This window comes from Procambarus clarkii, chromosome 46, assembly GCF_040958095.1.
Source record: "Procambarus clarkii isolate CNS0578487 chromosome 46, FALCON_Pclarkii_2.0, whole genome shotgun sequence".
Classification (NCBI taxonomy): domain Eukaryota; kingdom Metazoa; phylum Arthropoda; class Malacostraca; order Decapoda; family Cambaridae; genus Procambarus; species Procambarus clarkii.
The window spans coordinates 17,100,888-17,244,650 of NC_091195.1; the positions used below are offsets into that span (position 1 = coordinate 17,100,888).

Here is a 143,763-nt window from a genome sequence, read left to right on the forward strand (position 1 = left end):
TTTATATTTTAGTACAAATAAAAACAGAGAAGTGTTATACTGGATAAGGGTCGTCTCCAAAGAAACGGCAAAGAGGTACTCTTCAATGGCAAGAAAGTCTCTTAACAGTCTCCGCGGCGTAGTGGTAAGACACTCGCCTGGCGTTCCGCGAGCGCTATGTCATGGGTTCGTATCCTGGCCGGGGAGGATTTACTGGGCGCAATTCCTTAACTGTAGCCTCTGTTTAACACAACAGTAAAATGTGTACTTGGATGAAAAAAACGATTCTTCGCGGCAGGGGATCGTATTCCAGGGACCTGCCCGAAACGCTACGCGTACTAGTGGCTGGACAAGAATGTAACAACTCTTGTATATAAGAAAAAAGCTAAAACTATCTGTAGTGAAAATAAATTTAGCCAAATAAAGGGTAACATGATAAAAATGTGAAACACTCTTGTGTTTCTCATATATTGGAATCAAAGAAGAACTTTAGTAAAATCAATATTCTTTACAGGTCATTGGAGTAAATATGCTATCAGTCAGTGATACTAAATTCATTAGCTTTTATCAACTTGAACAACCGTTGCAAATAAACTCCCAGCATCTAAATCAGTGTAAATTACTAACTCAGGCACCTAGTACCAGTATTTATATACAGCACAGTATATCCATAACAAATTCTGCAGATGTTAATTGTAACAGCATTGACAACCAACAATAATGCATAAAAAAACAACAAATAGCAACCATAATGTATAAAAAAGCTTACATGTTAGAGCTGTGGCAATAGCCTTACTCTACAATATATCACTTGAACTCTAAACCTTCCCTGATATCCTTAAAATGACTTACCTACCTTACCTTGAGGTGCTTCCGGGGCTCAGCGTCCCCGCGGCCCGGTCGTCGACCAGGCCTCCTGGTTGCTGGTCTGATCAACCAGGCTGTTGGACACGGCTGCTCGCAGCAGAGTAATCCCAGTCCATAAAAGTGGAGATTTCACTGAAGTAAACAACTACAGACTAATATAAATCTTACCCACTTTATAAAAAACTAACGTACAAACAGCTTTACTCCTACCTAGCTAAGCAGGAGTAAAGTTTAGCTCTTGCCACTATGGCTACAGACCTCCCCCAAAAAAGTGAGATTGCTTTAACAAATTATGCTTTAATAAATATGCTTGACTTGATATACACAGCATATAACAAATATGAGGACACAATAAGTATTTGTTGATATTTGTAAGGCCTTCGACACTTAACCAGAATTACCTTGTCAGATTACATCACTGTGGAGTCGAGAGATCACTCTCTACAATACACTCAATCTTACCTCGGTGAAGACACCAGTATGGTTCTGTAAATGATTCTAGTTGACCAGACCACACACTAGAAGGTGAAGGGACGACGACATTTCGGTCCATCCTGGACCATTCTCGAGTCGATTGTGATTGTTTCGGTCCAGGACGGACCGAAACGTCGTCGTCCCTTCACCTTCTAGTGTGTGGTCTGGTCAACATACTTCAGCCCCGTTATTGTGACTCGTCGCCTCCAAATGATTCTACTTTGTGCTGTGCTACTTTGATACTACAGTACTTGAATGTACTACTGTACCAGTTAATATTGACATTCCACAGGGCAGTACAGTTGGTTCAATACTCTTATACTGTACATCAATGACCTACAGTATGCCTCACAATAACTATTTGCTGATGACATACCCTTTCATGTCCCTTCTGCCTGATATGTGTGGAGTCAAGAGCGTATGTATTTGGCCAAATAGTAAATATAATGATTTAATTGTTGTGGCCATGTTCTAAGAACAAGAAGCCACAGACTCGAGCTAAGATACAGAGGTGCCACAAATCATACACAATGTGAACAGTGGTAGATGGATGAAATATTTTAAATGAGTGGGTAAGAACTAACAGGAAAGATGGGATAGATCAATTGTATCTAATTCTGTAACTTAGGAAATTATATACTGTTTCTTCCATAATTTATTCTTTTTGAAATATAGGACACAATGGTTTAACTACTAATACAACCCACCGTTTGGTCCCAAACTTTTCGGACTCTAATGCTCATTGAAAATGATAGTAGGTTACAAAATTCTGTATTCCAGTTCATATAATACATTGTTGTAACAGTACTGTATGGTAATTTCTGTATTTTTTCTCTCTAGGAGAGATAGGTAGGCGTGAGCGTCCGTGTTGCCCTACTTGTCATTCGTTCCAAGATGTTGACGTTGAGAATTTGCCAACGAACATAACCATACTAGAATTGCTACCCACGGTAAGGGAGGTGATGTGTGGTGAAGATGACTGCCAGTCATGATGTATGGTGAAGATGACAGGTAGTAATGGTGACTCAACAATACAAGGGGAGTGAACTCTTTAAGACACCATGACAGATGTACATTAAAGACACAATAGCTCTCAATCTTCTTGAGGTTATCTTGAGATGATTTCGGGGCTTTTTAGTGTCCCCGCGGCCCGGTCCTCGACCAGGCCTCCACCCCCAGGAAGGGGCCCGTGACAGCTGACTAACACCCAGGTACCTATTTTACTGCTAGGTAACAGGGGCATAGGGTGAAAGAAACTGCGCAATGTTTCTCGCCGGCGCCTGGGATCGAACCCAGGACCACAGGATCACAAGTCCAGCGTGTTGTCCGCTCGGCCGACCGACTCTCTCACGAACATATAATTAAAATAGCTTTATATTGGAGTAATAGTGCCAGGACACCTTAGGCAGTTGTGTTAGCAGCTGTGCCGAGGCAGGTGAGGGATGTGACTCCTTGTGGAGCTGTGATGGAAATGATATTGGATATGCAGTCCATGACCTTGTATGTCCATGTGCTGATGTCTGAACCAATACTGCTTCCTGATTTGCTGGGAGGAAACAACTTGGTCTAATGGAAGGTGTGGATGTGGTTATGGTACAACAGCCGTCCAGGGAAGCTGACCGCCGCCAGTAATAATATACAAGTGGCAGAAGAAAATAGAGCTTGTGTTTGAAACTAAGGATATGCAGCTATCTCTATTTTGCTTTCAACTGTTTAAATATTTGTACCTTATGAAATTATATATTCTTATGTCTTAAACAAATGCAGCCTTGAGTTTGACTGTACTGTATATTTATTTCCATCAACAGGAAGAGGATTTTGACGTGTGTGAGAAAGGGAAGAACGACTCGATGATGAACCAAATGATGTCTTATGAAAAGGAAATGATCAATTATGCTATCCGCTGTCACGGCAGGAGATGGCACGCGAGGAGAGAGATTCTGCTTGTTCTCAATCTCGGGAAGAGGACGACGTTAGTTTGAAGATGGCACGAGATCTCCAAGAAAGAGAAATAAAGAGGGCAGCAAAATCTTGTAAACATGAGAAACTCCTGAGGTCATATATTTATGAGAGTGAATCTGCACCAGTTACTGATGGCTATAATGCAAATTGTTATCAAGACTCCGGGAATATGGGAGAAGACTATAATTGTGTTAGAGAGTGGCCTGCTGCAGGAGCAGACAGACATGGTGCATGTAGTACTAAGGCTTGCAAATGCAGCATGCATGATGATTGTATCAAGGAAAGTTGTAGCTTGGATAATGATGAAATAGATGATGGTATTGATAAGAATGAGTCCTGTTCACGTATAGATTTTGCAGGTTCACAAGATCAGTATAACTACATGCCGGTAAAAGATGAGGAGGGGAATATGAAGAATGGCTTCATAGAACAGCATAGCCCACAGGAACTACACCAAACTCCATTATTTTCAGAAACAGGTGAAGATGAACACAAATACAAGGAAGTGCAGCAATATGAGGCAAAAAGAAACTAAGCAAGCACCAGTGGAGAAAGTTGAGGGAAGAAGAAGACCTGAACATGGCCTATGCTCTCTCCCTGTCGGTATGTATCTACTATACACTGTATTATATTACCGCTGGTCCTCAAGCAATCAACATTATTCCCTGGGTCTATCACAGATATCACAGTCTGGTGTTTTACAATCTTTAGTGTGAACAAATCCACAAGGGCCGTGACGAGGATTCGAACCTGCGTCCGGGAGCATCCCAGACACTGCCTTAATCGACTGAGCTACGACAGGGTAAAAAGAGTTGAAAACCGAAGTTTTACTGAACTTCGTAGGTTCTTCGTAGTTCTACTGAATTACTGGATCCCGCAGCCTCTCCTGCGGGATCCTCCTCTCACTGTTGGTTGTGTCTGCAGTGTATAATCTCACTGTTGGTTGTGTCTGCAGTGTATAATCTCACTGTTGGTTGTGTCTGCAGTGTATAATCTCACTGTTGGTTGTGTCTGCAGTGTATAATCTCACTGTTGGTTGTGTCTGCAGTGTATAATCTCACTGTTGGTTGTGTCTGCAGTGTATAATCTCACTGTTGGTTGTGTCTGCAGTGTATAATCTCACTGTTGGTTGTGTCTGCAGTGTATAATCTCACTGTTGGTTGTGTCTGCAGTGTATAATCTCACTGTTGGTTGTGTCTGCAGTGTATAATCTCACTTGGTTGTGTCTGCAGTGTATAATCTCACTGTGGTTGTGTCTGCAGTGTATAATCTCACTGTTGGTTGTGTCTGCAGTGTATAATCTCACTGTTGTTGTGTCTGCAGTGTATAATCTCACTTGGTTGTGTCTGCAGTGTATAATCTCACTGTTGGTTGTGTCTGCAGTGTATAATCTCACTGTTGGTTGTGTCTGCAGTGTATAATCTCACTGTTGGTTGTGTCTGCAGTGTATAATCTCACTGTTGTGTCTGCAGTGTATAATCTCACTTGGTTGTGTCTGCAGTGTATAATCTCACTTGTTGTGTCTGCAGTGTATAATCTCACTTGGTTGTGTCTGCAGTGTATAATCTCACTGTTGGTTGTGTCTGCAGTGTATAATCTCACTGTTGGTTGTGTCTGCAGTGTATAATCTCACTTGGTTGTGTCTGCAGTGTATAATCTCACTGTTGGTTGTGTCTGCAGTGTATAATCTCACTGTTGGTTGTGTCTGCAGTGTATAATCTCACTGTTGGTTGTGTCTGCAGTGCTATAATCTCACTGTTGGTTGTGTCTGCAGTGTATAATCTCACTGTTGGTTGTGTCTGCAGTGTATAATCTCACTGTTGGTTGTGTCTGCAGTGTATAATCTCACTGTTGGTTGTGTCTGCAGTGTATAATCTCACTGTTGGTTGTGTCTGCAGTGTATAATCTCACTGTTGGTTGTGTCTGCAGTGTATAATCTCACTGTTGGTTGTGTCTGCAGTGTATAATCTCACTGTTGGTTGTGTCTGCAGTGTATAATCTCACTGTTGGTTGTTTTACTAGTGTATACCTCATTGTTGGTTGTGTTACTAGTAATTACCTAAGTGTAATTACAGGATGAGAGCTACACTCATAGTGGCCTGTCTTCCAGGTACTCTTTGGCATATAAGGCTTTGCAACTACTGACGGTTTTGGCCTCCACCACCTTCTCAATTAACTTGTTCCAACTATTTATCACATTGTTTGCAGAGTATATCACAACAGTGTATGGTTGTGCCTGTTGTGTTACCAGTATTTTCTGTGGAGAGGCCCTCTGGCTCCCCGGAGCTTACCAGGCTCATATGTATGTATTAGACCGTGGCATCAGTCAATTCAATTGGAGTTCAAAATCAAATCAAAAATCAAAATGTTTATTTAGGTAAGGTACATACAAAGAAGAGATTTTACAAAGAGTGATGGATTTATAGTTAGGGCTAGTACATACAATGCCTAAAGCCACTATTACACAAAGCGTTTCGGGCATAAAAAAGTTCTTTTTGAACTTTTTTTAAAAGCTCTTCTTTTTTAGAGTTCAAGAACTCTAAAAAGAGTTCTTGCCTACCTGGGACCACGTCAGCCTAAGGGCCCTGGAAGACCCCATTGGGGTTCATTGGTTCGATGGATGCATCCTCTGGGTCTCATCTCGCCTTGTGCAAGTTCGAAGGTTGCTCTGTCCCCTTGTCTCAGGGTGACATTCACTGGTTTTGCCTCCCTCATGCTGCCTGTTGGGTCAGAGACACCTTTGCCCGGAGTCCTGCGAGTGGTGTTCCTTGCTGGTGCTCCAATTCACCCAATCCACTGATACTGATAATTGGGTGCAAGCAGCTTCGACATTGCATGCAATGTTGTTTGGTTACTGCAACATGCTAGGTTGGTTAACTTTCCGGATGCCCCATGGCTGCCCCGCTTTGGTTATTGGGACCCGGACTTAGGGGCGTTAGTCGCTTGGACTTTTGGTTTCAAAGTTCAAGCTGCCAGCTCCCAAAATGTCTGTTCTTCCCCTCTTGCTGCCGGCTCCCAAACATCTGAGGGTTTCGGAGTCGGGGCGGGTTTAGATGTTGGCGAGACTCGGGCGGTTTCAGGGCTGCCCCATGAAACTGACTATCCACCAAAACTACAAATACCAAGACATTATTTCAACTCAAAATCAAATTGGAAAAATCCTCAGGATCAGTGTCAAACCTTTCTCAAACCTTTCTCAAACCTTTATCAAACCTTGTCAAACCTTTGACAAGCCACTGGCTTCCTGTCCCCATTGAAGTCACTAGTTAAATAGTGGCCCCAGATATACACAGGTAAACAAAAAAATTGGCCCTTAATTAGTGACTTACAAAATATATAAATACAATACAGTATCTATTATGTATCCTTGTAATCAGATCCTCCTGTAACTTTTTACATGTAAAATATCTTTATTGTTCTTAATATACTGTAGTTGTATCCATATATCCTGTTAAAAGATTACTGTATATAAACATTATTGCATAAAATATATTAGTTTGCATATTTTTAACACTAAACATTAAGGTTGCATATGGTCAAAATGCAGTATAAGTTTGTGGGCATTTTGGTACGTTAGTAACTAATAAGTGTAATGTTTTCAGTTGCAGGAGCACAAGCAGAAAAGTGACCCATCACACAGTTGAGGTGTGTTAAGAGGCAGAAATGAGGGGACGCTCACTCTGGAGCTCGTGTGACATCTTTCCGGACTTCCTCACCCGACTCGCGACCACGAATATCCTCTTGAGTGCCACGTTTGCCCTTCAACGAGGTGGAGAGACACTCCCCGAAACAGCTGGAAAATCACTGTAGAAACTACAAATTTGTTAAAAATAATTATTGGAAGAAGAATATCCTCACTGTACAGTATTGTTTATAAAATAGATACTGTAATACACAATTTCATGCTTTACAATATCACAGTTTGAATTTATTCACTTTAAATTGTTTTCCACACCACATTAATAATCTTGTTACTGTTTACTCCACCAGTAGCTGCCCTGAGCTCATGCACCAACTTTTTGGACAAACTTATGCTTGTGCCTGTGAGACTCAACCGCAAGAACAAGGGCTTCTCTACAAAGGCTTTTCATACATTCACAGTCAAAAACAAACAAATCATAGAGTTCTAAGATATACACTACACACACACACATCCACATACAGTATATAGACACTGTTATCTTGAGATTATTTCGGGGCTTTTTTTAGTGTCCCCGCAGCCCGGTCCTCAACCAGGCCTCCACCCCCAGGAAGCAGCCCGTGACAGCTGACTAACACCCAGGTACCTATTTTACTGCTAGGTAACAGGGGCATAGGGTGAAAGAAACTCTGCCCAGTGTTTCTCGCCGGCGCCTGGGATCGAACCCAGGACCACAGGATCACAAGTCCAGTGTGCTGTCCGCTCGGCCGACCGGCTCCCTGTAGATAGATTTTCCTACTAGCTTACCTAGGTCAGTCGGTAAGGGTACTCGGCCCCAGTTTTATATACCACCACCAAGTGGGTTTCTTTTCCAGTCTCAGTACTCCACCCACCTCCATCTTAAGACCATAAGCAATCCAGCCGGGACTGCCCTATCGTAGACTAAGCAGCTGCAGTGTCTAGCTGCTGCAACATCACATGGGATTGCTTGCCTCACAGCAGGGACAGCTGCTAATGTGAGCAACCACCTATTAGCAAGCCCCATGTCAGCAACTGGCACTCTTCTTGTACAGTAGTGCAGTGGCTTCCCATCCTAATCAGCACTGAATATAGAATTATTTGTGGCTAGGTGGAAGTTGACAAGTCTGCTCCTGTCCGCCCCCCAAACAAGAAGGTGCAATGGGTTGGTGAGGTTACATAAGATTGATATTTTTACATTCCTGTAAAGCCACTAACACGTGTAGCGCTTCGGGCAGGTCTAACATATCGAGTAAGATGAAAAGGTACATTGTAGCAAGGTTTTGTATCAACAATAACTACAATGTAAGTTGACAGAGGTGATTACACTGGTAAGGATACATGTCTTAAGTACTAATATTGGGGAAGTGGCTAGTACAAGATACAGTGTGAGTTTAAAGCACAAGGTAGGAAACTATGAGGTTGAAATTAGGTACTTTTTGGTTTTATTTTTGAACAGGGGATGGGTTGGACAATTTTTTATTTAATTCATCGGGGAATGTGTTATACAGTACTCAAATTGTATGTCCGTTGAGACATAACCAATCACAGGCGAGTAGGCCTCTGACGTCAATTCCAAACACGGGCCCTTTTATTTCAATTTAGTATGCACAAACACACAATTATTCATTAACATAGTTTGGGGGAGTTGTGTGGTCATTTTCGAGCCTGCAGGTATTGAAGCAGCTAGCTGTAGTTTTTGTCTTGCTAACACTCTGGGTGCTTCCCTATAGTGTATAGAGCTTCTATATTTAAGATGACCAGACCACACACTAGAATGTGAAGGGACGATGACGTTTCAGTCCGTCCTGGACCATTCTCAAGACAATCGACTTGAGAATGGTCCAGGACGGACCGAAACATCGTCGTCCCTTCACATTCTAATGTGTGGTCTGGTCATCATACTTTAGCCACGTTATTGTGACTCATCGCCTTCTATATTTAACATGATTAAGGATATTAACAAAGGTGCTGCATGCTGTCTTATTTCTGATTGATAGATTTATTTCCAAATACCGTACATAGTAATGTTAAGTGAGTTTGATGCATAAATACTGGACTCTTATATATTTAAGTATATAATAAGTCTTGAACTTAGGACGAGTTGTTAGCTTTCAACAATTTATTTTTAGATAAATTTACTGTACTGTACTATGGGACCAGGATAATTTCTTGAACTAATTTAAATAAATTTTAGAAGACAGAATTAAAAGAAAAAGAATTAGTAATTATGCCTCTCCATAAAGTATATTTTACTTAAATTTGTTTTCCCAATAAAAAAACATGATTACTGTGTAAATGAACCTGTATTGTTCATTTTTTTAAGTTTGTGAATCAAAACCTGGCTTCATGTATGGTTTATGGATCAAAACGTAGCTTTACAGCCCCGTACGTCAGGCTGCGAGCAGCCGCATAGACTGAGTGTTCAGACCAACAACCAAGGGACCAGGCTGCAGGGATACTAATCCTCGGAATCTTCAACTGGTAGTCATCTGTGGTTTGTGAAACAAAACTTAACTTCATGTATGGTTTGTGGGTCAAAACCGGGTTTCATGTACAGTTTGTGGATCAAAACCTGGCTTCATTTATGGTTTGTGGATCAAAACTTGGTTTCATGTGCAGTTTGTGGATCAAAACTTGGTTTCATGTACAGTTTGTGGATCAAAACCTGGCTTCATGTATGGTTTGTGGATCAAAACTTGGTTTCATGTGCAGTTTGTGGATCAAAACCTGGCTTCATGTATGGTTTGTGGATCAAAACCTAGCTTCATGTATGGTTTGTGGATCAAAACCTAGCTTCATGTATGGTTTGTGGATCAAAACCTGGCTTCATGTATGGTTTGTGGATCAAAACCTAGCTTCATGTATGGTTTGTGGATCAAAACCTGGCTTCATGTATGGTTTGTGGATCAAAACCTAGCTTCATGTATGGTTTATGGATCAAAACCTGGCTTCGTGTATGGTTCGGTAATAGCTCATAAAACATGCCCCCATTCAAACACATCTACCTGGCCTGAGTACTTTTAGATTCTAACCATTCTAAATACCGTTCCCATTTACAGTGGCAGCTTGTGACAACAGAATCGGGGGGATGTGGGGGGGGCTGTATCACTATTGTACTGCATAAAACCTCTATTTTTGTCTCATTTTAATGAAAATGTTCAAACTTCAGTTATTAATGTATTGCAAGTAACATATAAAGACTTATTGTTATGACACATTAGTTAGTTGCTTATTATTCTAGTGTGAGGTTATCATACACCTGGCAGTGTTTGCAGACTCGCCCAATTAGTACTTTGTAACGTCTAATGGCCACGCTGTGGGCGATTATTCTTTACTTTGCAAAGAACATTCTTAAAATATTTGTCCCATCAACATTTCATTAGCAGAGATCATTAATATATGTAAAGAGATATTGTTTACTGATACAGTAATAATAATGAGTTTAAGTTTAAGCTCCTCCAGATACTTTATTTACCGGTAAATGATTACATTTTATATGATAAGTTTCACAATACTATACATTATAACCCTTAAAATCCCTAAATACAGTACTATTAAGTGTTGAAGACTGCTTTCATGCATTCAAATATTCCCAACTTTCAAATGTGATACAAAAAAAAAGTTAAAAATAAAAGAAAATTATTATATGTGCCCTTTTTTATGATTTGTTTTAAACTTTTTTTCTTCTAATTAATAAAAATTTTATTTGATAAAAAAATTAGTTTACTTGTAAGCAATTTATAAACATTGATATTTATTTATAACAAAAAGATAATAAACATTGCATGTTTTATTTGTTTTTTTTCTTGAGTAGCCTTGTTCCTGTTACCTACTGTTGAGCAGACCTTGTCCCTGTTACCTACTGTTGAGCAGCCTTGTCCCTGTTACCTACTGTTGAGCAGCCTAGTCCCTGTTACCTACTGTTGAGCAGCCTAGTCCCTGTTACCTACTGTTGAGCAGCCTTGTCCCTGTTACCTACTGTTGAGCAGCCTAGTCCCTGTTACCTACTGTTGAGCAGACCTTGCCCGTTACCTACTGTTGAGCAGCCTAGTCCCTGTTACTGTTGAGCAGCCTAGTCCCTGTTACCTACTGTTGAGCAGCCTTGTCCTTGTTACCTACTGTTGAGCAGCCCTTGCCTGTTGCCTACTGTCGAGCAGCCCTGTCCCTGTTACCTACTGTTGAGCAGCCTAGTCCCTGTTACCTACTGTTGAGCAGCCTAGTCCCTGTTACCTACTGTTGAGCAGCCTAGTCCCTGTTACCTACTGTTGAGCAGCCTAGTCCCTGTTACCTACTGTTGAACAGCCTAGTCCCTGTTACCTACTGTTGAGCAGCCTTGTTCCTGTTACCTACTGTTGAGCAGACCTTGCCTGTTACCTACTGTTGAGCAGACCTTGCCTGTTACCTACTGTTGAGCAGCCTAGTCCCTGTTGCCTACTGTTGAGCAGCCTAGACCCTGTTACCTACTGTTGAGCAGCCTAGTCCCTGTTACCTACTGTTGAGCAGCCTAGTCCCTGTTACTGTTGAGCAGCCTAGTCCCTGTTACCTACTGTTGAGCAGCCTAGTCCCTGTTACCTACTGTTGAGCAGCCTAGTACCTGTTACCTACTGTTGAGCAGCCTAGTCCCTGTTACCTACTGTTGAGCAGCCTAGTCCCTGTTACCTACTGTTGAGCAGCCTAGTCCCTGTTACTGTTGAGCAGCCTAGTCCCTGTTGAGCAGCGTAGTCCCTGTTACCTACTGTTGAGCAGCCTTGTCCCTGTTGCCTACTGTTGAGCAGCCTAGTCCCTATTACCTACTGTTGAACAGCCTAGTCCCTGTTACCTACTGTTGAGCACCCTAGTCCCTGTTGCCTACTGTTGAGCAGCCTAGTCCCTATTACCTACTGTTGAACAGCCTAGTCCCTGTTACCTACTGTTGAGCACCCTAGTCCCTATTACCTACTGTTGAGCAGCCTAGTCCCTGTTACCTACTGTTGAGCACCCTAGTCCCTGTTACCTACTGTTGAGCAGCCTAGTCCCTGTTACCTACTGTTGAGCAGCCTAGTCCCTATTACCTACTGTTGAACAGCCTAGTCCCTGTTACCTACTGTTGAGCACCCTAGTCCCTATTACCTACTGTTGAGCACCCTAGTCCCTGTTACCTACTGTTGAGCACCCTAGTCCCTGTTACCTACTGTTGAGCAGCCTAGTCCCTGTTACCTACTGTTGAGCAGCCTAGTCCCTGTTACCTACTGTTGAGCAGCCTAGTCCCTATTACCTACTGTTGAACAGCCTAGTCCCTGTTACCTACTGTTGAGCAGCCTAGTCCCTATTACCTACTGTTGAACAGCCTAGTCCCTGTTACCTACTGTTGAGCACCCTAGTCCCTGTTGCCTACTGTTGAGCAGCCTAGTCCCTGTTACCTACTGTTGAGCACCCTAGTCCCTGTTGCCTACTGTTGAGCAGCCTAGTCCCTGTTACCTACTGTTGAGCACCCTAGTCCCTGTTACCTACTGTTGAGCAGCCTAGTCCCTATTACCTACTGTTGAACAGCCTAGTCCCTGTTACCTACTGTTGAACAGCCTAGTCCCTGTTACCTACTGTTGAGCAGCCTAGTCCCTATTACCTACTGTTGAGCAGCCTAGTCCCTGTTACCTACTGTTGAGCAGCCTAGTCCCTGTTACCTACTGTTGAGCACCCTAGTCCCTGTTACCTACTGTTGAGCACCCTAGTCCCTGTTACCTACTGTTGAGCACCCTAGTCCCTGTTACCTACTGTTGAGCACCCTAGTCCCTGTTACCTACTGTTGAGCACCCTAGTCCCTGTTACCTACTGTTGAGCACCCTAGTCCCTGTTACCTACTGTTGAGCACCCTAGTCCCTGTTACCTACTGTTGAGCACCCTAGTCCCTGTTACCTACTGTTGAGCACCCTAGTCCCTGTTACCTACTGTTGAGCACCCTAGTCCCTGTTACCTACTCCAAAACTGATGCAAATTCAAAGCAAATTCCATATTTATCTGAGGTCTTTCTATCTCTAATGGCTTCAACGAGGGGCAGGAAGCCAGCGGCTTGTGAAAGCCCCCTCCCCCTATTAGTCCTTAAGATTTTATTGTGCTGAGCTTAAATATCTGAAATTTCTAATTTTGTCCATGAGGTTCCATTGGTTTATAACCCTATGGGTGAAAAAAAAACTTCTTTTCCTTCCACATTGGGGCTTGAAGCCGTATAATCCACATTTCAGAACAAAATAATCTGAGGTTGTGTAATAGTTTCATAAAGAAAGTTGAATTAGGAGTTGAGCAACATGCGGGTTGTCGAGAATCTATATGGTCCAATATAAATGATCAAAATGGCGGCAAACTATGAAATTAATAGTTGGAGTAGAGTATAGAGCGGACAGAACAATATCAGAGGAATTTATTGAGCTGCATTATGAAAATAGTTTAAGCCCCAAGATCTTATAATAAGTGAATCTAACATTGCAAATTGAAATTTAATTCTTGGCCGTGTACATGATTCTCCTTGCTAATATAGCATATTACAACCTAAGCAAGGCAACAGCATGCTAGATCTTGGACAATAGGTATTCAACTCTTTAAAATCCATATAAATGTCCATGGACGATTATTTCGTTGGCTATCTTTGAGAAGTCTATCATAGGATGACAAGAATTTAAAAATCATTCTCTTGTGGGAGTTAATTTATTAATATATTACAGCATGATAATAATTATGGATAAATTTGATAATTGCTATAATCATTGTATAACTCATACTGTATATGTACAGCCTTAATTATATTGATATCAAAATGATATAGCCTCATGTTTTTATATTTAAATATAACCGGTAATGGGGGGAGGAAAATGGCTAATAATGATTATAAACTGGCTACAGGTCATAAACTAGCAGTTAAAGTGGAGGTTTAACCACTTAAAACTAATAATTACTGCTTCCTTCCCTCCATACCTTCATTTTAAAATTAATATTTAAAATGCATACTTTAATAGAAAAAAACGAGGGTAGAAAAACAAGATACATTTTTGTTATATTTTATATACTGATAATTATTTATGATATATGGGGTGAGAGTATTGTGAGAGGTCAGAGACCAGAGGTGACCCAGGCAGCACCCGCCATTACTGGTGACCTTTGCTTCACCTGACCTTATACTGCTGACCCTAGCCACCTGACACCTCTATAATGGCGCAAGAGGGAGAGACACTGGCACCCGAGGTGTGGACGGACCAGGAGGAGGAGGAAGAGGTTACTAGTGAGGAAGAAGCAGTCATGGCGCCTCCTGCTGCTGCCTCACAGGTCAAGCTGGGGTCAAGAGGGGCCATGGAGAAGGGCATGAGCAGGCTCAGGAGGTCCATGGAGGAGGTGGCCACTCATGACAAACATTCTAACTCACGCTTCATGGGTAACTATAATGGGGCCGCAACACCCCGCTTTAACATACCTCGCAAATTTAAACATTATATATAGTGTATAATATGTATTTTTACACTCGTCGCCTCATATTTTACCCTTTAATTAATGTGAGGCGGTGAGTGTATTCATCTAGTTGTGCTTGTGAGGGTTGAGCTGTGGCTCTTTGGTCCTGAGCCTATTGGGCTCTATTATATCTACATTATAAACTGTGTATGGAGTCAGCCACATCACTGCCTAATGCATTCCATTAGTAACTCCTCTGACACTAAGTTGTTTCTAACGTCTCTGTGGCGAGTGAGAGTGAGTGAATATAAGGACACTATGAGTACTTGTGACTGTACAACAATGCCAAACTTAGTCTCTGTACTCTCATAAAACCAATATACATTCTAATATATAAATAAGTGAGAAAATGAGCGAGTAAATGAGTGAGAGTGAGTGAGTAAGTCAAAGTTGGCGGGTGTGAGTGAGTATGAGCACATTAAGTACTTATGACTTTACAACAATGTCAAACTTAGTCTCTGTACCCTAATAAAACCAATATACATTCAAATATATAAATAAGTGAGAAAATAAGTGGTAGTGAGTGCAAGTTGGCGTGCGTGAGTGTGTGAGAGTGAGTGAGAGGCGGAGAGGAGGAGTGTCAGAGCAGCGGCGGCCAGTGTGAGGGACACACCACACTACCAGTACCACTAGTACCACCACTACCACCACTACCACCATTATGGCGGCCAACCTCCAGTACTACAAGCAGCAGGCCATCAAGATCCTCTACCAGGACAACCAGCTGGCCGACCTCCTGGCCAAGCTCGAGGCCAAGACCCAGGTCAAGCGCGAGTATGTGGCTCTAGGTATGTCCTCGTGTATTCCCCTGTCATCTATGCCTCATACCCCCTCATACTGCAGGTATGAGGGGTTATGAGGCGCTAGAGGCTAGGTTATGAGGGATTAGTGGTGTCTGGGCCCGACCTCCTGGCAAGCTTGAGGCCAAAAGCGAGTATGTGGCTCTAGATATATCCTCCTCATCCCTCATATATCCCCCATCATCTATGCCTCATACCCCCCTCATACTGTAGGTATGAGGGGTTATGAGGCGTTAGAGGCTAGGTTATGAGGAATTTAGTGGTGTCTGGGGCCGGCATGGCGGACCTCATAATGACGTTATCGGCTCGAATTTCCGGCGTTTTTGGGGTATTTTTGGGGTTTATGGGGGTGTGAAGGGGGTGTTGATGGGGGGGGGGGTGTTGATGGGGGGCAGGTGGGGCATGGTCAGCCACGAGGGGAATGTTGGCTTTAAACTGATTTGGAGTGTGTTATTTTAGTGTTGTCTGGGGAGCTGTCTTCTACCCCCCGGCCCAAGGCCACACTTGTCTCACACTGCTCGGCCTGCTACTGTTACTACTGCTGCTGTTGCTGCTCCTGTTGCTCCTGTTGCTGCTACTGTTGCTGTTGCTGCTGTGACACTATAACCCACATTATCACATTGTACAGTGCATGTGTCTGCCGGGCTGCTCACCATATTGTCTTTCAATGTCCTGCAACACTAATTTAAATTCCTTTCAAGACACCATAATTAGTCAAGATTTTCACAATTTTGATCATATGTTGTAGCCAGTTTTTGTATAGTTTGTTCGAATGTCGGATGTTAGGCTGTTTTTACCTCCGTAGGTCTGCCTGCTATTGGGTTAAAGTCTGTGGTGAGCATTTTAGTGTTGTACTCGACTTGTTGTGTTTGCGGGGGTTGAGCTCTGGCTCTTTGGTCCCGCCTCTCAACCGTCAACAGGTGTACAGATTCCTGAGCCTACTGGGTCCCACTTCTCGACTGTCAATCAACTGATGTACAGGTTCCTGAGCCTACTGGGCTCTGTCATATCTATATTTGAAACTGTGTATGGAGTCAGCCATACACAGTCATAATGTCTTGCCGCTGTTAAATATTCCTGGGAACGGCTTTCTGTAGAAATACGAAGTGGGTCAAAAAAAGCCATCTCACTTGTACTGGAGACAAATTTCTGGCAACACTTGGTTATTGATGGAGGCGGACTAGATGCAAAGAGGCTCGTACATTTTTTTGGCAACGGAATCTTTGATCGTACAATTTTTCTAATCCGTTGTTCTTGATTAATAAAGAACTTGTGTTGAACTTCACTTGTTATTAGTAACTTGACTAAATGTTTCACGGTGATCCGTCTTGACCAGTGTCGTGAAGAATTAGGACGGCTGAACTAAAAACTGACTAAAGCGTCAGGCATTCTGCGATAATGTAGGAGCACGCACAACCATGGGCTTGATCAAACACATAATGCTGCCACTGTACCGCCGGGCAAGATCCTTGGCAGAAGAATTTGAGTTAACTGGCTGGCAAGGTGAGTAATAATAATAATAATAATAATAATTTATTTAGGAACAGTACATACATAGTTGCAGCGTTACAGTACAAACATTGTTAGATTTAAAGATAGAGGTAGTACATACAATACCTAAAGCCATTAGTACGCATAGCGTTTCGGGCAATGGTTTCAGTATGGCGATCGTGGTTAATAACGCATCATTTACACAAGATTGCCTAAATGGGAGATGCATGTCAGTCTGAGTGGTGTTTTGCATGGATTTGACCTTAGTTTAATTACTTTATGAAAGAAAGCTAGGCAGTTACTGTATTAAACAAATTGAATTTAAATACTGGTAGTGCTATACAGTAAGTGTGGCAGGGGCAGCCGACCAATGTACTCCCCAAAAAGTACAGTATTGTAAATACTAGATACATATAACATCCCAGTGACATCATTGTTTTGTAAATAAATGACATGCGGTACATACAGTACCTGAATTTTCTTCCCAGCCCAAATTCAACAGTGCACTATATGGAATATCTTTGAACCCACACTATATACAATTTTATTTTTAACGCGCCTTCTAAAGTGGCAGATGCTTGCTTCAAAATCTTTGTGGGTTTTGCATATAAGTAATAAACCTTAATTTTATCTGCCTCGATTGCAATTTTTTTTAAATGATTTTGTAATATTTCCTTGTAGTGTTTTATATACTTGTTTTATATACTTGCTGGCATACCTTCGGCTGGTTCATCCCTTAAATCTGTAACTCTTCCTTCCCTACTACCAATACTACCCATTTCCATTATCAACCACCACCACCTTCATCGGTTACAACTCCAACCACCGTTATTGATGAATTACCAATGTTCCGGTGCTTGGGCCGGAGACCACTGACCGTAACATTACCATTAACAACCAACACTTCTATCATTACAAACCCCAGTCACCAGCACGGTTAGTAAACAAGCTGAAGAAACAAGACGAGCTAACAGGAAATGCTGACCTGAGTATCTGACAGGAAACAAAAGTTTAGAGGACGTCAAGCTGGAAAAGTACTGTACTGTATAAGTTACCATCTCGGTTTCTTTTAATTTATGCCAGAGGGAGTGAACTCGTATGTGGTTTAAAGATGATTTAAAGCCAAGGGGTAGAGAAAGTGAGGGATGACAGTTTAACTTCAGAAGTGGACTGTTAACTGGCTTTGAATTAAATCCAAACAAAGGTAAGGCAATACAGATACAAAGGATAAAGAGATGTGAAATAGTATTAGGGGAGAGCAACTACAAAAAGTGGCTAAGATGTTGTCCTGAGAGAGAGAGTGTGTGTACTCGCCTAGTTGTGTTTGCGGGGGTTGAGCTCTGGCTCTTTGGTCCCGCCTCTCAACCGTCAATCAACAGGTGTACAGATTCCTGAGCCTATTGGGCTCTATCATATCTACACTTGAAACTGTGTATGGAGTCAGCCCCCACCACATTACACACACACCACGTGTGTGTGTATATGTGTATAAGTTTGGTTATCATATTAAAGGACAGGAAGACTGTTAGGCTTATCAAGAGTACCATCCACTTGGCCTGGTTGGTACATCGACAGCCTCTCCTCTTGCAGGGTTCATCTTTGCATCCCCAATGAGCCAAGTAATTGTCCAGGGCTCCTTCACTCTCAAAGTAACACGTTTAAGTGCTATAGTAATACTGGGTTGGCATTAATCTTGCCTTATCAAGCTCTCCCTAATGCCTCGCCTTCCCAGGATGCATCCCACAATACTTGCCTATCTCCTCGATACTTATTTAGTTAAGTGAACAGAGGCATAAAGTGGGAAAAAAACATTATCAATATCTTTCCTGTGCAGGAATTAAATGAAAGATCTAAATGTCACAATGCTAGAGGAGAGAAGTACACCGTGTACCAGATAAATAAGTGGTGCTAAACCCTGTCTTGTCTGTTGTCTTTGCCCTTTGGAATGGTTTTTCTTAAGATGAAGTACAGTACTGTACCGGTAAAAAACTGTGTGTATTATCTTGGGTCGTAATCTCCATCCATGGTGATCGTGGGACATTTTAGTTTGACAAGTTTTCTCATTAGAATTTCAAGTAACTAGATACCAGGCTGTAGGTGTTGATAAAATATATACTGTATGTATACACATTACTTGCCAGTTCTTGTTATGTTTTTATATTAATCATTACAGCACTCATAATGAAATATTTAAATAAATTCACACTTGGCTCTTTTTAATTCTATTGCCATGCATCGAAATTCACTTAAAGAATGTTTGGCAGAGGTGCAAGTGGTGGTGGCATGTGACTGTTGCCAGACACCGTCATTGGGTTAACCTGCAGGCATGTTCTCTCTCTCTTCCCCCCCCCCCCCCCTCCCCCTCCTCCCCCTCCCCACCTCCCCACCTCCTCCCGGAGGAACTGTACATCTGGTGCCAGATAAAGTAATGGACACGTTACAATGTTTAAACCTAGTCCTTGTAAGAATCTAGTTTCCGTGTGTGTGTTTTAGCACTTACTCATGTGGGGGGGGGGGGGTAAAGGTTTGGGGTAGTGATAGTACCGTACCATAGACTTGTGTGCTGTAAAGTTCTGCAAACATGCCTTGCGTGTGTGGCTTGGTTTAATGTTGTGACCTGATGGTGTATTTTATCAGTATTATTGAAGATAATTCCTACTAGAATGCCCTGTGCTGCAGATATAATTTTCTAAGTTGACAAAGCTAGAAAAGGCATGCATTCTATAAACACACTACTCCCTTCGCCCACTTGCCAGAGTACCATTGGGGTAACAGGATATAACAAAAGTTTAAAGACAAATTTTAAAGTCTTGGCAGTTGAGCCCATAGCATTACCCTACGCAACAGGGAAGGAGGAAGGGTTAAATACCTAGTTACACCCATTAAATTCCCACCCCAACCTCAATCATCCTAGTCCTCTATTCACACTATCCTCCACCTTTCCCCTCTCCTATTGCTGCCCTCTGAGGTGTCTTGGCTCCAATGGGAAGTCTTTGTGGCGCACACGGCTTATCCTGAGTATGATAATGGTGATAAGGGGCGCGACTAGTGCTTCCTGTTCAGCGAGTCTGTACATTGTTTAATTATAGTGGGGTAATGCAATATATACATGGAGACTTTAGTCTCCAGCTGCTGCCACTCTGTACACCACTACTACCGTCTCCCCCCCTCAACATTCCTACCAGCAGCTTGAACCCCTCTTCCCCAGGTACTGCAGCCACTAGTACCCCCTGCACCCTCCCAGGTACTGCAGCCACTAGTACCCCTGCACCCTCCCAGGTACTCCCACCACCACTAGTACCCCTGCACCCTCCCAGGTACTACCACCACCACTAGTACCCCTGCACCCTCCCAGGTACTACCACCACCACTAGTACCCCTGCACCCTCCCAGGTACTACCACCACCACTAGTACCCCTGCACCCTCCCAGGTACTCCCACCACCACTAGTACCCCTGCACCCTCCCAGGTACTCCCACCACCACTAGTACCCCTGCACCCTCCCAGGTACTCCCACCACCACTAGTACCCCTGCACCCTCCCAGGTACTCCCACCACCACTAGTACCCCTGCACCCTCCCAGGTACTCCCACCACCACTAGTACCCCTGCACCCTCCCAGGTACTCCCACTAGTACCCCTACACCCTCCCAGGTACTCCCACTAGTACCCCTACACCCTCCTGGCAACTACAGCATCACAGAAGGGGTTGCCAGTCGAGTGATTAAATACAGTGAATAGTGGTAATGATACAGGGTTCACAGTGGTGGCTGTGACAAAATGTTAAATATAGATGAGGCAATTTGATACATGGTCAGTGTAGTCGGTTTATTTTGTATTAATTGTGAGAATGATAAGATTGTGTAAGGTGGGGATAGTGATGCCTCATCCCTGGCAACCGGCCAGCTGACCTTGTGTACTCATTGTGCGGCAATTCTGTGTTGCCGTGGAAGTGTGGTGAATGTCAAGTGTCAGGAAGGCTGCATTTGAGTGGCTTAACCTCTCAAAGTAACACTTAATGCTTCTGAATGTTGATGTTTTTACAGCAGTTACTGGATCTGTGAGAAATGCCTTTTAATAGTTTGGAAACTTATAAGTTTATATGTAAATATATATTTGGTGTTATTTCACCACAGAGTACTTTTCTAATAAAGTGGCTATAATTAAGGTACTTCCTATATAATGATTGAATAGCTGAGACAGTTTTAGGTAGATTGACTTTTATTTTCGTGTGCATTTTACAAGTTTCATGAGCATGTATATTTTGAATTTGATTTGTTTTACTAATTTTTGGGTTTTCCTCTTAGCCTCCTGCTGTAAGTACATTTAGCAGTAGTCGTCGTAGACAGTATCCAGGGAGAAAAGATTCACTTTTGCTGTTTTGAGCATTCTTGAATTTTGCCAGTCTTGAGAAAATTAGTAAAAATATGAAGGAATGTGTGTCATGGTTTAGGGGTCTGTATTGAGTAAAGTATAGAGTAGTCAATAATGTGTTGGCTTAAGGTGGAAACTGATTAGGCTCCTGGTTTCTTGCAGGAAGTTGACTCATTGAAATATAAATGTTGCTAATGAGATGTGAAAGAAGTATACGAAGGCACTGAGGCAGGCAGGTTGTAAGAGCTCTCATTGCTGTGTCACATGCTATTTTTTTTTGTTTTCCTAGGGATATTCCTGTATGGGCCTAAGCCTATGGCTGATCCACTAAATGTTCCTTGTTTCTGTTTTACTTGGGTGGAGTAAGAGTATTTAGGACTCGTGTGGTCGCTTAACATTATTGTCAACAGCATTTGGTGTTCCCAGGCAGTCGCCCATCCAAGTACTAACCAAACCCAATGTTGCTTAACTTCGCTGATCGGACGAGAAGCAGTGTTCTCGACGTGGTATAGTCGTTGGCCACGGGCAATTAATGTGATGGTCAGGGTTCAGCTGATAAAACAACTTTTGATCATGTTGTGATAAGTAACTTTTTAAAATTTGTATGTAAAAGATTTAAAAAGGTGTAGTGAAGCTTATCTAGTTGCCAAGTCATAAAAGTTTCTTCATGCGTGCATGACACACAGGCCACCAGCAGTATACAGAATATTGGATAGTTCGTGTGTGTGTGTTTTACATTGTTGTGTGCCGATTGTTCAGTTAATTTGTGTTGGTTAATGCCGTGCAGTGAACATGATTCCTGAACTTGTAAACAAGAGATCTTCAGCCTAAACAATAGATAGCTTGTTTGTTGTTTGGTGGCACAATTATAATGTTTATAGTTTGCGTGTCACTCTAGTGCAATGTACATTACTGTATTTCCACTGAGACATTTAACATTAAAATGTGTAAATATGTAGAGTGAAGTAGTAGTAATTGGTGCCATGTCGGCACCAGATTATCTTGTGAAGAATCCAGTACTGGGTGCGCTGGTAACATAGGTGACGGAGATATTACCCTAGTGAGGGTGGAGCAAGGGGGGGGGGTGGTTGATGAACATCAGGTGTGTGTTCAAATTCAAAATTTTCATGTGTAAGTCTGGCATGCTTTCTGTATATACAGTCATTTCTATGGCTAGGTAAGGTGGTGTTTTATATCATATCAGATAAAATTTGCCCTTTGGGAGTGGAGTTATCTTTATCTGGCTCTTATCTAGAGCTGGCGAACACATGTCCAAACGGTTTGAGTCAGTAGCTGCCTAGTAGTGGAAAAGGTCTTCAGGTTTTTGGTAATAGAGGCTTTCTTTTGAGCAAAAAAGGAAAGGCAATGTCTACTAAGAAAGAGACACAAGAGGAGGTGGAGGTGGAGTTCAAGATTCCTGATGTGGTAGAGTGGATGATGAAGGATATTCTGAGGGACTCTCGGTTGTCAGTTCTGAAGGAAGAGAAACATTGGCCTTACGTAAAATACGGTATGAGCAAATAAGGTTTCTTAATTTTATCATGCTAAGATTTGACTGCATCTTGTATATCATATCTTTATGCTTTCACAGCTTGTGTATAGCATTAAAAAGTTTGTGATGAATTGTACTTGTGCTTGCGGCACACCTAGTAGAGTACCCTAGCTGGGTAAGGTACTGTACATTTTTAATGGCTATTTAGAAACTGGTTTCCAGCAAATTTCATTATTGGATTTCTCAATTTCCTGGATTTCCTCGCGCACATTACTTGTATCCTAAAGTGAGGGTTTTCTCCCATTGTTAACATTGCTAAAGGTTGCACTGCATTCTGTTAATTAAAAAAAAAATACATTCCTGTAACGAGTACACAATTTAATATATACCAGGTGTATAGAAATATAATTCATTCTAGAACTCAAAAATTAGTCAATCATTACTTGGTAGCACACACTAATATTTAATGTGTTCTAAGTTCCAACCCATACAGTGCATAATTGAGGGCCACAGTGCATAGTGTATACAATTACTATGCATAAATGTAAATCGGAATGTTTGCATTTCAAAATTTGGCATGAAATTGCTTACCCACAACTTCATCTGCATAATAAATACAGTAATCTTCTGTACAAATTATGGGTTGCCTGTACATAAAAATGTTCTAGTTGGAATAAGCTAGATTGCAATTCTGGCATGGGTTAGTTTTCCACTTGGCTTGATAATATTGTCCAAAGTGTTAAATAAATAAATAAATAAATAAATGTTTATTTAGGTAAGGTACATACATACAAGAGATTTTACAAAGATTGATGGATTTATAGATAGAGCTAGTACTTAAGAGTTAGAGTATTAGTTAGTTTAAGATAGAGCCGACTTAAGAGTTGGGGGCTCTGGCATGTTTGTCCAGGCTGCAGTAAAACTTTTTTTCATTTAAATATGGTGGTTATCTCAACTTCTCTATGGCAGGCCTGTATATTACTGAAGCTGTACATTACATAGATATTATGGAGTTGTACTTGTGCTATGTCGGATGAATGTTGGAAGATTATTATAGGTTAGGTTGTCTTTAACTTTATAGGTTTATTTTAGTTCCCATTATTGAATGGTTAGTAAATGTGTTAAGATGTTCATTGGATAAAATGACAGTAGTGACGTACTCCACAGGTGGCATCATCCTTCTGAGCTTGTACCTGGCGTTTGGTTATGGTGCCCAACTCATCTGTAATGTGATTGGTTTTGTGTACCCAGCCTACTGCAGCATCAAGGCAAGTTAACACTTCGCTCTTAATAAACCCCATGTTCAAAATCACAATGTTAAAGTGGTAAATATCTTTGATGGAACAAGTTAGAACATTTTCTATCCCTGTATCCATAAATCTTTGAGATTAAGAATATTTTTGTGGTTATCTTGAGATGATTTCGGGGCTTTAGTGTCCCTGAGGCCCGGTCCTCGACCAGGCCTCCACCCCCAGGAAGCAGCCCGTGACAGCTGACTAACTCCCAGGTACCTATTTTACTGCTAGGTAACAGGGGCATAGGGTGAAAGAAACTCTGCCCATTATTTCTTGCCGGCGCCTGGGATCGAACCCGGGACCACAGGATCACAAGTCCAGCGTGCTGTCCGCTTGGCCAACCGGCTCCCTCAAGTCAAATCAGTGGTAGTCAAATTTAAAGCATAATTATTTTTAGGCAGATGTACAGTCTTCAAACTGTACAGTAAAGTGCTGTAAAAATAGTGTACATTGTAGGTAAAAGGAAAGTATTTGGCAGACAGGTGGCACAAAGCTCCAGTGTGATTCCCAAAAGTGGTTATAAAACCTCATCTTATAAATTAATTGGCACTTATACCAGAGATTTTATTAGGACTTGAAGGTTTAGGGTGTAGAGGAACGGGGAGTTAATTGGCACATTTTGGGAATAGTCGTTTGGCACATTTTTATTTTGGAAGCTGCATATATATGTCTGTATAGCTCTCTCCTGATTTCGACAGGCTCTGGAGTCGCTCAAGAAGGAGGACGACACCCGTTGGTTGACCTACTGGGTTGTGTTTGCCTTGTTCTCAGTGTGCGAGTTCTTCTCCGATCTGCTGCTCTCATGGTTCCCCTTCTACTGGCTGGCCAAGGTGAGCAACTTTGTTATTGTAGTCAAAACAAAAACCCACGTATAACAGATAAAACAGGTAGACCAGGCACCAATTGCATATCAAGATAATAAAGAACATTTTTCAGTATGGAAGCTCATGTGTGTTTATTGATGCATGTAAACTTTTCTCCACTTGCTGAGAAGTTCTAGCAGGGATACTCAGCCATGATTTAGCACATTTCTTAACCACCGTGCTGTGCGGAGTTTATTGAGAAATTCCCCCGGTACGCATGAAATGAAGTGTTCCCAAAAAATTCTTTTTTTCTTCGTAAAATGATAAATTCCCTTCCCTAAACATGTCTATGTAAAAATAAGTACCAAATTCCACTTACTTTGGCTGTAGGGACGTGGACAAGGTGCGCTGTGACGTCATCAGGGCCTGGTCGCCCGTGTGTGACTCGCCCAGACACGGTCGCGCGGACCATTCAAGCACCGGCTGTTGCCACAAATATATTTTCAATTATTTGTTTTATGTATTTCCAATGCGGTTTTATTTGTTTTTTTATTGTATATGATGCATATTTGTGTCCTTTACAATATGTATACAGTAGAACGTTCATAATGTTCCATGGAACTGTGATACATGTGTCAGTAATGTGGCCACAATAAATGTTTATTGTTGCAATATTACCTGTTAAAAAATCACTAAAATTTCAATATGTACAGTTTCACACACTATTTACACAGTAACACACTGTATTACACACTCAGTACTTCGGAAGTGAGTAATAATCAACGAAATAGCCCATGGTACGCAGCGCGACTTCGCTCTCAGTGCACCAGGTACAGATAAATTTTCGCTTCCTGTTTCTTCATTCTGTGTGCTTGCAAATAACGCACTCACGTACACCCTTGGCTTTAGTACTTGTAGATTGTATGTAACCAAGCTTGTAAAGCATAAGGTAGTCTTGAAAAGATTATAGGAAAAGATCAATTTGTAAGGTAGTCTTGAAAAGATCGCTTTGTATGGTCCCACACAGGAAGAGATTCAGCTTACCTCGAGTGTCTGTCAGTTGGGAAGAGATTCAGGTATTCTTGAAAATATTTATGGAAAACACCACCATGGAAGCCGCTAACACTGTTCATCTATGCTATTTGTATCAGATGCATCATCACTGAACGCAGAAAAACATTCATCTAAGTATCATCTAAGTAAATGGCATAGGATTGCAAGGGTGACGCTCAGAGCTACAACTGGATACGCTCGCTATATTGTCCTCATAGGTGCTGTATCACTTGCATCCAACCTTTGTGTTAGGTCCTTATTGCGCCTGGCTTCCCCAATATTATGACCCTTATGTTCTTTAAACAATAAGGTTTGAATTTCACCTACAGAGCATTATCTTTCAACACCGCGTCGGACAGGTGTTTGGGAGCCAGAGACGTGTGCACCACCCATGGTTGCTCATTCAGTACTAACCCAGCCAGCAGCCCTAGGGCATTCTGGGATTTTTTTTCCAAGATGGCTGCCTCTCACTGGAGGTCCTAAGAGTCCATTTCGTACACAACCAACCTCGTACACATTTAGAATTGGTTACGAAAAATCAAAACGAGTTTTCTCGTTTGGCGCAGTTTCCCGCCGACCGAGAAAACTCGGTTGGCGCAGTTAAGTGCTTAAAGGAGGGACGTTATAGAAAAGCACGAATGGGTTACAAAGCAACACAGTCGTTTTCCATCTACTACGGATAAAGTTCAGGAGATTTAAAAAAATGAACTAGTAAGTCCTTATTAATTAATTTTCTAACAGGAAAAATTAGTCAAAGTAACACTATACCAGGCCATAAGTATTACCTTAGTATATCTCGTGTACTCAACCAGTAGAACGATCACTAAGGAATCTTGTGCAATTGAGCTGCTAGAAACAAATCCCTTTACACTTGTCCAAAATACTGCATTTAAAGTCAAATTGTTATCAAAGTTTTCAGTTTGATTACACATGTTTTATAATGCAACACACAAACTATTGTACATTTTTAATTATACACTTGCAACAAACTTTAATATTCAAATTGCAACATTTTGTTTGCTAAACATTGAGCTTGAGCTGCTGTAGTGTGGATGTTATGCCAGACGCAGGCGGCTGCCACCAGTGGCCCACTGTACTTGACTTGGTGCTACAATAATTGTATGTGTACTATAGCTATTTTAACCAAATATTGTATTCCTTGTAATTGTTGTTACAGTGCATGTTCCTGGTGTGGTGCTTCCTCCCAGTGTCTTGGAATGGTTCGGACCTGATCTACCATCGTGTGGTTCGTCCAGTCTTCATCAAACACGAACGGGAAATTGACAGTGCCATGTCAAAGGTTCAGGATAAGATCAGTGAGCTGGCCGACACTGCCACCAAGGTTGCTGCCGATGCAGTGAAGAAGGATTAAGGTAACTGTGACCGGTCGTTCCATAGAGTTCACAGTTTGATGATGGGAATAATGTTTATATTTGACTAGTGAATTTTATAGTTGCACGGAGTTATTTAAATTTTGCTTAAATTAATAGGCATCATTCGGAAAAATTGGTGCACACCTAGTAATCGTCTTGATAAAAATGTTGCCATTCTGGGTTTTTTCCTAATCTTTATCATTAGTATACAGTTTGGAAATGCAAATTATAGTTCTAAAAGAATTTTTCACATTATTAGAATCATTACTATCAAACCGAGGAATACAAAGTGACTTAATAATGTAAGTGTTCTGTACTCACAACTGAGCCTCAAGGCTGCTTTTGGCTTATAAGGCATCCCAGATGACTAGTTCCTTGTTTCACTTTTAACACTTTCGCGCTCCCTGGGAATAGGCTGACGGTAAGCCCTAAGTGGGCCGTTCGTGTCGGCCTACTGCGCGTCAGCACTAAAATGTTTATAATCTTTTCGGGGTGGGGAGCTTAATTTTGGCGGCATGTATTTAAATTTGGTATCATTGTGTTCGCGAGAGAATGCTCTAGAGGAATATATATATAAAATGTCACCAAAGACAACATGAGAACCACACCGAATAACAAACTGTGGCGGTCGTTAGCTGTGAGCGTAAAACCGGGCATCAATGTTTACGATGTTTTTATGTTTGCGAACCCCAGAATTATTATTCGTGGTTTATTTTGGTATCATTGTGACCGCAATAAAATTCCCTACACGGACATATAAATATACACAATAAATAATGGTGTCGCCCCACCCACAGGAATGTGGGAAGTTGGCTTAGGGTTACCCGCCGGAGCGCGCCCAGCTGCACATGCGCTCAACCACAACTGAAAAGTTTATACTCTCCTCATGTCTGTGACCCTCATTTTCGATGTACGTGTTTTTTTTTGGTATCACTGTGTAGCTAATGAAATGTACTATAAGAACATATGTATAACATTTCACCAAAGCTAACATTAGGCGACCAGCAACCAAAGAACTGCGTGCTTTGTTTCGCGCTCACGCTAAACTCCGCTAAACTCTCCCTATATGTTGCTACTCTGATTGTGTTTATCAAGTCAAAACTTGTTGCATATGGTTTTGTTTGGTATCACGGTGATCGCAATAAAATTGCCTACACAGACATATGCATAAAAGTGGGTTACACGTGCGCGCCTCACCCCCAAACACCCCCAAACACGTCGATGCCTCACCCGCCCAAACACCCGTTTCCACGCCCGGTACACCCAATACACCCGACAAACAAAAATATTGTTCCAATGGAAGTTTTTGTGCTACATTGTTCATTTTGGTGTCAAAATACTCGCAAGAAGATGCACTATGTAGACATACCAATCTGAGCACTAAGAACTGGAATATATATAGAGCTACCCACAGCAAAGTATGAAGAAGTAATAACCTCAAAATGTGTAATATAAATTATGTGTACTTACCCACGATGTGATGAAGGAAGGTCAACAAGTTGAGCATTTGATTATCCACTCCACCGGCTTCAGGAAAATGTCCCTGAAGTTGCTCAACAGATGTTACGTTAGGTGGAGTGGAAGCTTGCAGAGGAGTTATTTCTTTGCTTTCCAAAATATCCTCTTGCGGTGATATTTTGAGTAGCATGGTGTGGCACATAGAGCAACTCCACATGTCCTGCACTGATACATACAGTCTTTTCTAATTCCCGACTTCATACAAACTCGGCACCGTTTCCGTTTAGCAATTTTCACTAATGCATGAGTCAACTTCCTGTTTAGCCTGTCCTCTGAATCAACAATGCGGGGGTTTTTCACAGGTGGAGGAGTAGCTTCAGCTTGAGGTGCAGGCGTTTCAGTTTCAGGTTCAGTGTCTGATGAGGATGAGGCATGTGGTTGGCGTGGAAGACGATGAAATAAAGGACGCCTCGCTCCAGATGGGCCAGGTGTTGCCAAATCGTGAGAAGGTTCCTGGTAATCATCAGCATGTGGGAGAGGGCTTTCAGTAGCAGGCCACTCATCCATGTCCCACCCCAACAGGGCCCATATTGCTACTTCATGAAACTGGAGTAGGGTCAGTTTCTTGGCATCAGTTGTGTACATCTTGTACAACACATAGGCATTGTGTATAGCCATCTGAAGGAAGTAAAATGTGATCTTCTTAGTCCACTTATGCGACTTCCTGGTGAACCTGTAATATTTGACCATTTGGTCGAAGTGATCAACTCCCTTCATGTTGTTGTTGTAGTCGCAAATGGCTGTTGGTTTGTTTACAGTTACAATCTGAACAGATGATGTTCCGTCACGTTTCTTCACTCTCTTCCTTCTCTGTACTTCCTGTGTGTCAGCATTATGGCAGTTTGTGATCACTGACACCACTCTCTTGTCTTTCCAAAGGATAACAAAAGTGTTATCCTTGCGCCTGAAAATAGTCTGATCAACAGCGAATTTACCTTTGGCAAGTTTTTGCAGCTCTTTAGGGGCACCACGCTGCAATCTGAGTGTTCCACAAGTGTACACACCATTTTCCCTTAGCAATTCTGTGAGATGGACAGAGTTATAATAATTGTCCATATAAAGATGATAACCTTTGTTCAACAAGGGTCGCATAAGGCCCATCACTGTCTCAACTGTTGTCTTGCCCACTCCAGAATAAACCTCGAAATCAATAATATAACCAGTCCCTGCCTCAGCAAGCATGTACAACTTTACCCCATACTTATCAGGCTTATTGGGGTTGTAAACCTTGAAGGATAGACGACCACGCCACGACATTGTACCTTCATCCAAACTGAGTGCTTGATTGGGGACGTAGTAAGAGCCAAATTTGTTGGTCAAATAGGTAATGATGGTGCTGAGTTTTATCATGCGGTTCTTGTTGTTGGGTGGAATTGCAAACTGGTTATAAGTATGAAAAAACTGGGCAATATGTTGGAATCGTTTTGAAGTCATGAACACATTGAAGGTCCTCATATGCCACAACCGGCTTGTTTGCCAGTACATGCGCATTGTTGGGAGTCGTGCAATACCCATCAAGATTGATAAAGCCAAATACCTTGCCATTTCCTTCACAGATACCTCCTTCCACAACCTCATAGTGCGCCTGGAAGCATTCTGAATAAACTGCCTGGCATACCTGTTAGTTTCCACTGTGATGAACTCAATTAGGGCACGGGTCAGAAATAATTGAACAAATTGCAGGGGGGTAATTGGCACTGGGACAGTTATGCCTGGTGTGGCACTGAAACTGCCTACAATAGGTGGTGTATTGTCAGTTGACCAGGCAGCATCGGGATTAGGCTGTTGAAGACGTCCTGCACGCCTCCTTACAGGTGCCTTGGGGCGGCCCACATCCGCTGACTCATCCTCAATCCCCTCGCTACTCTCCTCAGTCGATGATGAATCAAACTCATCAGACGACGCTGTCCCCTCATTATCACTACTGAAATCACTCTGACGCTCTTCCCCTTCAGCATCTGCCTCCACATCTGACAAACGATCCAACAAATCAGGAATTTTACTAGGGGTAAGCTTCACATTGCTGAACCTTTTGTACAGCTCACTCAACTTATCTTCCTTGGTCATTTCACTATCCTTCTTGGGGGTAGAGGTGCTCTGTCCTTTACCACGATCCATGTTTGCAAGTAATAATGCGTTGTAAGGAGACAGGAACGAATAAACACTGCTACACAGGGCAGAGAGTGGCACAGGTTCTGGACGCGAGAGCGCGGTAGTCCGGTCACGAGAGACGTAAACAAAGGACTAGGCCGACCGCATGGCGTGACCCAGAATCCCATGCGGCCTACGGAGGATTGTGGGAAAACAATGGCGCTCATTTCAAAAAAAAAAAATTGAAGATCGCATAGAAACTTTTTTTTTTACAAATTTTTATATCGAGTGACGCAAAAATGCGTCACTGGAACACATTCAGTAGAAAAATGAGTGACGAGTTATTAAGTCTGTGGAACGCGAAAGTGTTAATGACATTCCACCTTCTTCCATCTTTCTCAAAGTTCAAATAATTTTCCCAAATTCAGTTTAAATCTATTTACCAATTCTTAAAATTCTCATTACTTTTTGTACCTTAATGTACAAAAGTTTTTGGCATTATTATATACACCTTTATTTATTTTTATTTATTTATATACAAGAAGGTACATTGGGGGGTTAACAGAGAAATTAAGTTGATTTACATTCTTGTAAAGCCACTAGCACGCATAGCATTTTGGGCAATACCTACATTGGTATACATAAATTGTCCTATACAAATTACAGTACCCCTATTAAATACTAGCTTTTACATCCTTGCCTAATATACATATACAATAAATATTGAATAACCAGGATGGCATCACACGACCCCAGCCGACAGTTGCGTAATGTTGGACTAATTATTGTCCAATTGCAGTCTGGACATTGCAATTTGTGATTTCCAGAATAATTTTTAATTTTATCTGGTTACTTGGGTAAAGGATTTCGTTCCATTTTTCTCTCTTCCCTTTGTGACCATCATTTTGGACATCAAAATTTCGTTAGTGGTGTCTAGGTTGGAAAATTATTATCTACAGCTCTTTCTAATCTTGGTTTTGCTTCCATCAAATTTAAGGTAATAATTTAATCCTTGCATGTAACAATTTTGTATAATTTAAGAGCCCTCTAGAGTTGGGCTAATTTGATCACTGACTGGCCTTGGATTATTTCTTTTAAACAATTTATCTACATTGAACTCTAATGTATTGACAGTACTTCATAGCCCCAAGTCTCCATAAACACAGTAAGCCTGTAGAGAGCACAAACTGCAGCTGGGATTGAGTGCTGAGGCGTACTAATGGTCGCGTGGAAGTTGGTTGTAAGGAAGTGACTGTAGTTCATGGGGAAGCCTGTGTGTGTGTGTGTGTCTGTGTCTGGTCTTGGAGGCAAGGTACTGCTCCAGGAGTGGTGCTGCTACATAGTGACTAATTCATGGGGAAGCTTGTGTGTGTCTGGTCTTGGAGGCAAGGTACTGCTCCAGGAGTGGTGCTTCTACATAGTGAATAATTCATGGGGAAGCTTGTGTGTCTGGTCTTGGAGGCAAGGTACTGCTCCAGGAGTGGTGCTTCTACATAGTGACTAATTCATGGGGAAGCTTGTGTGTGTCTGGTCTTGGAGGCAAGGTACTGCTCCAGGTACTGCTACAGTGTGAATGATGCAATGAATAAAACTTTTTCCTTCTGCTACCTGTAACCTTTTTACTATATTATCCTGTTTCTGTGCTGATGGCCCCACTCCGTGAGTAGGAGGGGGGGGGGGGTGTTGCTGACAAGTTTACTAGTTAAATGCTATAGTGTGGCATTTTGCAATGTCGTCATTATTACTTGATGACTTTAATGCTCCATGAAATGTGTTGGCGGAATGTTCGTGATGGAAGTGGCGAGTTATATTGGTTAAATAGTTGTTCATGTTGACTGTGGCATCAGAGCCATTAGGTTCCAGGTTCAGTGCCTGCAGGTGGAGAGAAGCATTTGGGCAAAGTTTTCATCTTGGATACATAGCCTTCCCGGTTTGGTGCCGCCTTTTGATAATTACCTTTCATCTTGGAGTTGGGGAACTGTTGTGGGTTGGAACCTGACAAGAACAGTAATTGGCCTAGGCTTATCGAGATCTCCCTAACGGGCTTTCTCTTCCTGACTATAAGGGAAACCAAATTATACGTAAATCTTATTATTTCTTAAGATAGAATGAAGTTGGGAAGTTTATTATATTTTTTTCATGGTAAAGGCATTAATACTGAGCCAGTTTTGTCCAGGTAATTAATGCAAGTTCTCTCCACAGACTTTCAAGACAACTCGATGAATAATGCTGTTACGTGGTGGATGGCTGATGGCAACTCTCAAATTAAATTCTACAGATATGTGAATAATGCAATATTTATAGTTGCGGATGTATATATTATTTGTCTAGCTTGCCAGCTTTTTCACGGATGTATGTCTTTGTAATACAGAATTTTTGCAACGGTGTAGTCTAGTCAGGTTAAGTCACATTCAATAGAGAGGAAAAATGTTATCCGTTTTCCATGATTTAGTTTATAGTTTTGTTGTGATTAGTTCAGTTTGTGGTGAAGGTGAATGTTGGGAGCCATGCCCAGCCTCCTTGCACAAGTATTGTTTATGACCAAAGGTTTGTTTATAAAGGTAAAGTGATGCGTCACGTTGCCAGTGTTGGGCAGTAGCCCACACATTAATAGTGTTCCATTACTGGATTCTTTTTTTGCCTGATAAATAGTGAGGTTGAATAATGGATGAGAGTGGTAAGGAAGGCGGCTCGCGGTGCTCGCTACCCAACACAACACTGCACGAGCTGCCCTGCTGGCTTACGTAGGGGTTCTAGACCTCTCTTGATACTACTATACTACCACAACTTTATTAAAAAGTTCACTTAAAACTCTACATGTAACCATGTAATTGTAAGATGCAGCATAATGTTTTGTTAAATAGCCATGAAAGGTATTACTTTTTATTATAACCAAGTTAATAAAAATTAAGTGTAATGGTGTGCTTTCTCTTCCTTTTAGGAAAGAATCTTAAATATTTAATGAGGACGATTTATATTTAAGACGAAAATATTTATTAAATTACATTGTAATAAAGTTGTCCTCTAGGCTAAATCATTACTCATCACCTGATGAGAACCTTATGATCACTGGTATACCTGGTGTTATGACGGAAAATTTTGTACAATGACGATGGCTGCAGTCACACAGTTTCACGGCCATGTTACCATCTGATTTTTGTGGGTCAAGTTAAACTCCATTACATCCACATAAAGCTATTATATCCTTATTTGTATCATACCCTACATATAAAGACACAATTACCCCCATGAACTGCCATATGATGATACCCACTGTAAGCAATGGAGCAGACACCCCCCCCCTCCCCATACTCTGAAATTGTCACTTGCACCCTTGTGGAATGTCAGAATGATCAAACGTTTTGCTTTCCCATTATTCCTCTTGACTGTCCCCCTTAAGAAGTGTATTAAACAAAATTATCGTCTTTGTTCTAGTATTGACATTGTGAACGATACCTAGAAACTTTTGAATACTTTGTACCAGTCCTATATAGGAATCCTAGCTTGGCCACTCAGCAAGAAACTTTCCCTGGGGGCAGATCTTCCAGATGTAACCAGAAGCCACAAACTCTGTCCAAGTCAGAATGAACAAGTAACTATCAAAAAGTGCTAAGTGTGTAGGAAAGCTATATAGCACCAGCTGTGATGCAGAATATTCAAGAGTTCCTATATATCATTCACAGTGCCAACAAGAGGAATGAGATGCACGATGTTAGACAAAATTTTCAGAGGATTTTATAAAGACATGACTTCAGGTTTTCCTGATAATTGGGACATTTTAAATGGTGTGCAACATTAGCAGAACAGGGCGCCGGTGGCTGTGTGGATAGCACGCTAGATACGTGATCCTGTGGCCCGGCTTCAATTCCCGGCACCGGCGAGAAACGACGGGTTTCTTTCACCCTGATGCCCGTTACCTAGCAGTAAATAGGTACCTGGGAGTTAGTTAGCCGTCACGGGCTGCTTTCTGGGTGCGTGTGTGTAGAAAAAAAAATAGTAACAGTTGAGAGGCAGGCCAAAAGAGCCAGAGCTCGACCCCTGCAAACACAACTAGGTGAATACACTTCTGGCAATGGAACAGACCTGTGCCTTACTAAATGCTCAAGTGTGTAGGGCCAATATGTTGAAATTTATAGTGCATGCATGTGGGGAAAAAAAAGGGGGATTGGCATCACCATAGGTTGAATATCTGCCTTACACTCTTAACTCGTGGGCACTTAATAGGCAGAAAAGCTGTGTTTTATTGTTTAAACTGCAATTGTTTTGCTTTCCTAATGTTGTTCAGGGCCACTTGTCCCTCAACAGAATCCTTGGCAAATGCAATACCTTTGATATCACTTGTGTGCTTTTGTTCTCTTACTGACATCCCAAGTGATGTTTAGCACCTTTTGAATATCCAGTGACACTGATAGTCAAAAGATGGTACCAAGCCAGGAAGACAGTGTTGTAAGTAATTAAGCCAAAAGACAGCACCTGATCACACATGTTGAGGCTGACAATAATACTGAAATTGGATATTTAAACAATACTTCACCATTCATACTTTATAATTAAACAACCAGAATTTGGTATATGAACATAGCTTAAAACAAAAATATTAATTTCATGAAAGAAAAGCAATATCTCGACATTTCTGATACACAAAGCAAACTCAATTTTCGTGGGCGTGCGTGCCAAAGGTAAGACATGAAGGGGTCACCGTTGACTTCATCAGCAAGTTGATGGGCAACTCCAAGGGATTTACTCCAGGCACAAACTGGAGTCTTTTAGCAGATTCCTGCTGAAGCATCTCCAACTGTGGGTAAAAAAACAAAGTTAATGAAATGCCAATTCATTAATGTCTCCAATAATGTGCTTCATGTTTGTTTGGAATGAAGAAAAATAGCCTTTTGGACAAAAGTTAATTTTCTCAGTCAAATGGACACTGACAAAACATTAAAATAATGCTAGTACTGTTTGTTATATTATTAAGTTGTGTAAGTTGGATACAGTAAAGTAAAGGCCCTGGAAAAATATACTTGCCTTTTTCATGAGCTTCTCTTTCTTGACTTCATAGTAGGGATCCCCCGGCTCCAGCTCCATGGTGTCTGCTTCTTCCTCTGCATCTTGGAACAGCGGGCACGCACCCTCTCCGGTCTCTTTCTTGGAACTGGAAATTAGAATACATAAAGGTTCAATTACAGTAGCTATCAACATATCCCCCCCCCCCTACCCTCCTCCCACATTACACAAAATATTCCTTGTGCAAAGTACAGCATTTGACATTAACCTACTCTGTACTGGAATTTGACAGCCCTCTGAGGTACAGTTATGTCACCAGCCTCGATGTCTTCCTGCCATCAGCGCTCCATCAAGGAGTGACCGCAGCAGCAGCTTCTCTAGGGCACTCGTCACACAAACTTTATTTTTGCAATTTAGCCTTTTTATACATCATTCCACTCTACCCTTCCAAGACACCCGTCGTCTGCCTCAACTACACCATCCCTCTATTTCAATGCTTGACAGTCTCGTACACAGCCCACAATACTTAGCAATTCAGTTATTTTCACTTCAATAAAGATTTGACCTAGATGTGCTTTTCTTATGAAAGAACTAAATATTTATGCAAAAAATGCATAGAAGATTTTTAATACTTTAAAACAGTTATAAAAATAAAGTATAACTGTAGTGTTTGAGGCTGTTATTAACATGTTCATAAATTAGGCATATTGATTTTTTTTTTCTCTCTCGATATATACAAGAGTTGTTACATTGTTGTAGAGCCACTAGTACGCGTAGCGCTTCGGGCAGGTCCCTGGAATACGATCCCCGCCGCGAAGAATCGTTTTTTCATCCAAGTACACATTTTACTGTTGCGTTAAACAGAGGCTACAGTTGAGGATTTGCGCCCAGTAAATCCTCCCCGGCCAGGATACGAACCCATGACAAAGCGCTCGCGGAACGCCAGGCGAGTGTCTTATCACTACACCACGGAGACTGGTAAATATTGATAAATCAGGGATGTTAACATCTTGATATGTTATGATTATTGGCATTAAACATGTACAGTAGTCTAAAGAGACTCATTGTCAGTTAAATAAGAACAATGAACCAACCTTGCATGACTGGCTCCTTCTGTGGTGTGAAAGTCATCCTATAAAGAAACACAAATTCAGTAAATTACAGAACATTGCTATTTACTAAATGAAAACATTACTTGCATATGTAAACCTGGCCATAATAAATTTACAAGATAAATAAGCAGTAATCGCATGTCTAAAATTGATTTTGACAATGAAAATACAGTACAATATTCCTACTGGACATGATTTTAATCTTGGAAAATACAATAGGCTAAATTGCAAACATTTTGAGCATTTGGAACAGTTAATTTTGGAATTGTCTACATTTGTGACAGCCATTCAAAGAGCAAAGTCAATTAGGATGAAAATGAACCCATGGATCTTCTCTAACATTTAGTACATTTTGGCAACACATCAGGCAGAAGTGAAGAGCAGCTCACTCCAGTTATACTTTAATCTGAATTCCTTACCAGATATTGCATAGAACTCGGTGTTTTGATCCTTTTAGAGCAACCAAGAATGATATTCCTGGTTAGTTACCAGTACACTAACTGCCACAAGATGGCAACACTAGTATATCATCATCTTTTCAGGGCTTTCTTTGGCATTGATTGTTGATAACTGACAGCCTTCAGTTATATTCTCTGCAAGTGTCCGGTCTGGTGTAGCCTTCAGTTATACTCTCTGCAAGTGTCCGGTCTGGTGTAGCTTTCAGTTATATTCTCTGCAAGTGTCCGGTCCAGTGTAGCCTTCAGTTATATTCTCTGCAAGTGTCCGGTCTGGTGTAGCCTTCAGTTATATTCTCTGCAAGTGTCCGGTCCAGTGTAGCCTTCAGTTATATTCTGTGCAAGTGTCCGGTCCAGTGTAGCCTTCAGTTATATTCTCTGCAAGTGTCCGGTCTGGTGTAGCCTTCAGTTATATTCTGTGCAAGTGTCCGGTCTAGTGTAGCTTTCAGTTATATTCTCTGCAAGTGTCCGGTCCAGTGTAGCCTTCAGTTATATTCTCTGCAAGTGTCCGGTCCAGTGTAGCCTTCAGTTATATTCTGTGCAAGTGTCCGGTCCAGTGTAGCCTTCAGTTATACTCTCTGCAAGTGTCCGGTCCAGTGTAGCCTTCAGTTATACTCTCTGCAAGTGTCCGGTCCAGTGTAGCCTTCAGTTATATTCTCTGCAAGTGTCCGGTCCGGTGTAGCCTTCAGTTATATTCTGTGCAAGTGTCCGGTCCAGTGTAGCCTTCAGTTATATTCTCTGCAAGTGTCCGGTCCAGTGTAGCCTTCAGTTATATTCTCTGCAAGTGTCCGGTCTGGTGTAGCCTTCAGTTATATTCTCTGCAAGTGTCCGGTCTGGTGTAGCCTTCAGTTATATTCTCTGCAAGTGTTCGGTCCAGTGTAGCCTTCAGTTATATTCTCTGCAAGTGTCCGGTCCAGTGTAGCCTTCAGTTATATTCTCTGCAAGTGTCCGGTCCAGTGTAGCCTTCAGTTATATTCTCTGCAAGTGTCCGGTCTGGTGTAGCCTTCAGTTATATTCTCTGCAAGTGTCCGGTCCGGTGTAGCCTTCAGTTATATTCTCTGCAAGTGTCCGGTCTGGTGTAGCCTTCAGTTATATTCTGTGCAAGTGTCCGGTCCAGTGTAGCCTTCAGTTATACTCTCTGCAAGTGTCCGGTCCAGTGTAGCCTTCAGTTATATTCTCTGCAAGTGTCCGGTCCGGTGTAGCCTTCAGCACAGCCTGGTTTCTCTCAAGTTAGACCACTACCTTATCAGTGCCTTTTTGGGACTGTGTCTGACCTTGGTTTGGGCAGCAGTTCCATTTTACCAGTCTTCAGCTAGGTGGTGTGAAAGTTACACGTTTTAATTTAGTCTGTGGCTACCATTCGTCTTCTCAGTCATTTTAGACGGGGATTGATGAATGCATGACTGATACAACTGGGATACTGCTTCAGACTTTGTCCTGGAGTTTGACCTTGTCTAATATTCAAACTTCAGGAATTTTTCTGGTGCTACCTAAGGGAGCCGGTCGGCCGAGCGGACAGCATGCTGGACTTGTGATCCTGTGGTCCTGGGTTCGATCCCAGGCGCCGGCGAGAAACATTGGGCAGAGTTTCTTTCACCCTATGCCCCTGTTACCTAGCAGTAAAATAGGTACCTGGGTGTTAGTCAGCTGTCACGGGCTGCTTCCTGGGGGTGGAGGCCTGGTTGAGGACCGGGCTGCGGGGACACTAAAGCCCCGAAATCATCTCAAGATAACCTCAAGATAGTAAATAGGAGGAAAGATTTTTCCATATATAAAGCTGTGGTAATTATAATTTATATACACCCATTTGTCACCACTTTCACACGTAACTTGGAACTCATACCTCTGGAGCATCTGAAGAAAGGTAGGAAATGGGTAGCCTCTCAAGATATTTACTATGGTCGTGCAAACTGCCTTGGAGCACCACCTTCTTGATCCGACCCAATATCTCCAGTACCTTGTCAGCGCTCCCAGGACTTAACTGTGTTGGTTCCTTTCCCTCCAGCAGCTGAGCCAAGTACCTGCATAAAAGAGTGCTGGATAAATACACTTAAATCAAACACCTTCATACCTAGTCACAGCTGCCTGGCTCCTACCTACCTCCCTCTACTCTTAGACATCGCGCTGCCTCTCGACAGTGCTCGTATATGAATAAACTCCCTGAATTTATAAGTTCTTCATATCTCTATTTACATAATAAATAACTATTAAGCTTACTTTTCCCCCCCACCTTATGTATTGGTTTCTTTATGATATCATGTTTGCTGGAGCATACAATGTGTTTACTGTGTGTGTGGTAACTCAGACATTGCTTACCTGTAGATCTCACTGTAATTAGGAGCATCAGGTTCTGATCCTTGGTAGTGTTCCTCAAAGCAGGCAGCATACATCATCACCTGCGACAGTAAAATAACTATCTCAACATTTTATTTTATACATTTCTAGCTTAATCTTTTCATCTCGTCTCAGCCTACATGTGACTACACTTTGTCTAAACCTGTTTCCTTGATGTATGAACAGACTCAAATCTCTTAAGTCATCCACAAGCCAGGGGCCAGATTCACGAAGCAGTTACGCAAGCACTTATGAACGTGTACATCTTTCCTCAATCTTTGACGGCTTTGGTTACATTTATTAAACAGTTTACAAGCAGGAAAACTTCCCAATCAACTGTTGTTATTGTTATAAACAGCCTCCTGGTGCTTCGGAGCTCATTAACTGTTTAATAATTGCAAACAAAGCCGTCAAAGATTGAGAAAAGATGTACAGGTTCGTAAGTGCTTGCGTAACTGCTTCGTGAATCTGGCCCCAGATCATGACAACATGGAGTCACTTACTAATGAAAAACTAACACACTTTATTACCTACACAATGATAAAAAACCTCAGTGAATGCATGGTACATGTAGTAAAATGTTCTCAGCATAATACAAAATATATAGTTTATTTATTATGCATACAAAAATGAGCAGGCAAAATATCATGTCAGTATTTTGTCAGACCCACAAAATGTAGGACAGAAATCAGGAGATGCTTTCCACCCATAGGGTTATAAACCCCATGGAACTGCCTACCTGCTGAAGCCATAAATGCCAAGACAATTATTCCAGTTTAAAATTCAGATAGAAAAAATCCTCTGGAACAAGTGGGGGACCTTTGACAAACTGCCAGCTTCCTGTCCCCATTGAGGCCACTAGACAGAGTTGCCCTCAGGTGAATTCAGATAATCATTGGCTCCGTATAAATTGGTACCTTACCTTGAGGTTACCTCGAGGTGTTTCCGGGGCTTATCGTCCCCGCGGCCCAGTCGTCGACCAGGCCTCCTATATTCCAGGGGCATACGACATTTCTATCACATACAGGAGGTACAGTTTGTGGTGTCAGCCGGCACTAGCTCTTATCCCGCTCACCTAATCTCCAGGAAATATTTATGATAAAATGGACTAGGTGGGTTGATTATCTTAAATAATGTCAAACAAATCACACTTTTCTAGGCCAGGAGCTAAAACAACAAATCTAGATCACATAACACACGAGCCATTTATGTGTTAAATAATTTCTCTGGACCAAATATCATACTGTAAACATATCTTGAACTATCCCATTGTAAATGATGTGAAATAGGGAAGAAATAAGACTATTTATTAATACAAGAACTTTTAAAATGAGTTTTCTAGCAGAGTTGGTGAAGATGGAAGTCTCCCTCGCTGCCAGCCTTACTTCGCCCACACCTTCAATTAACCAAATTTTCACCTTCCCAGACACCTGTAATTCTACTACGTACTGTATAATACTGTTGACTGAAGTAAAAAATCTAGGCTGTAAAAACACACAACTGTACATTACTTTGCCCATCAGAGGTGCGTGATCCTTGGGTACTTCAGCGTAAGCTTTGCGACCTCTTCGCTTTAACTGGTTTGTGGTTCCCTGAATTTCGTGCAGCTTTGTAGTGAGGCCAATCCATTGCTCGAGAGGAGGTTTACGTTTTATGTCTTCTTCCTCACCTTCCATCATTCTCTGAAGAGGCAGAAGACAGTTCATAACTTTAATGTCATTAAAAGTGGCAGATCTTTACCCATTACCAGCCTCCCGACCCACCAACATCAAAGAAATCAATGTTTCATCATCCACATCATGTTTCATCAAAGAAATCAATTCTGCCACAAATTTTGCCCAGTCTTAGTCTAAATTAAAAATTAATCCATTAGCAAAAATCATACACAGTATTCACAACAAATTTATTTGCTTTGAACATTTACCGTATGTGTTTTTTTCCAGAAAAATAATGTAAAGCAAACTAAATGCTATCACATAATAAATTTAAATTCTCTCTACTATAAAAATGCAATAAAGAAGAATTTACACACAGCAAAGACGCCAGCTACTGGTACCTTCTTCGCACGGTGGCGAAACCGCTTGATGACGGCCAACAATTGCGCCTTTGTCCACTTGGGCAAGACCTTCCTGAGGGCTTCCACATCAGGTCCATGTTGGTACAATGCTTCAAGGAACTCCCACTTATCTTCTGCCGTCTTCTCCATGTCTGGCAAAACGTAAGTGCTGAAATGGAGAAGATTACTGTACAGAACAGTGTGTACTTATTCCTACAAGAGTATTTAGAGGAAATAGAACAAAAAGCTTGTCTGATAAGTAATGTACATTACAACAAATGCCAACGGAATAAAAAAAAATATTTTCAGTTGAATTCAAATAATTCAAAAAGGTGTCATTACATGCAATGCTGATTTTTTCTGGAGGGGTTAAACAATAGCTCCTTAAACCTAACCAACCACAGAGAAGAAGAAAACTGGGACTTTCCATGGAGGAGGAGGAGGAGAGTGAAGATCAAATCCTCAAAAAATGAGAGACCAGGTTGGGGAACCCAACTGAGACTAATGCAAGACTGATGAGATCCAGGAACACTCACCAGGTTATGAGTTGCCACGACCCTCTTAAACCTCCAAACCCCCAACACTCAATATCAGCCCAATGCATATTAGAAAATAACAAGGACAGAGCCACAAACTTATGTAATCGTGGGACCAAGAGTAGACAGTAGACCGTCTAGATTTTATGATGCTGCAGACAACTGGAGGTAAATGAGCCTTGGAACCAAGGAGAGAGCATCAACAATGCATCAACCAAGGCAATACAGGCAGCGTACAGGTTATCTTGAGGTTATCTTGAGATGATTTCGGGGCTTTTTAGTGTCCCCGCGGCCCGGTCCTCGACCAGGCCTCCACCCCCAGGAAGCAGCCTGTGACAGCTGACTAACACCCAGGTACCTATTTTACTGCTAGGTAACAGGGGCATAGGGTGAAAGAAACTCTGCCCATTGTTTCTCGCCGGCACCCGGGATCGAACCCAGGACCACAGGATCACAAGTCCAGCGTGCTGTCCGCTCGGCCGACCGGCTCAAAAAAAGAATGAACAGGACAGAGGTGAAAGATCATCCAAGATAATTTGAGAAAGTGTGTTGACAAAGTACTATTTATTTACAGTTATCTACGGCGAACACCAACAAAAGCAGCATCGCCAAGGTCAAACAACACGAGGCGACAGTATTAGGCATAAGATGCCAATCAAGAACAAAACCACTGGAACAGAAATAGAAGACAACGAAGAAAGACGGAGACAAAATAAGGCACCAAGAAACTTCCTACTGTCACTGCGACGTATGATGTGGGATGGGATACCAACTACCCAGCACCACACAAACAATGGTAGACCCACATCACACTCCACATGCAAGAGGAGAAAATCAAACCAGCAAGAAACGTCTCCAGACCGATCTACAGAAAGAGGTGAAGCTACAGAAAAATGCCTGGGTTTGGCAACTGGGGCCACAAGAGCCAGAAACAAAGGCTAAGCCTGTGACCTAGCATTCAGAAGCAAGTAATAATCAAAAGAAGGTGCCAAGCTGGGGAGAATATGTAGCTAGGTATCGAGAAAACCACCCTGCTCATCTAAGTCTCCAATCTGGACAAAAACCGGCACAATAGCTGAATGGGATGGAAGAGCTCTTTCTAACTTTACTAAGGTTCTGGATATGTTCTCAGGTAAGCTATGCAAGACTCCCATGATTGATGTAACATGTGTGGAGTTATCTTAGTGCACTTGGCTTCAGGAAGCAACTGTTTGGACCCTCCAGAAAGGTTAGTTCTGTCTACTGTAATAATGGGGCTTCAGTGTTTGGTTATTCTATTAATGACAATATTTTCACGAGCACATGTCTTGATCACAGCCGAACAATGGAGGCATCCTGGTCCCTAGGGTAGTAATTACTACATTTACAGATAGTGTAATTAGTATTAATAATTTTAATAACTATCAATGTATCAAAAAATTTGTTGGTATAAGCACAAAAGCAAAATTGTTATCAAACCTAGTGATGTGCTTCATGAAATTATACTACAGAATAATTGAAGACGGAAGGATTACTGTATTTCAATATTGATCACAACTGAGGCAGGTGCGTGCGTGTGTACTCACCTAATTGGGCTTGCGGGGGTTGAGCTTTGGCTCTTTGGTCCCGCCTCTTAACCATCAATCAACTGGTGTACAGATTCTTGAGCCTACTGGGCTCTATCATATCGACATTATAAACTGTGTATGGAGTCAGCCTCCACCACATCACTTCCTAATGCATTCCATTTATTAATTACTCTGACACTGAAAAAGTTCTTTCTAACGTCTCTGTGGCTCATCTGGGTACTAAGTTTCCACCTGTGTCCCCTTGTTCATGTCCCACCTGTGTCCCCTTGTTCGTGTCCCACCTGTGCTGAAGAGTTTGTCTTTGTCCACCCTGACAATTCCCCTGTGTGTATATGAAGTTTTGAGAAAAAGTTGTATCATTATGATGTAGATCAGCCCAACAGCTACTGTATTAATAATTTGGCATCATGTTGTACATCATCCACAAAGGTTTAATACCGAAACACCATCTCGGTAGATTTCTATACTCCTTCAGTCGCCGAGACCATTACTCAATGCACCAACGCCACAATAATACAACACATCGCCAAAAAATAACAGCTTGAAAAGTACAAATATTTGCAACCAGATCTGGTACTGTTCCAGAACTGAGAGGACTACTATATGAGTGCAGATTAAGGGAATTCACTCTCACAACCCTAGGAGAGAGGAACAGAGGAGATATGACTGATCCATTAATGCCTGGATTTTTTGCCTTAAGATCCTTACTAATTATGACTGTTAGATCTTATTCACCTTCTCTTTTATTATCTCTTATTATCCACCTTCCCACATTACACCTTATATTAATGCTCTTACAGTTACCTCAGTCTTTTCATACCAGTGACTTGCTGTAATAGGCTACCATGACCAAGTCTGTTGTTCTGGTGTCACGGCTCCGTCTACATCTTCTCGCGTTGTGTGTTCCATTTTTACATCGACAAAGTCATTCATGTCATCTTCATATTTGAATCAATTCATCGATTCCACAACTCACAATTTTACGAATGTGCTGTATTTATATTTTATATGATATACAGTAAAGTGCAGCATGGTTGTGTAAAATTAAATATAGTTTTATTAATTAAATGTTCCTTTTTCACTCTTATATCTCTTAGGAACATCTGGTATACCAGCACAGTTCTATATTTCTCACAATCTGGTGTCTTAACTCAAATTACCAACTTTGACCTTCACCATACAAGAAGAAAACCATACAAACGCACATTACCCAAACTTTTTTTTTCACCGAGATTATCAACATTGAGGTTCAAAGCTTCAAAGTGTTCAACTTATGCCACGTACTGTACTAAAAAACACAATACTCTACATATCACACAAAAGCTAATTTGTAAGATTAAAAGAAAAACGATAATCACATACTGGTCTTTTATTAATATAAATACCATAACACACTGTATGGACATCATAATCTTTGCTATCTTGTGGCAAGGAAAATGCTTTGCAATATATTTAATTATTACAGAAATACATTAAGCACCAACTCTGAATACATTAATGTATACATTGATTCTTGATATTCTGAAGTTAGAATGCAGTATCAAGTTACATCACAACATTTTTGACACCTGCAGCAAATGTCACATACTAAAGTTCCATAAATTTACAGCTGACCAATAAGAAATCTAAGCTTTCACTAAGTTGAAACTTTCACCAAGGCTAAACTTTCATCCTTATGTCTTTGAAGAATAGTATAGTGCTGAAAACCTAGCACCAATACCTTAAATCAACTTCATTTGTTGCCTGGAACATTCTTGTGGAATAACAATAGTCAAAAAGAGTTAGTTTAGGGCTACAGTCAACCCTCGGTAGATCTTCCTGAAACAGAAACTACTGTACAGTACGTGCTTGCACTTTTCCCACGTGTAAGACGTACTTAAATGTTTATTACCGTTACTGTTGCACTGAATAACACTGAACACCCTTATAATGCAGGGACTACAAAAAATATATTGAAAACTTCCCCATTTCACTACCATCATTCATAACCAATGCATTTCTGAAGTAGGAACAGCAGCATCAGAGTACTGTACAGTACAGTATTTACATTTTCTCCACATCACTATCATACTCAACACACTCAAGCAGCAGGACCCACAATATAATTATCTGCCTCCACCTCACTTCCATCACTATCATAATCAACACCTTCCACAACAGCTCTACGATTATGGGTATTGAACCTTGCCAGAGTTGGTCGCTTCTCAATAATGGCAGCGTATGTGTGACACAAGCGGTTAAACTCGGACATTGAGAGTTGGAAGGGTCGCAACGTGGGATTCACTTCTGCTACCGTGAACATCTGATCCACTAGTTCATCCCTTAGGGACTCTGGGAAAAGCATACCAGCACCCCGTTTACAATACTTTTGTCTAAATGAAAAGATGCAACGCACAACTTTTTCCACCAGTGAGAACTCTAAAGGTATGTGTGGTTCAACTCTAGGAATAAAGTGAGCAATGCCAACGTCCACGTCTGGTTTTGGCACAAATGCTCGGCCAGGGATGGTAAACTTGTGCGTTACCTGACACCAGTTTTGGCACATTACAGATAAACGACATCTCTGATGGTGTCCTGGAGGTGCTACCATGCGTTGCACCACCTCCAGCTGAAATGTGAGCGTCATGCGCACGCGGCCATTCACCCAGGCATTGCGCTTGAGGCTAATGTCTCTTAACCAGCGGATAATCAATGGTGTTGCCACGTTGAAAGGAAGGTTTCCTATCAAATGAATTTTTGGAGGGCGACCCTCCCAAGGTTGTACAAGGTCTGGGGAGAATATTTTTTCCATATTGAAAGTCAGAACATCACCCAATTCAATATCAAGTTTTCCATTTGAGGCATCTTTTAACAGCTCTAATGTTGGTATAAATCTGGGGTCCTTTTCTAGGACTGTGAGATGTGCTGCTCCTTGCTCCAGAATACTCCGTGTGATGCCTCCAGGCCCTGGTCCAACCTCACAAACATGACAGTCGCGAACACGTCCGCCACTTCGGACAATTTTGCTCGTTAATTTATGATCCATCAGAAAATTTTGACCCAGCTGCTTCGTCGCTCTTAAATTGTAGAGCTTGACGAGGTCACTCGTAGAGGGAAGCGGAGGAAGTCTGAGGAATGCAGCAGTCGCCCGCCTCGCTACCAAGCCTGCCCTGCCTGCCATGACCTGCCAATATTACCACAATGTAAAGGCTATACATAAATTATCTTGCTGGGTTGTGGGAGGCTTGCTATATAACAGAGAAACACTTCTTTACATTACTTAAAAAAAACATGTACACAAATATTATTTATTACTAACATGCTCAACTGCATAAATGCAAATCATTTATCGCCAGATTCAATCTCGCTCAATGTTGAGTTTAAACATGTGCTCCGGTACCACCAACACAGCCTGTGCATCACCACCTGTGCATCACCACCTGTGCATCACCACCTCAAGGTAATCATTCATAGTTTATCAATATCTGAATATTGTTATAATACTGTATCGGAGTATTGTACATGGATAATAATGGAGTACTGTATCAGTATCCGTCAAAATTTGGGTATCAGTACACCTATACAATAAATAATATATACTGTATACTGAACTGTATACTGAATCTATAATTCCATTTACAGGTATATACATTTTATACAGGGTATAGTATCTTATTATTAGATTCATTATTTAGTGTTTAATTTTATCATACTGTACAGTATTGTAATGCATCTTATTATGAGTTATTAAATTTAATACACAAAATACATGTAAAAGCAGAAAATGTGAGGCGCGAGTGCGTGTCGTCTTTGATGTACAATACTTGACTGGATGATCCTTGCAAACCGTTGCTACAGGCAACTTTTCACAGCAGCCAAAGAAGGATACAAGTAACTGTACGAGACAGTTCGGCCACAGATTTCGTAACCTACTCAAACTTGCCGAGTCCAATATGTCGGCCAAACCTAACAGTATGTAGTTTTAAAAATTAGAAGATGAGCTTTGTTGAAATATCTGTATATGACTTGACCGTAACCCCCCCCTACCCCCTCCCAGGAACCAGAAGCATCCAAAAATGTGCCAAAGTGTCTGCCTGAAGCGCTGTGCGTGTTAGTGGCTTCGCAGGAATGCAAACCCCAACATACTGTATGTACTTGACCCAATGTACCTTCTTGTATACAAATAAACAAAATAGAATAAATAAAACTGCCTTAGAATTAATAACACCTGTAATTCGATGCATTGTGATGGAGGACATAGACCTCACATGTCCGCTGATAACTTCCTCTGGTAGTATGTCCCCCAATACTACCGGAGGGTCTCAATAGTACAGTCGGGTTCGTTCTCGACGCGTAACCAACAATTCCGGGTTCAAATCCCGAGCGGGACAAAAATGGTTGGGCAAATTTCCTTTCACCTAATGGTCCTGCTCACCTAGCAGTAAGTAGGTACTCAGGAGTTAGTCATCTTGTGGGGTTGCACCCTGAGGGGGGGTGAGGGCATCGATATAAGCCTAAAGTGTAAGAATATACTCTGGCTGCCTGTCCCCCGACCCAATGAATTATTATTACGATGTCTGCGTTACCTCACCTCTAGTGTGTGGAGCTTCCTGGGGTGTGGTGGGGGGGGTGCCAGGGGCCAGGGTGCCAGCAGTAAGGCACAACAACACCAGCAGACAGCAGCAGACAGCAGCAGGCAACAGCAGGGAACAGCAGCAGCAGCAACACCAGTGTTATGGCTCCCTCAGGCAACACTCCCTCAGTGTTGACAACCTTCCTTTACACTCACCCTCCTTCTCCTCTATCAACAAATACATCAATAAATAAACCAGTCAATAAATTACTCAATAAATATACAAATAAATAAATACATACATAAATACCAAATAGTAGTCCCCGTGGCGCAGTGGCAAGACACTCACCACCAGCAATTTGTCCTGGGTTGGTATCCCTTGGGAGGATTGACTATTTATTAATCTAAGAAAATTTTAAGGAGGTAAATACTTGCAAAATTTATAGACAAAAAAATGATAACAGATTACATGGAATGAAAAAAAAAGAAGATGAGAGAAAATTATAGGTACAGTATATTAAAGCACATAGGTAGCTATGATTGATTGCAATGACAGCTTAAAATGGTAGTTGACAACAAATTGGTAGGCACAATACAGCAGAAACAATATAAGATTGATTGCAATGACAGCTTGAATGGTAGTTGACAAAAAATTGGTAGTCACAATACAGCATATGGCTAGCACATAAAAGAAGACAGCAATGAACACAATGATAAGGTTGTCTGATTACATAAAAATTATGTGTAAAAATTAGGAGATTGGGTAACACTAGGTACAGAGCAAATTTAAAGCTCAGTGTAGGAAACTAAATAGATGAAGTTAGGTACTTTTTGGTTTTGCTTTTAAATAAGGCAAAAGTTTTACAGTTTTTCAATTCACTAGGGAGTGAGTTCCCTAACGAGTTTACCGTCAGCTTGGCTAAGGTCTCCCACCATTTGTCTTAATGATTTTTTCCAGTTGTGCTTTAAAAGTTAACAGAGTTTGCATTAACGGCTTCGGCGGGTAGGAAGTTCCGCGGGTTAATACCCACGTGGGTGAAGAACCTGTTAACAGTCCTAAACTGTCGCTTGTTAAGCTTGTTACCGTTGCTCCTTGTTTTATTTATTTATATATATATATATACAAGAAGTCACATTGGGTTTATGAGAGGACATAGCATGATGTGCTATGCAAAGTAACCCACACCACGCTAGGCAGTTGATAGTGGTAAGGTTTGCCATGTTATGTACCTTGGCTTTAGCAAAGCTTTTGATACAGTGCCACATGAAAGACTGATTAAAAAGATAGAGGCTCATGGTATTGGAGGTGCTATATTAAGTTGGATTAGGGCATGGCTATACCAAAGGAAACAGAGTTAGTATAGATGGGGTTAAGTCAGAGTGGGAATATGTTGTAAGTGGAGTACCTCAGGGCTCTGTCTTGGGACCTCTGTTGTTTATAATATATATAAATGATTTAAATTCAGGTTTGAGCAGCAACATTTGCAAATTTGCCGATGATACAAAAATCGGTAGGGAAATTAACACGGAAGAAGACTCACTATCACTTCAAGTTGATCTAAAGAGGGTTTTGAAATGGTTAAAAGATTGGCAGATGCAGTTTAATGCTGATAAATGTAAAGTTCTGAGGCTAGGTAATGATGATAGAGTTACAAGATACGAGCTAGATGGTACTGAGATTGCGAAAGGGATCTGGGAGTTATGATTAGTAAGAATTTAAAACCAAAGGATCAATGCATAAATGTCCGTAATAAGGCAAATAGGACACTGGGATTTATTAATCGAAGCGTTAGTAACAAGACACTTGGTGTAGTTCTTTAGTTATATCTTGCTCTAGTTAGGCCCCATTTAGATTATGTAGCACAGTTTTGGTCGCTGTACTACAGAATGGATATAAATTCACTTGAACATGTCCGGCTTAGGATGACAAAGTTAATTCCCCAAATTACAAATCTTTCATATAAAGAAAGATTAACAAAGCTTAAATTGCATTCACTGGAAAGGCGAAGAGTTAGGGGTGACATGATAGAGGTTTACAAGTGGATGAATGGACATAACAAAGGGGATATTAATAGGGTACTAAAAGTATCAACACAAAACAGAACACGAAACAATGGGTATAAATTGGATAAGTTTAGATTTAGGAAAGACTTGGGTAAATACTGGTTCAGTAACAGGGTTGTTGATTTGTGGAACCAATTACCGCGTAACGTGCTGGAGGTGGGGTCCCTCGATTGTTTCAAGCGCGGGTTGGACATGTATATGAGTGGGATTGGGTTGTTATAGATAGCAGCTGCCTCGTATGGGCCAATAGGCCTTCTGCAGTTACCTTGTTCTTATGTTCTTGTGTTCACATTCTTGTAGAGCCACTAGTACGCGCAGCGTTTCAGGCAGATATTACTTGTGTGTTACATCTGATCTTTTGAAGATATTGTCCGGATCAACATCCTCTAAATTGTTCAGGATTTTATGTTTCAAAAAGGTCCTCCCTCTCATGCCTGGTGTTGTTAGCCCTGTGACCCTCTGGTCCCTTCTGTTAACCCTCTGGTGGAATGTTGGTCCTTCTCTTAACCCTCTGGTGGAATGTTGTAGGGAATATTGGATGAAAGATCAAGCCTCCATAGAATGAGAGGAAGTTCAAATATTCCGCGCGAATATTGAGAGCAGCATCTAACCCTTCCGTAAAGGAATTGAAGGAGTATCGAACTCTACTGCGAGGGGTTGGATGGCAATGGTTAGATCCCGTGACGCGAGACACTATGCTATCTCTTAAATATTATCTCCCCCCAATATATAATAACCGAAAACATTACCACATTCACTAATATTTAACGAAGTATTAATATACGTCGATCTGGTGTATATATATTTGAATTCTTTGTTAGGAATATATATTAGATTAGTTGATGATTTGACTTTGTAGTCATCATATGATTGTTGTCTGCAAGGAGGGACTTGTCAGCTGTGTAGCGTCTCACTCTCTCTCTCACACCTCTCACCAGCCCTCACCATGGCCCTCAGCGATGCCGACGTTCAGAAGCAGGTGATATATGGCCCCCTCGGGCCACCTTTCTTCTCTTATGGCCATTATACACCTCCAGTGTGGCCCGGGAGGCTGGTCCACTAGTGTGGCCCGGGAGGCTGGTCCACTGGTGTGGCCCGGGAGGCTGGTCCACTGGTGTGGCCCGGGAGGCTGGTCCACTGGTGTGGCCCCGGGAGGCTGGCCCACTAGTGTGGCCCGGGAGGCTGGTCCACTAGTGTGGCCCGGGAGGCTGGTCCACTAGTGTGGCCCGGGAGGCTGGCCCACTAGTGTGGCCCGGGAGGCTGGCCCACTAGTGTGGCCCCGGGAGGCTGGCCCCCCCCAGTGTGGCCCGGGAGGCTGGCCCCCCCCCCAGTGTGGCCCGGGAGGCTGGCCCCCCCCCAGTGTGGCCCGGGAGGCTGCCCCCCCCCCAGTGTGGCCCGGGAGGCTGGCCCCCCCCCCCCCAGTGTGGCCCGGGAGGCTGGCCCCCAAAAATGAGGTAATTTGATAAAATAACTACGTCCAAGATTACCATCAAAGTGCCGTCAGGATGATGGGCAAATAGCCTCGGCTACCGTCATCTTTTGTACGGTCGTGATGGTCGAGTGGTTCAGGTCTCCTGTACACCAGTTGCATAGTGCTCCTGGCAGTATGGGTTCGAGTCACTTCTGGGGTGTGGAGTTTTCAGTTATATATATATATAATATATATACTGTATATATAAAATAAACATGTTTAAATGAGCGCGACTAACATGTCATTAGGAGAGAGTGGATGAAACGATAAGCATAGATCTCCACCCGCCTCTATCATTGCCAGTTTCCGTAACATGTGAAACACTTTCATAGGGAGCCGGTCGGCCGAGTGGACAGCACACTGGACTTGTGATCCTGTGGTCCCAGGTTCGATCCCAGGCGCCGGCGAGAAACAATGGGCAGAGTTTCTTTCACCCTATGCCCCTGTTACCTAGCAGTAAAATAGGTACCTGGGTGTTAGTCAGCTGTCACGGGCTGCTTCCTGGGGGTGGAGGCCTGGTCGAGGACCGGGCCGCGGGGACACTAAAGCCCCGAAATCATCTCGAGATAACCTCAAGATAACACTAATCTTTTTTCAGATCCATCATATGATGGCCTTTATTGAACAAGAGGCCAATGAAAAAGCAGAAGAAATTGACGCCAGAGCCGAGGAAGAATTTACCATTGAGAAGGGTCGCCTGGTGCAGCAAAATCGTCTCAAGATCATTGAATATTACGAGCGCAAGGAGAAGCAAGTCGAGCTTCAGAAAAAGATGTAAGTTTGGGTGAACATTTTTACGTGTGAAGCAGGTATTTTACAAGTTTTTTTTCTGGTTTTAATTGGTAGCAATGCTATATTGTTCGACTTATTTGTTACTTATGCCAATATGTACCAACATCTCTATTAACAAATTTGGATATTTGGTGACCAGTGGTGCGAGCAACCTGTTGAACAAGTCGAGGTTAGAGGTGCTGAAGGCCCAGGAGTCGCATATTAAGAACGTTCTTCATGAGGCACAGCAAAAATTGAACGTCATTTCTCATGATGTGGGAGCCTATAGCAAGCTCTTGGAGGACCTCCTCTGTCAGGGGCTGTGTCAGGTACGTGTAACCTATTCATACACCTGTGACGTCTACTTTCTTATTAAGAAAATGTCTTGTCTGTAACTATTCTACCTGACTCTCTAACTTTCTTCCCCCCAACAAATAGAACATAACTCTGATGTATCATCCGGTCTTGGTGTGAGGTAGCAGGGACGCTGAACAAAGCAGGAACAAAGAACAGGTCCACTCAAAAATATATCAGTATTTACTGTATTAGACTGGACTTGTTTTAACTGGACAAGTGGAGGTAACTTGTCCAGTTAGGGGCATAAAGCTTTTAAAATATGGTAAATTTTCACATGTACTGGATTAAAAGTGTGAATAGTAAAGGATAAAACACATTCTTTGATGCTAGAATTTTGACACATAGTTTACTAGATGTATTGGTATATATAGCCTGCCTGCTCGGTGAACACTACCACTGTGCCGCACCCAGTGACTTCCCAGCTCTTCACCCATGACTTATTTATTCTGCGCACTCTTTATCCATTATTTGAATATAATATTTTGTAGCTTTTTGTATATTCTTCTGTACATAACATATTTTAAAATGTTTGCAGCGAGATTATTGCAACTTTTGGCCTATGTTAAGAAGACCTGCAAACTATATATATTGTTAATTATTTTTTTGTATACTGTACAGTATATTGTGTTTCTACCGGAAACGCTGCGCGTACTAGTGGCTTTACAAGATTGTAAATACTATGCTATGTATTCTCTCTAACCCAATGTATCTTCTTGTATATAAATAAATAAAAAAAAATAAATAAAAATTTTATATGCTGTTAGAATTGTAATTAAGGATTCATCAAAATTTAGATATTGACTTTGTTCTGTACATCATTAAATGGGGGCGGGAGATGGGGTGGCGAGTGATGTGTAAAAGTATCACGTTATAGTGGGCAAGTGATGGAGTGGCAGCGGTTCAGGGGATGTGTGTGGAGTAACATAGATGACAGTAGGTATGGGTGTAGTCACAGGACAGTGGGTATGGGTGTAGTCACAGCACAGTAGGTATGGGTGTAGTCACAGCACAGTAGGTATGGGTGTAGTGACAGGACAGTGGGTATGGGTGTAGTCACAGGATGACTGTCAGAGCTACTGTTCTTTTAAGAGCTTTATTTGCCTGAAAAATGTGAATCGGTGTGACTAGCATTAGATCATCAGTATACTCCATTTAATATTTTAATGGGAGGATTGATGACAAATATCCGATGTTGAGGATAATAGCTACATTAATGCACTGTGGTTCACTAACACGTTTATGGTTAGTTTTCAATTGTTAACTTCAACAGATGCTGCATATTTGACATAATAAGCATAGTAACTACTTTCAGTTACTGGAGCCACATCTGATGGTGCGGTGTCGCCGCGTGGACCAAGCCCTTGTCGAGCAGGCCATAGTTAGAGCTCTCATTTCGTACAAAAATCTTTCTGGCAGAGATGCCAAATTGGATATTGACACTTCCAATTGGCTTCCTGCTGAAATGTGAGTACAGCAATTGGTTTTAATTGTCTACTCAAAAAGTAATTTATCATTATTGTTGATATTTAAACCAAATATGAAAAGTTTAATTTTGTTAAAATAAAGAATTTTCCAAATTAAGTCTGTTGCTTGTTCTGTGGTGGAAGTTGTAAATATTTTCTCAATTGATAATTATTTCTCGACAGCTGTGGAGGTATTGAACTTGTGACCCGTGCTAATCGTATCAAGATCTCCAACACCCTGGAAGCGCGTTTGGAAATGTTATCACAGCAGATGCTTCCAGAAATCCGAGCAATGCTGTTTGGAGTCAATCCCAACCGCAAGTTTGATAACTAACGAGTTTATTATTTTGTATCCCTGTGATGCGAGGTAAAGCCACTCAAATTCAGAACAAGTGGTAATGTAATATTTGTACGAGATGAAGAATTTTCAGCAGTCTAGTAAACCTGCTCTTGTTGTAAGTAAGATCTGCTGTGAAGGCACTACCATATACAATCTTGACAAATATGGTGTTGTGTACTACTGTATAGTTTGATGGTATATGTTTAGGAAAGGTACGATTGTGTGGAAGAGCTTAAATTGACGGTGTGTACTCTCCTAGTTGTGCTTGTGGGGGTTGAGCTTTGGCTCTTTGGTCCCGCCTCTCAGCTGATAGTGCAGGTTAGTCAGATTACTGTATTTTCCACTTGTAATTAGGACTGCTGGCCATGTTACTCAGCATACAGTGTTGTTATAGCATTATAAGTCAATATTAAACATTCCTCTTGTGTGATCAGTGTAAATAGACAACCACTACTCTACAATTACTGTAATGAGTGTTTACCTTATCCTGTCGGTACCATTTTAGGCGAATTTCAACGACTTGAAGCTAGATTTGATCTCGACAAGTTATGGTTGTGTTTTCCAGTATATATGCCACATGTACGTGGCTTTTCCGTCTTGAGCCTTTTCATTGTTGTCATTGTTCACGGCAGGACGAGGCTGCATTAAGCAGTAACTAGCTCGTGTAAACTTTAAAACTTGTGTATAAGTGATGTATAAAGATTTTTTTTAGTTGGGTATTTATAGTTTTAGTAATGTAAATTTGTGGCAACTTCATTGTTGGCTTATGAAGCTTGTTCAAAATGTTTATATTGAGTCCTGGAAATAAAGAATATAATATCTTTGTGTATTACTCTAACTCCCACACCTTTTCCTGAAAGTGCAACAACCTTATCACGGAGGGCATTTTTCTTCTTAATATTGCCATGTGTCAATACTAAGGCACCAATACCATACCATGCCACCATAATGAGGACTGGTTGCCACTAGCACCATAATGGAAAATACTCCAACATAACCTAAGTTTAACCCAGATAAATCTATTTCATGGCACAATCCATTGTTTAAGGTTTAACCATAAATAAAGCAACCATTGCTACTGGTATCTATTAGTTATCAAAGTTACACAAGATAGGCCCACAAGCCAATTAATATGTTAAGTAAAACAATTACAAAGTGCTTATCCAGGATGGCAGCACAGCACTGTCTGGGGTACAGGAGTCACAACACTCCTGCACGATGCTAATACAGAAGCAGCAAGTCAAAAATGTGAACAGTAAAGTACAGGCCTTGTTCCATTAAGTGCCAAAAATTTAAGCATGTGTATCCTACATGCAGTCTAGCCAGAGTCGTTTGCTCATAACTATTTCCGTGGTAGTAGGAATGGCGGTGGGAATAGGCTACACTTAATACTACGCAATTTGTTTTTCACATAACTACCACCTATCATCCCAATAGTTGTGTGTTGCAACAAATGAAAGGGCAAAAATCTGCTGCCCTCAGGAGACAGGACCAACATGAACAGCCTCCTTAGTAGCATCTGTGAGATCACCGAAGGAAATGCCACTATGGTTGGCAACCCAGCAAAATTCAACTGTCTTATACCTGTTGAAGATTAGGAAAAGCCAGTACAAAGTGCTGTCACCACCATTTGTCACCATAGGTTGGCAAGGGTTAAAATTAAGACTTCAGGGCCATGAGGGCATTGCAGGAGTCCACCACAAAAGAATGCTGGTGTTAAGATAGTAACAGATGGAGAACATACAGAACTATCTCAAGCTCAGTCATGAAAATGTTCCTCTAGGGGTAAGTGGCACATGAAATGAAATATCATTGTGGAAGCAAACGTCGTCAGCAGACCCCCCCATCCATAAACAGTGGTCAAGTGTGCGATGCAGTGAAAATATTCAAGGAAGAGCCATTTTATTACCAAACTGTAAGGCCTGGTCGACAACTGGGCCTTGGGGACGCTAAGCCCCGGAAGCACCTCAAGGTAACCTTAATGCCAGCTGGTAATGTGTTCTTGTCTACAAGTCTATCCTAGATAAATATTTGCCTACCCTGTATCCCTCTTTTTTTTTTTTAAGTTTCTCAAATTTATAACGACTGTTGCAACGTCTCACCTGGTTAAATGATTTCAAAAATTAGTTTAGTAATTTTGTAAATGACTTTCATCCACTTCCAGAATTCTATGAAGATTGTCTTGTTCTACACCTCTCAAGAGAGTGCAAGTTGAAGTTCTAACCAATCTTGAAAAAAATAATTCAAATACAATACTATGGATCAAATTTATCAGCATATATTGAATGCTCCATCTGGTCCCATTTGACAATCTCCTGGCAACGCCTATTTGATTAAGAATCCATTACAATGTCAATATTCATTTGGTGTGGCCTATAGTAATACAATGTCTTTAGCTCCTCCTTCAACACATCAACTATACTGTTGTGGGTGGCCTATTGTGTTGTGTGGAAGCCTTCCTTCCCCAGTCATTGTTACTATACAACTTGATTTCATCTCCAGCTTATCCACCAACTCTTGCCATTACTAATTCCCTACATTTTCCACTTATAACTGTTACTGTAACAATACATAATTGTCATTAGTGTAACCACATCAAAATTATTTGAAGTACTCTCCAGTACAGGTATTAATATAATTCACATTAACATTAGTAAGTCATGTAGAGGCTTATTTTAGTACCAATGATAGTGCTTGTACTGAACAAAGAAATGTCTGGGTACAAGTGACAGGATGAACAACCCAGCGGGTTTTCTTCCTATTGGGGAGTGTTGTACATTCTGCTATGGCGGTGTGTCCACTCACAGGATGAGTGGTGCTGCCCAATAAACTCGCCCCTCGGGGCAAAATTTAAAATTTAAAGAAATAAAAGGCAAGTTAATTATCAAAAGAAGGCACCAAACCGGTTAGGTTATGTAGCACCATCAAAGTGCGAAATAATCAGAGGGCGCTAAATATCACCAAGAATGCCAATACGAGAACAGAAATGCATAAGGCAACCGATATCAAAAATATCCGATTCACCTAGAGTTCTATCGAGGGACAAGTGACCGCAAGGGACGGTCGGAAAGCAAGACAACACGCTCGTCCTGGAAGTCAGGACATTCAACAAGGCTCAAAGAAATAAAATCACTTTTGGGACAGTGGAAAGTTTTATTGTAATCTTATTACTAATTTAACGTGGCAAATTGTGCCGTCCTTGTCCTAATACGGTATGTAGTAAAAACATGACATCCTATGGCCATGTACAGCACTGCTAGCTCAAAACTACTCTTACTGACCTAAACATTATGGAACAATATGATGCATATGAATCAAAACTAAAATTTCTAACAATCTGTGCTAGCAGTGTATATTTTAGGAGACAAAAATGAAAAAAAATATTTTCCAATTGCATGAATGCCATATGTAAACCAATTATAAGTAACAGATACAGGTTATGTCAGTTTCATTCACAGTAAAATACATAATTAACATCCTTGGTAGCATCCTTAAAAGGTACTGGTACAGCCAATAACAGTTGGGTCGCACATGCCATACATCAGGTTACAGTTTGGTCTGTGGCTTCAATAAGTGACGAGTACATTCTTCACTCTCCATCATAATTGACCTTCCTACATGCCAAGGTGTAAAGCATCAACACTTTTCTTATGAAACGCCTCACAGTTTCTGCCAACTAGAATTAAGCATCGTTATAAAGAATAAATCTTAGGCTAAAACCCATTACGATGAAATTTTCCACTAAAATATGACACTAGATGCCGCCATCATCATCATTCATGAATTGATAGTTTTTCAAAGATTCACACACAATTTGTGCTAAATATTTAACTTTGACAATTTATTGCTCAATTATCTGTTAGTCGCAGCAGCAAATTTAACATCAAAACTTTTAGTATGTGAGCAATAATTCCAGTTATGTACCCAATAATTGGCAACACAAAGTACAAGACCGACTTTACTGATAATTTCCACAAAACTAAAAGTCAGTCCTGGGCTTCTACACCCATTAACTACAAGTGTTCACCTTATGTGACAGCATCAGTGCTGCATCAAGTAAGTTTACCCAAGGTGGCTTGATTTCATTCCTCCTCTTAAGCTTGTTTACAGAGAAAGCTTGAGAAACCAATCAAACCACTTCAGTTACAATAAACCAATCTTCATAAAACCTATCAGTGACAAAGTGATCAGCTACATGTTGAGGACTCTGCTAAAGACAAACCTCTTCTCTTTAAACAAGTCTACATTAATGACGGGCTGATGTCACCTAGTTCTTGGTGGAGCGTCCTCGGCCTCTCCCTCTACCCCTTCTGGCTCGGGGTGTAGCCACTGCTCCGCCACTCTTGGTCTTGGCCTCGCCAGACGCGTCGTCGTCTTCCTCCACTGCCACAGACGGCTCCTGCTCATTTTCCCCTCCTCCTCCTTCCTCAGACTTCATTACATCTGCCAATTCCTTTGTTTCACTCGCTTCTTCCTCTGCCATTTGTTTGTCTTCCTTTATACTGTAGAAAACAGATACAAAGTCAAAACTGTTTAACAGATGTTATTTGCCACTTTAGTCTTAATTGTATCATTATGTGCTGAACCCTGTAACATGAGCTCTATTCAGAGCCGAACGCTCGTGGAATATTTACAATGACGGAATTTTCCAGTGTAACATGTCCTTAGCAAGCACTGTAGAATGCTGTGCTAGACAACCTTATTGTGTTATCCTTTCACGCAACAATTTCCCAGTGTAACGTGTGCGCTTAGTGTACGTCGTATAGTGGTGTGCTGGACTACTGTACCTTATTGAGTTAGTCTTACAAGCAAGATGCTTCTTAACACAACATATGGATGTAGAGTGCACCAAGTGCCCCACAACACTAGAGAACACATAGATAAAAGTAGACTGTGTTAACTGTAGACTGTAAAAGTAGACTGTGCCTGTCACAGCTTCTGATAATGTCTTCTCTAATGGGTAAATCATCTACAAATAATGTCTCCTCTCTAATCTTGATGTTTATTTAGACAACACATGAATTAAATCAAAGCACAATGATTACTAAATATAAAAATAGAAAATTGGATATTGCTTTACATTTGCAATGGTCAAAATATCAAGTAGAAAAGTCTAAAATACGAATATGACTCGATGACAAGTGTTGTACATTTCTAGTGACCTTGAAGCCAAGGGCATTGAAAAGATGCACACACACTACATGACAGTTATCTTGAGATGATTTCGGGGCTTTTAAGTGTCCCGGCGGCCCAGTCCTCGACCAGGCCTCCACCCCCCAGGAAGCAGCCCGTGACAGCTGACTAACACCCAGGTACCTATTTTACTGCTAGGTAACAGGGGGTAAGTGCCCATTGTTTCTCGCCGGCACCTGGGATCGAACCCAGGACCACAGGATCACAAGTCCAGCGTACTGTCCGCTCGGCCGGCCAGCTCCCCCAGTGAGTAACATTTTGAACAGAAGGAAACTATTAAATCTGCTATATGGCAAAACATGTACATTTGGTAAGAGCTGAGGCAACAAAATAAACCTATTTATGTTGAAGTGTTTAACAAGTATAAATCTTGGACCACCACTCACCTGCACTCCTCGTCCTCACCAACTTCACTCTCTAGCTTTTCACTGGACTCGTTTTTCTTTGTGGATATTTCTGCTGCCACCGTGTCCGCCTGCTCTTCCTCATCTATCTCTTCCTCCTCCTCCTCTGCCTCCATCTCCTCTGCATCCTCCTGCACCAAGCAAGAAATGTCAATTCTAAAAAAAGAAATGTCCACCCACACATTTTTTGTATAAAGCTATAATTATACAGAAGATTCTTGAGTGACAACATAAGCTCACAACTAAGACAAACACACAGTTTGATGATAATAAATGAACATGGCAAGTGTGGACATCACACAGGATACGGGACTGGACAAGGCCGGGTGAAAACAACGAGTGTGTACACAGCATACAACACTTCACGAGAAGCATTGTGCACCTGTTCTTATGAAGGTGTGGTGGTGCTGCTGGACACGGTCCTATCAGATGCCACATACGCACAATGATCATGAAGAAAGTGAGTGACTAACAACTATAACCTTCATTCACCATAATGTTTATCTTTTGTATCCATGAAGATGCTTCTCTAACACATGAAAGTATAAAGTGATAATGTATACATGATCCCTACTAATGGGTAATGATAACATATACAGAGTATGTATACAAGATCTATACTAATGAAGTGAACATGAAAATATGAACAGTATACATGATCCTTACAAATCCTCACCGTCAATCTAAGAGCAAAAAGACCTGTAAATACCAGTGTCGTTCATCAGACATTGTTTCAAAACCATCATTTCCTAGCGTCAGCATTTCTCCGTATTAAACTGCCTCTACCAATCTTTCCTCCATTTGAAGTCTATCATCATCCTACAGTAATTTAGTTTTGTGTCATTTTACTTCCAGCTCCATTTTAATTAATTGTAATAAATGAATGAAATTAATTACCAAGTACACACACAGAGATCACACTAACGTGATGCATCAAATGAACAAATCCACAAGGGCCATGACGAGGATTCGAACCTGCGTCCGGGAGCATCCCAGATCATCCTCGTCATGGCCCTTGTGGATTTGTTCATTTAATTACCAAGTAACTTACACAGCTTTCTGGTTCCTCTCCTCCATCATCGTCATCATCATCATCATCGCTGTGTACCTGGTCTTCCTCTTCATCCTCGGCCGCTTCATTGTTGACTTCGGCGCTAGTGTCCATGTCTCCGTCATCCGACGCTTCGTCTACAGTTTCCATGTTGTGCATGTCCTCAAAACTTATCTCTTCCCCTTCATCCTGTTCCCCATTCTTCTTCTTTGTTTCAGCTTCCTTTTCTTTCTTCAACGCTTCCTCCTCTTCACGTTTCTTTTTCTCGAGTTCTGCCTTTTGAGCCTCTTCTTCAAGCCTCTTTTTCTCCAGTTCTTTCTCCTGGATATGATTATACAGGACATAAAATAAACTCGCTCCCGATCAAAGAAATTTAGATTTTAATCGATTGATAAAATGTAATTTTGCAAAAGAAGTGTACACACACACACACCAGGTTGTGCCCTTAAGAGTACAGTATGCTGTCGACACTTGCTGTGCACTAGGGCTGCAGTCCTGATACCCTTCGCACCAGGGCTGCAGTCCCAATACCCTTCGCACCAGGGCTGCAGTCCCAATACCCTTGCACCAGGGCTGTAGTCCTGATACCCTTGTACACAGCCAGCTTAACTTATGGCAAACATGTACTCATGTTCCACAAACCAAATGTCCACCTTTTCCCTCAATAAACATCCTTTCTGAACCTTATTTGGCATTTCGTTTTCCATATCCTCCCTCCACAAGCACAGCAATTTAGATTTAGAACACTCGAAAGATGCTATAATGCTAAGAATGTAAGCCAACAGGTTTTTAAAACAAGATAACTGAGGTCATGAAGTATGGTATAGAATCTGGACATTACTACAAAATAATATCAGATGTACAAATGTGATACAATTTTCTAAGATATAGAGGTGCAGGACAAGGATTTTCCAAGATATAGAGGTGCAGGATAAGGAACAAGATTTTTTTTTTTTACTAACCTCCAATTTCTTGAGATGATTCAGTAAGTTGTTGTAATGATCGAGGGATTTAAAGTGTTCCTCTGTGTCCTTTGAGGTGTGCAATCGCACCTGAGGGCACGCCCCACACCGGTACTGTATCTTCTTCTTGATGACGTTTAATCCTGAAATAGACATTAAACATGAGTAACACTTACAAATGCAGTTTACACCTAGAGTTTCAGGCTCAGTAATTGCTGGCAAACATCACACAATAACTTTTGGGCAACTGAATAATTTGGAAAACCAACAAATATGACAATATTGTTAAATTTCATCTGCATTCATGCCATATCCAAAATTTCTAGATGTATTGAACGAAATGTTCAATCGGAACTTTTATTCAAGTAATCACCGAGGAAGTCAGATTTAAATATAACTTTGCACGCTTTTACAACAACGGCAGCAGCAATGCAGGGACAGGATAGTCTGACTATGTGAAGGATCTTCTTGAGGTTATCTTGAGATGATTTGGGGGCTTTAGTGTCCCCGCGGCCCGGTCCTCGACCAGGCCTCCACCCCCCAGGAAGCAGCCCGTGACAGCTGACTAACACCCAGGTACCTATTTCACTGCTAGGTAACAGGGGGCATTGGGTGAAAGAAACTCTGCCCATTGTTTCTCGCCGGCACCTGGGATCGAACCCAGGACCACAGGATCACAAGTCCAGCGTGCTGTCCGCTCGGCCGACCGGCTCCCTCCCTATAGCCCACACGCTAATGATCTCCGGGATATTCAAGCAGTTCAAGACCATATGATGCATCTGAGCACCATCCATGAGGGGGTCTAATACTGTAGCTACATCTCACTTCCCAAAGCAACAGATGGGGTAAGCACACCCCCGATTACTTGTGAACTCACCTTGGGGTACGGACGGGTCATAGGGCATCAGTGTTTCTGGGTTCACGACATCTGCATACTTGCTTTTCTTCTTCAGTTGACGTATAGCTTTAGCCAACAGCTTCCCTTCCTCTGCAAGATAATGGCAATTCAACACTAAATCAAATATATATAATGGTTTGGATGCATGTGTTGGCATAAGAATATACCCAAGCCCATCCCAGAGCCTATACAACAGTGTGACCGTCCACTCGGCAACTTACCGTTCTCGGCAACACCAGTTTCCTCTGCCGCCTCCTCCTCCTCTTCCTCCTGTTTCTGCGCCAGCTCGTACTCATTCTGTCAAGTCAAAATTTCATAAATAAAACTGTATATTACAGGTATAAACATTATGTTATGACAGTTTGTAAGATGGCTGTAGCTAACCATGACCACCTGATAACAGGTCATGACCAGCCTTCATAATAAAAATATAATGAGTGAAGAGGTTCAAGCTTACCTTAAGGTGGAGGAGAGAGAGTCTGTGTTCATCCAGATCTGCCCTGTTGAAGTAGGTGTTGTTGCAGCATTCAACACGCAGGTAGTTCCTCAATACCTGTGCAAGTACCCAACATATTAAACGCGCAAATCTGCGTCTAAATCTTTAACACTAGATTGTGCAGAAACCTGCATATGCTATACAATACTGTACTTATATCAATCAGTGCACTGTAGCTACACAAAGTGCACCCTCACTACCGGACTCAACTGGTACTTCTCCATGTCTAGGTAACTCAAATGACAAATAAAGAATTTAAAGTTATTATACACTTGCATCTTAAGAGGTAAATATTGTAGGGAACTTACAATGTGCTCTATGGTCTTGACGTGATCTCTTATGTTTCCGAAGACGTCACAGTGACACTTGCGACAGTTCATGATGGGGCCTTTCAGACCTCGTCTCTGACACTTCAACATTCTGCGTTGTGCCGCAAGCTGCAACATTAAAATAACAGTACTTTTCTCAAAATGTAAATCTTTGTTATATACTGTACAAGTAACCCATTACACACATTCTGAACATAAAGGAAAAATCATTATTTCTTGCCATGAAATATACTAAACAAGCTGTTTTGTTCATTCTAAAGATCTAATGTATAATTTATTTCAAATCAAATTTCAGCCTCTGATAATGCCACAAATAATGTTCACAATAAGTGTACAAGTGTACACACACTACTGGGCATGACACCTCGGTATCACCACCGCCAATTATTTACCCTGGACTCAGCCCGAAGAAAATGAAGAACGGCGGTACCCTTTTTGTGGAATGGCTTCGTGTTCCTGTGTTGTCTGCTCTTCAGGTGCCATAAGTATGCCTGTGGAGAGAGAGAGAGAATGCATCACTGCATTATCTATTGACACTTGATTTACACATCTTATAACACTTACATTATTGTACTGTCAAAATTGAATCACCATCCCAGACACTCAAAACTGCTTGCAGGGCCAAGATTCAGGCTTCCCTGTACAGTCCACAGAGGGCTTCTTATTAGTGTCTAGGGCTCAATTGTCTCACATTTGATTCAAGCTTAAGTCATTTGTTTTTAATTACCGGTAGGTTTAAGCTAGTTTCAAGAGCTGTGGTTCCCAATCTTTTCGGATTCACGGGGCCCTATTTTTTGATACTCAAAACTCCTGCAACTACCTGCCATACTTTTATAATTGATAAAAAATTGCCTTATCAGGATACTCATCACTTGCTAATTCTCAATGATTTAGATACAGTATACTAATACTAAAATTGTTAATTCTGCAACCCAACAGTTGGGCCCACTGCTCTAGAGTAAATACAACTATCAAGGTGCGTACTAAGATAGTATGACTACATAGCACTTGGATACAAGGACAAGGAGCTGGGTCACGAGGACAAGGGATAGGAACGCTGCCCGACCACTTCAACCATCGGGGATTAAATACCGACCCTGTAAGATACAAGACCTTTTCTGTACCAATTAGTCTAAGTGAATGTGGCTAGTTTCTAGAGTACTGACGAATACTATCCCAACTTTTTCTACTCCAGAAGTCTGGCCTCAAGCCAAGCTGAGGTAGATTGCCTGGTCTGTGAAACTGGCCGTCTTTATAGCCCACAGGCTTGTACAGCCATCACAGCCTGGATGATCTAGTAACTCCAGCAGAAATGTGTTCAAATGACAGCCCCCTTTCAAAGCTGGAGAAATTGTTGACCTGGAGAGCATGCAGAGGTCCTTTACTGTTAGTAAAACATAAACATCTCGGTAAACACTCGGTAAAACATCTAAACTATTAGAAGCAACTAAAATGCTTAAATTTGCATTCTTTAGAATGCAGGCAGGAGAGATACATAATAATTTACACATGGAAAATATTAGAAGGACCAGCCCCAAATCTGCACACACAAATAACATCACACATGACCAGAAGGCATGGCAGGATGTGCAGAATACCCCCCATTGAAAAGCAGTGGTGCAATAGGTACTCAAGAGAGCCGAGACTGTTGAACACGCTTCCACTACACCTAAGGGGCATAACTGGCCGATCCCTCACAGTGTTCAAGAGAGAACTCTTGAAACACCTCCAAAGGTGTTTATATATAGAAAGTTATATACAGTATATAGGTGTTTTACATATAGAAAGACATTCAGACCAACAACAGAACTTGCTGGCCTTCGTTAAATATAGTCTGCAGGGTGTCTCAAATCCAGAAACATACCTCACGAGCCTCAAGCCATGCATTCTCACACCAGCCACAGCATGACTGCTCAGTGTATACCTTGTCTACATTTGTGCATTAATCAAAATGCTGCAAATAATGAATAGTGAATAAAGTAATACAAAATACAAGGTAGTTTTCAACATTGTATTGTGCCATGGTTCTGGACTTGAGACTCCCTATATCAAATTGTAGAACAGTTAGTACAGATGTATAATCAATATACCATTTATCGATTGATTAGGGCAATCGAGGAAAGTATTCTCATTTCCATGTGCCAACATATCTAACTACGAACTACTATATTATGAGAATGTTTATATATAAAACTGCTGCCCTTTTTATGAGAAAACTAATAAGAGAACATACAGAACAGCCAGCCTTGCTAATCCAGCACTACACCAACAGAGATCACGTGAACATGCGATCATGTTCGAACGCATCACATGATCGAACAGATCATGTGATGCAAAGTTCACACCACTACAGCTTACCTTGACATTAGGGAAATTGGTGATATCACACATGTGACAGTGGAGGGCTTCCTTTGGCAGATTTGTGAAATCTTCCTTCTGGAGAGAGAAAACAAAAAATATAATTAATCCATCACAAAATCTCTATTTTTCAGGTACAGAACACTCAATGACATACAAAACAGTGCAGCAAAGTGCACAAAACCCGACCATATACAGTTTACACTCTACTCAACTTACAACATGGTAAAGGTGTTTGGCCTAACAAAATTTGTTCCTTGACTAAGTAACAAAAACTCATTAAACAAACATGGTTTCCCACTTGAGCATCATATAGTAGGGATGTATTTTATCCCTTAAATATATATGGACTAACCTGACACACACAGAGATCACACTAACGTGATGCATCAAATGAACAAATCCTCGTCACGGCCCTTGTGGATTTGTTCTTTCAATGGACTAACCTGTTTTTCTTTATCTTTCTTCTCCTCAGTGCCATGTTGCGCATCAGCCTCGGCGGCTCCCTCACTAGTGGCTTCCTTATCATCCTTCAGTGCCTCCTCGACCTCCTTGCCCTCCTGCTCTGCCTCTTCCTTTGCCACCTCCGCATCACTGCCAAGGACAAGAGCCCGGGGATATACTTGTCAGCAATTAATAGCTTCCCATAATTCCCCCCCCAAACCCCCAAGACGTTTACCAAGGTGCCCAGGCAATCCCAGCATTAATGAACAATATACAAACAAGTGGAACAGTGTCCACCAACCTCCAGGACCGTCATAGTCACCGGCGAGTCACTTCTAGTTCACCAGTCAAGTCATAACAGTTTACATCAGTGATTATTCACAAGTCACACTCGGGATACTTTGTAAACTCATCCAAAACAGTCCAGTAATGGTCATAATTGCCTCGTTCGTTTGCCACTCATCAACACTTGTGTACTACATCAATATGAAGTACCATTCAACACTTCACAAAATGGTGAGGGACTGGCAAACTTGTGCTCAAAAAACATTTTTGTGAATACTAACAATAATGGAAACTAACCTCACTAATTACTTTGTTCTCATTAAAGCCTGCCAAGTGTTAAGGATATCCAAAAAAGTATAAATTTAACAAAAATTAAGTTTTACAAGAGCATCAATTACTTGAAAAATGTGCCCTTTTTAAATTGTATATAAATACTGTTCTGTTTGGATATATCAAAGTCAGAGAATGTACAAATTGACAATTCACATAACAGGACTACTTGGGACAATTAATTCATCTGGATTAACAACACAAGGTGACAATCACAGTACAAACTCGTCTAACATTTAGCTCACACCGACGAACATTCACCGAGACTATTAACAACACAAGTGGGCTTTGCCTTCCACTGTGATCAGAGGTCATTTCTACAAACTGGATACCTTCAACTTCTCTTTTAATTATACCGCAAGACGAGCATCACAAGCTCAACTTGAATTCAAGTTATCAAAGCAATAATTCCTCTTCCGAGAGAATGGACTTAAAAGATTTCCCCGAAGCTGACTTTGTGGCATACTGCAGTGTAGAGTGCACCAAGCATGCATCATATCCTTTATCACTGTACACCTATATAGATATATAGATGTATATACGTCATGTTGGGCACCTCGGGAACGCTCACACAGCTAAGAACACAGTGATCACACGGAAGCTGCCGTGTGTCCAATGATGAATTAAGCATTTATGCCATAGAAGCAAGTCAGGAAGTATACCAGGTTTGAAGGTACAGGTTGTGGGAGAGGAAACGCTGGCTAGACAGAACAAGAGATAAGCCGTGACCTTCAGGGTCAGACTCAACCGTTGCAAAGGGAAACCATTACGTAGTTGCGACACGAATCATTAAATATTGATTCATACACTAATACAATAATAATATTGTCTAGGTTGCCCCAGACAAGTACAAATGTGAAGAAAACTAATGATTGTCTTTAACATATACAGGTGCTAGACAATCTATTCATCAAGCCAACAGAACACATCACATGGACAAACTGAAAATGTGAAAAAACAGAGATGATATAAGGAAGTTTTTGGCAAAAGTATTCAGCTAAAGATAAATGTGAAGGGAGTGACAAGCTAAAAACTAAGAGGACAAGTGTAGTGATAATTAACAATTAATGAACAATGGCCACCTAAATTTCTCTGTAAATTAGTGTTTCCACGAGCAGCAGAAACCAACCAGGTGGCTACCTACAAAATTGAGCCGACCTCAAGCTTCTCACCTCGTCAAATCTGGGGTCAAGTTTGTTATAACCAATTCCCTAATGGTATGAAGTCATGTCAGTTATGTGTAATAAATAACCATTCAAACTAGCATTGTAATAAAATCTTTAAACAAAATGCTATAATAGACATTAAAATACATCACCTGATAAACTACAAGGGAGCTGCAGTAGCAGATATCAACTGAAAATTACCTGGAATAAAACAAATAATAATCCCAGCCACTCTCCCACAGGCGAGAAACAAGTCTCGTTGGCGGAGATTCCGTGAGGCACGGGTGTAATAGAGGTAAAGGTAGGCAGCTTACCTCAGGCTGGCATCAGCTGCAAGTTCCACATCCTCTGCATCAGCATTATCCCCCTCTGGGTCATCTGATGATTTTGCCTCATCCCTCACCTTCTGGTCCTTAGCAGGGCCCTTACTACTCCTGGTATCGTGCCAGGGCTTACCACGCCGGGCCTTTACCACTTTCCTGGATTGGTACTCATTCCCGTCGTGATGTTCACTGGGGCCGTAGGCGTGGCCGCCTCTTCCGCGGCGTTCCCAGGTGCGCCGGGGGTTGTAGTGGTCACGCTGGGGATACTTGCGCACAGGTGGTTGATGCATTCCATCCTGTGGAAGACACTCACCGCTCAGTCATCCCCTCAGCAAATAATGCCCTTAAGCTGACCTTCTCCGAGGGATGGACTCCCACATTAGCACAAGGCTGTTTCTGACCTTGGCAGACCAATACAGGTAAATTATTGGTTGGTCTAGGACCAGAGGCAGAGAAGCACAATGTGGAACAGTCTCCACCACTTGCCCTAAACCTTCGGGCAAGAGAAGATCACTTTAATAATTTAAAGCACTTCAACACTGACACACAGATGTCAATCATTATTAATCTCTTAGATCATCCCATATTGCAAGCTTGGGATATTAACCTAATGATATGGTGCAAACTCTTTACTTGCAAATACTGAAATTATCTCCAAGTGCAGTAGAAAACAGTACTTTTATCAAAATATCAAATGGTCTTTATGATAATCTGTCATCATGAGAGGCAGGTCAAAATAACCTACCACCATAACACACTTGAACATAAATATACTATTATGAGCAATTGTCAAAGTGGTCAATAAAAGCCACCGGCATAGAGCATCTCACCTGTGTGTGTCCTAAACCACACACACTTCACATTACACATTGGCTGGTGTAGTAAGCCAAGAGACCTGTATGTGGCAATCATTAAATAATAGTGCACCTGTATATAACACTTCACAAGGTGTCAAGTGCTATAGGAAGCCAACAGTGTCCTACGTAAGAAGGTTCACGTACGCAAGTACAGTATTCTCATCACCTGCTCACGACATGCTGCAGAGCAAGTCTTGGGGTCCTTTATCAAGCCCAGTAATGATCCATGACAATAACATCACAACTATTTTCTCTATTTCACAACTTTGTAGTCACACGATAAATAATTTACATGCAAAGTGTCATGCTTGTGTGTGGACCTCTGTCCTTGTACATGGAAGCTTTAAAACATAGCGGCAGGTAAATATGTACATTAAGTTACATGTTAACCTTGTAATAATAACCGTCTCCACTGTTAAAACACTTACAAGAGAAGGTTAAGATAATGCTCCTTCAGAGGCATTAGTCATGCAAGAACCTCTTCACTAGTCATTCATCTCTTTTATATTATGATTTACAGTATAAACAATTATATTATTCATGCCAAACTAAGAAATACTTTCTCTTACACCAGGCACCACACGTACCTCCGGACACTGTGGGCACTTTCTCTTGATGTAAACTGGCGACACCGGCAGGATGAAAACATTACATAACCCCGATACTCTGGTGGATACGGTTCTGGGAGTTGACTTGTGAGAGTTTGGTCCACTAGGCTTGGAGCGGCCCACAGGCCCACATATCCACAACAGCCCGGTTGGTTTGGCACTCCTTGGAGGAAACAATCTAGTATCCTCCAAGGAAACTCCTCTTCCTCTCTCAGTGTATAACATCATACATAGCAAATCCAGCACCACCCACCAACTAATTGTGTACATGCACCCACCTGCTGAGCATATATTTATTACCCACCTACTCTGTGTATGTACATCCACCCACCGAGTACACTCACCCACCACTATGTACGAGTACATCCATCCATCACCACCACACATGTTGTTCTGCTAGTTTATGTGTGTCCAACATTCCTCTTCAACAATAAAAATTATAAATATAAACCCAAACGAGCAAGCTCAGACTTTTTCCATGTGGTGGCCTGCGTACCATGCCTCAAGCAGACTCGTCCCATACTTGGGGCACTCGTGTCTTTTCTTTCTTTGCATCATTCTACTCAGTGATGCTCCATTACTGAAATATTTTCTTTTCTTAACTTTTCGGCTTTTATTGAAATTTTGTTAATTTGATTTTGTAAGATCGTGTCTGGTAGTACCAGCAGCAATCGACGTTTAAGTGTTAAGAGGAGACCAGTTACACTATTAAAGATTAGCTATGAGAGATTAACTTCGTGAAAATGACCAGTCTGTAGATGATGTAACAAAGAATTTTGGTACAGGTGTGAGTACTGTTTCTGATAAATGCAAATGTAAGCATAAATACAAGGGATACATAACTACTAGCTCATGTACTGTAGTTAGTTATTGATGTGCTATAACAGGTTAGGTTATGTCATTTAACAACATTTGAAGCCTTTCTTTGAGCAAGCCAATGAACTCCACCAAAATTTAAATTTGTCAAAAATTATTCGAGTACTGTATGTACTTTATGTAAATATCCTCTTATAACCATGTAAATTTAGGTTTATTGCATGTGGAACATGTGGAAATATGAATTAGAAATTATGTTGGTTCTGGTACAAAAAATTATGAATGTTCATTTTTGGACTTTACCAGTAAAAATTCAGCTAATTCAGGCTAACTCAGATGGTTCCAATTACCAAGCATAAACAGTACTGTATGCACTCGCTTATCCGAATTCAGCTAAATCAAATATTTGGGTTATCTGGTCAAAATAGTGTCCAGATAATTTTGCCAAACTACTACTGTACTTCAGAAAGAAATCTAGATTACCGAAGATTAGGCTGCGTGAATTTTCACGAATTACCCATTTCGAGATTTATAATATCAAACGAGAAAATACTGTACAATAAAAATAAGATTTAGTTTCTCTTAAATTATATTTTTTATTTGCAGTGTGTGTGTGTGGAAATTAAAATTATGTTGGTAGTGGTACAAAAAATTGCGAATATGGTCATTTTTAGACTTCCCCTGTAAAAATTCTGCTTATCCGGCAATGGATACCAAGCAGGCATCAAGCAGGGTCCTTCCCATACAGTCTGGATAAGCTTGCTTACGCTGTACTTTAAAACATGCAAAATCCATATTATATAACTCCATGCCTAAATTTAGAAACTCCATTATAAGCATCACTGACGGATCATAGTATAACCGCACACATACATACCCAATCCATGCGTCTTTTCCTGGCAGGAGGTCCATCGTCCCAATCGTCAAGGCTTTCTCCAACTGACGAATCCTAAATCACGAATGTCATTAATAATTGTAAATTTCAAAATCTTTTACACAACTTACTAATAAATCACATTTATCGGTGACTACATTTACTTTTTATTCAATAAAATAATTGAATAAAACTATCCCAAGTATAAAAACTATTCCCTCCCTTGGAAAACAAGGGAGGAGAACGAGAAAAGAGAAGGGAAGGGAAGGGAAGGGAAGGGAAGGGGAAAAAGGGAAAGGGGAGAAGCTATGGTCTCCACAGATCATTACATCATGCTCTGTGGGCTGATTTTACCGAGCAAAATTTGTATTTCAACCAATCACATGAAGAGCCTAGGAGAGCCTGTCTGTGAAAGGATTTCATCTCGTCCACAATATTTCCCATGCTTCCAAGCTGGAAACCTTATTTTCAACGAAAATCTATATTTTAGTTAACAAAAATCCCTGCTACTGGAAATGAAAATAAGCCATAGAATTTGGTTTTAAATATCCTTCACCCCAGGTTGGTATATATAACATCCCCCCCAGGCCTCTTGATGTGAAAAACTGGGCGAAAAAACTGAAAACTTGCATGAAAACTAATTCCTGTTCGAAACGCTTTGCGTAATAGTGGCTTTAGGCATTGTATGTACTAGCTCTATCTATAAATCTATAAATTTTTGTAAAATCTCTTGTAAGTATGTACCTTACCTGAATAAACATTATTATTTATTTATTTATTACTTCCCATATGCCCATTACCAAAGACACCCATCCATGAATCATCAGGCCAATTGTTTGATGTGAAACATTGAAGTACTTGTTAGTGCTTCTTCAATACAGCATACTTACTGTAGACAAAACAGCATTCAAGATATTCAGAGCCAGCTTGGATCTGTCATTTCCCATTCGACTGAGCTGACTGAGGGAGCCGATCAGATCCGACGTGCCGCCTCCGCTAGACATTGCCCCATGAGAGTGCATGCGAGATGAATAACCGGAAGATGACTCTCTTGGCCCCATGTCCTCCCACTCGTCCATCTGTGAACTTGATCTCCGAGACTCATGGTATCTGCAAATTCAAGAAGATTGTCAATATATTTAATTTTATACTTATTGCATTATAAAATGCCTTATGATCACCAGACTCTCTGTAACCACCGGAAGCTCCGTGTCTACCATCATCACAGTACCCAGATACACTTACCCGTCATGACCACCGGACTCACCCTAACCATTGCAAGCTCCGTGTCTACCACTATCCCAGTACCCAGATACACTTACCTGTCATGACCACCGGACTCTCTGTAACCACCGGAAGCTCCGTGTCCACCACCGCCACCACCACGGTATCTGCCACTGTTGTAGGCGCTTCCACCGCCACGGTTATAGCCCCTTCCACCACCTCCAGCACTGCTGCCTCTGCTTCCCCAGCTGTAGTTGCCACGACCTCGACCTCGTCCTCTGCAAATTACCAAATTGTGCGAAGAATTAGTTTCTATACATGTACTTAATAATAAAACACAGTACATAAAATTAAAATTAAATAAAAAGAAGAGATCTGTGCACAAATCTTGTTGTAATGAGTAGGGCAATGTCATCAGTCTCCGGACACATAATTAATGTATCTCACAGTAGATACAAAGTAATACAATATACAGTATAGATTCATGTAACTTTTGCAATAAAAAAGAAACATTGCTTTATAACATGATACTAGAATGTGCAGACACCCTGGAACTGGGCACTTCATCCACTTCCCACATAGTTAGCCGCAGTATAAACTTGTGTGATATGCTCGTAATATAACGAACATTACAGAAATTAAACAATTATTAAACATATTTCAATAGTTGCCCCTACTATACTTAGGCACCAGGTCACCTGTACTGTGAGTCATGACATGCTCTATGGTCGACAACATTTCAAAATACTGAATTAAATTCAAGATCACAATTTTTTTTAATTCAAGATGTTTGTTTCATTATAAGCTGTGTAATAATGAGTATCCTTAATGCTTATACAATACTGTATTAATACTCAACAGTGTGTCAAATGTTTGTATTTGCAGTAACATCACCAATGTTTTATGGAATTCCTAAAATACAAGCTTAAGAAAACATTTATAAAATATAAATGCAATATTTTAAATATTTATTTGCAATTAAAATATCAATACAGTATTAGCAAAAATAGAAAAAAATAACACTATTATGTTGAAAGCTTTGGATGTTTTTTGGCATTATTGGCAATACAGAGTACACTGTCAACATTTCAATGACACCAAAATACGTCAATCGATCTAGGAATTCCCGAAAAACCCCTAAACAATTTTATTTGCCCTTTGATGAACCTTGAAATACATGCGCTTGGTGTGGGGTAGAGATCATCAAGTGATCAACCAGAGATCACCTCCATCGACACCCCAACGACTACTCAAGACGATAACTGCTCTGCCGCCACATTTTATCCGCTTTGCAAATTACAGGACAGAAAAGTACGAGATGTTTATTTTCTATTTATAGCTATGTAGACAAGTGTGCACATATCCATCTTGTTTTTAATGTCGACAACAAACGAGGAATGTTAAAATGTTCATAAACATTCATATTTTTAGTAGTGTTACACTGAACCTATTATCACCATCTCTTTCTATTACATCTTTTTATCTAAAACATTAATCTGCCAATATTTACACAAAATTTATACTTATCACCCAAAAAGTAACTTGGAAAACTTAAAAAATACTGTATAAACATTTTAGGACATCGTCGAGCATTTATGGTCAAGCCAGAATACCAAAGTGTTGATAAACCACCCTGCAAACACTAAACGTAACAGTCAGCATTATTACTTTGTTACAATGATAACCACACCACACAAGACGAAGAGACGACGAAGTTTCAGACTGTCCTGGACCACTATTAAGGCCAAACAATCGACTTGATAATGGTTCAGGCCGGATAGAAATGTTGTCTCCATCTTCTGGTGTGGGGTTTGGTCAACATATCTTCAGCCACACTATTTGTGACTCGTCATCTGCACCTTGTCACAAAGTTGTTACATCTTGTTATCAAGTTTTTATGTTGTGTTAGATAATTGTTACAACTTGTTCGAACATTGTAGCAACTTCATACTTTTGTTGTGTGTTTGTTGGGCAAAGATCCAGATTCATCAACCCCTTAGAAATCTTAATTTTTTATACACTGATCAGAAATTCGGAGGGAAGACCCACCGGGTGAATTTGGCTCATTATTTAGAAGTCTTATATGAGGTCGGGATTTTGAAGAATACTCTGTACTTAAAGACCAAGAGAAAACATATTCTTAAAATACTAAAGCTACACAGCCCTACCTGTAGCGGCTGCCACTACTCCCACCACTGACCCGCGAGTCATATTCCCCTTTGTCGTAGTATCCAGGCATCCTGCAAAAAACATTGACAAATTTTACTAAACATTTTTAATTATCCAAAGTTGCATAAATTAATGTCTTGTAACACATTACCCAATACTGTCCCCAACATTTAAGGTAAAGTTGCAGATTCTTGGCCACCTATGAAAAACTGTGGTCAATGTTTCAAAAGTAGGGTTATTAATATTTTGGAAAAAAAGGTAGTGATGGAAAACTGTATATAAATTAAATGACACTACAATCTAGTCCATAGATGAAATTACCTACTCGGATAATAACCGCAATATGTTAGTTAGGCTATAGCATTAGTGGAAGACATTAGCCCTAAGTGAGAATTATTAAACTTAGGACAAAATTAAAAAAAAAAAATATTAAATTAAAATTATTTTTATTATTATTTATAATTATTAATATAATTATTAATTATTTAAATTATTAAAACCTCTACCAGAAAAATATTTTAAGTAAAACAGAATATACACGTAGTTCTATAAAAGTTGCTCGTTTTATCGCTCGCTGAGCTCCGGACCAGCAAACATTGATCATTGAACACTCAGTATGGGCAGGCACTTGTCTGTTCCAACATTGGCGCACATTTTTGTAATCCAATACCTGTATGTGGATTAACAGTTGGGCAAGATTCCAATATGGTGCAGAACAGACTAGACTTGCATCTTGCATTAACACCGCTCAAACATCCAAGGAGATGGGGACATTAGATGGCCTTATAGCTGGCTTTTGACAGGTACCCGGTCATCCCTAATACAGTACTGTACTTGCACACTCATGCCAATCCCAATTTATTTTAATATAAAATTTAAACGTATATATATATAATTATCTACAATTTTAATTTTTTAGAATCGGAACACTTAAGATATTCGAAACACGTCACTTTGTATCTTAAGAAGAGCTTGTTTACAAGAGATATAGGTGCTAAGATAAGGTGTTTAGGATATAAGGTGGGCGTATAAGGGCTGGGTTAGGATATAACATGGGCGTGGAAGGGCTGGGTGAGGATATAAGGTGGGCGTGGAAGGGCTGGGTTAGGATATAAGGTGGGCGTGGAAGGGCCGGGTTAGGATATAAGGTGGGCGTGGAAGGGCTGGGTTAGGATATAAGGTGGGCGTGGAAGGGCTGGGTTAGGATATAAGGTGGGCGTGGAAGGGCTGGGTTAGGATATAAGGTGGGCGTGGAAGGGCTGGGTTCGGATATAAGGTGGGCGTGGAAGGGCTGGGTTAGGATATAAGGTGGGCGTGGAAGGGCCGGGTTAGGATATAAGGTAGGCATGGAAGGGCCGGGTTAGGATATAAGGTGGGCGTGGAAGGGCCGGGTTAGGATATAAGGTGGGCGTGGAAGAGATATTGGGTGACCCAACATGTCGGTGGTGGAGGAGTTGGTTGTCTCACCTCACCACAGTGGTGTTGTCTGGGGGTCTGAGCTTGGTCCACAACTGTCACGGTGATGCCGGGTTGTAGGTGGTGCCACAAGTCAGGTTATTATGGTTGTGGTGGTTGTGGGGCTCAAGAGAGAGAGAGAGAGAGTGTGAGAGGCCGGCGTCCAACACTCTTAATGTCTGCCGTAAACACTCACCCAACACTACCAGCCTATAACATCTCCTCAACTACAACTAGCATCACAACTCTTTATTATAACCTTTACAAACCCACTACAACCCATATATATTATATCTACCAGTAACTAAGCTAACTTATATTATTATTGCCTTTTTACTTCCATTATATATGTAACTGCCGTATCCCCCATTCCCGCTAAATATTACCATTAAGAAATCTTATTAATTATAATTACAAACACTATACACTTATGAATTAATTATCTATTGCTGTGTAAACATGAGCTTGTTAAAAAACTGACTAAAAATATGAAATGGTAATTAATTTAATACAAAACCGTTGTTCATACATTTGGCACTGATATACGCACTTCAAAGCGCTCACGACAATCTAATTAAGAATTTTAATGAACAATTCTGATAATTAATTAGACAATTAATTCATAAGTGCATAGCGTTTGCAATTATATTTAACAATATTTTTTAATGGTAATATTTCAGAGTAGCGGGAATGGGGGATACGGTAGTTTCATATATAATGGAAGTAAAAAGGCAATAATAATATAAGTTAGCTTAGTTACTGGTAGATATAATATATATGGGTTGTAGTGGGTGTGTAAAGGTTATAATAAAGAGTTGTGATGCTAGTTGTAGTTGAGGAGATGTTATAGGCTGGTAGTGTTGGGTGAGTGTTTACGGCAGACATTAAGAGTGTTGGACGCCGGCCTCTCACACTCTCTTTCTCTCTCTCTTGAGCCCCACAACCACCACAACCATAATAACCTGACTTGTGGCACCACCTACAACCCGGCACCACCGTGACAGTTGTGGACCAAGCTCAGACCCCCAGACAACACCACTGTGGTGAGGTGAGACAACCAACTCCTCCACCACCGACATGTTGGGTCACCCAATATCTCTTCCACGCCCACCTTATATCCTAACCCAGCCCTTCCACGCCCACCTTATATCCTAACCCGGCCCTTCCATGCCTACCTTATATCCTAACCCGGCCCTTCCACGCCCACCTTATATCCTAACCCAGCCCTTCCACGCCCACCTTATATCCTAACCCAGCCCTTCCACGCCTACCTTATATCCTAACCCAGCCCTTCCACGCCCACCTTATATCCTAACCCAGCCCTTCCACGCCCACCTTATATCCTAACCCAGCCCTTCCACGCCCACCTTATATCCTAACCCAGCCCTTCCACGCCCACCTTATATCCTAACCCAGCCCTTCCACGCCCACCTTATATCCTAACCCAGCCCTTCCACGCCCACCTGATATCCTAACCCGGCCCTTCCACGCCCACCTTATATCCTAACCCAGCCCTTCCACGCCCACCTTATATCCTAACCCAGCCCTTCCACGCCCACCTTATATCCTAACCCAGCCCTTCCCACGCCCACCTTATATCCTAACCCAGCCCTTCCACGCCCACCTTATATCCTGACCCAGCCCTTCCACGCCCACCTTATATCCTGCCCCAGCCCTTCCACGCCCACCTTATATCCTAACCCAGCCCTTCCACGCCCACCTTATATCCTAACCCAGCCCTTCCACGCCCACCTTATATCCTGACCCAGCCCTTCCACGCCCACCTTATATCCTAACCCAGCCCTTCCACGCCCACCTTATATCCTGACCCCAGCCCTTCCACGCCCACCTTATAATCCTGCCCCAGCCCTTCCACGCCACCTTATATCCTAACCCAGCCCTTCCACGCCCACCTTATATCCTAACCCAGCCCTTCCACGCCCACCTTATATCCTAACCCAGCCCTTCCACGCCCACCTTATATCCTGACCCAGCCCTTCCACGCCCACCTTATATCCTAACCCGGCCCTTCCACGCCCACCTTATATCCTAACCCGGCCCTTCCACGCCCACCTTATATCCTAACCCGGCCCTTCCACGCCCACCTTATATCCTAACCCGGCCCTCTGGTAGAGTACCACTATCCAGTGCCCCCTGATAACTCATACCTACACCTCTCTCTCTCTCTTCTCTCCACTACATTTAGTCATTTCTGCATCACTTTGTATAAAATTAGAAATATTTTATCAAATTTTGCTTCATTGCAGGATGCCAGGATATTATGACAAAGGGGACTATGACTCGAGAGTTGGCGGAGGCGGAAGTGGCACTCGCTACAGGTAAATCTCCGTGGTTGTATTATCATAGGGAGATGTTTCCACGCAGTGTTTTGGTTTCCCTAATAGAATACCTTATGGGTTTATAAGGTTATTATTTTTGTACAAATCTTGTGCCATCCCTTTGATATCTGAATACAGTAATGCTCATATTAGCTCTTTAGGTTTTCAATATACAGTATATAATGTAATTGGATGGGGTGTGGTTGTTGAATGATAATGTGTATAGTTGGTGGGTCCCATAGCTCTCTGGTGGCTGGTTTGAGAACCATTTTGCACAGGAGTGTGTGGAGTATTCGCCTAGTAGATATCCATCCGATGAATGTTTTTGAGCATTCATAGACCATGAAGACATCTTCGTGGGATAACCAGACTGATATTTCTGTGGCTGCATGTCACCCCTGTTTCCCCTAATTTACTCCTGCCATGTCAAATCTTCCCCATGAACCTCTTTTCACAGTCACACTTTTTAGACCCACCCATACCTGTTAGTGGTGTTGGTATGCACATGTATGTATGGGCTGTATGTATATATGTGCACATATGTTGGTGTGAATTTTTGTTGGAAGATAACATTGATTTCCATGTGGCACAGATTGGTCTGTAATATGTGATCTAGGCTAGCAGAGAAATACTGTATAGAAATAGCACTTGATTTCCTAATTTTACTCCTGCAGAGGACGAGGTCGAGGTCGTGGCAACTACAGCTGGGGAAGCAGAGGCAACAGTGCTGGAGGTGGTGGAAGGGGCTATAACCGTGGCGGTGGAAGTGCCTACAACAGTGGCAGATACCGGGGTGGTGGTGGACACGGAGCTTCGGGTGGTTACAGAGAGTCCGGTGGTCATGACAGGTAAGTGTATCTGGGTATTGGGATAGTGGATTGACAAAACGAACCTTTGACTTTCATTAAAGTATTAATTCAAGTGCACAAAACTCTGGTGGCCCCCCTCTGGGCACATCGGAATGATATCCATGCATGGAAACCAACTTCAAAATTACGTACTGTATCTGCTTTTGAGAAAATTCAACACAGGGTAGTAAAAATAACTCCAGAACTAAGTCAACTCATATTGGGAATGGTTGAGGGTCTACAACCAGGCACAGCAGGGCTCATCTCTGTATTAAACCAGGTAACTTGTTTATAAGATCAATGTAATGCACACAAGGGGCAACAGCTTCTAGGTCAGTGAGCCACAATACAGGACAGAAAACAGTTCACCCGTAGGGTAATAAACCCCTGGAACCACCTAAAATTCAGCTAGGAAAAATACTCTGGCATAATGAGGGGGACCTTTGACAACCCCTTGGCTTCCTGTTCTTGTCAAGAGCACTAGAGAGATTGTGGCTCTCTGGTAAAGTCTAGTAAAATGAAGGAACAAAGAAAAGTGTGTGCATCGTGCCTGTTGGCCCATTCTGGACGGTGAGGAAGAATGAAGAAGCCAAAGTCAAAGTATCGCCAGGATGATGCCGTGCCCTGTGGACTAACTTATAGCACCAGAACACCTTGGTGTTTTCTGTAGTCTAAAACGGTGCTTGGAAAGGCTTTCAGTTATAAGTATGTACTTTCTAGAGGTTATTCTGGGCTGGTCTAAGATTTTTACTATTTAAGAGTTGGAGACACTGTACTGTATAGTATTTGCTTATGTATATTTTGTTTGTTTTCTGCAAGATAGTAAAGACATTATAAATATAATGGGGGATTTTGTCTAAATTTGCAGATATGGCGACTCTCAGAGATCGAATGCACAAATGGATGTCTGGGAGGATATGGGATCTAGAGAAGCGTGTGATGGTGGTTACACATCTCGCATGCACGCTCACGGGGTGTCGGGTGCGGTGATGGCTGGTGGCAGCGGCACGTCGGATCTGATCGGCTCCCTCAGTCAACTCAGTCAAATGGGAAATGACAGATCCAAGCTGGCTTTAAATATCTTAAATGCTGTTTTGGCCACAGTAAGTAAACAGTGTTGAAGCAACTTTGATGCTTGTGTAAAGGAAAGTACCCTGATGCTTCACTGATAAATGTTATTGTCAGTTTCCTTGTGTTAATTGCCCTTCCTCGTCAATAGTAATATATTCTTAAAAACCCCAGTGAGGTCATTGATAAGCTTTTGTATATTGTTGCAGTTAAGGTTAATACAAGATAATATTTTAAATAATAAAATGATTAGCAGTTTGACATATTGATGTTTTTTAACGTAGTGTTCTGTGGTTGGGAGGATGCAACAGTGATGTGATATTTCTGATATAGGACTCGTCAGTTGGGGAGACCCTGGATGGGTGGGACAATGGACCGCCTCCCAGAAAGATAAGACGCATGGACTGGGTACGTACATGTGTACACTTGCACAATCACTCTTCAATGGTGTTTATAATGTAGATTTTTAATTTGGCCATAGAATTTTATTATGGATTTTGCATGTGATTTCCAAGTACAGTATTGCAATGGCCATGATGCTTGAAATTTTGTTGTGCTTCCTGTATTAATACTCAGCCATTTATAAAAGTACAGCGCAAGCTTGATTTGGTGAACCTCATTTTGGTGAATGTGCTGTTTATTTACTGTTGATTTACTCGTCCACTTCACGGAACGATTTTTTGGACAGTCGGCAGAGCGGGGAATGTGTGGCTTTGCTTTTGAAGTAGGGTCAGAGTTCAGACTTGTAGTAAGTTGTCCATCATATCATAAATTGAAATATTATGGTGTGAATGGGAACATACTTAATGACTCCAATCACATTTTTAATGAGTACAGTATTGTAAATGACAGCAACATTAGAAAAATTTAACAAGTGAAGCAATTTATTTTTCCTTGTAAAAAAAAAATGGCATCCCAACAGATGCCTTGTAGAGGCATATGGTTGCAACGAAGGACTCCCACAAATGAATTGGGGTTGGTCCGAAACAGTTTGCCAAATTGAAGTTGCACTGTACTGTACGGGACTTGAATGTTTATAATGCCAATGTCCAGGATGTAGATGAAGCTCCGCTAATTACGATGATTGTTCAAGGCCCAGTTATTTAGAACTCATGATGATAGTAATTTGTATACTGTATAATGAATGACAATATTTTTGTACCTTATTATGTATAAATTAAATGTAGTACATGGAAACAAGTGCATGAATGTTCAGTTATCCCTGTGAGTAGTGATGCTTTGGAAGTCATATTATTGTTGACCAGACCACACACTAGAAGTTGAAGGGACGACGACGTTTCGGTCCGTCCTGGACCATTCTTAAGTCGATTGTGGACAATTGACTTGAGAATGGTCCAGGACGGACCGAAACGTGGTCGTCCCTTCACATTCTAGTGTGTGGTCTGGTAAACATACTTTAGCCACGTTATTGACGTGGCTAAAGACGTGGCACGTGACGCATCGCCTACTCATATTATTGTATTGATCCAAGTGCATGTTGCAGTGTGCCTTTTGAGTGTGTCAGTCAGTATAAGGGGTAACAGTAATGACAGTGTTATCAAACTGTTTAGATGGACATTTATATCCATTGCAAATATTGTTTTGTGTAGAGTAATTGATGCTGTGGAGAGAGAAGCATTCATGACTTGTAAATGATAGGGCTGGTATCATCTGTAACAGTCACTGATGCTGTTGACAGTTAATGACTGTCCAATTATCACTGTTGAGCTTGCTTGTTTAATAAGAGTTTATATTGAATTTATAATTTTTATTGTTGAAGAGGAATATTGGACACCTATAAATTAGTAGAACATGTGTGGTGGTGGTGGATGGATGGATGTACTCATACATAGTGGTGGGTGAGTGTACTCGGTGGGTGGATGTACATACACAGAGTAGGTGGGTAATAAATATATGCTCAGCAGGTGGGTGCATGTATATATTAGTTGGTGGGTGGTGCTGGATTTGCTATGTATGATGTTATACACTGAGAGAGGAAGAGGAGTTTCCTTGGAGGAAACTAGATTGTTTCCTCCAAGGAGTGCCAAACCAACTGGGCTGTTGTGGATATGTGGGCCTGCGGGCCGCTCCAAGCAACAGCCTAGTGGACCAAACTCTCACAAGTCAAGCCTGGCCTCGGGCCAGGCTTGAGGAGAACAACTCCCAGAACCGTATCCACCAGAGTATCGGGGTTATGTAATATTTTCATCCTGCCGGTGTCGCCAGTTGACATCAAGAGAAAGTGCCCACAGTGTCCGGAGGTACGTGTGGTGCCTGGTGTAAGAGAAAGTATTTCTTAGTTTGGCATGAATAATATAATTGTTTATACTGTAAATCATAATATAAAAGAGATGAATGACTAGTGAAGAGGTTCTTGCATGACTAATGCCTCTGAAGGAGCATTATCTTAACCTTCTCTTGTAAGTGTTTTAACAGTGGAGACGGTTATTATTACAAGGTTAACATGTAACTTAATGTACATATTTACCTGCCGCTATGTTTTAAAGCTTCCATGTACAAGGACAGAGGTCCACACACAAGCATGACACTTTGCATGTAAATTATTTATCGTGTGACTACAAAGTTGTGAAATAGAGAAAATAGTTGTGATGTTATTGTCATGGATCATTACTGGGCTTGATAAAGGACCCCAAGACTTGCTCTGCAGCATGTCGTGAGCAGGTGATGAGAATACTGTACTTGCGTACGTGAACCTTCTTACGTAGGACACTGTTGGCTTCCTATAGCGCTTGACACCTTGTGAAGTGTTATATACAGGTGCACTATTATTTAATGATTGCCACATACAGGTCTCTTGGCTTACTACACCAGCCAATGTGTAATGTGAAGTGTGTGTGTGTGTGGTTTAGGACACACACAGGTGAGATGCTCTATGCCGGTGGCTTTTATTGACCACTTTGACAATTGCTCATAATAGTATATTTATGTTCAAGTGTGTTATGGTGGTAGGTTATTTTGACCTGCCTCTCATGATGACAGATTATCATAAAGACCATTTGATATTTTGATGAAAGTACTGTTTTCTACTGCACTTGGAGATAATTTCAGTATTTGCAAGTAAAGAGTTTGCACCATATCATTAGGTTAATATCCCAAGCTTGCAATATGGGATGATCTAAGAGATTAATAATGATTGACATCTGTGTGTCAGTGTTGAAGTGCTTTAAATTATTAAAGTGATCTTCTCTTGCCCGAAGGTTTAGGGCAAGTGGTGGAGACTGTTCCACATTGTGCTTCTCTGCCTCTGGTCCTAGACCAACCAATAATTTACCTGTATTGGTCTGCCAAGGTCAGAAACAGCCTTGTGCTAATGTGGGAGTCCATCCCTCGGAGAAGGTCAGCTTAAGGGCATTATTTGCTGAGGGGATGACTGAGCGGTGAGTGTCTTCCACAGGATGGAATGCATCAACCACCTGTGCGCAAGTATCCCCAGCGTGACCACTACAACCCCCGGCGCACCTGGGAACGCCGCGGAAGAGGCGGCCACGCCTACGGCCCCAGTGAACATCACGACGGGAATGAGTACCAATCCAGGAAAGTGGTAAAGGCCCGGCGTGGTAAGCCCTGGCACGATACCAGGAGTAGTAAGGGCCCTGCTAAGGACCAGAAGGTGAGGGATGAGGCAAAATCATCAGATGACCCAGAGGGGGATAATGCTGATGCAGAGGATGTGGAACTTGCAGCTGATGCCAGCCTGAGGTAAGCTGCCTACCTTTACCTCTATTACACCCGTGCCTCACGGAATCTCCGCCAACGAGACTTGTTTCTCGCCTGTGGGTGTGGGAGATTGGCTGCTTTTCCTTGATTTATGGATCTTGCCTTGTAGCTAATCAGATGTGTTAACATGTACTTAGAATTGAATTTACATTACTGTATGTATTTAGATTTGAAGGTTCTTATAATAAACTCGTCCCCAAATTTAACATTGCGAGGCACTTGGGGGTTAGCTGACTTCTGTAGGTAGATGACTGACTGGTGTCTGCTGCTCATGGAAATATAAATTTGGTAATGGGAAATTCAGATGGCCCTTGTTGTTGCTTAAGTTTTACTGCACTCCACAGTGTGACTGTTGGTCAGGTACACTCTCCCCACAGTGTGACTGTTGGTCAGGTACACTCTCCCCCCAGTGTGACTGTTGGTCAGGTACACTCTCCCCACAGTGTCTCTCCCCACAGTGTGACTGTTGGTCAGGTACACTCTCCCCACAGTGTGACTGGTGGACAGGTACACTCTTCCCCACAGTGTGACTGTTCCCATCCAACTTTTTCACTGAATAGTTGTACGCCAAATTTCATAACAGCATGACAAAATTTCTTGATCAGTTTGTCAATTGCTGAATGCTCTTTTTTTTTTTTATTTGTCCCATTTATTGATGTGTTGTTTTGACTTGACATTAATATTGTCTCGCACCTGTTTGAAACACTCATCAGTTTTCCTTGTATTCCTGCTTGTCTAAGCGACCAAGTGAGTACTGCTTCCCTTGTTTGATATCTATATTAGTGTGTGAATCGGTATTAAATGGTTTCGGTAATCATTTGAGTGTTAATTCAATAAACACGCTGGCAAAGATTGCCATATCTGGGGAAGATTCTAATTGAGGAAAGAGACAGTTTCTAATTAGGACCAAAGGTGTTAATTTATAAATGTTCCTTGAGATTATCTTGAGGTGGTTTCAAGGATCTATGTCATTGCTGCCCAGTCTCTGACCAGGTCTCCTGGTAATTACTTAAGTGTAGTTACAGGATGAGAGTTACGCTCGTGGTGTCCCATTTTCCCTGCACTGTCATGTAATGCTTTGTAAGTACTGGTGGTGTTGGCCTCCACCACTTTCTCACTTAACTCGTTTCAACTATCTACCACTCTGTTTGCAAGAGAAAACTTTCAAATATTTTTTTCTGTATTTTTGTTTCCCTATCTTGAGGTTATCTTGAGATGATTTCGGGGCTTTAGTGTCCCCGCGGCCCGGTCCTCGACCAGGCCTCCACTCCCAGAAAGCAGCCCGTGACAGCTGACTAACACCCAGGTACCTATTTTACTGCTAGGTAACAGGGGGCATAGGGTGAAAGAAACTCTTCCCATTGTTTCTCGCCGGCGCCTGGGATCGAACCCGGGACCACAGGATCACAAGTCCAGTGTGCTATCCGCTCGGTCGACCGGCTCCCTAGCTTGAATCTATGACCTCTTGCTCTTGAGGGTTGCCAGTTTCAGGAATTCCTCTGTCAATTGTGTCAATTCCTGTTATTATTTTGTAAGGGGCGATCATATCACCTCTTTCTTCTATCTTCTAGTTTAGGCATATTTAAGGTTTCTAGCCTCTCTTCATAGCTCTTGTTTTCAGTTCTGGAAGTCATTTTGTAGGATGCCTTTGCACCTTTTTCAGTTTGACCCATTTGGTTTTAACTATTTTAACTTAAAATAATAATTTAAATAAAATAGAAAAAATATTCCCTCTTTTATTAGTGTTTTGACTGCCACGCTTGTTAATGATACGGGCCTATAGTTTAGTGGGTCTTCTCTGCTACCATTTTAGTAGATTGGAAATGTTTGCCTCTTTCTATATACTGTATCTGCCTAGTTTCTTGTGCACAAAGATGTTTGGAATATTAATTGAAGTAGAATGTTGAGCTTGGTTGCTCATTCTCTCAGTACCCAAGGTGGTTTGTACATATTGCTGTTAATTTTGTGGAGTTCCGTGGTACAGTATTGCTTCTTAAGATTATCACTTGAGGAACTTCAAGTTTCTACTTCATCTCTCTCTGTTAGGCAATACTTGTACTGTAGTTGACGAGATAATTGGTTTTCTCCAAACTGGTTGACATCTTTGACATGAACCCATTAGTGAATTTGCAAGAAAGTATGTTAAATGAGTACAGTATATGTAATGTAATTGATGGCATTTTGACAAGGGCTCAAATATTGATTTTTTCTGCTATTACAGTATGTTTTGTTTTTTATTTCTTGAGCACAAGTTTGCAAGTCCCTCACCATTTTGTGAAGTGTTGGAAGTGTAGAATGGTTCTTCATATTGATGTAGTACACAAGTGTTGATAAGTGGCAAATGAACGAGGCAATTATGACCATTACTGGACTGTTTTGGGCGAGTTTACAAAGTATCCCGAGTGTGACTCTTGTGAATAATCACCGATGTAAACTGTTATGACTTGACTGGTGAACTAGAAGTGACTCGCTGGTGACTGGTGAACTAGCAGTGACTCGCGGGTGACTGGTGAACTAGAAGTGACTCACGGGGATGATGACGGTCCTAGAGGTTGGTGGACACTGTGCCGTTTGTTTGTATATTGTTCATTTATGCTGGGATTGCCTGGGCACCTTACTACAGTTGTAAGAAGGGTAACTGTGTTGACTTGGGGTAATTGATTATAAAGTAAATCGTGGAGTTATCATTGACAGTGAGGCAGAGAAAGTGGCGAAGGAAGTAGAAGACCCCACTAGCGAGGCACCCGAGGCCGACGCACAGGACACCACTGAGGAGCAGACAGAGGAGGTAGATCAGGTTAGTCTACAGTACACTGTGCGTGTCTCGTGAACACCTGGTTGTACACTTCTGTACGAAGTGGTTGGTTGCTTCGTTGTATGACTGGTGAAATATGGTGGTACATAGTTTATCTGTGATGCTATATACAATACTCTAGAGGAAATTGTAATAAATGAAAATGATATTTTGTAATATTTATGATCTCTCACTGCTTTGCTACTAAAGCCTCTATGTATGTAAGGGACTTCTTCCATGTGTATGGGGACGGGGGGGTAAAGATGATGATTGTTGTATCACTATGGTCTTGTTTTCATCAGTAATGTTTGGGAGTCAATTTAGATGCATAATACTGTCTGTGTTGGAGACACTTGGCACTTTGTATATTTTGTATGTCTCGGTCTATAGAAACAACTCGCAGAATTTAATAGGCACTAATTACAATTGTTTTTTTCTAGACTGATGAAATCAGTTGGTTGCCCAGGGAAGCCCTTCGTTGCCACATGTGCAATCTCTCCAAGTTCCCCGACATCAAGGTACTCCAAGATGAATAATAATAGTGTTACAGTTAAGGACTGTTAATTATTAGGTGTTTCACTGGTGTTTTGATGTGCACATTCACAAAATCCTCCTCTCGTGTATTACCTTATTTTGTAGTCACACAGACTCTATTCAGTAATAGTGTTCTATACAGTAAAATAATTGAATGAAATTAAGAGAATTCAATAAAGTTATAAGCACCTCTGTAATATTGTACACTGGCCAGTGTGTCGGGGCAAGCCTGTATTTGGGTCAGAATGATATATAGGCATGGTGAACCCCATTTGAGGGTGTGAATAATAATAACACATGACTACATAATAGTATTGGGCTCTTGACAGGCATACTTGCGACACCTGAAGAGCAGGAAGCACGTCAATATGAAGTATTCATTCCACGCCAAGGGTGCTGCTGTTCTCCATTTTTTGAGAGCCGAGTCCAAGGTAAAGAAGTAAATTATGTGCGGGCATCGTTCCACGGAGTAGATGTCTTACTTTCAAAATTTGATCAAATATTGCTTTTTCTATTTTTAATGAGATTTTTCCATTCTTTTTTTTTCCTTGTTTAAAGAAAAGTACTAAGCAGATCTTCAATTACAATAAATAATGACATTTTATTTAGCATGCTAAACATAGAATGTGAAAAACAAATGCTTCATACGAGTTTCATTTTATTTGCAAATCATCTTTGATGTTGCAGCTAGCATCACAACGAAGAATGTTGAAGAGTCAGCGACGAGGAATGAAGGGCCCCGTCATGCGCTGCCGCAAGTGTCAGTGTGACGTCTTTGGTTACATACGAGAACATGCCAAGACAACGGAACACATTGTGAGTTGGTAACAACTTTAAGTACCTTTTATGCTAAGTGGTGACCAAACAAGGGTGTCGAGGGTGACCAAAATGTCACTAGGGATATTAGCTGTAGGGTGAAGTTCCCGTAGGGTTCTAAGGACCATAAATATATATCCTGAGAACTGTGCACATTACTGTTCAAAATGTAGAATGTAGTCGACAACATGCTTGGCCAAAGTAGCTGGTTCTCCTTTGGCTGCAGAGGTCATCCATGCTGTAAAGCTGTTGACCTCATCACATGACCTGGTACAAACACTAAAATACTCTACTGCATTACTGATTAAGAGAGACCGGGTGGGGTAGTCCAGCTCCCGTGTTGTACACTATTTGCTTCAAGTGTAGTTCAGTCCTGTATACTTTTCTCTAAATAGGATATAAATGTGAATACAAACAGCTTTGTATGTTAAGATGTTGTGTGTACTCGCAGGCGTTGAGGAACTACCTGCGTGTTGAATGTTGCAACAACACCTACTTCAACAGGGCAGATCTGGAAGAACACAGACTCTCCCTTCTCCACCTTAAGGTAAGCTTGGATCTCTTCACTTGTATTTTTTTTATGAACCAAGGTCACGACCTATATTGTTCAGTAAATACATTCAGAAGAATTGGTTCAGCTAATTTAATCCTTGATAAGATATTTGGATAATTATAATACTGTATTGTATAGGAATAAACAAGAGGGTTCATCCTGGGACTAAGGCCCAGTCCTTATGCGAGTCGTCATCTTACAAACCCACATGTAGTAACACCATCACTTGGCGTCTTAGAAATTTAGAAATACAAATGTTGACCTCTTCCCACAGAATCAGCTGGAACTGGAGCAGAAACAGGAGGAAGAGGCAACAGAGGACACTGGTGTTCCTGAGAATGGTGAGTTGCAGTTACTGTGTTCATATGTAGAATATGCTTGGGTACTTTAGCATTTTTGCTCCTTCATTAGCTTGCCTAAGCTTAAGCACTGGCACTGTTGAGCCTCCAAGTTGTCGAGGCCCCCGAGGCATGCAGGCCTACTAGGACCTGTGACCGGAATCTGTTCTGAACGAGACGTGGCAAGAATTGGGATCGGAGATCGACCCAAAAACCCAGCACCCACCAACTAGAAAGTCCAGATGGAACAAAAATTACTGCATGAAAGAAATTAAAGGGGAAACAATGGAAGCAACAATTGGTAGTGTATAAACTACCCACCTCTTGTGGTAACTCTTCACTGATTTTCTTAAGCTGAAGTGATTGGTCTTTCTTGGAACAATTGTCCTCATGTGTTACTATTTTTTTTTCTCGGCCTGCATCATTATTGTTTCACTTGAAGTATCTTCTCTGAGGAGTTTTGGGTCCTACAAATTAGCTGTGTGATAATTTGTTGCACCTGAATTTGACTCTTTCTTTGGGGCTTGTGCTTTAGCTGATATTTTCAACTTTTTCTTTGTAGTTTCTCTGGGTTGTTTGTTTTTTTCTTTTGGGTTCTTTGTTTCAGGTTGGGTATGAGACTTTTCTATGGTGACCCCCTGCTCTCTGCTTCCCAGGTCATTTCCCAGTCTCCGTGGTGTAGTGGTAAGACACTCACCTGGCGGTCCGCAAACGCTTTGTCATGGGTTCGTATCCTGGCCGGGGAGGATTTACTGGGCGTAAATCCTTAACTGTAGCCTCTGTTTAACTCGACAGTAAAATGTGTACTTGGTTGTAACAACGATTCTTCGCGGCGAGGATCGTATTCCAGGGACCTGCCCGAAACGCTACACGTACTAGTGGCTGTACAAGAATGTAACAACTCTTGTATATATCTCAAACAAAAAAAAAAAAAGTTTCCAGGGAAGTGTTGTTATGGTAGGTTTCTCTGCTGCTGCTGCTGCTGCTGCTGCTCAATCTTGATTGACTTCCCGTCCCTGCTTGCTGGTTGTGGTCATGTTTCTTTTCATTTATTCTTTTTTCCTCTTGGCTGTTCTTCCAGGGTTCTTGGTAATTTTTTCTTCTGCCAGTCTCTTGTCCCCTCTTCTCTGTATCCTGGTCTTGTGCTTTTCTCAGGGGTACGCCCCATTACTTTCCTCTGTCCCACCCTAAATCCTTATCTAGATTCCTTCCCAGTGCTATATATTCGTAATGGCATGGAGCTTTCCCCTGATAATTCACTTTCCTTTCCTCATCCATCTTGGTGTGCTCTTTCAGTATAATCATTCTCTCTGGGGTGCTGGCGTGTGTGTGTGAGTTATCCCACAGAGATCTGATGAAAATGTAAACCCAGTAATAGTGTCGATTACTGTACAATAAACTGTCCACGGCTGGTGAGCCCCACTGCAGTTCCACGGTTGTTTGGGGTTTTGGAGTTTGTATTGACAATGCACGAGGGGAGTTATTGATCGGGACCCTGAATGCCCTGGGGCTGCATTCCAATGGTGGGCGGGAGTGTTTGAATTAAGGTTGCTTAACTGCTGACGACTATTGTTTACATTATTCCACTTTTCACGTCTTACTTTTAAGCAGTGGTTTCTATCTTTCACTTGGACTTTCTGGATGGTTTCCTCAGATTTTATGTCACTCTCTGATCCCTGTTTTGTCCTCGCCTCGTTGAGAGAAGCAGATTGTGGTCAAGGGCAAGCCACAGGAACCTGGTACGATCTGAAGGGATAGAACTAGCATGCAAGTTTTGGGAAAGGTATCGAGGGGCTGACCAGGGAAGAGCAGTTCATTACATTCGATGCAAGAGTTTTATGTTAATACTGTACTTGTATATCGGAACCATTATATGATTTAACAGGTTCGTGTAATGATGTATTTGTCATATTTGTCTACCTTACAGAGGAAGGAAAGCTGCTTACTGAAGCTATCAAGGAGTTGAAGAAGAAAAGCAAGTCAGCAGAAGTATTGAATCCAGAAACACTGTTGCCTTATGACCCCTCCCTACCCCAAGGTATGGTGTGGGAATGTATATGTGTATGTGTATGTAAGTGTATGATGATAATACCCATATAACACTTCTAGGAGGCCATAATTGGCATTGTTGTACAACTTTCCCCTTTATGTTTACAGCTACTACAGTCTTCCCAGCTCGGTGCCTTCTTTTGATAATAACTGACTATATATATCTAGCTGTATACAGTATTAATTTTTTTTTATCGTGTGCTTTCAAAAGTAGATCATGCTATGTATTGTCATACTGGTTTATCATGCTACAACAATATTTTGTAACTAATTGGTTTTTAAGTACGAGGTCTTGGCATATGGGTATTAACTTTGTAATTATAGTTATATACTTAATTTGTGCTATATTTGATGTATCCATTGTTTCAGGATTAAACTTCATTTGGAAGAAGATGCACTACCGGTGTGGGGTATGTCCTCAGGTGCGCTTGCAGAGTGCCGCGGAGACCGAGGAGCACTTCACGTCTCTAGATCATTACAACAACTTGTTGAATCATCTTAACAAAGTGGAAGTGAGTTGGCAAATATGATACACGTCTTAAGAATGGGGTACATACAGTGGGAGTGATAGCCTTGACTAGTGCAGTTGGAAAACTGCACAAGTACAGTTGGCACTGTCTTTGCTTGCTTGCTTACTCCTCTCATTTTGTGGTGTTCTTGCATTACGCTTCAGACCCCATTTGACTGGTACTTCAGTTACTTGATCTCGTGTTTTCTTATCCAGGAGGAGAAAGAACTGGAGAGAAAGAGACTCGAAAAAGAGGCTCAAAAGGCAGAGCTCGAGAAAAAGAAACGTGAAGAGGAGGAAGCGTTGAAGAAAGAAAAGGAAGCTGAAACAAAGAAGAAGAATGGGGAACAGGATGAAGGAGAAGAGATAAGTTTTGAGGACATGCACAACATGGAAACGGTAGACGAAGCGTCGGATGACGGAGACATGGACACTAGCGCCGACGTCAACAATGTAGCGGCCGAGGATGAAGAGCAAGTTCACAGTGACAATGGAGGAGAGGAACCACAAAACGGTGTAAGTTTCACAGTAATCATGTATACAAGGTGTCCCATAGGCCTGGAACCTTCTCCCATATGTCTTGAACCATAGAATCAGCTACCTGAACTGAATTTTATTCATTTTATGATTATTTTATAGACAGTGTGTGTTAAATGTGTCCATTTAACACCAGGAGCTGGTTGGCCGAGCGGACAGCACACTGGACTTGTGATCCTGTGGTCCCGGGTTCGATCCTGGGCGCCGGCAAGAAACAATGGGCAGAGTTTCTTTCACTCTATGCCCCTGTTACCTAGCAGTAAAATAGGTACCTGGGTGTTAGTCAGTTGTCACGGACTGCTTCCTGGGGGTGGAGGCCTGGTCGAGGACCGGGCCGTGGGGACAATGAAGCCCCGAAATCATCTCAAGATAACCTCTCAAGATTATAATAGCTACAGAAATGAAGATGAGGTGTTGTCAGCAAATGCCCCAGGTGCTTACATATCGCTGACTATGGGGGAGCGAGACCTAGCTCTTATGCCCCTCTCCTAAACATTTATACCTGATGCACTATTTACCTCTCTCTACATTAACAGATTTATAAAATCTGCTCTTGAAGTTGTCCCTACCAGTAGCCTGTGGTCACTACCCTTTGTCTGTGTTACGTTGATGCATTGAGCTCCCTAGAGTGATTCAACCATCAAATTCTTGAGTGAATTGTTAAATTGGGTGTAGTTGACATTATTAGTGATGGTGATATGTTCTCACTTAAGATTTGTCATCTTCCTTACATGTGTGTTCCATACAGGTGTGTTAATGTGGTGTAGTTTTAACAGGTATTGTACACTGTCTACATTCTTAAATTTTACCATTTCCTGCTTGACATAGGATGTAGATGAGGAGGAGATGGATAAGGAAGCTGAGGAGGAGATGGATAAGGAAGCTGAGGAGGAGATGGATAAGGAGGCAGAAGAGGAGGATAAGGAAGCAGAAGAGGAGGATGATAAGGAAGCGGAGGAAGAGGAGGATAAGGAAGCAGAGGAAGAGAAGACTACCTCAAAATCTGCCAAAGAAAGTCAGTCCAGTGAGAAAATAGACTCTGAAGTTGATGAAGAGGATAAGTGCAGGTGAGGAGTAGTGTTTTAAGACTTGCTACTTGTATAACCTTTGTCTTTATTTACACAGAAATCACAATAGCGTGATGAATCAAACGAACAAAACTACCACGTCGTAGCTCGGTCGATTAAGGCAGTGTTTGGGATGCTCTCGGACGTGGGTTCGAATCCTCGTCACGGCCCTTGTGGATTTGTCATTATTAAACTTGTGTTGGTGTAGTGGAGCAAGATTAGGTACCATTATGCACCAGCAAAATATGTTCATCATTGGCACAAAATCTCTGCTGTTTTACACACCTGTCCAGCCTCGTCTTGCCTTCAAACTTGCCGTCTTGTTCTTACAGTATCCAAGAGCAAGCATGCATCTCCCATTGTTTACGTCTGCTCTAACTCTTGATGTTTTCTGTTTAGATCTCGTCATCATCTGGTATAGGCACATAAGGGGAAGGTACAATCACTGCATGCGCTGGTATAGCACATAAGGGGAAGGCACAATCACTGCATGCGCTGGTATAGCACATAAGGGGAAGGCACAATCACTGCATGCGCTGGTATAGCACATAAGGGGTAGGCACAATTACTGCATGCACTGGTATAGCACATAAGGGGTAGGCACAATCACTGCATGTGCTGGTATAGCACATAAGGGGTAGGCACAATTACTGCATGCACTGGTATAGCACATAAGGGGTAGGCACAATCACTGCATGCGCTGGTATAGCACATAAGGGGAAGGCACAATTACTGCATGCACTGGTATAGCACATAAGGGGAAGGTACAATCACTGCATGTGCTGGTATAGCACATAAGGGGAAGGTACAATCACTGCATGTGCTGGTATAGCACATAAGGGGTAGGCACAATCACTGCATGTGCTGGTATAGCACATAAGGGGTAGGCACAATCACTGCATGCGCTGGTATAGCACATAAGGGGTAGGCACAATCACTGCATGTGCTGGTATAGCACATAAGGGGTAGGCACAATCACTGCATGCGCTGGTATAGCACATAAGGGGAAGGCACAATCACTGCATGCGCTGGTATAGCACATAAGGGGTAGGCACAATCACTGCATGCGCTGGTATAGCACATAAGGGGTAGGCACAATCACTGCATGTGCTGGTATAGCACATAAGGGGTAGGCACAATCACTGCATGCGCTGGTATAGCACATAAGGGGAAGGCACAATCACTGCATGCGCTGGTATAGCACATAAGGGGTAGGCACAATCACTGCATGTGCTGGTATAGCACATAAGGGGTAGGCACAATCACTGCATGTGCTGGTATAGCACATAAGGGGTAGGCACAATCACTGCATGCGCTGGTATAGCACATAAGGGGTAGGCACAATCACTGCATGCACTGGTATAGCACATAAGGGGTAGGCACAATCACTGCATGTGCTGGTATAGCACATAAGGGGAAGGCACAATCACTGCATGCACTGGTATAGCACATAAGGGGTAGGCACAATCACTGCATGCGCTGGTATAGCACATAAGGGGTAGGCACAATCACTGCATGTGCTGGTATAGCACATAAGGGGAAGGCACAATCACTGCATGCGCTGGTATAGCACATAAGGGGAAGGCACAATCACTGCATGCGCTGGTATAGCACATAAGGGGTAGGCACAATCACTGCATGTGCTGGTATAGCACATAAGGGGTAGGCACAATCACTGCATGTGCTGGTATAGCACATAAGGGGTAGGCACAATCACTGCATGCGCTGGTATAGCACATAAGGGGTAGACACAATCACTGCATGCACTGGTATAGCACATAAGGGGTAGGCACAATCACTGCATGTGCTGGTATAGCACATAAGGGGAAGGCACAATCACTGCATGCACTGGTATAGCACATAAGGGGTAGGCACAAGCACTGCATGTGCTGGTATAGCACATAAGGGGTAGGCACAATCACTGCATGTGCTGGTATAGCACATAAGGGGAAGGCACAATCACTGCATGCACTGGTATAGCACATAAGGGGAAGGCACAATCACTGCATGCGCTGGTATAGCACATAAGGGGTAGGCACAATCACTGCATGCGCTGGTATAGCACATAAGGGGTAGGCACAATCACTGCATGTGCTGGTATAGCACATAAGGGGTAGGCACAATCACTGCATGTGCTGGTATACAACCCGTTCTCGCAAATTTAATAAGTCAATATTGACTTATTAGTTGCGTGCATAGGTGACATACTAAACATAATAGTTTCCCTTGAAAAGCTTCATAGAAAACACCGACCTTACCTAACCTACTTAGTATGTTAAAATAAGCATCTTATAGCTTCGTAATTACAATTGTTACTTAACCTATTATAGGTATAGGTTAGGTAATAATTGTAATTACGAAGCAATAAGATGCTTATCTTAACATACTAAGTAGGTTAGGTAAGGTCGGTGTTTTCTATGAAGCTTTTCAAGGGAAACTATTATGTTTAGTATGTCACCTATGCACGCAACTAATAAGTCAATATTGACTTATTAAATTTGCGAGAACGGGTTGTGGTATAGCACATAAGGGGTAGGCACAATCACTGCATGTGCTGGTATAGCACATAAGGGGTAGGCACAATCACTGCATGTGCTGGTATAGCACATAAGGGGTAGGCACAATCACTGCATGTGCTGGTATAGCACATAAGGGAGAGGCACAATCACTGCATGTGCTGGTATAGCACATAAGGGGTAGGCACAATCACTGCATGTGCTGGTATAGCACATAAGGGGTAGGCACAATCACTGCATGCGCTGGTATAGCACATAAGGGGTAGGCACAATCACTGCATGTGCTGGTATAGCACATAAGGGGTAGGCACAATCACTGCATGTGCTGGTATAGCACATAAGGGGTAGGCACAATCACTGCATGTGCTGGTATAGCACATAAGGGGTAGGCACAATCACTGCATGTGCTGGTATAGCACATAAGGGGTAGGCACAATCACTGCATGCGCTGGTATAGCACATAAGGGGTAGGCACAATCACTGCATGCGCTGGTATAGCACATAAGGGGTAGGCACAATCACTGCATGTGCTGGTATAGCACATAAGGGGTAGGCACAATCACTGCATGTGCTGGTATAGCACATAAGGGGAAGGCACAATCACTGCATGCACTGGTATAGCACATAAGGGGTAGGCACAATCACTGCATGCACTGGTATAGCACATAAGGGGAAGGTACAATCACTGCATGCACACCTCTAGCTACATGTCTTTTCTGTTATTTTGTATTGATTGAGCTTTCATTGACTAGTTTAATTTGAACCTTCACAATGTAAACAATTTTTATTTCATATGTTTTCTTGTGTTGACTGCAGAATAAAGATTGAGACACAAACAACAGAGGAAGAAGCGAGTGAAACAAAGGAGTTGGCAAGTAAAACAAAGGAGTTAGCAAGTGAAACAAAGGAGTTAGCAGTTTTAATTAAGTCAGAGGAAGGAATAGGCGAGGAAAATGAGCAGAAGCCGTCTGTGGCAGTGGAGGAAGACACGTCTAGCGAGGCCAAGACCAAGAGTGGCGGAGCAGTGGCTACACCCCGAGCCAGAAGGGGTAGAGGGAGAGGCCGAGGACGCTCCACCAAGAACTAAGTGACGACAACCTTTCTTCATTTGACAATAACAGTCACTTAATAATGTAAGAGGAAACAATGGTTCTTGAAGAAAATGGGCATCCAAAAATCTTAAGGTTTGTTTCAAGAATGAGGTTTATCTAGGTTTTATAATGAATGGTTTATTGGAACTTTGTGGGGGCAATTTTGGTTTCTTAAGGTTTCTGTAAGAAAGCTTATTAAAGTGATAATAGCACTGTATATAAGCTTGGGGACTCCAGGAGTGATATGACCAAACCAGTAAGGGATTTTAACTTGTCAGTTTATATAGAATATCTCTAAACTGGTTGTTGTTTAAGAAAATGTCAAGGGGCTAATATTAATGAAAAAGTCTGAATAATATATAATTTTTGTAACAAATTTGTAAGTTCAGTCCACTAGCACAATCCACTTGAGATCCTCGGAGAAGCTGTTCATAATTGGACTAGTCAATAGTTTAGCAATAAATGACCGAGTGAATGTTTAGCATATGCTATGTGGAACTTGCAAAGAATTAGTCACTTTGTTTGGATGAGTGTTAATTGCATCTTGTTAAATTCTTGATGATAAAATTGAATCATGAATAAATGATAGATAATGAATGATTGCGACAGAACTTAACTCGAGTTGGTGTACTCGTGCCAGAAATTTGACCATTCACCCAGGCAGGTTGGGTGAATGTTTTAGTGTGAGGTGTGTACCGAGCTACTTGCTCTGTCTTGTCCAACCCACAGACCCAGTTGTTCCTGGTGCCTGCAGGCTGCACCCTGCACGACTAGTGTGAGGTGTGTACCAAGCTACTTGCTCTGTCTTGTCCAACCCACAGACCCAGTTGTTCCTGGTGCCTGCAGGCTACACCCTGCACGACTAGTGTGAGGTGTTACCGAGCTACTTGCTCTGTCTTGTCCAACCCACAGACCCAGTTGTTCCTGGTGCCTGCAGGCTGCACCCTGCACGACTAGTGTGAGGTGTTACCGAGCTACTTGCTCTGTCTTGTCCAACCCACAGACCCAGTTGTTCCTGGTGCCTGCAGGCTACACCCTGCATGACTGGCATATGGCTTTAAGGGATGCAAGTGAGAAGTGTGTGTGTGTGCATGTTAAGTATGTGTGTGATTATATTAAATATGAAGCTGTTACAAAAATATCTTACAATAGTACAGTGCGTACTGCAAATTTACTTTTTGATTACATATGGTTTCAGTGCACTTTTTAATACAAATTTAATTTCATGTGTGTAGGCAAGTTTTATTCATTCAAATGAAGGCCATTTATCCGCAATGTTTAGGTTGAGGTGAGTGGTTGGAAGCTAGCATTGCTGCACATTGTTAACAGAATACGTGTCTTCTCTCATACTTTACTGTATTAGGACAAGGGGCAGCACCATCTCTCTCGTCTTAAGTCGCTAATAAGATTTCAATACAAGTTTCCATCATCCTAACAGTGAGTTTTCTTGAATAAATCCTCACAATACAAAATGCCTTTATTTTATCCTGCATGACTTGCTGATGCTAGTGTGGATTATTGTAAGGTTTGGAATAATTTCAATGTTCTGGTTGAACTATAATTATTGACTAGGTGATGTAGAGTATAGAGAGTGTAGTTACAAGGCCAGACAAGGTACTGTATGAGCTGGACGTCAACACTAGTACTGCCCCCTGGCAACACTATCAAGAAGTATAGATACCATGCCAAATTTGACTTGTGCTGGACTACAAATCAAGCATTTTTTGTGTATTACAGTGTTAAACTGATGTGATGCTATTAGATTTTGGCAGATACAGGCGTACTGCCGGACATATTTTCTTCTTCTGAAAGGAGTTCCTAGGTGCTTATTACATAAAATTTGCACATAATTTTATCACAACTGAAGCCATACTTTTTTTACCTGTAATTTTACTTTAAAAAATGAAGATGGTAACCAGGTATCGAGACAAAGGACTTCCAGTACACTTACGTATACATGGACGTCTCTTAATCTTTTGACAATTTACAGTACGAAAGACTGGCAAGGAAGTTAACAGGAGCATGGAATAAATGGTAAAGCAAAAGAATGGTTAAAACAAAGAAGGCATAAGGCCATCCTAAATGAATGTGGCTGGTAAAATGTGGTAAGTTTAGGGTACTGTAAGGTTCCATCTTGGAGCCAGTCCTATTTATCATATAATGTACTTAAATGACATGGATGAATATATAAAAAAGAAACATCAAATTTACAGATGATGCCAAAATCTATGGTAAAGTAGGAAGTGAAAGTTATATAGAGGCCTTGCAAAGAGATTTGTGTGAATTTCAAAAATGGTCAAATGACTGGCAAATGTCTTTCAATATTGAAAACGTGCAAGACCCGGCATGTAGGGCATAATGATGCACATTACAACTTAACACAACTACTCTGCAGTTGATTGATGAAGAAACTGACCTTGGAGTTATGATCCACGAATCACTGAAAGTTGTACAACAATTGGGAGCTGCCGTAAAAATGCCATCAAGCAGGTATACCGTAGGACTAGTCAAACGAACCCTTGACTCCAAGGAAAAGAAAATAGTTATTCAAATTTCAAAGTCTGTGGTGTGTCCCATCTGGAGTATTGTATACAAGCATGGAGGACATACCTGCTTAGGAGAAAGTTCAACATGGTAACAAAATCTTCCAAGAACTAAGTTTACTCTTACCATAAATGGTTGAGGGTCTCAGAACTAACAACACTGCAAACCAGACATAACGGAGCTGAACTTGTTGATATATTAAGAACAAGTTTGAAAATATTAATCTAAACCATTTCTTTAAAAGGTGATGTGTAACACACACACATAAGTGGGCAACAGGTTCAAGCTCAACAAGACACAATGCAGGACAGAAAACAGATGCTTTTTCGCCAACTCACCGAAGCTGTAACTGCCAAGACATTACTTCAGTTTAGAATCCAGTTTAAACAAAATCCCATTAACAATAGTGGGACTGTTGAGAACTTACCTGCTTCTTATCCTTGTTAAGGCCAATAGAAAGATTATGGGTCTCAAGTGAATTCAGGTAATCAGTCAATCAGTTTAAATTTGTAAGCAAGCTAAATATATGCTCGCTCCATACTTACAAAGACGTATTCTTTATTGCTAATCTATCTAGACTTCGAAACTCCTAAATGTATGTCACAGAGCCCATAAACAATTACTCTAGAAGGATCGACTTGAGAATGGTCCAGGACAGACCGAAACGTCGTCGTCCCTTCACCTTCTAGTGTGTGGTCTGGTCAAAATTACTCTAGCACTGTCTTGAGTATCATCGACGTTCTCTAAATCCAATAAATTTATGCAATCATTCCATACATAGAGACCCAAGGTATGGAAGTCTCTGATGAAGAAAAGAAGTATTCAGTTCCTAGAGCAGCTGGCTTCCTGTTCCAGCGCCTCGGCTTGGGGATCCAGAGGGGGACTTCCCACTGGCTCCTTGGTTCCTGCCCAGCATAAGAGGCATTCAAAGACATCTACATCCCCTAGTGAGCAAATTCCCTTTGCTCCAATATAATACTGTATTACTAATAATACAGTTGATAGAAGAGAGAGTGAGAGATAGTGAGGGAGAGAAAGAGATTGTTACCTAATGTTGTTAATGAATAAAGGCTATTACTACTGATGAATATAACAAGCTCAGGAAGTAAATGGTCTTCTAGGAGTAGGTTTCAACTTAGCTGATGCAGGAATACAGCTCTTGCTTGCAGTTTCACCAGGTTCCTTATATGACACTTCCCTATGTGACAGTTTGAAAGTATATTCTCATGAAATAAATGAGTTTCTAGGAGCAGGTTACAGATGAGCTGAGGAAGGATAACAGCTCTAGCTTGCAGTTTCACTAGGTACGTCATTTGACAGCCCTTATGATTCATACCCTAGTCTTAGTTTTAGAAAAGACAAAGAAAGATAGTGTGTGAGAAAGTGTGTATATGTGAGATAAAACAGATAGAGATAGTGAAAGAAAGTGAGAGAGAGAGATAACGAGAAAGAAAGTCAGAGAAAGACAGATATAGGGAGAAAGACAGATATAGGGAGAAAGTGAGAGATAGAGATAAAGAGAGAAAGTGAGAGAGAGAGATAACGAGAAAGAAAGTCAGAGAGAAAGATAACGAGAAAGAGAGAAAGACAGAGATATAGGGAGAAAGTGAGAGATAGAGACAGAGAATGAAAGAGAAAGTGAGAGAGGTAGAGAGAGAGAAAAAGTCAGAGAGATAGAGATGAGGAGAGAGCGAGAGATAGAGAGAGAGAGAGGTAGAGATAGAGTAGATGATGAGCGCCATCTATGGGATGAAAGCAGCGACACGCGGCAGTGTGATGCTGGGGACAGCGTAGTGAGCCGTCCAACAGTCACCCTCCTCACCACCACAGTGTCCCCGCCCGCCGCCGCCGTCGCCACTAATATTACCCCCATACACGCCTCATCTTCGCTCCCTCACCCTCGGAGCCTCACCGGCACCTTGGTCACTGCTGCAGGAGGTGAGTTAGGAGTGGTGGGGAGGAGGAAGGTGGCCAGGAGGTGTGTGTGTGGCGGTGATGGTCTCATGCAGGCATGGCGGGTGACGCCGCCTCCCCCAGGCACCCCTTAGGCCTCCCCCAGGCATCCCCCAGGCACCACAGCCTCTCCCAGGCACCACAGCCTCCCTCCTGCCTCCCCCAGGCACCACAGCCTCCCCCAGGCACCACAGCCTCTCCCAGGCACCACAGCCTCCCCCAGGCACCACACCAGGCACCAGGCACCCCCAGGCACCACAGCCTCCCCCAGGCACCACAGCCTCCCTCCTGCCTCCCCCAGGCACCACAGCCTCCCCCAGGCACCACAGCCTCCCCCAGGCACCACAGCCTCCCTCCTGCCTCCCCCAGGCACCACAGCCTCCCCCAGGCACCACAGCCTCCCTCCTGCCTCCCCCAGGCACCACAGCCTCCCCCAGGCACCACAGCCTCCCCCAGGCACCACAGCCTCCCCCAGGCACCACAGCCTCCCCCAGGCACCACAGCCTCCCCCAGGCACCACAGCCTCCCCCAGGCACCACAGCCTCCCCCAGGCACCACAGCCTCCCTCCTGCCTCCCCCAGGCACCACAGCCTCCCTCCTGCCTCCCCCAGGCACCACAGCCTCTCTCCTGCCTCCCCCAGGCACCACAGCCTCCCTCCTGCCTCCCCCAGGCACCACAGCGCCTCTCCTGCCTCCCCCAGGCACCACAGCCTCCCCCAGGCACCACAGCCTCCCCCAGGCACCACAGCCTCCCCCAGGCACCACAGCCTCCCCCAGGCACCACAGCCTCCCTCCTGCCTCCCCCAGGCACCACAGCCTCCCTCCTGCCTCCCCCAGGCACCACAGCCTCTCTCCTGCCTCCCCCAGGCACCACAGCCTCCCTCCTGCCTCCCCCAGGCACCACAGCGCCTCTCCTGCCTCCCCCAGGCACCACAGCCTCCCTCCTGCCTCCCCCAGGCACCACAGCCTCCCCCAGGCACCACAGCCTCCCTCCTGCCTCCCCCAGGCACCACAGCCTCCCTCCTGCCTCCCCCAGGCACCACAGCCTCCCCCAGGCACCACAGCCTCCCTCCTGCCTCCCCCAGGCACCACAGCCTCCCTCCTGCCTCCCCCAGGCACCACAGCCTCCCTCCTGCCTCCCCCAGGCACCACAGCGCCTCTCCTGCCTCCCCCAGGCACCACAGCCTCCCTCCTGCCTCCCCCAGGCACCACAGCCTCCCCCAGGCACCACAGCCTCCCTCCTGCCTCCCCCAGGCACCACAGCCTCCCCCAGGCACCACAGCCTCCCTCCTGCCTCCCCCAGGCACCACAGCCTCCCCCAGGCACCACAGCCTCCCTCCTGCCTCCCCCAGGCACCACAGCCTCTCTCCTGCCTCCCCCAGGCACCACAGCCTCCCTCCTGCCTCCCCCAGGCACCACAGCGCCTCTCCTGCCTCCCCCAGGCACCACAGCCTCCCTCCTGCCTCCCCCAGGCACCACAGCCTCTCTCCTGCCTCCCCCAGGCACCACAGCCTCCCTCCTGCCTCCCCCAGGCACCACAGCGCCTCTCCTGCCTCCCCCAGGCACCACAGCCTCCCTCCTGCCTCCCCCAGGCACCACAGCGCCTCTCCTGCCTCCCCCAGGCACCACAGCCTCCCTCCTGCCTCCCCCAGGCACCACAGCCTCCCCCAGGCACCACAGCCTCCCTCCTGCCTCCCCCAGGCACCACAGCCTCCCCCAGGCACCACAGCCTCCCTCCTGCCTCCCCCAGGCACCACAGCCTCCCCCAGGCACCACAGCCTCCCCCAGGCACCACAGCCTCCCTCCTGCCTCCCCCAGGCACCACAGCCTCCCCCAGGCACCACAGCCTCCCCCAGGCACCACAGCCTCCCCCAGGCCTCCTTTTATATTAGCAATTTTGCCTTTATCACAATCTCTTCTATTTGACAGAAGTTAATATTGTATGTCAAGAAGGTTTTAAAAGCTTTTGACGAAGTAATGAAACCTCAAACTAACTTTAACCAATAAATTTGTTTGAAGTGTGTTAATGATTGTGTATCTCTTTGTCACAGGATGCCTGCTTACTACAATAGAGAAGGGTATGGGGAAGGCAGCGGTAGTGTACGCTACAGGTATGTGTCTTGCGAGTCTGCTTTTTGTAGTAATAATTGTTGTTTAGCGATGTCATTGACACTAAAATGCCTTAATAATTGTTGTTTAGCGATGTCATTGACACTAAAATGCTTTAAGGTAATGTTATTCTTCTGTGTACGCTACTCGACTTACTCGGTCCGTAGGGGACGAGGCCGTGGTGGTTTCGGCCAGGCGGGACGCGAGAGCGGCAGTGGTGGAGGGCGAGGCTATGGACGCGGCGGAAGTAGACACGGGGGCGAAAGATACAATAAATGGAATGAAGGCGGAGGAAGACATGGAGGATCTGGAGGCTACAGGGAGAGCAGCTATGGACAGAGTCGGTGAGTACCTCTGCAAAGTGCCATCTTGAGTACTGTATCTCAGGGCTGGTGAGACGCCATATACAGTACAGTATTCACAAGTTCTAGTGTTGCTTGGGTGCTGGTCTGTACTTCATATGGTACAGCAAGAGTAGCATTTTGAATGATAAATTATGGTGGTGGTTGTGGACATACAGTTTAGAACTCTTGGCAAGGAAGAGATTTAAGGATGTTCCTGGATACTGGCACCACAGGAGCAAGTATTCAAGAGGAGCCTACACAACTCCGGCCAACTTCCGAGTTGCATTTAAATTTCCTGATGGAACAATACAATTATTTTTGACATACGGAACTTAATTAAAAAATGCTTAATGTAAATTATTAGAGATGTAAAGGAGGCTACTAAATGGCTCCTATTACACTATTTATTACAGGTCACATTAATAATTATCTTTACTGGGGTTGTATTCTGAGGATATGATATTAGGGTGGTTTGTAAACTTAAATAGAATTTGTGCCATAAAGTGTACTGATAAAATACACGTAGGTATTACAACTTTATGAAATTTAAATTAAGCAAGCAGACACTAAACATTTTGTCCATTGACATGAAGGTTCCGAGATGGTCCAGGGAGCAGCTGGTCGGGGTCGGGCTTCGGACACTTCAAGGAGAGAGGAGGATCATCAGAACTGCACCGGTCGCTTAGTCATCTGAGAGGCAGGGAGTCCAAAATTGCCATGAACATTTTGAATGCAGTCCTGGCTTCAGTACGTGTTTTAAAAAGTCATTGTTAGTTAGTTATGCATTGGAATAATTTAGAAGTACGCAAGTAATATCTGGGAGAATTGGAAAGCATGTTAGAAGTATTATTAGAACGTTAACTTGTATTTATGATGAATGTATGTGAGCATTTTGTGCTCGACTGCCTATTATGAAGTAGAGTCGCTAGAATGGGGTTGGTTAGTGAATCTGGATACTCATGTGTGAGTAATGAGGCCGGTGAATGTAGTAGTAACCAGATGGGAAGATGATGAATATTGGAATCAATTCTCTTGTTAAGTAATGTGTTTCATACTAGGTGACTCAGTGTAATGTGATTTGGGACAAATATTGGTGTTAAAAAATAATTGGGTTTAGTTGTAAATGCAGTACAATACAGTACAATGCTAGGCAAGTGTGTACACAATTATTATGATTTGTTAATAATGTGTGGTGAAGTAGAGGTGGTGAAAGAGGCAACTTGTTATATTGATGTTTTACTACACACTGCCAGGATTCATCTGGGATGAGTGGTGGTGGTGGTGAGCGCTGGGACAACGGACCTCCGCCCAGGAAGATGAGGCGTATGGACTGGGTGAGTGGTAGTCCACACTGAGCATTAACATTTGTCTTCTCGTTATTTTTGTTTTCCTTTGTCACGTGTTGCACGAGCCTGAGATGACGAGTTAACCCCATGTTTGTTATTGCTTGGTCATCATCCCCCAGTGTTGAGCAGGCGATCCAGTCTGCTCTACATTCCTAGTCTTGCATGTCACAACTTCAAAATCTTTTCTTATCCGTATTGTCATAAAGGAAATTACCACATTCATCATTCATGTTTTATTGAACGTGAAACCCAATTAGTGTCCTCCAGAAAATTATTCGTTAACGTTCAAAGCAAAGTTTATTGATCCTTCTGCTTTTAAATTATCGATTCCACTGATTTTTTCTTCGGTGTAATTGTTTCTGCGTTCAAGTTCCTATGACCCTTATTCCTCCTTAGCAAGTCAAAAGTGTGGTGAGGCTGTTTATTGCAAACTTTTTTTTTGTCAAGTTTTTGTAACTGAGATACGGCACATTTATGACAACGTGAACGAACAGTGCCCATTATTTTTTCTCCACAATGACCTAAGGAATGTGGTGAAGTCCACTAAAACATTAGAAATTTCAGATCCATGTTATGCTTTCACAAAATCTGAGTTGGAAGACTTATGTTGTGGGGGTTGTCCCAATGTAGGTGATAGTGTACTGCATTATCACATCTTAAACTTTTTGTCACCAATCTTTGGTTTATGGTGGATTGGTCATTGTTGCTCAGTGGGGTGAGCATTCGGAGCCTTGTATAAAGATGGGATGTGTGTTCCCTGAGAGAGGCTCTGCATGGAGGCTGTGAATGCTGTGGGATAACTGAGTGGTGAGTGTCTTCCACAGGATGGGGTGCGATCACCACCCATGCACAGGGATCCCCAGCGAGAACGTCGCATAGACCCTCGCAAGATGAAATTGAAGGGCTACCGTGGCATCAGCGGCTATGCTCGTGGTCCTTTGGAGTATCGAGAGGTGACACAAACCCAGTTAAGGGAAATGGAAATGGCCAGGCTAGAAATGCCTCGTCCTGAAAAAAAGGAGAGCAAAGATAGTGAGAAAAAGTCTTCAGCAACAGAAGCAAAACAAGTAAATCAAGATGTAAAAGAAGGGGAGCAGGAGAGGGCCACAGCTGAGGGAGACAGTCCTCCTGCCGAGGCTGACGTGAAACAGAGGTAAGCTCCTACACGATATGTTGCTCTCAGCTGACTCTGTCAAACCTCTGCATTCCAAGAACTTAAGCTGAGTTAAGCCCACTTGCTGACCTCATTTTATGGTTGAGTTTTGCCTAGGTAAAGCTTCTCAACCAGTGTGTTGAGGAACATGCTTCTGGAGCCTTGTAATATCACTCGGTCGTCAAGTGACTCGACTGTGTGTGTGTGTGTGTATCCCACACCAACATATCCTCATGATCGTTAATTTGGGGGATTTGCTCAATGATGTAAAAAAAAATGCATATTATAATGGCAAAATTGTGATAACTACATTTATTGTAATATCTCCCTTGGTTTCATCTATACAGTAATTACCTTTACTCTATTAAAATATTCTAGACAATTTTTCAGCTGCACTTCATAACTTACTGTTGCCATTGTCTGGTGGGTTTTCTCCGCAACAGGTTCTTATCAGCAGCTTGCAGCTTGCAAGCCTTGTCTTGGGGACCACCTGATATAATACCTACCTGCTTGTGTGTTGCATATTAATAATACTATCTCTTGTTATTTGATTCAAGGTAAACTATGTACAGCACAACATTATACAAATACTTTTCATATACATCATTGGTTCAAGGTCTTGCTACACCTGTGTGTGACGTTTCTTGCCAACATTATTAGTCTTCACTGTTGCACACATCTAAAGTGATTTTTGATATTACAGTTTACGAATTGTAGAACGAGGCAGAGAAATAACTTTGTGGAATTCTCGGAGAACCGTTATGCCTACATATTGTGTGTAAATATTGCGGCTGCTGGAAGAACACACTAACCCATGCAAATATATGTACTGTACAGTATGTACATACAGTACAGGGAACCTCAACAAGTTCGGATTTCCAGAACTGCGTTTTTTTTTCTCTTCTCTTTACCACCGAAGTTTCTGGACTTGTTTTAAAGCAAGTGATATATATATTTATGTATATTTAGATACACAAATAATATATAAACAATGATTTTGGTGGCATACACACCACACACTCTTACTCTTACTTGCTCACTCGCTCACTCACTCTTACTCGTGCTTACTCACTCACTCGCTTAACATACATTCTCCCCTACACACCACAGGGAAAACTGCTGTTTCCATAACCACTCAATAGGAATGGTGTGAAAAGCCTTGGTCTAAAGAGGGCAATGTTTTGCCAGAAATCGGCCCAATAATAGCTCTGCCTGTTTACCTGGTGGCAATATATGTAATTAAAAAACAAAAAAGCAAGATTAGGATAAATAAGGGAAAAATACAGTATATTGTTTTTTGATAATTGTCAATCCAGATTTCAATCTTCCATGAAACCTGGCTAGTTTTTTAATAGAAATCTGAGTTCAGAGGAAAAATTTGATGAACTGCTTTGGTCTGGATTTTTGTAAAATCCGCTACATTAAGGGTCTGGATTTTTGGGGTTGCACTGTATTAGAACCAGGGAGACATTACATAACCCTGCCTTACAGCCATCCAAATAGTAAAATCCTCTAATTTTTGCCGTACTGGCACGCACCTCTGCCATTTGCGTAAAAGTATTTTCCTTCTGTTAATACGTTCCCACCTGCTCCATAAATCTTAAAAAACATCCCAATGTGCTTTGCACGATCAATCAATTTTTTCACTTCTAAATACATATTTGACAGTATACAACTTTCTTTCTTTCACCAGAAACATTTCAACAACAATTCTTTTGGTGATAATCTGGTCTGTACAGCCTCCTCCTTATCCTATTTTCTCTTATTCTTATTTTGCAGCCTTGCTGACTGTTAATTCCCAGTCTTTTCCCGCTGCACATCCTTTGTATACAGGTACTGTACCACAATGACTTTTATCCAGTGGTCGGGAACTGTGCTCTCCTGCCAAGCCTCTGGCCTTACATTTAACATTTTGTCCGTGCGACCAGGAATGTGATTTAACAGCAGGTCGTTTCACGAAATTACTATTTTTCCTCAGTCACAGTATTCGGGCTAGTGCAGACTCAACACTGGCTTTGTTTTTTATTTCCATGTAATGCTGTAAAGTTAATAAAAGGAGAAAACATGGTTAGACTTCCAGGAGCCGCATGTCAATATTAAACTTGTGGATGTGCCAGAGGGCGAGTGGGTGGCAGTTTGACGGTTCCAGGAGAGCATTTTAAGATTGGGAAGGGGAAGGTATAATTGTTTTGAAAGGTGTGGTGAGGAGAGTCGAGAGGCATTTTAAAACTTCATTCTTTAAAGGTTTGGGGGGCGATGGGGATAGGATGGTGTAGGTGGGTCGGGGGTTAAGGCTATGAGGGGTACTGTCTTTTAAGTGTTTGGGGGAGGGGGGTGACTGACACGTAATCTTTTAAGGTCTTGGGAATGGCATTTTGAAGGTTGAGGTGGGAGGGGGGGTTACTTTTTAATATACTGGTGGGAATTTATGCCGAGAAGTAATGGAGAACTAACTATTCCGTAGCAAGTATACACACGCGAATGTGATACTAGGTCTTCACTCTGTTGAATTTTTTTTCCATCATTAATTTTGTGGTCTTTGCAGTGGTTGTGGTGATGCATCTGAGGAGAAAGTTGCAGATGATGTAGAGATGAAAGATGCTGAGGCAGAAGATAAAACTAAGGTCAAGCAGGAAGATGAGGTAACCAAGAAAATATCAGCCCCACAGGTAATTATTTGTCCATGTTTGTCATTATTTGTCCAGTTTGTCCATTATTTGTCATTATTTGGGAGCCGAGCGGACAGCACGCTGGACTTGTGATCCTGTGGTCCCGGGTTCGATCCCGGGCGCCGGCGAGAAACAATGGGCAGAGTTTCTTTCACCCTATGCCCCTGTTACCTAGCAGTAAAATAGGTACTTGGGTGTTAGTCAGCTGTCACGGGCTGCTTCCTGGGGGTGGAGGCCTGGTCGAGGACCGGGCCGCGGGGACACTAAAGCCCCGAAATCATCTCAAGATAACTTTAATACTTCTATATAGATATATATGTTGACTTCTCGTTGAAGGACAACATTTGCCGCAAATCTCTACATTACCTTTAGCACGACAGAATAATAAAAACAAACATGTCCACCCACTGCCATGTTGCTCTCTCTTATGTAAGCTTGTACAGCATCATATTCTAAAGAAAAATAACAAAAAGGTGACTTAAAAGTTAAGTCTATATTGTATACATAATATTATCAAAAGAATAATGCATTTTTACTGGCAGTTGTGGAAACACAACAAATTAACAACTGTAAATAATAGTTGTTTACTGGACGAGAGACATCCTATGTTCTCTACATTTGACTACAATAAAAAAAATTTCTCATGGAAAAATCATGGGGAAAAAATGAATTCAGATTTTTTTCTAATTAAGAATAGCTCAGCAGCTTATAGATGACAAGGCCTGAGGATGGGGATTAATTTTAAATGCTATAATGAAGGGAGCCGAGCTTGATATACCATTACTATTCTGACACAAATCTCCATGGGGGCAAAAAAAATGATTGCTAGAAAAAAATGGTCTATTGCTTATTTTAATGTAGGGGGTTATTGTGTGTAGATATTTTATCTTGTGCATCTTATTCATGGATCACACTTTCATTTCAGAGTCATGATGACACAAATGTTGTCATTCCTCGGGCAGCGCTTAAGTGCCATATGTGTGATATGACTAAATTTCCTCACACAAAGGTAAGACTTATGCTCCACATTTGGTAGAGAGAGATGTAACGAGAGCAGTAAGTGCAGGAGCGAGTGTAGAATGCCAACTGTACGAGCGTGTTTCTCCTTTTTGGTATATAGAAGATTTTTGCAAATGTCATTTTGCTGTGTAATGGAAAGTTTTACTAGGATATATTGTACAGTAAATTTTGAGACCAATGGAGGATCAGATGCAATGGTAGAATTCCCATTTTGTTAACATCTAATCATTCTTAATGCATCAGATTAGATGTCTAGATAATTAAGAAATTCCTGCAATAGATTAGTGGGAAGTCTGGAAATCAGATTTTCACCTTCTCTTTAGGCAAATTTTCTGTGTTTTTCTTGTAGCTAATGATGTAAATATTTCAGTTTGTTGAGAGAAAATATAAATAATTAAATTAAGCAGAAAAATATATCAAATTAATTTGTATATGTAACTTTGTGGCACGGGCTGGTCTTGATCATAGAGAGACAGCAAAAATAGGATTATAATGCTATGTCGTGTGTTGAACTTGTGAAGCCATCCAGAGCTGACCTTAAAGCCCTCAGTGTCCATGATAAATGGCATTCTCTCGGCTATAGATTGTGAGCACCATCAGTAGCCAGCCCCAGGCTACAATGCTGGGTAAATCACTGGTAAACTGCATCATCCAGAGCTCCGTTCTCAGGATTCAATACTTTGTCACTTCACCTTCCACCACTTTTCTCTCAAGTTCAACCAATACGTTACTTGTAAGTAGCACCATTTGGTCACCATTTGGTCTGGGAGACATCTCCCGTCACGCAGGGTGCAGTTGCGCCTCCACAGATCTCCAGTATCATCTTTTGATACTGGTAATGGCTCAAAAGGGCCACCACTTACGGGCTATTCATGCCCGTGCCACCTCTTGGGTGGCTTAATCTTCATCAATCAATCAATCTTGTAAGTATTGTTCTTTTAATACTTGGCTTCAAGCAGTTACTTTGAGAAACTGTTGTGTTTGTGAACATGGACCACTGGGGTTGTTTCCCCAAATTTTGTGTTTGTAGGAATGTGTAAAGAATTGTTGACGTTAAAAGTAATTAAGGTAGTGTTAGTGAGAGGCGTTGTGATTGTGTGGCTGCATGTTGATAATGGGAGTGTTGGGTCTTGCTCAACAGGCTTACCTGAGTCATCTGGAGAGCAAAAACCACGAGATGATGGCTCGTACCTTCCATAACCGCAATGCTGCCATTATTGATGTCTTGATGTTTGATTCCAAGGTACAGTACTGTTATTTTAAGTTTAGTATTATTATTTTGAGTCAAATGTTTGGTTTAATAATATGACACTTTTTGAAATAAGCATTTACATGGATTTTAATTGGCTAGTAAAATTGACAGATGTGTATTGGTTAATTCATTCGTGTGTTGAGACTAATGTGGTTCCTTTGTGCCCACCACAGTTGGCATGCAAGTGGAAGCCGAGTAAGAAGGGTGGATCTGCCCGCTGCCTCAAGTGCTTGTGCTTCATGAGCACTACCATCCAGGAGCACTGTCAGACCACCGAGCACACGGTCAGTAGGTCAACACTCTCATAGTCTCCACCACCACACAGTCAGTAGGTCAACACTCTCATAGTCTCCACCACCACACAGTCAGTAGGTCAACACTCTCATAGTCTCCACCACCACACAGTCAGTAGGTCAACACTCTCATAGTCTCCACCACCACACGGTCAGTAGGTCAACACTCTCATAGTCTCCACCACCACACGGTCAGTAGGTCAACACTCTCATAGTCTCCACCACCACACGGTCAGTAGGTCAACACTCTCATAGTCTCCACCACCACACAGTCAGTAGGTCAACACTCTCATAGTCTCCACCACCACACGGTCAGTAGGTCAACACTCTCATAGTCTCCACCACCACACGGTCAGTAGGTCAACACTCTCATAGTCTCCACCACCACACGGTCAGTAGGTCAACACTCTCATAGTCTCCACCACCACACGGTCAGTAGGTCAACACTCTCATAGTCTCCACCACCACATACTATGCCAGACCTCAAAGCACACAATAGGTCAACACTCGTAGTCTTGACCACCACACTATGCTTCCCACCATACTAATTAATATTTGACTTTGTTGAAAAGACAATTTTATTTTCCTATTATGGGATATATATAGGCATGATAAATTTATATTTCTAGCACAAAGTATGCCCGCTTATTTGTACAAATTTGTAATAAAAATGTAATATTTGTTATCTTGGGCTGGGCTACAACAGTTTCCTCATTATCTGTTCATGATTGACCATTTGCTTTGAAGTATTGTGATAAAAAAAATTGCAGTAGCAAGTAATTTAGTATACTGGGGGAATGGGATAGAGGTTTCTGCAGTGGTATGTATGCTGTGTGTTCATTTTGAGACCTAACCAGCCAGTTTTCATGTGTCCAGTATTTATGGTCGAAGATTGGAAGGGAAGCCATTCAAGGGCCACTTTACTGTATTTTGTATGTGTCATATGAGTAACATCTTGTATAATGTAGTTAAGACTGAATTATGTTATTTCTTGCATTTGCTGCAGCTGGTGAGTCAGTACTCTCGGGTTAGTTGCTGCGGCTACAAGTACAACAGAGCCATCCTGGAGGAGCACCGCCTCTCTCTGCGGCACCTTAAGGTGGGTAACACAACATTGAATAAAATGTTGATAATGTTAATAAAATGCAATATTTAATAAAATGTTGCATTTTATTTTAAGGTTGGCATAAATGGTCCAAGATAATTCAAGCTTGGAATGTGTAGCTATTGTATTGAAATGCTGCTATAATATTAGTGTTGGCTATCAAGGATACACTAATAAACATCATTGCAATAGGGAATGATTTAGGTAACAGTGATCACACGAAATTAGATTTTCCATAGCATGAGAATGTTGTGCGAGAGAGAAGTGTTAGATTGCCAGATTTCCATAAAGCTCATTTTGAGGAGTTGGTTGGAGGGTAGAGTGGCAGAGGTGAGCGCATGAGATGAGCCGTCTTTGGGATGTGATGCATCTCCAGCATGAGGTGACTTGCACTGCATTATAATATGGCAAGCTGTCCTCAGGGCAGATGTACCCGGAGGAGGAGCCGGTCGGCCGAGCGGACAGCACGCTGGACTTGTGATCCTGTGGTCCTGGGTTCGATCCCAGGCGCCGGCGAGAAACAATGGGCAGAGTTTCTTTCACCCCTATGCCGGACTGATCAACCAGGCTGTTGGACGCGGCTGCTCGCAGCCTGACGTACGAGTCACAGCCTGGTTGATCAGGTATCGATACGTTTACCCAGTAAACGTATTGTAAATGTGTGTAGTTCCTTGCTTAAGAGGTGGATCTATTTGTACACAGAACCAATGGGACATAGAACAGGAGACCCGAGAACGTGACGAGAAGAAGGAGCAAGAGGAGGAGAGGATAGAAAGTGGTATGTGTACCTAATGAATTTTTAGGGCTTAATGTCCAGCCATATTTGTTATACTGCCATTACTCTTGCTTTATAAATTGTTACATGTTAGCATTTTAGCAATGTAGTCATATCTTGGGACACTTCATTTCTGGTGTATTTCCAACAGAAGAAGCATTCCATGAAAAGGTGTACAATTTCAAGAAGTCCAATGAATCCGAGGAGCCACTAACCTCGGACACCTTGCCTCCGTATGATGCTACTAAACCCATAGGTAAGCTCGATCACCAGTCTCTTAGGTTTGTGTATTATTACTAAAACACTTTTTACCTTGTATATATATATTTTGCAGCATGAATATCAATATAAATATAAAAAATACAATGTGCTGTTTGTAGGAAATGGGTATTGATACTTTGTATGTTATTGTTGTTTAGATTCAGGTACTTGGAACAAAAAGTTCAAAGTAGCACGGGCTATGGTGAGCTTGTAGATACTTTGTAGATAAGAGATGTTCATACAGCACTTTTGAATGCCCAAAAGAGGTATAAATCCTGTTCTAGACGGTATTATCTATGATTTTTACTTTCATTATGGTGAATGACTTCTATTTACAGGAAATACTGTATACTGTATTTTAAAAGGGCTAAATAATACATTTCAAGAAAAGAAAGGCTGAGTACTGTATTACTGTAGCAGGTTGTTAGACTGAATTGAGCTACAGTTTATTAACTGTAGCTCAATTCAGTGCTCATGTCATATGGAATATGACATGAGCACTTAACATAGCATTGACCTTCATACCAGAGTGTTCCCCCCCCCCCCCCCCTCTCCCACTTGGGCTGGACGGTAGAGCGACGGTCTCGCTTCATGCAGGTTGGCGTTCAATTCCCGACCATTCCAGTGGTTGGGCACAATTCCTTCCCCTCCGTCCCATCCCAAATCCTTACCCTGGCCCCTTCCCAGTGCTATATAGTCATAATGTCTTGGCGCTTTCCCCCTGATAATTCCTTCCTTCCTTCCCTCCCCTTCCCTCCCCCCTGAAAATAATACATGTCACCAGTACCTACGTTAACATGACAACTCATTAAACCAATCCTGTTGTGTGCTGGTAATTGAAATTCTTGAGCACTTTTGGCAGTCGCAACAACTTTGAGAGAATTTATTGAGACCACCTTTTTAAGATAAGAACTTCCATAGCTACTACATGATATAACGCATTACCAGTGTTTGTGTATTAATTGCTTGAGCCTAGTAAGGTTCAGAGCAACAGCCTCTGTAGCACTACAATTGTTTGCCTTTTAAAGCATCTGTCCTTATTTCTGTTTTTAACACAATTTATAATTATAATAAAAAATAATATGAGGAAACTTGAGAGTATAAACATCTTTCACTGCTCGAGGTGCGGACCCTGTGTGGACTGAACGGTTTATCACTGGATAAGAAGCTGGTCCACAAATAGTTTTGTTCTCACACACCCCCCCCCCCCCCCCCCCCCCCCGCCCCCATCTCCAGTTTTTAAGTTCAGTTTGCCTTGCATTGTCATAGTTTGTGTTTTACAAGACTCTTTGTGTTTCAGGTTTAAACTTCCTTTACAAAGAGACACTGTATCGTTGCGATATGTGCGGCAGTCATTTGAGAAATCCACAGCATGCCGAATATCACTTCCGTTCCGTCGATCACTACTTCAGTTTGTGTCGCCATCTCGCCGCAGAAGAGGCAAGTGAGGTGTATACTGTGTTTATGAATGATGTACACTAATCCCATATCTTATTCCACATACACACCACCTTCAGTCAATAAAGCTCCAAGCATTTAATTTGCTTACGAATTTTACATGTTGATGTCACTTGAAATAAAGTAAATTTAGTTATGCAGTTTAGTAAATCATTGATTCACAATCAAGCATTTTGACACTGTAATAAGAATAACTTGCCGTGTATGCTGAGGCGCGTGGAGTCATTTCCGGTGGATCTGTTTACGTATGAGTTGGGTGAACTGTGCAGCAGGAGTGTACAGTATTTTCTTTCACATTTGTTAGGGGCTAATGTGTGGTACATTTACATTATGTTCATACTTAAATTTTGGTCGGCACATTATAGAAAAGACGTCGATTCAATTAAGCCTGTTCACCGGAGGATGATGGTTAATCTGGGGAATTGAAAACCTTCAATTTGAGGAGATTGAGGAAGCGTAATTTACATTCTCTATGAAGGTGAAGCGTTAGGGGTCACTTGATTGAAGTATAGAAGTAGATGAAATGGTATAACAAAGGGGATATTAATAAGGAGTAAAATATGCCAACACAAAATAGAATGCCAAACAAGGAATATAACAACTAATTTGTAGGTTTAAGAAATACCTGGGTAAATACTGGTTCAGAAATGATTGCTAATTTATAGTATGGAACAATTTACTGGGTAACATAATAGATGTAAGGTCGATGTATTATTTAAAGTGTAGGTTAGACATGTGTGCAGATGTTAGGATGGATATAAAAATCAGCTTCTTTACCTCGTTTTGTTAAATAGGCCTCCTACAGTTTCCTTAATTCTTATGTTGAGGACATTTAAGAAGCTCAGGACTTCAATTGTCAACAATCATTACCTAGCTAAATACAGCATGGAACATAAAGTCCATGGGGGCCTATATTAAAAAAGGTCACATGGCTAGTTTACACTGTGTAGGTGGGGGGAGTATCCATAGAGGTTGTTCAGTGTAGGGTAGAGTTTGGCTTGAAGATGATGCCAGAACTGTTATTCTGAAAACTATTTAAAGTCCATAATGCTACTATTTGTATAACATACCTTTAGAGTATTTATACAGATTCCTGTTTTCACTATTGTAATGAAAACATTTCTTAAAGAAAAGAATTAAACAACTTGCCAGATCACAAGACTAGATAAGGGTCCAGGGTGGACTGAAACTTTGTTTCTCCATTATCTGATTGCCTGCACTCCACTTTACCTGTTTGATTGCCATCTTTTTCTTGAGGTTATCTTGAGATGATTTCGGGGCTTTTAGTGTCCCCGGTCCTCGACCAGGCCTCCACCCCCAGGAAGCAGCCCGTGACAGCTGACTAACACCCAGGTACCTATTTTACTGCTAGGTAACAGGGGGCATAGGGTGAAAGACACTCTGCCCATTGTTTCTCGCCGGCGCCCGGGATCGAACCCGGGACCACAGGATCACAAAGTCCAGCGTGCTGTCTGCTCGGCCGACCGGCTCCCGGTCGATTATGATTACAAGTTGTAATCATGGTCGATACCATGATTACAACCATTTCCCCCGTCAGTACCATCTCAGATCAGCAGCAGTAGCAAGTTCTGTGGAAACAGTAGTTAGGCAAAAGTGGAGTAAGATGTGTAAGTAGTATCACCCCCATCACGTGAATAGTGTAAAGATGTTCTTTATTTTGATGATCTTGTTTATATTTGCAGGAGAAGAAAGAACTGGAGAGAAAGAAATTAGAAGAATCTATGAAGGAGGAGGAGGCAAAGAACAAAGAAGAAAATGGAGACGAGAATGACAACTGTGAGGACATGAACAATATGGAGACTGTGGACGAGGCTGTGGAAGATGGTGACGGGGATGCTCATGCTGCTGCTGCCGACACACAAGCCTCGCCTGGCAACAAGAGAGCAGATGCTGATGCTGAGGTTGGAAATGCTGATGTGTCCTTTGACTCTGTGAGTGTTTTCTGAAATGTACATCTTGAACGGGCTACTTTGTATACTTGAATGTACGGAAGATAGTGTAGATTTAACATTGATAGCTGAGACGTGATGTCTAGCACTTCCGAGATTGGTTACAGTGGTGATTTGGAATGATTTATGAAGTTTAATAAAGGTTAATGGAGTATTGCTTACTGTTGTAGGAGGCTGTGGCATCGGAGGATGCTGGAGAAGGCTTGGAAAGAAGTATAGATAGTGAAGAACAAATGGATCAGGACAAAGCGAATGAAGAGGAGGATGGAGGTAATATTGAGGAAGATAATGAATGGAGCGGTGAACACGACCAGGATGATGCGGCCGAAGGGGAAGAATTGGTTCTCAACAGCAATGCCGATGGGTAAGTAAATAAGACTATTTAATGTTTGCTATGTTGCTATAAAAGCTGGCAATGAAAGGTGCCAGAATAATATTGATTTTTTTGTTATACCAGAGGTGATGACGAAGAGGAAGTTATAGACGAAGAGGGTCTGGACTACGAGCCGGGAGTTGGTGTCTAGTGGGAAGGTGCTGGCGAGACTGAGGAGAATGATCTTCAGAAGTGAGGGGGAAGCATACTCTTGCTCCTGTGTCATGCTCAAGACTGCTGCAACACACATACTAGTCTCGAGTCAACAGGACCCAGCTCCTTTGTGTATTTAGCTCTCAAACCTACTGTCCCTAATTAATGGGATGGAATAATGCATCAACCTTTGATCCACCGCTAGATTATTGTTCCATTATGCTATACGCTGTACCTACTAGTGAGGCAGCCTTCATGTGGTTATGAAGGAGTTGGTTACATCTGGGGATTTGGATAAGTGTATCAGTAAAGTAGACTATTCCATGTGCAGGCGATGAGTCACAATAACGTGGCTGAAGTATGTTGACCAGACCACACACTAGAGGTTGAAGGGACGACGATGTTTCGGTCCGTCCTGGACCATTCTCAAGTCGAATCGACTTGAGAATGGTCCAGGACGGACCGAAACGTCGTCATCCCTTCAACTTGTAGTGTGTGGTCTGGTCAACAATAGACTATTCCATGGTATCCCTTATTAACGCAGCCAGAGGATCAGTTCACTCTTAACTCTAGTAACTGTGATGGGTGACCTGAACAATGATGTATGGCTTCATACGCATGGAAGAATAAGTATAAACAAATTGTAAACTAGGAAATTTATCTGCAAGGAAGAGAAATGCGGTACTGTATTCTGAAAAAAGGTATTTAATTATTTTTGTAATATAGGGAAATATTTTAATTGTAGGGAATAGAAGTGGTTAAAGAACTTGTGGTTAAAAATGTCACTCGGTCTTGACGAAGGCTTTCAGCCAAAGTGTATATCAGTCTCGATCTGTGAGGCTCACCACTAATTAATTTGGACATTCTAATATGAATTAAATACATTAATTTAGTTTGTGTAAAAACTTTTTAATGTGAGGCAGTTAGGTGAGGTTTTGTTAGTGTGGCTACAGTGTGATCTGAAGGTAAGTATTTACTTTTCCATATTTTAGTAGAATAAGCTTTTGCTTTACTAAACTGAGAGTGAATGTATATTGTATACCTTGAACATTTGTGTGTAAAATAAAGTATTTTGTAAAGTTTTCATGTATCATATTTACATGACCCAATCTGGTATCGAGAAAGTGGGATACTCAAAGTATCTTGTTAATTATGTACAACCATTTATTTTTCCTAAGGGACCCTGATAGTAAAGTGTTGAGCACACAGATGTGTGTCTTGACTATAGGTGAGGAGGTGGTATTAGAATGCTACAATAAGAGTACGGTGCCCAATTTATAAGGCATTTGTTAACGTGTTCAATTCTGAATGGATCAAGGTCAGTATTTGATAAAGAAACTAAATGTTCTTGGGTAGAAAAGGGCATCAAGTTAAGGGACGTAAGTTATTGGTGGAACCATATCCATAACTTTAATTTCAACATCTTGATTAAACAACAATTTATGCATTGTTGAATGTTAAGACATGCTAGCATGGATATTAGGGCTTTAAACTTCAGGATTAGCTAATCTAGGGAAGTAAACTGTGCTGATCTTGTGAACTGTATCAAGAAAATTGAGTAACTTTAGGTGGTGTTATGTACGTGGATGTCGGAACACACCATACATGTGTTGTGTTTCCTTTAATGAGTGTTTTAAATCGCGAGAATTGTCTAAGATAATTTGAAGAGTTATAGGAAGCCAATGTTGGTTGAAGTTATCCATTAAACCCACAACTCTGGGAAGTTCGTGTTAACTATCTTTCTATAAGTTTGTAATCATCGTCCAATGAAACTGAAACTATTATCAGGTTGGGATATGAACTGTTAAAATAAATGGCATTAAAGAATATACATTGTAAATCTTTAAGGATGAATATTGATCAAATTACTAATTGATATACCAATATTTGGCATAATTTCCAGGTGTAGTAAAGTACAGGTAGGCGAGAGTGTCATCAGCTGTTGAAGGCTCGGTTACGTGTCCAGATGTTCCTCTTGTATTGAATATAATTAGTAAAGTGTTTTTGTCAGTTTTATCTCGGTGTTCTGAACTGCACAGGTTATTATTACTGTTAAACCATATTGTAGCAAAGGTCATAGTCGACACATCTCTCAATTTTGACCATATCGTCTTCACCAGAGTCCTTGATTAACAAATATTAAAAAAGATTCTTAAAAATTCTAATGGCAGAAGGTGGCCATTACCAGTATACGTCGATGTAGAATCACATACAGTACTGATGATAAGTTTTGTTTGCAAGGCAGATTTCCATTTGTTGATCAATTGTGGTTTGTGATAAGTAACCCTTGTGCCTAGATTAAAACTGGACTGGCTGGTGTTGCTGTGGGGCTGAACGCCTTGTCCATCTTGCAGTTAGAAATGTGTAAATTGTCTTGTGACGTTGGTGAAGCCCGGCCAGTGTTGTCGCGTGTAGTATGTTACTCGACCGTGGCCCACACTGCTGTCTTGTGACGTTGGTGAAGCCCGGCCAGTGTTGTCGCGTGTAGTATGTTACTCGACCGTGGCCCACACTGCTGGCTTGTGACGTTGGTGAAGCCCGGCCAGTGTTGTCGCGTGTAGTATGTTACTCGACCGTGGCCCACACTGCTGGCTTGTGACGTTGGTGAAGCCCGGCCAGTGTTGTCGCGTGTAGTATGTTACTCGACCGTGGCCCACACTGCTGACTTATACGTGGTCAAGGTATTTTTTAAATTTAATTATTTTCTGGACTCCTTTTATGCAAAATAAACACTTAAGAAATGTGAATTTGTTATATATATACCTCTGCCAACAATGGGGAATGCTCTTGTGCAGGCGACGAGTCACAATAACGTGGCTGAAGTATGTTGACCAGACCACACACTAGAAGGTGAAGGGACGACGACGTTTCGGTCCGTCCTGGACCATTCTCAAGTCGATTGTCTTCTGGGAATGCTCTTCTTGAGACGAGCCAAATACAGCCATGTATATTTCATAATTATTTCCTTGATGTTTTGGTTAGTTCTGAGGCATTTATATGTACAGTATCTTTATATAGTTCAGTATTGCTAATTCATCTAATATATACAATTTAATTTGCAATAATCCAGGATTATTGTGCCACCAAAACAAAGATTGACAGGTATATGTGAACGCGAGAAGTGATGATGGAAGCTTTAGACGGCAGTAAAGACCATATTATTGAACAAGTACAGTACAGTATATCCAAAAGGTATTACAATGATAGTAAGAGCCAGGGATAACACGGGAGACATCTCCCGTCACGCAGGGTGCAGTCGCACCTCCACAGATCTCCAGTATCATCTATTGATACTGGCTCAAAAGGGTCACCACTTACGGGCTATTCATTCCCGTGCCACCTTTTGGGTGGCTTAATCTTCATCAATCAATCAATCAATCCAGGGCTAACTACAGCTCTAGTGAGGCTGGCCGGGTAAACTGTCCAATTGGCTCATCATGGTATAACTTACCAGTTACTGTTCTCAAAATAGTCTTACCTTTTGTGTACAAGATATAGAATGATTCACACACAGAGATCACACTAACGTGATGCATCAAATGAACAAATCCATAAGGGTCTGGGATGCTCCCGGACGCAGGTTCGAATCCTCGTCACGGCCCTTGTGGATTTGTTCATATAGAATGATTCATTGTGTCATTGTCTCTCAACTCTTGTATACAAGTACTGTATATTTCAAATGGCATATACCGTTGTATCTTCAGTATTCCACTATTATGTGCCTGTAATTCTATATATACTAAAATCTTCATTAACTCTCGTAGCAAAATTGAGCAGTTTAAGTATACAGTAATCTAGAATCTAAGAAATAAAGATTTTACAATTCTAGTCTAATTCTGATGTTTATAAAGTTGTCTTAATTTGAGATAAAAATGCACTTACAAATAAATCTAGAAAAATGCAAAATTTCGTGTTTTTAATTCTCATTTTTGCTATTTTAGGGCTTTTTAAGTAACTTTTATTCTTAATGAGCATAGAACCCAGAGCTGGTCGGTCGAGCGGACAGCACACTGGACTTGTGATCCTGTGGTCCCGGGTTCGATCCCGGGCGCCGGCGAGAAACAATGGACAGAGTTTCACCCTATGCCCCTGTTACCTAGCAGTAAAATAGGTACCTGGGTGTTAGTCAGCTGTCACGGGCTGCTTCCTGGGGGTGGAGGCCTGGTCGAGGACCGGGCCGCGGGGACACTAAAGCCCCGAAATCATCTCAAGATAACCCAAAATAAGATGAAGCAAGACGTGGTGCACTTCTCTACAGTTTCCTGTCACCTACAAGTTAGCCTCGTCAAGAGGTGCAGCTAATGGCAGGCAACACTGTTTGGTGGCCTTTGATGATTAGTCTAGTGAAGAACGGGGCTGTCCGCACGGTAAAGTCAAGTCCAACAACCAATTAGCTTGTCTAGCTGGCTACACGAGGATCAGGTGGGCACGGAGGACTTGGTGCTGGTCCCTGGTGTGCTGCCTGGCGCCTCGCTCATACTTAGTACTGTTGTTGTTATAAATTCAACAACTGTGAACAAAAAGTTCACCTCCACAGATCTCCAGTATCAGCTCTTGATACTGGTAATGGCTCAAAAGTTACACCACTTACGGGCTATTCATGCCCGTGCCACCTTTTGGGTGGCTTAATCTTCATCAGTCAATCAAATCATAAAAAGTTGCAAGCAGCACGGTCTATGGCGATCCCGTCGTACTCGCCTGGTACTGGAGATGTGGGGGTAATATCCCACATTACAGGACTATCTTAGGATTTATCCAAAATTTGCTTGTCCATTTTAAAGAATGAAGAACAATTTTTATTTATATTACCTCTAAGCTGCATCACTTATGAACCCCCATCCCTGTCCTTGTGTGGCAGTGCTCAATAGAAAGTTGTTTTCACGTATCCATACATTAAAACATTGATTGTAACCATGATATATATGTGCTTCAGTCTACAGTTTAGACCTATTGTCTTATGTATGACCCTCTGTCCTGCGTGACAGTTAATACTAGCATTATCCTCACTTTAATAAGACTTTATCGAAATCCTCAGATTAGGCAAAATTGTAATTAATTTTGTCAATAAAGATGTTAATAATAACATGGTCGGTGGTCATTAAGTGCCCGTAAGTTACATTATTAGTGTCCGGCCGTCAGACACTAACGGGAGCCACACTACCTAACACATGTGGACGGACGAAGGGCTTGTAGACTTCAACCCATATAAATGCAATGCATGATAATAGGAACACATGAAAGGAGGTCAGAGGAAGATATCACAAGGAAGGAAGGTAACCAAGGCCAGATTACACAACAGGCAAAGTGGACAATTGTCTAGGAACATCTAAACGTAAAGATTGAAGCTCAAGAGCCCATATAAGCCTTAAATGGGTCACCAGGGACAGAAGGCACGGGCCTAGGGGGCCCTGCCCCCCATTTAAGAGCCTGCCTCTAGGGGGCCCAACAATATCTACGTCACAGGATCCTTCAAGTCCATCACAGGACTTGGAGACCATCGCTGGAGTGCCTCTGTTGAAGGACCTTAGCGCCTCTGCATGTGTTACGAGGACGACTGCAATTCTTGTCATGGTTGCCAAGGAGGGAGGAGCGCCCATTGATTGCCAGCGTGAGGTTGAGTGGCGGGAAGTGTTGGCGGCGAGGACCCGGGCGAGGCGGGAGACACAAAAGAGTGGCAGAGATAGCCATCACAGTCTGGATGTGGAATTATCGGAGACCAGTCTTGTATCGGAGCGGGTGTCAATATGGCGGCGGCGGGGGCGAGGACCCCCAGGCGCTCACTACCGCTCCTGGGGGCTCCTGGGGGCTCCTGGGGGCTTCTGGGGGCTCCTGGGGGCTCCTGTGGGCTTCTGGGGGCTCCTGGGGCTCTGTCACTCACCCCCACCATGCCTGGCCCCCAGGTGGTCCATACACCACCTGCCCTGGTGGCCAGGCGGACCAACTCCCTCTAGGATATACACATGATTTTGCCTTTTTAATTTATGATAATGATATTAATGAAGGTTAGGAGGGGAGAGAGAGAGAGAGAGAGAGAGAGAGAGAGAGAGAGAGAGAGAGAGAGAGAGAGAGAGAGAGAGAGAGAGAGAGAGAGAGAGAGAGAGAGAGAGAAAGAGAGAGAGAGAGAGAAAGAAAGAGTGAGAAGTGAGGGAGTAAAGTTAGATCATCACACGAGTAAATTAAAATGATTTTCATAAACAATGCAGTTATGCCGTGAGGTTACTGACTGTTGACATGTTGGTCACAATGACCTCTCTCATGTGTTCACTAGTTGTGTTTTTTGCGGGGGTTGAGCTTTGCTCTTTCGGCCCGCCTCTCAACTGTCAATCAACTGTTTACTAACTACTTTTTTTTTTTTTTTTCCACACCACACACACACCCCAGGAAGCAGCCCGTGACAGCTGACTAACTCCCAGGTACCTATTTACTGCTAGGTAACAGGGGCATTCAGGGTGAAAGAAACTTTGCCCATTTGTTTCTGCCTCGTGCGGGAATCGAACCGGCGCCACAGAATTACGAATCCTGCGCGCTATCCACCAGGCTACGAGGCCCCTGTGTGTGTGTGTGTGTGTGTGTGTGTGTGTGTGTGTGTGTGTGTGTGTGTGTGTGTGTGTGTGTGTGTGTGTGTGTGTGTGTGCGTATTCATCTAGTTGAGCTTGCGGGGATTGAGCTCTGCTCTTTCGGTCCGCCTTTCAACTGTTGCTACTAAAAAAAAGATTCCATACACACACACACACACACACACACACACAGTGAGGGGGGGGAGCCGGCCGGCCGAGTGGACAGCACGCTGGACACGTGATCCTGCGGTCACGGGTTCGATCCCGTGGCGCCGGCGAGAAATGATGGGCAGAGTTTCTTTCACCCTATGCCCCTGTTACGTAGCAGTAAAATAGGTACCTGGGAGTTAGTCAGCTGTCACGGGCTGCTTCCTGTGTTGTGTGTGTGTGTGTGGTGTGAAAAAAACAGTAGTAGTAGTAGAAACAGTTGAGAGGCGGGCCGAAAGAGCAGAGCTCAACCCCCCAAGCACAACTAGGTGAATACAGCTAGGTGAATACACACACACGCACCCAGGAAACAGCATGTAACAGTTGTCTAACTCCCAGGTACCTATTTACTGCTAGGTAACAGGGGGATTCAGGATGAAAGAAACTTTGCCCATGGTCCGGGTCCGGGAATCGAACCCGGGCCACAGAATTACGAGTCCTGCGCGCTGGCCACTGAGCTACCAGACTCCTGCGTGTGTGTGTGTGTGTTCTTACCTAGTTGTGCTTGCCGGGGGATGAGCTTCAGCGCTTTGGTTCCGCCTATCGACATATACTTTGCTCTATCATATCTATATTTGAAACTGTGAATGGAGTCTACCTCCACCACCAGAGGCCCGAGACTGTTCAACACGCTTCCACTACACATAAGGGACATAACTGGCCGACCCCTCACAGTGTTCAAGAAAGAACTATCAACATCAGAGGCCCGAGACTGTTCAACACGCTTCCACTACACATAAGGGACATAACTGGCCGACCCCTCACAGTGTTCAAGAGAGAACTATCAACATCAGAGGCCCGAGACTGTTCAACACGCTTCCACTACACATAAGGGACATAACTGGCCGACCCCTCACAGTGTTCAAGAGAGAACTATCAACATCAGAGGCCCGAGACTGTTCAACACGCTTCCACTACACATAAGGGGCATAACTGGCCGACCCCTCACAGTGTTCAAGAGAGAACAATCAACATCAGAGGCCCGAGACTGTTCAACACGCTTCCACTACACATAAGGGGCATAACTGGCCGACCCCTCACAGTGTTCAAGAGAGAACAATCAACATCAGAGGCCCGAGACTGTTCAACACACTTCCACTACACATAAGGGACATAACTGGCCGACCCCTCACAGTGTTCAAGAGAGAACTATCAACATCAGAGGCCCGAGACTGTTCAACACGCTTCCACTACACATAAGGGGCATAACTGGCCGACCCCTCACAGTGTTCAAGAGAGAACTATCAACATCAGAGGCCCGAGACTGTTCAACACGCTTCCACTACACATAAGGGACATAACTGGCCGACCCCTCACAGTGTTCAAGAGAGAACTATCAACACCAGAGGCCCGAGACTGTTCAACACGCTTCCACTACACATAAGGGACATAACTGGCAGACCCCTCACAGTGTTCAAGAGAGAACTATCAACATCAGAGGCCCGAGACTGTTCAACACGCTTCCACTACACATAAGGGACATAACTGGCAGACCCCTCACAGTGTTCAAGAGAGAACTATCAACATCAGAGGCCCGAGACTGTTCAACACGCTTCCGCTACACATAAGGGGCATAACTGGTCGACCCCTCACAGTGTTCAAGAGAGAACTGGATAAGCACCTTCAAAGGATACCTGATCAACCAGGCTGTGACTCATACGTCAGGCTGCGAGCAGCCGCGTCTAACAGCCTGGTTGATCAGTCCAGCAACCAGGAGGCCTGGTCGACGACCGGGCCGCGGGGACGCTAAGCCCCGGAAGCAGTCTTGTAACCGGAGTAAGAGCCTCTTATACCTTGTGTCACCCACATGTGGAACAAGAAAAAGATAAATTAAAGGCAGTATTTGATAGAACAATTTCCCTCCCTCCCGAGCGAGGCAACCCGCCACGTCTCTCCTAACAAATGGAAATTTAATGCTAATCTAAACTTTTTTTTTCTCCTTTTCCGCCGAGAAATGGCGGGAAAATTCGGCCGGTTACGCCTTCGACTCGGAGCGTAACCGCCCCGCTTGTGTCGCGGTGGTGCCAAGTCTACAACTTCTGCATAATTGTTTTGAGCAGTGTGTACTTTTTTATATATTATGTTTGTGATGTGTATACCAGGGGAGCCGGTCGGCCGAGCGGACAGCACACTGGACTTGTGATCCTGGGTTCGATCCCAGGCGCCGGCGAGAAACAATGGGCAGAGTTTCTTTCACCCTATGCCCCTGTTGCCTAGCAGTAAAATAGGTACCTGGGAGTTAGTCAGCTGTCACGGGCTGCTTCCTGGGGGTGGAGGCCTGGTCGAGGACCGGGCCGCGGGGACACTAAAGCCCCGAAATCATCTCAGGATAACCATGTCTACAGAGCTGTGGCAACACGGCACTAATATTGTCTGAGTGTAAACAAGAGGTCTATAGTCCCCTACTGATTGTCCTCTGTTTTACAAACAAATATGTATAATTTTATTGTATAATGCATATACATTTACTGAATCAAAACCACATATAAGAATTAATTACTGACATAAACAATAACAGTATTATCCAGCTGCTGTGGTGCCAGACTTAAAATAGCTTATAATAGAGAATCTAAGTTTAATCCAAATTATTTATAAGCAATCTTGCTGCTTTATTTGATGGGGTTTAAAGGTGTAGACCAAGATTAGAAATACTTTATCCTGAAGATATCATCACCAGAAAACCCTGGCTGCAATATTACCAAGGAAATGGAGTTGCGAAAAGTTTTAATCCATATCGTTTACTGAAAAGAGGTGTGGCCTCTGTATTGGTAATATTGTAGCCTTTGTTTACATTGGTGCCGGACTGCCATATGTAGCGACATATTGCTATATTTAGCAATGTTATATTGCTGCTCATTCATATATATATACTGCTATATATTGTCATATGTGACGTAAACACTCAAGCAAAATATATACACACTAACATATGTTCATAAACTACACATATAGTTGTTCCGAACATGCAGAGGGAAACATTCATATACATATCAAGCCTAATACACATACACGAGTTTATCAAAATATTTGGTAATATGTTTATTGTTTGTGATGTGTGTATATGCATGTATTAACACGATGTACTGAACGGGGTAAGAATAGCGTGAGCTACCTCATCCCTTTGTGTGTATTTTACCTCAATAAACTTATTTCAATTTCAATTTTCAATTTCATACACGAGAACACAATAATGTTCGCACGTGTGGCCGTCCACGGAGATGTATGACAACGTTTGAGAACTTGAAATCTTAATTAAGTTGTTGAACTAGTCTTTGAGATGACGGTTGAGCGCTGGAAGGGTTAACAGCGAATTAACGAATGGGCAGTTAGCCACGCGTAATGATAAGAAGGTTAATTACGCTGTTATTGCGTCATTTACGGTAAACGACCCGCACCTTTGATGACGCTCCATATCTAGTTGACACTTTCATTGTTAAGCTTCTATAATGACGGGAGCATTGTTGTTTGTTGAGAGGTTAGGGGGTTTGACACGCTTGCTGGCTAGTAGGGCGTTAGGCCTCTGTTGGGGGGAGTGTGTGTATGTGTGTGTGTGTGTGTGTGTGTGTGTGTGTGTGTGTGTGTGTGTGTGTGTGTGTGTGTGTGTGTGTGTGTGTGTGTGTGTGTGTGTGTGTGTGTGTGTGTGTGGCGGGGAGAGAGAGCAGGTGTCAGGTTCACTTAGCCAATCAGAGGCAATTATCAGGCTCTTGGACGCCACTATCTGGTCTGCCTTTCTAGTTCCCAAGCGCACGCACGCACATGCACGCACACACACACACACACACACACACACACACACACACACACACACACACACACACACACACACACACACACACACACACACACACACACACACACACACAGAAGGCCAGACACAGGATACAGAATGGGAGATGAAGTCCTTCATGAAACGGACAGAGAGGAAGATCTAGGAGTTGATATCACACCAAACCTGTCTCCTGAAGCCCATATCAAAAGAATAACATCAGCGGCCTACACGAGGCTGGCTAACATCAGAACAGCGTTCAGGAACCTGTGTAAGGAATCATTCAGAATCTTGTACACCACATATGTAAGACCAATCCTGGAGTATGCAGCCCCAGCATGGAGCCCGTACCTTGTCAAGCACAAGACGAAGCTTGAAAAAGTCCAAAGGTATGCCACTAGACTAGTCCCAGAACTAAGAGGCATGAGTTATGAGGACAGACTGCGGGAAATGCACCTCACGACACTGGAAGACAGAAGGGTAAGGGGGGACATGATCACAACCTATAAAATCCTCAGGGGAATCGACCGGGTAAACAAGGATGAATTATTTAACACTGGTGGCACACGCACAAGGGAACACAGGTGGAGACTGAGTACCCAAATGAGCCACAGAGACATTAGAAGGAACTTGTTCAGTGTCAGAGTAGTTAACGGATGGAATGCATTAGGCAGTGATGTGGTGGAGGCTGACTCCATACACAGTTTATAATGTAGATATGATAGAGCCCGATAGGCTCAGGAACCTGTACACCAGTTGATTGACGGTTGAGAGGCGGGTTGCCGTGGTCCGGAATGTATTTTTTATTAGGCTGTATAAGGAACTATTGTATTTGCTAGTCTGTATAATATACGTCAGTATCTGCTAGGCTGTATAAAATATTTATTTACAAATACTATGTAAGAGAGAGTCGTTAATGTGGCAGCTGGACGCAGTTTTCAATATTCATCAATTAAGCGTCTATCGTCTTCAGGCTGTAAATATTCTGCTACGATTTTCTGTCCCTAAATAATAGAAAAAACGCTAAATATTTCCTTCAATTGTGCAGCTGTAGCAGGACAGTGGGGGTCCTGCTTTAACACACTTACCATATACACCACAGGTCACCAAGGTCATATATTGACCTGATCAACAAGGTCATATATTGACCTGATCAACAAGGTCATATATTGGCAATAACTTACGACAACTTCTCTCTTAAAGTAAGACTTGTCGGAAGGATTTTCCCGCGTTTTTTAGTTGGGACGAAAGTCAACGAGTTCGAATGTGTTCGATCTCGTTACAAAGTTTTATTCTTACTGTGAAACTTATAGCATTTAATTCTTTCCGCTTGTTCTAATGTTTTGGATGTTATTTGAGGTTATAAATACTTCGTAAAGAGGTATTAATACTTCGTTATATAACCTATAAATTTAAACATTCAGGTGTATGTATTTACTGGAGTCAATACATTCGGACGAGCTATCAGCTGATCTTATCGATGTTGCCACCACAGAAAGATATCCTCCCGCGATTTTTGTTCATAGCCTCGTGGAGTCTTATACAATATCCCATTCAATCGACGTTGAAAATATCTATTATAAATAAGACGAAATAATAACAATAAAGTCAGGTACATCATATAGCTAGTGCCATGGCAGCTGTAGTCTGTATATCAAGGCTTGTTTTATATCTTTTTGTTGCCAAATTATTGTGTTCCATTTTTGTTTTTTATTTCAGGAAAGACACATGGAAGAGGAGCCAAGAGTTGCTGATAAGAATAGTTTACATCGTTATACATAATATTCAACAAAATTAAGTAAATGAACAACGTTTTGGCCCAAATGCTATATGGGTAATTAGTGGCTTTAGGAATTGTACGTACTAGTTCTGTCTAGAAATCCAACATTATACTTTACCAATATTTTAAATTTCAAGTGAATTATAATTAATATAGACCTCAGTCTCCCATTATAACAATTAATGAACCGTCTCGATATTTCGTGTGACCCCCCTACCGCCCAGGACCTTGTTTTGATGCCAATCCTGAACTATGACCCCAGAGGGGGGTTGACCCCAGGGGGGGTTGACCCCAGGGTGTGGCTTGACCCCAGGGCGTGGCTTGACCCCAGGGCGTGGCTTGACCCCCAGGGGGGAGGGGTTGACCCCAGGGGGTGGCTTGACCCCAGGGCGTGGCTTGACCCCAGGGTGTGGCTTGACCCCAGGGTGTGGCTTGACCCCAGGGCGTGGCTTGACCCCAGGGCGTGACTTGACCCCAGGGCGTGGCTTGACCCCAGGGCGTGGCTTGACTCCAGGGCGTGGCTTGACCCCAGGGCGTGGCTTGACCCCAGGGCGTGGCTTGACCCCAGGGCGTGACTTGACCCCAGGGGGGGTTGACCCCCAGGGGGTGGGTTGACCCCCAGGGGGGTGGGTTGACCCCAGGGGGTGGCTAGGGCGCGCCAGGGAAGAGATCTGATCAGCACCATTGTGCCAGAGAGGTGGAGGAGGGCCGTCAACCCCACCTTGTAATGTCTGACAAAAATTCAATAACGGAGCACAAAGGCACTCCAGTCGCCATTGTTCACAACACAAACACGCCGCTCTCAGCACCCCCACCTCCCTCCTCCCTCCTGCCGGCCCCCAGGAGCTGAAGCCGCACCCTACACACAGGAACTGTGGCACCTCAGATATTTACCGGGCCCCGTGTGTCTGAAAGCAAGGCCCCCCAGTAGCCAGAGATCTGGGGCCAGATTCACGAAGCAGTTACGCAAGCACTTACGAACCTGTCCATCTTTCCTCAATCTTTGGCGGCTTTGTTTGCAATTATTAAACAGTTAATAAGCTCCGAAGCACCAGGAGGCTGTTTATAACAATAACAACAGTTGATTGGCAAGTTTTCATGCTTGTAAACTGTTTAATAAATGTAAACAAAGCCGCCAAAGATTGAGAAAAGATGTACAGCGGCCAGATTCACGAAAGCAGTTACGCAAGCACTTACGAACCTGTACATCTTTTCTCAATGTTTGGCGGCTTTGTTTGCAATTATTAAACAGTTAATGAGCTCCGAAGCACCAGGAGGCTGTTTATAACAATAACAACAGTTGATTGGCAAGTTTTCATGCTTGTAAACTGTTTAATAAATGTAACCAAAGCCGTCAAAGATTGAGGAAAGATGTACACGGTCGTAAGTGCTTGCGTAACTGCTTTCGTGAATCCGGGTCCTGATTGGCCACTGCTGAGTGCTTCCTGAGTACACTTAAGACCAGACCTGATTGTCGCACACCGATACAACTAAAACATGGCGCGGTTTACATCTCAATTATGACAAAATGTCGAAGATTTTTGGGATTTTTTAATATTTGAAAAGAGAAGATTGAGTGACAGTAACTCACACTGCTTGCCTGCTCACTGACGACTGTGGGAGGGACAGGTGACAGGGACAGAAGCCTATGGCATGGGGACGGGTTGACAGAACCAAGAGGTCATTGCATATAGTTTTGTCATGTTTTAATATTCATATTAAGTGTCCGTGTCCTCCATGTCTCAGCCCCTGTTTGCCTGTCCCTCCCCTGGCACCCCCTATACTCCCCTGTCCCTCCCCAGCACCCCCTATACTCCCCTGTCCCTCCCCAACACCCCCTATACTCCCCTGTCCCTCCCCAGCACCCCCTATACTCCCCTGTCCCTCCCCAGCACCCCCTATACTCCCCTGTCCCTCCCCTGGCACCCCCTATACTCCCCTGTCCCTCCCCAGCACCCCCTATACTCCCCTGTCCCTCCCCAGCACCCCCTATACTCCCCTGTCCCTCCCCAGCACCCCCTAGTCCCCTGTCCCTCCCCAGCACCCCGTATACTCCCCTGTCCCTCCCCCAGCACCCCCTATACTCCCCTGTCCCTCCCCAGCACCCCCTATACTCCCCTGTCCCTCCCCAGCACCCCCTATACTCCCCTGTCCCTCCCCAGCACCCCCTATACTCCCCTGTCCCTCCCCAGCACCCCCTATACTCCCCTGTCCCTCCCCAGCACCCCCTATACTCCCCTGTCCCTCCCCAGCACCCCCTATACTCCCCTGTCCCTCCCCAGCACCCCCTATACTCCCCTGTCCCTCCCCAGCACCCCCTATACTCCCCTGTCCCTCCCCAGCACCCCCTATACTCCCCTGTCCCTCCCCAGCACCCCCTATACTCTCCTGTCCCTCCCCAGCACCCCCTATACTCCCCTGTCCCTCCCCAGCACCCCCTATACTCCCCTGTCCCTCCCCAGCACCCCCTATACTCCCCTGTCCCTCCCCAGCACCCCCTATACTCCCCTGTCCCTCCCCAGCACCCCCTGCCCCCCACTCCCCAGCTCCTTGACCGGTAAAGACCTTTGGAACTTGAGTATTGATTCATTTCGATCAGTGTAGCGGGGTCGTCCTTGAGTGCCTCTAGCCCCTCTGTCTATTTCTGTCTCTCCATCTGTCTGTCTGTCTGTCTGTCTGTCTCTCTTCCTGTCTGTCTACAGCTGCCCCCTCCCCGTCTCTGGCCCTGGGGGGTCTATCTGTCCTCCTGTTACCTGTCTCATACCATCATATAGCTACAAAAAGTACTTTTATGACAGGAATGTAATTGTCAGGGTAGGAGGGCTAGGATAAGGATTTGGGATGGGACGGAGGGATGGAATGGTGTCCAACCACTTGTGGACGGTCGGGGATTGAACGCCGACCTGCATGAAGCGAGACAGTCGCTCTACCGTCCAGCCCAAGTGGTTGGCAAAGCAGGAGGAAGGTACCTGCCTGCCTGCCTGCCTGCCTGTCTGTCTGCCTGCCAGCCTGCCTGCCTGCCTGTCTGTCTGCCTGCCTGCCTGCCTGCCTGCCTGCCTGCCTGCCTGCCTGCCTGCCTGCCTGCCTCCCTGCCTGTCTGCCTGCCTGCCTGCCTGCCTGCCTGCCTGCCTGCCTGCCTGCCTGCCTGTCTGTCTGCCTGTCTGCCTGCCTGCCTGCCTGCCTGCCTGCCTGCCTGCCTGCCTGCCTGTCTGCCTGCCTGCCTGCCTGCCTGCCTGCCTGCCTGCCTGCCTGCCGGCCTGCCTGCCTGCCTGCCTCCCTGCCTGCCTGCCTGCCTGCCTGTCTGTCTGCCTGTCTGCCTGCCTGCCTGCCTGTCTGTCTGTCTGTCTGCCTGCCAGCCTGCCTGCCTGCCTGCCTGTCTGCCTGCCTGCCTGTCTGCCTGACTGCTTGCCTGCCTGCCTGCCTGCCTGCCTGCCTGCCTGCCTGCCTGCCTGTCTGTCTGCCTGTCTGCCTGCCTGCCTGCCTGCCTGCCTGACTGCCTGCCTGCCTGCCTGTCTGCCTGCCTGTCTGTCTGCCTGCCTGCCTGCCTGCCTGCCTCCTGGCCTGCCTGCCTGCCTGCCTGCCTGCCTGCCTGGCTGCCTGCCTGCCTGACTGCCTGCCTGCCTGCCTGTCTGTCTGACTGCCTGCCTGCCTGCCTGCCTGCCTGTCTGTCTGACTGCCTGCCTGCCTGCCTGCCTGCCTCCTGGCCTGCCTGCCTGCCTGCCTGCCTGCCTGCCTGCCTGCCTGCCTGCCTGCCTGCCTGTCTGTCTGACTGCCTGCCTGCCTGCCTGCCTGCCTGCCTCCTGGCCTGCCTGCCTGCCTGCCTGCCTGCCTGCCTGCCTGCCTGCCTGCCTCCTGGCCTGCCTGCCTGCTTGCCTGCCTGCCTGCCTGCCTGGCTGCCTGACTGCCTGCCTGCCTGCCTGTCTGTCTGACTGCCTGCCTGCCTGCCTGCCTGCCTCCTGGCCTGCCTGCCTGCCTGCCTGCCTGCCTGCCTGCCTCCTGGCCTGCCTGCCTGCCTCCTGGCCTGCCTGCCTGCCTGCCTGCCTGCCTCCTGGCCTGCCTGCCTGTCTGCCTCCTGGCCTGCCTGCCTGCCTGCCTGCCTGCCTGCCTGCCTGCCTGCCTGCCTGCCTGCCTGCCTGCCTGCCTGCCTGCCAGCCTGCCTGCCTGCCTGCCTGTCTGCCTCCTGGCCTGCCTGCCTGCCTGCCTGTCTGTCTCCCTGCCTGTCTGCCTCCTGGCCTGCCTGCCTGCCTGCCTGGCTGCCTGCCTGCCTGTCTGCCTCCTGGCCTGCCTGCCTGCCTGCCTGCCTGCCTGCCTGCCTCTGTCCAGTAATGAGCTAACTTTCTCCACATTCGCGGTGACAAAATTCCCTGATCTTCCCCGTTGGTATTTCAATCATCCACTTCTTCCTGCCCTTCTGTCTGTCCCAACCCGTCCCTTCACCTCTTCCCTTCACTCTCACACACTCTCTCTCTCTCTCTCTCTCTCTCTCTCTCTCTCTCTCTCTCTCTCTCTCTCTCTCTCTCTCTCTCTCTCTCTCTCTCTCTCTCTCTCTCTCTCTCTCTCTCTCTCTCTCTCTCTCTCTCTCTCTCTCTCTCTCTCTCTCTCTCTCTCTCTCTCTCTCTCTCTCTCTCTCTCTCTCTCTCTCTCTCTCTCTCTCTCTCTCTCTCTCTCTCTCTCTCTCTCTCTCTCTCTCTCTCTCTCTCTCTCTCTCTCTCTCTCTCTCTCTCTCTCTCTCTCTCTCTCTCTCTCTCTCTCTCTCTCTCTCTCTCTCTCTCTCTCTCTCTCTCTCTCTCTCTCTCTCTCTCTCTCTCTCTCTCTCTCTCTCTCTCTCTCTCTCTCTCTCTCTCTCTCTCTCTCTCTCTCTCTCTCTCTCTCTCTCTCTCTCTCTCTCTCTCTCTCTCTCTCTCTCTCTCTCTCTCTCTCTCTCTCTCTCTCTCGACAACTAGTTCACCTACCCCCAGCTGTTAAAAGCATGACCCTGGCGTTTGTTTTAATATCAAATATACTCCCAGGTAAACCTGGGGCTAGATTCACGAAAGCAGTTACGCAAGCACTTACGAACCTGGGGCCAGATTCACGAAAGCAGTTACGCAAGCACTTATGAACCTGGGGCTAGATTCACGAAAGCAGTTACGCAAGCACTTACGAATCTGTCCATCTTTTCTCACTCTTTGGCGGCTTTGTTTACAATTGTTAAACAGTTAATGAGCTCGGAAGCACCAGGAGGCTGTTTATAACAATAACAACAGTTGATTGGCAAGTTTTCATGCTTGTAAACTGTTTAATAAATGTAACCAAAGCCGTCAAAGATTGAGGAAAGATGTACACGTTCGTAAGTGCTTGCGTAACTGCTTCGTGAATCTAACCCCAGGTTCGTAAGTGCTTGCGTAACTGCTTCGTGAATCTGGCCCTAAACTGTAAGAACCCAAGCCTTATATATTAGTTTCATAGACAAAGTAGTTTATCAATAGAGTGTGTTACTTGTGGTACCTATTTTATATGAGTTTTTTGGGTTATGTGAACACATGTTCCATTCGTGTTCCATTTGGAACTCTCACAATAATATTGGAACACCACAATAATATTGGAACACAGGACGACGCGTTGGAACGCGTTATCACGCAAGTTAATCCGCTCCTAAATCTCAATATTTATGTTCATTCTCCATTTAAAATCTGATTTAGTTCATATTTGATTGATTAATAAAGAATTTCTTTCGGGTCTTAATTCTTTCGATTTTATCTTTGTTTTTGAAGAGTTTGTTGTGTTTATCGCGAGGGAGGGAGGAGGAGGATTACTTCCGTTCGTCAGCTTGTGTTAGGGGGATCGATGGGCATCCGGATTCACACGGATTGAGACGGATTTGTGGGGATTTACCTGCGCCTCGCCCTTCCCGCGCTCACAAACGCTTTTTACCTGCACCTAAATCTTTCCACATGCATGGAGCTGTGCACGTTGGTGCGGCGAGGACCCGTCTCCCACGCTCTCTGGCGCTCTCCCACGCTCTATCAGGCTCTACCACGCCCCCAAGCCCTCTCCCACGCTCCCTAGCCCTCTCCCACGCCCCCTAGCCCTCTCCCACGCCCCCTAGCCCTCTCCCACGCCCCCCTAGCCCTCTCCCACGCCCCCCTAGCCCTCTCCCATGCTCCCTAGCCCTCTCCCACGCCCCCTAGCCCTCTCCCACGCCCCCTAGCCCTCTCCCACGCCCCCTAGCCCTTTCCCACGCTCCCTAGCCCTCTCCCAGGCCCCCCTAGCCCTCTCCCAGGCCCCCCTAGCCCTCTCCCACGCCCCCTAGCCCTCTCCCACGCCCCCTAGCCCTCTCCCACGCTCCCTAGCCCTCTCCCACGCCCCCTAGCCCTCTCCCACGCCCCCGTAGCCCTCTCCTACGCCCCCTAGCCCTCTCCCACGCTCCCCTAGCCCTCAACTACGCCCCCTAGCCCTCTCCCACGCCTCCCTAGCCCTCTCCCACGCCCCCTAGCCCTCTCCCACGCCCCCTAGCCCTCTCCCACGCCCCCCTAGCCCTCTCCCACGCCCCCTAGCCTCTCTCCCACGCCCCCTAGCTCTCTCCCACGCCCCCCTAGCCCTCTCCCACGCCCCCTAGCCCTCTCCCACGCCCCCTAGCCCTCTCCCACGCCCCCCCTAGCCCTCTCCCACGCCCCCCTAGCCCTCTCCCACGTAATATTACAAGTAAACCATAATATCTACTTCTCATAGTAGATATATCTAATTGATGCGGTACTTGACAATGTCTTGCTGTAAGACTTCATGATATATACAAAAGGGTTATACCCTGTGTGAGAGAGACACACACACGTCCTCTCCCTCCGGCAGGCAGCGCGCCACTGAGTTTAAACTTGGCTATGGCCGAGGGATTAATTAAGGCCGCGTTGCCAGATCAACTAACGTCTAGCACATGAATCTGCTTTATTATCACCTTCTCGTTGTTAATACACCTCTATTGTAACTTTATTAAAGACGATAAGACTAACAACGTAATTACAAGCAATAAAGTGTATCATAAGAAACCCGTTAGCTAAGTAAATATCAAAAGAAACCGTTATCTAAAGAAACTCGTTAGCTAAGCTATCTTACAATCTTAATATTCAATGTTAATTATTCTCCACTGTCCTGAACTTCTCAATAACATTTATTTCATATGAGAAAGTTATGCATTTTGAATATAGTTAATTATAAGTCTGGTATCCAATTAGCCAATCTATAGCCTCACAATAATCTACATACATGTTTTTCAGACAATTAATTACTCAGTCCAAGTTTACATATACAGGTAGCTGTATTTACATAATGTATTTTACCTTAGCATTATCTTTAATTAACCTCTGATTCATTTAGTACGAAAATTACCGTATTCAAATTACCATAGGCTATCTTTTTTTCCAATTAGCTGCGGAGATGCTAGTTAATGGCAGTTAATACATTCTTCTAGAAACCCCTAACATAATATTAACTTTAAAATAAGACAAATGTATTTCTAAGATAATACAATTGTCCTAAACTTCCTATTTTCTGTTCAAAACTGCACAAAATTTGAAAATCTTTGCAGTTTCCAAATCAACTTTTATAATATTAAGAGTAAGAATCCATGCTAAATTATTCCCAGTTTCGAAGTATAAAAGTATGATTTTTTTGGTACAAAAGATAAAAATTTAAGGCAAAATAATTAGTTTAAGAATATGGAAAGATTTTGTGCCGTCTTTCCGTTTGGTATAAGTCAATATTGGCTTTAGTACCAGGGAGGGGGCGCTGCCCCCCATTGTTTATGTCCGACATCATCTCTACTACAGGAAATTCGATTTACATATAAAAAAAAGTTTAATGCCTTGATTCTGGTGGGAAATGTGTCCGGGGAGAGAGAGAGAGACAGAGAGGCAGAGATAGAGAGAGAGAGAGAGAGGGAGAGACAGAGAGAGACAGACACAGAGAGAGAGACAGACAGAGATAGAGAGAGACAGAGAGACAGAGAGAGACAGACAGAGAGACAGAGATAGAGAGAGAGACAGAGATAGAGAGAGAGACAGAGAGACAGAGACAGAGACACAGAGAGAGACAGAGAGAGACAGAGAGATAGAGACAGAGACAGAGAGAGACAGTCTCCCCCACCCACCACCACAACACCTCACAAACTACCTGCAGCTCCTATATAGCCAATCAAGAAGGTCATTAAGGTGTGTAGGTTGTGAAGGGTCGCCCTCCTAACCTGAGCTGAGCACTCCTTAATACAAGGGACCATTGTCCTATATTGCTTCTTCCCGTACCTGTAACCACCACCTGGGACCACCACTGTAATTGTGGTTGTAGTGGTGGTTGTAGTGGTGGTAATAGTGGTGGTAATAGTGGTGGTAGAAGAGATAGAGAGGAGGGAACGTTAGTTAAGTCTGGTCTCTGGAGAGAGAGACTCAGTTGGTGCTGAGCCACGGGAGGGAGAGGACGTTCGGCTCGTCCCTCCGCCACATTCACTGGCGGCCGCTGTAAGACAGTTCTCTATGTTACTAGTACAGTTTTGTGTATGTGTTTGGCTGTGCCGAGAGTGTGTTTGTTGTGGGCGAGTGCTGTAAGTGTCCAGGACTCCTGCTGTTGACACGTGTGTGGTGTTAAATGCACATCTCCCACAGGTATGGCAATCTTTATTAATTAATATTAACTTTGTAAGTGTACCGTGAAATACCTCACTGATGTTACCTGAGTATTTTAAGTCAGTATACACACACACAGTAAGGGGAGACATGATCACTACCTACAAAATTCTCAGAGGAATTGACAGGGGTAGACAAGGATAAACTGTTCAACACTGGTGGGACGCGAACAAGGGGACACAGGTGGAGACTGAGTATCCACATGAGCCACAGAGACGTTAGAAAGAACATTTTCAGTGTCAGAGTAGTAATATAAGGATTATACAAGGTGCTACACATAACCCTTGTATACATATTGTAAAGGTGAGACATGTTCCCAACATCAAAGATTAGGCCAATCATGGAGGACAGTCTGAATTTGTCAAAACATATCTTGCAACACAGGTTTACGTTAAGATAATTTAGACAGATAATATATAGCACTTGGAAGGGGTCAGGATAAGGATTTGGGATGGGACGGGGGAAAGGAATAGTACCCAACCACTTATGGACGGTCGGGGATTGAACGCCGACCTGCATGAAGCGAGACCGTCGCTCTACCGTCGAGCCCAAGTGGCTGGGATGAACTGATTCAAAAAACACCAATTTCGTCTAGTTTGCCTTGCCTGGAATGGGACTAAACATAAGCCTATTAGAGTGTTCCTGCCTCATATTGATCAGTAAGCCTATTGCAGTACTCGTCCCGCATGGGGCAGTAGGCCTAGTGTATCATATCTTCCATAGGTCAATAGGCAGTGTCCCTACCTAGCAATAACCCATAGGCCTAGTGTGCATTAACAAGCCAGTGTTTGGCCGTAGACTAACCTATACATACAGTTATAAAGAGGAATATATAGAGAAATTAGCCATACATTGTTTAATAGTAATTAACGTCGTGTAACTACACAATAAATGCCGGAAAATGTAAAAAAAAAATCATGATTAGTTATGCATCGTAAGCCCAAAAATTCGACGTATAGATATACGGAACAAAACATACAGGATACTACAGTTTATTCCTATACGCATTAGCTATAGGACATATAATATTATTGAGCTGGGGCCAGATTCACGAAAACACTTACGAACCTGTCCATCTTTTCTCAATCTTTGGCGGCTTTGTTTACAATTATTAAACAGTTAATGAGCTCCGAAGCACCAGGAGGCTGTTTATAACAATAACAACAGTTGATTGGCAAGTTTTCATGCTTGTAAACTGTTTAATAAATGTAACCAAAGCCGTCAAAGATTGAGGAAAGATGTACACGTTCGTAAGTACTTGCGTAAGTGCTTTCGTGAATCTGGCCCCTGTATCTTAGTCTTAGCTTCATTACCTTACGCGGGGAAGTTTGGCCGCGAGGCTATTGGAAAGAAATTATCTTAAAATGTTCAGTAAAAGCTAACAAAGTTAATTCCAAGGGTCAGAGACCTTTCTTATGAAGAAACATTAATAAAGCCTAATTTACATTCTCTAAAAAGGGGGCAGGGATATAAATAAGGTGTTTATATATAAACACAAAATATAACACCAAATATAGCATATAAATTCGAGTTTTGATACAGGAAAGACCTGGGTAAATACTGGTTTGGAAACGGGGTTGTTGATCTATGGAACAAATTACCGGGTAACATGATAGACGTGGAATCGTTGGATTGTTTCAAGTGTAGGCTAGACATATATATGAATTTAGGTGGATATGAATATGGAACTGTCTCGCATAGGTCAATAGGAGGTGTCTATAAGAACGTGTTCCCTACCCCTTAATGTGTCCCCTGCCCCCTAATATAGGGACGCCCCTGGGAGCGGAGGACGTAGGGACGCCCCTGGGAGGTGGACCACCACACAAGGGAGGGGGGGGGGTGGTCCACCACACAAGGAAGGGGGGTGGTCCACCACACAAGGGGGAGGTGGTCCACCACACAAGGGGGGGCGGACCACTACACAAGGGGTGGTGATAATTCTGTGGCGCAATCATTTAACATACTCATGGCTTTACAAAATGTAATTCTGTACTTTCAGTTAAGAGTGGTGACATAGAGCCATGCAGTAGTCACTAGACGGGAGATGTACCGCAAGATGAGGCCGAGTACCGCTATGCAACCACATTCTTCGTATGCAATGATGCAATAACATATTCACTGAGGAAAATTATATACATATATCTACTTCAGCAGTGACCACAGTGCCTAAATTTATGTAATTTATGACTTATGTATCCGTGAAGCGCATCTTGAAATGAAATGGAGCAAGAATAACAGTAATAATATAAACATAACCAAAGTGCAAGTTTTGATGTGTAACCGACGTAAACATCGGTAGAGTGGGCTGTGATTGGCCCGTCATTCTTCAGGTAACCAATAAGAAGCACGCAGGGCCATGACGTCACATGCAGCGACCACTCCTGTAGCAAGATGGTGGTACACTTGCCTAATGGTCTCCGTATTGGCCATTCACAAAGGTCAGTCATCACTCTAAACCTTTAAATAATGTTTATATAACCATTTTTAACCCTTTAACATGTTAAAAATTAACTTGTGCCAAGTTAATCACCACAATAAGGGGGCTATCATTTTCAACCATCGTGGCTACCTTGATTTATTATGGACTTGTCTCAGGCACATGTCTTTGAGAATACACCTGTCCTCTTACACACCTGAGCCACACACACCCGTCCTTTGACACACCTGAGCCACACACACACCTGTCTCTCAACACACACCACACCCAAGAGACCAGAGAGCCAGAGCTCAACCCCCGTCACCACAAGTAGATGAGTACAGCTGTCCTGAGACAAACCTGTTATTAGATAGCTTGCATCATGGCTCTCTATGTCTGCTGGTGAGAGATTCGTCAGTCGTCAGAGCTCGTCACGTCTCGTCACGGCTCGTCACGGCTCGTCACGTCTCGTCACGGCTCGTCAGGACTCGGCAGGTCCAGGATCAAACACTAGCCTCATCTTTGATCTACTCTACCAAAGGAAATCGATCTTAACTCGATGGACTTCGACGCGAGTAAGGAAATCCTTCGACAGTGACCGACACACGTGTTGACCCTTCGGCTTGTGTTCGACGCTGGGAAGTTGGGTAGTCGACAGTGTTCGACACTGCTGCTGGCAAGTTGGGTAGTCGACAGTGTTCGACACTGGTGGCAAGTTGAGTAGTCGACAGTGTTCGACACTGCTGGCAAGTTGGGTAGTCGACAGTGTTCGACACTGCTGGCAAGTTGAGTAGTCGACAGTGTTCGACGCTGCTGGTGGCAAGTTGGGTAGTCGACAGTGTTCGACACTAGCAAGTTGAGTAGTCGACAGTGTTCGACACTGCTGGCAAGTTGAGTAGTCGACAGTGTTCGACACTAGCAAGTTGGGTAGTCGACAGTGTTCGACACTGCTGGCAAGTTGGGTAGTCGACAGTGTTCGACACTGCTGGCAAGTTGGGTAGTCGACAGTGTTCGACACTGCTGGCAAGTTGAGTAGTCGACAGTGTTCGACGCTGCTGGTGGCAAGTTGGGTAGTCGACAGTGTTCGACACTAGCAAGTTGGGAGTCGACAGTGTTCGACACTAGCAAGTTGGGTAGTCGACAGTGTTCGACACTGCTGGCAAGTTGGGTAGTCGACAGTGTTCGACACTGTCACTCCAGGTGATAATTCGACAGTTAAGAGAGGTCGACATAGTATGCCATTTTGAGCTCTCAGTAACACTGACATAAGAGCGTGTTGGAGGATGCTTGACTTTCTCAATACCGGACTGATGAAGCAGACTCGACCCCCAGTCCCACATCAGACAGCGCTGGATTCCTGCCACTCTCAACGCTGTTCAACGTTCTGGTAGTCGTTTTCTCTACACTTAATAATTCATGGTGTTTGGGGACAGGCAGCCAGAGGGTATTTATATACGTTTTGGCTTTTATCAAGGTCCTCCACCCTGCCCAACCACTTGCACTGGACGGTAGAGCGACGGTTTCGCTTCATGCAGGTCGGGGTTCAATCCCCGACTGTCCACAAGTCATTGACCACCATTCCTTTCCGCCGTCCCATCCCAAATCCTTATCCTGACCCCTTCCCAGTGCTATATAGTCGTAATGGCTTAGTGCTTTCCCCTGATAATTCCCTCCCCCCCAGGTTACAACCCCCATAACAACCTGTCTAACTCCTGAGTACCTACTCACTGCTAGGTGAACAGAGGCATTGGGTGAAAGAAAATGTACCCAACCATTTCTGTCTCA

The 143,763-nt window shown here is 43.0% G+C and overlaps 8 protein-coding genes, 1 long non-coding RNA gene and 1 pseudogene across 16 annotated transcripts in view; 6 read left to right on the forward strand and 4 right to left on the reverse strand.

Annotated features, from left to right (window-relative positions):
- Positions 1-10,736, forward strand: part of LOC138350656 (uncharacterized) — a 15,047-nt gene extending 4,311 nt beyond the window's left edge. For both annotated transcript variants that reach the window (XR_011222175.1, XR_011222174.1), the window contains exons 3-5: positions 2,161-2,270; positions 3,129-3,885; positions 6,885-10,736. This is a non-coding gene — a long non-coding RNA (uncharacterized lncRNA). The remainder of the gene's footprint in view (positions 1-2,160; positions 2,271-3,128; positions 3,886-6,884) is intronic.
- Positions 10,737-14,029: 3,293 nt separating this feature from the next.
- Positions 14,030-33,622, forward strand: LOC138350657 (receptor expression-enhancing protein 5-like). Of its 4 annotated transcripts, none has more exons than XM_069301732.1 (5): positions 14,030-14,342; positions 23,740-23,840; positions 24,566-24,697; positions 26,901-27,096; positions 32,908-33,622. In XM_069301732.1, the coding sequence occupies exons 1-4, from the start codon at positions 14,123-14,125 to the stop codon at positions 27,093-27,095; spliced, it is 648 nt and encodes a 215-aa protein (XP_069157833.1). In that variant the 5' UTR covers positions 14,030-14,122; the 3' UTR covers position 27,096; positions 32,908-33,622. The 4 variants fall into 4 exon arrangements, with proteins under 4 accessions (XP_069157833.1, XP_069157835.1, XP_069157836.1 ...); XM_069301734.1 differs by lacking the exon at positions 14,030-14,342 and adding an exon at positions 14,949-15,204; XM_069301735.1 differs by lacking the exon at positions 14,030-14,342 and adding an exon at positions 15,728-16,719.
- LOC138350688 (5S ribosomal RNA) lies at positions 21,482-21,600 on the reverse strand (annotated as a pseudogene).
- LOC138350548 (piggyBac transposable element-derived protein 4-like) lies at positions 28,693-30,732 on the reverse strand. The gene has a single exon (XM_069301558.1). The coding sequence runs from the start codon at positions 30,730-30,732 to the stop codon at positions 28,693-28,695; it is 2,040 nt and encodes a 679-aa protein (XP_069157659.1).
- A 1,612-nt stretch (positions 33,623-35,234) lies between the features above and the next one.
- Positions 35,235-48,702, reverse strand: LOC123770515 (mitochondrial transcription factor B1). 3 transcript variants are annotated; one of them, XM_045762470.2, is made up of 8 exons: positions 48,338-48,547; positions 41,664-41,832; positions 41,119-41,289; positions 39,590-39,669; positions 39,117-39,294; positions 36,801-36,838; positions 35,728-35,854; positions 35,235-35,500 (listed from the first exon to the last, which is right to left on the reverse strand). In XM_045762470.2, the coding sequence occupies exons 2-8, from the start codon at positions 41,811-41,813 to the stop codon at positions 35,357-35,359; spliced, it is 888 nt and encodes a 295-aa protein (XP_045618426.2). In that variant the 5' UTR covers positions 41,814-41,832; positions 48,338-48,547; the 3' UTR covers positions 35,235-35,356. The 3 variants fall into 3 exon arrangements, with proteins under 3 accessions (XP_045618426.2, XP_045618425.2, XP_069157837.1); XM_045762469.2 differs by lacking the exons at positions 35,235-35,500; positions 35,728-35,854; positions 36,801-36,838; ... (2 more) ...; positions 41,119-41,289; positions 41,664-41,832 and adding exons at positions 45,122-46,930; positions 48,669-48,702; XM_069301736.1 differs by lacking the exons at positions 35,235-35,500; positions 35,728-35,854; positions 36,801-36,838; ... (2 more) ...; positions 41,119-41,289; positions 41,664-41,832 and adding exons at positions 45,122-46,930; positions 48,630-48,648.
- Positions 48,703-51,210: 2,508 nt separating this feature from the next.
- On the forward strand, positions 51,211-55,605 carry LOC138350658 (V-type proton ATPase subunit E-like). Its single transcript, XM_069301737.1, has 5 exons — positions 51,211-51,362; positions 52,453-52,628; positions 52,786-52,954; positions 54,295-54,446; positions 54,629-55,605. The coding sequence occupies exons 1-5, from the start codon at positions 51,330-51,332 to the stop codon at positions 54,777-54,779; spliced, it is 681 nt and encodes a 226-aa protein (XP_069157838.1). The 5' UTR covers positions 51,211-51,329; the 3' UTR covers positions 54,780-55,605.
- Positions 55,606-57,918: 2,313 nt separating this feature from the next.
- Positions 57,919-77,238, reverse strand: LOC138350659 (axoneme-associated protein mst101(2)-like). Its single transcript, XM_069301738.1, has 17 exons — positions 77,040-77,238; positions 75,572-75,643; positions 73,502-73,681; positions 73,070-73,289; positions 72,183-72,254; positions 69,016-69,320; positions 66,923-67,070; positions 66,477-66,554; positions 64,511-64,609; positions 64,098-64,226; positions 63,751-63,846; positions 63,515-63,590; positions 63,273-63,383; positions 62,396-62,538; positions 61,434-61,754; positions 60,365-60,513; positions 57,919-59,287 (listed from the first exon to the last, which is right to left on the reverse strand). The coding sequence occupies exons 2-17, from the start codon at positions 75,640-75,642 to the stop codon at positions 59,053-59,055; spliced, it is 2,433 nt and encodes an 810-aa protein (XP_069157839.1). The 5' UTR covers position 75,643; positions 77,040-77,238; the 3' UTR covers positions 57,919-59,052.
- Positions 77,239-77,879: 641 nt separating this feature from the next.
- On the forward strand, positions 77,880-99,295 carry LOC123770512 (zinc finger protein on ecdysone puffs). The gene is made up of 17 exons (XM_045762463.2): positions 77,880-78,075; positions 79,295-79,366; positions 80,041-80,214; positions 81,083-81,317; positions 81,616-81,690; positions 84,698-85,002; positions 87,715-87,817; positions 88,255-88,332; positions 88,678-88,779; positions 89,036-89,164; positions 89,616-89,711; positions 89,992-90,058; positions 91,983-92,093; positions 92,474-92,616; positions 92,829-93,128; positions 93,978-94,216; positions 97,549-99,295. The coding sequence occupies exons 2-17, from the start codon at positions 79,296-79,298 to the stop codon at positions 97,817-97,819; spliced, it is 2,499 nt and encodes an 832-aa protein (XP_045618419.1). The 5' UTR covers positions 77,880-78,075; position 79,295; the 3' UTR covers positions 97,820-99,295.
- Positions 99,296-102,166: 2,871 nt separating this feature from the next.
- On the forward strand, positions 102,167-121,348 carry LOC123770511 (glutamic acid-rich protein). 2 transcript variants are annotated; one of them, XM_045762461.2, is made up of 17 exons: positions 102,167-102,305; positions 104,372-104,431; positions 104,597-104,773; positions 105,367-105,520; positions 106,027-106,107; positions 106,944-107,272; positions 109,818-109,941; positions 110,867-110,950; positions 112,103-112,204; positions 112,387-112,497; positions 113,513-113,605; positions 114,314-114,389; positions 114,538-114,642; positions 115,948-116,087; positions 117,809-118,057; positions 118,246-118,439; positions 118,533-121,348. In XM_045762461.2, the coding sequence occupies exons 2-17, from the start codon at positions 104,373-104,375 to the stop codon at positions 118,597-118,599; spliced, it is 2,145 nt and encodes a 714-aa protein (XP_045618417.2). In that variant the 5' UTR covers positions 102,167-102,305; position 104,372; the 3' UTR covers positions 118,600-121,348. The 2 variants fall into 2 exon arrangements, with proteins under 2 accessions (XP_045618417.2, XP_045618418.2); XM_045762462.2 differs by having other exon boundaries at positions 117,809-118,027.
- Positions 121,349-139,313: 17,965 nt separating this feature from the next.
- Positions 139,314-143,763, forward strand: part of LOC123770509 (nephrin) — a 36,180-nt gene continuing 31,730 nt past the window's right edge. The window contains exons 1-2 of the mRNA XM_069301740.1: positions 139,314-139,397; positions 141,562-142,000. Coding sequence (XP_069157841.1) covers positions 141,919-142,000 — 82 coding nt within the window. The 5' untranslated portion in view covers positions 139,314-139,397; positions 141,562-141,918. The remainder of the gene's footprint in view (positions 139,398-141,561; positions 142,001-143,763) is intronic.

Excerpts from the sequence above, each read along its gene's own strand:
- LOC123770512 (XM_045762463.2), top strand. The coding sequence starts at position 79,296 with ATGCCAGGATATTATGACAAAGGGGACTATGACTCGAGAGTTGGCGGA. Across the intron at positions 87,818-88,254 it reads AGACAGAGGAGGTAGATCAG|ACTGATGAAATCAGTTGGTT; the intron begins GTTAGTCTACAG and ends GTTTTTTTCTAG. Across the intron at positions 88,333-88,677 it reads CCAAGTTCCCCGACATCAAG|GCATACTTGCGACACCTGAA; the intron begins GTACTCCAAGAT and ends GGCTCTTGACAG.
- LOC138350658 (XM_069301737.1), top strand. The coding sequence starts at position 51,330 with ATGGCCCTCAGCGATGCCGACGTTCAGAAGCAG. Across the intron at positions 51,363-52,452 it reads ATGCCGACGTTCAGAAGCAG|ATCCATCATATGATGGCCTT; the intron begins GTGATATATGGC and ends ATCTTTTTTCAG. Across the intron at positions 52,955-54,294 it reads TCTGTCAGGGGCTGTGTCAG|TTACTGGAGCCACATCTGAT; the intron begins GTACGTGTAACC and ends AACTACTTTCAG.
- LOC138350548 (XM_069301558.1), bottom strand. The coding sequence starts at position 30,732 with ATGGATCGTGGTAAAGGACAGAGCACCTCTACCCCCAAGAAGGATAGT.
- LOC123770515 (XM_045762469.2), bottom strand. The coding sequence starts at position 46,927 with ATGGCAGGCAGGGCAGGCTTGGTAGCGAGGCGGGCGACTGCTGCATTC.
- LOC138350657 (XM_069301732.1), top strand. The coding sequence starts at position 14,123 with ATGGCGCAAGAGGGAGAGACACTGGCACCCGAGGTGTGGACGGACCAG. Across the intron at positions 14,343-23,739 it reads TTCTAACTCACGCTTCATGG|GTGGCATCATCCTTCTGAGC; the intron begins GTAACTATAATG and ends CGTACTCCACAG. Across the intron at positions 23,841-24,565 it reads CAGCCTACTGCAGCATCAAG|GCTCTGGAGTCGCTCAAGAA; the intron begins GCAAGTTAACAC and ends TGATTTCGACAG.
- LOC138350659 (XM_069301738.1), bottom strand. The coding sequence starts at position 75,642 with ATGCCTGGATACTACGACAAAGGGGAATATGACTCGCGGGTCAGTGGT. Across the intron at positions 64,610-66,476 it reads CCAATTTCCCTAATGTCAAG|GCATACTTATGGCACCTGAA; the intron begins GTAAGCTGTAGT and ends CTCTCTCCACAG. Across the intron at positions 64,227-64,510 it reads TTCTTCGGGCTGAGTCCAGG|CTTGCGGCACAACGCAGAAT; the intron begins GTAAATAATTGG and ends TTAATGTTGCAG.
- LOC123770511 (XM_045762461.2), top strand. The coding sequence starts at position 104,373 with ATGCCTGCTTACTACAATAGAGAAGGGTATGGGGAAGGCAGCGGTAGT. Across the intron at positions 104,432-104,596 it reads AGCGGTAGTGTACGCTACAG|GGGACGAGGCCGTGGTGGTT; the intron begins GTATGTGTCTTG and ends CTCGGTCCGTAG. Across the intron at positions 116,088-117,808 it reads GCCATCTCGCCGCAGAAGAG|GAGAAGAAAGAACTGGAGAG; the intron begins GCAAGTGAGGTG and ends TTATATTTGCAG.